Source organism: Ruditapes philippinarum, unplaced genomic scaffold (assembly GCF_026571515.1).
Source record: "Ruditapes philippinarum isolate M1 unplaced genomic scaffold, ASM2657151v2 ctg26_1_1_1_1, whole genome shotgun sequence".
NCBI classification, from domain to species: Eukaryota; Metazoa; Mollusca; class Bivalvia; order Venerida; family Veneridae; genus Ruditapes; species Ruditapes philippinarum.
Window position 1 is genome coordinate 5268 of NW_026865626.1, and position 130962 is coordinate 136229.

The 130962-nt window shown below is 32.0% G+C and overlaps 3 protein-coding genes and 1 long non-coding RNA gene across 4 annotated transcripts; all 4 read right to left on the bottom strand.

Moving 5' to 3' along the window:
• Positions 1 to 3090: 3090 nt before the first annotated feature.
• Positions 3091 to 46665, bottom strand: LOC132729806 (hyaluronan mediated motility receptor-like; the record flags this gene model as incomplete). Its single annotated transcript, XM_060715629.1, is given in 14 exon segments — positions 3091 to 3192; positions 8686 to 8778; positions 8971 to 9154; positions 10259 to 10306; positions 12449 to 12769; positions 24999 to 25091; positions 25625 to 25741; positions 26366 to 26410; positions 27951 to 28031; positions 28528 to 28623; positions 29759 to 29803; positions 30039 to 30077; positions 46040 to 46107; positions 46615 to 46665. Coding segments are annotated over 14 exon segments (1383 nt in total), but the record flags the coding sequence as incomplete, so codon positions are not given.
• Positions 46666 to 51295: 4630 nt separating this feature from the next.
• Positions 51296 to 65820, bottom strand: LOC132729814 (uncharacterized). Its single transcript, XM_060715642.1, has 5 exons — positions 65815 to 65820; positions 54871 to 54936; positions 54072 to 54122; positions 52453 to 52560; positions 51296 to 52251 (listed from the first exon to the last, which is right to left on the bottom strand). The coding sequence occupies exons 1-5, from the start codon at positions 65818 to 65820 to the stop codon at positions 51937 to 51939; spliced, it is 546 nt and encodes a 181-aa protein (XP_060571625.1). The 3' UTR covers positions 51296 to 51936.
• A 988-nt stretch (positions 65821 to 66808) lies between these two features.
• Positions 66809 to 69507, bottom strand: LOC132729799 (uncharacterized). The gene is made up of 3 exons (XR_009625672.1): positions 69373 to 69507; positions 68139 to 68377; positions 66809 to 67037 (listed from the first exon to the last, which is right to left on the bottom strand). It is a non-coding gene; the product is annotated as an uncharacterized LOC132729799 (long non-coding RNA).
• Positions 69508 to 76815: 7308 nt separating this feature from the next.
• Positions 76816 to 111719, bottom strand: LOC132729815 (uncharacterized). Its single transcript, XM_060715643.1, has 20 exons — positions 111431 to 111719; positions 109543 to 109781; positions 108937 to 109240; positions 105653 to 105847; positions 104994 to 105072; positions 104233 to 104390; positions 103335 to 103459; positions 95389 to 95617; positions 94809 to 94943; positions 93813 to 93920; positions 93209 to 93325; positions 92179 to 92364; positions 91581 to 91660; positions 90798 to 90890; positions 90098 to 90228; positions 89583 to 89704; positions 80423 to 80560; positions 79011 to 79130; positions 78478 to 78620; positions 76816 to 77217 (listed from the first exon to the last, which is right to left on the bottom strand). Exons 1-20 carry the CDS (start codon positions 111693 to 111695, stop codon positions 76816 to 76818), a joined length of 3369 nt encoding a protein of 1122 aa, XP_060571626.1. The 5' UTR covers positions 111696 to 111719.
• Positions 111720 to 130962: the final 19243 nt, after the last annotated feature.

Below are 130962 nucleotides of genomic sequence, written 5' to 3' on the forward strand. Positions count from 1 at the left end.
CAGGAATCTCTTGGCTTCAGCCCTTTTGAATTAGTATTTGGTCACACTGTCCGAGGACCCTTAAAACTTCTTAAAGAGAAATTCCTGTCTGAAGATGACATATCTTTAAATTTGCTTCAGTATGTATCAGATTTTCGAAATAGGTTGACTAATGCATGTGAGTTAGCTAGGGTTAATTTAAAATCAACACAAAGTAAAATGAAATCAAGGTATGATGAGAATGCTCAGGAAAGAAGTTTTAACCCTGGTGATAGAGTACTTGCTCTTTTACCTATACCTGGAAAACCATTACAGGCAAGATACTTTGGTCCTTATACTATTGAAAAGAAAGTCAGTGACCTTAATTATATTATTAATACTCCTGGGAGGCGAAAGCAAAAACAAATGTGTCACATAAATATGTTAAAAGAATATTTTGACAGAGATAGCAAAATTAGTAAACCTATATCTTTTGTAAACTCTGTTCCACAAAATCAATGTTCAGTTGAATCTAATAGTTATGAAAGTTTTGAAAAGTCTGATCCTGGTTCAGCAAAGCTTGAAAACTCTGATATTCTGAAAAATCTGGATGAAAAACTTGCTCACTTAGAACTGTCAAAACGAGATGAACTGAAACAGCTTATTTATGAATATGAACATTTATTTCCTGATATTCCCACACGGACTGATAAAATACATCATGACGTCATTCTTGAAAACTCTGAACCAATTAAACAACATCCATATAGAACAAATCTTGTAAAACAAAAGTACCTAAGACAAGAAGTTCAGTATTTATTGGAAAATGACTTTATTGAACCAAGTCAAAGCAGTTACAGCTCTCCATGTTTTCTTGTACCCAAATCAAATCGAACATATAGAATGTGTACAGATTATCGTAAAGTGAACTCTGTAACAAAAACTGATTTATTTCCTATACCAAGAATTGATGACTGTATTGACAAAATTGGAAAAGCAAAGTATGTAACAAAGTTTGATCTTCTAAAAGGATTCTGGCAAGTTCCACTTACTCATAGAGCTAAAGAAATATCAGCCTTTGTAACACCAGACGGCTTATATCAATATAAAGTCATGCCCTTTGGTATGAAAAACTCACCAGCAACTTTCCAGAGGCTTATGAATATGGTAATATCTGGTCTACACGGATGTGACGCATACATTGATGACGCAATCATCTACTCTGATGAATGGGAGGAACATCTCAAAACTATAAGAGCATTCTTCGACCGACTTAGTGAAGCTAAATTGACAGTTAATCTTGCAAAAAGTGAATTTTGTCATGCAATTATAACATTTTTAGGACATGTAGTGGGACAGGGTTAAGTTAAACCAATAGAAGCTAAGGTCAAAGCTATCTCTGAATTTCCTGTGCCTACTTGTAAAAGACAACTGATGCGATTTCTTGGTATGGCAGGGTATTATCGTAAATTTTGTAATAATTTTTCGGTTATTGCAGAACCATTGACAAATTTGCTAAAGAAAAGAAACAAATTCATTGGGAATGACAAGTGTCAAATGGCATTTGACAGCCTTAAAACCATACTTAAGAGTGCACCAGTTCTCTTGGCACCAGATTTTAATAAAAACTTTAAGTTAGCTGTTGATGCTAGTGACATAGGTGCTGGAAGTGTATTGATCCAAGAAGACAACAATGGTGTTGACCATCCTGTTTGTTACTTTTCTAAAAAATTTAATGAACATCAGAAAAATTACTCTACTATAGAGAAAGAGTGCCTTGCTCTTATTCTTGCTATTCAGCATTTTGAAGTTCAACTTCTTCAAAGTTGCCTGTTGTTGTCTTTAGTGATCACAATCCCCTCACTTTCTTGCATAAACTTAAAAACAAAAATCAAAAGTTGTTGAGGTGGATCTTGTTTTTGCAAGAATATAGTCTTGACATTAGACACATTAAAGGGAAAGATAATTTGATCCCTGATGCACTTTCACGTGTCTAAAACTGTTATTTGCAGTATTTTAAATTTAACATTTATATGATATGATTGATTATTTTTTTTGTTGTTGTTTGCTATTGTTTATAATACACATATATATGAATGTATAAAATTGTTTAACATTTCTCCTATGTTATTCGTAAGTTACATTGTTTGGATTTCATTTTATTCATATTTCTTTTTCTTGAAGAGGGGAAGTGTTATGTATGCAACATATTACATGTATATAATTTATATCTGACCAGTTGGTATTTCCAATATTATCATTGTTCTATTTTTAGAACATAAACTACATGTATGTACTAGAAGGTTCTTACCTGTTGTAGAAAACTCATGCATTATATTTAGATAGAAACTTCTGGAATGTTCTTTATTGTTGAAGTTGCTAGATTATGATTACTTTAGAACATAATAGACTTTTCTGGAATTTTCTTAGTTAATATATATAAAGTAAAATTTTTCATTACTTTTACCTTTTAAGTAATCAGTGATCTTTTAAGTCATCAGTTACCTTTTAAGTCATCAATATATTTGGAGTATTATTCAACTTGGATATTAAGTGAATTATTGGAGCTTGGATTTTAAAATAAATTATTCTTGTGGATTTTATTGTGGGAATTTATTCTTAAGTGTTCTTGGATTTAACTTGGATTTAACTGTGCTATTCAAAAAGGATCATTCAAGGATCAGATAAGACATTTGAATTTTACATTTTTATTTGGACTTCAGGTATTTGTACACATAATTTGTTATTTTGATTTTCTTTATTAATTTTTCTGTAATAAATTTGTTATTGTTACAAGTTTGTTGCTGGTTTTTTTTTCTTGTTACGCCTGGCTCGTAACAATACCTCTTAGGGTTTCAGAGCTATGCCATGGACAATGTTTAAGGTGTAAAAATGAACAAAGGGCAATAACTCCAAAATAAGGCAAAGCAAAGTTACGATTTTTGTGCATCAACCCAACGTGATCTATCTGTCTACAAAGTTTCATATTGATACCTCTTGTTGTTTCAGACTTATGTCACGGATAAGAATAGAGGACGGACGGACGCACGATTGACGGACGAATTGTGATCACAAAAGCTCACCTTGTCACTTTGTGACAAGTGAGCTAAAACAAATGGAATAAAAAATCACCTCTTTTGTCACCAATCCAAAATCTTTTTCAAATTCAACTGCTGTCGAACCAGTTTCTTCCTCCTCGCTGTGGATGTCTTCTTCTTTATTTGGATCAAATCGCTGAAAATGGAATATATGTAAAAGTGTAAAAACTAAAGAATGAACTTTCTCCTGTGAACCTGCAAAGGCTAGAACAGATACACTTGCCATAAAAAATGAAAGAAGGTGCTTCCAAATTTGCTTAAATTATAGCCTTAGTGTATAAATTGAATATGCAACTGCATACATCTATAGAAATCATTAACTTCGACATTCATAGCAATCACTGGTTAACTACGGATCAAATTACTTTCATAGCAACCATTGACTTTCCAAAGATACCAGTGACTTGCATAGCAATATAGTATTTTTTCTAAGGAACCAATAACTTTAGTAGCAACCAGTAGCGTTTTAGTTAACCAATGACGTCATAGCAATTACTGACCATATCCACGCAACCCATGACTACGAGAGCAGATAATGACTTTCTATAGCAATCATTGGTCTTTATAGCTATCGTTTACTTTCCTTGGCGGCCAGTAACTTTCATAGCAACGAATGACTTTTTCCATAGAAAAGCAACCAGTGACGTTTATGCCAACAATATTTTCCGTAGGAACCAGCAATTTTATCTACATGCTAATAATTTACAGTGACTTCCTAAGGAACAAGTGACATTGACTTCTGTACCAATATTTATTCCAAAGCAGTCATTGCCTTTCTTTAGCAACATCTGCATTTTTAATGTAAACTTTGACTTTCGTTTGCACCTAGTGACTTATTTAAAGGAAACAGCAACATCCGTAGCAATCATTACCTTTAGAGAAGCCAGTGGCTTTCATAGCAACCACTGACTTTCATAGTAACCATTGACATCAATATCAAGCAATGACATTCCATAACAACTAGTGACTATTTACCATTGAATTACACAGAAAACGTGTCTATTATAAAGCAAAGTTTAATAAATACAATGGAATAGTTTTCATTCTGCCTATATGTCTACAAAAATACTCTTAAAAGCAAATGAATTAAAACATGTATCATATGAAAATGTACAACTTTAGGGTGCCTAGCCAAGTTTCATATTATCGCCATTTCATGTTTAAATGTTGCAATTATACTTAAGCCGGTGCTAGTGTTGGCGATAGCAGGAATTTACATCCATGTCCATGAAGGGGCTCTTTTTTGGTGTATGTGCTTTAGAGAGGAGTAAAATCATACGCATCTTAAAGTGGAAGGCATTAAACATGTAAGATGTTTTTGTATCATTTGAGTTTATAAAAATGTGCATGATGATGTCAAAAATAAATAAATAAAAAAAATATGATGATGAAAGAAAATTCATGTTTAAGTGTTCGTTTAAAGTCGCTTATTATTCCTAGATGAGAAAAGCAAATGTATCCGTATAATTTTAATTAGGTTTACATGCAATTTGAAAAAGTTATAAACATAGTCCGGGTAATTCTGGATCATTCCTCGCACTTTATTGTACCGTCTGCGTGCCGGGAATGTTACATTCCTTTGTCAATCTTTAATCTCATATTTTTTAAACAAATAACTGACCTATTATCCACATCGGCTAAATATACTTACTAGGACAATGACATTTTCTTCAGATTTAATTCCGGTGCCGCGTAATTATCACACACGTGGTGATTATTACGCGGCCGCATAATAATCACACAGTTGGAAGTAGTTCCGTGATACTTACACGTACGGTCTTATATACCCCAAATACATGTAACTTGCATTATATACCAATTATTTCTCATATGAATTCCGCATCTAATTTTATATCTTTTGTGCAAATGCTATGTTTTTCAAAACACGGGAATGGCTTAAAAGCATATTTTACTATATATGTATAATATTGGCAACAGGCTCCTTAATTATGCATAACTGTTTCACTATTTTTCGATACATATTTAACAATATAAACACATATAAAAACCCCAAAAACTTTAAAACCCAGAAGTTAAAGATAATAATAATAATAATATTATTAATTATTAAAATAATAATACAGTAAAAACTCTGAAAACCGGACCCTCTGAAAACCGGAATCCTCTGAAAACCGGACCATTTTAAAAGTCCCGTATTTTCTTCCTATATGTTTTTTTGCAAAAAATCCTCTGAATACCAGAACCTCTGAATTCCGAAAACCGGACGATTTTCTATGATTTCTAATGGTAAACATGCATAAAAATCCTCTGAAAACCGGACAGCAATTTAAAGTGTCAACTTTCTGTGTATATTCAATGTAGATCTAAACATTATCACAACAGGTGACATGTTCAATTACCAGGTAATGGTCACATCTCCTTTCATCTATGCAGGTGTGAAAACACTTGTCAGTGTATGTTAATTTCTTATTGTCAATTAAATTATAGCTCTTTCATCATATATGTATCTTTCCTCCTATAGATATGATTTTTCAAAAATGTTTTTAATGTGTTATGTTTTTTTTAATATAAAATGTTGGAAGAGTTTGGAAATTTTTTTTTAAATGATTACAGTTTTGCTTTAAATTTTGATCTTGAAGTAACTTTGCAAAAATAGTAATAATAAATTCCATTAATTACATTTTTCAAAGCTAATGAAAAAGATACCAGTATTCTGATATATTTCAGACAATGTGTTGTTTTAATTTTTGATTTTCTGAATTGGATTCATGGATTTGCATAGTAAAATTACTTAAGACATTTATTGCAAAATTAATTAAAATATGACTTAGATAAAAAGGTTGCAAAGTAAATACAAAATGATTAAACAAAGTCATTGTTCAAACACATGTCATAATCAATAAATGTATAAAACCTCTGAAAACGTTAAGAAAGTACTCCGGTTATGCTACGGCCAGTGATGGGAGATCACTGCATAACAGTTCGTCCTCAAAATCATTCAAACATTACGCAATTCGAACCAATATTTAAATGGACATTTTTCTTGGCACATACCGTCTTAAATTTATGACAATGTTTTCAAAAAACAGATGCTTGTCAGCAATACAAGTACATATTATCTAATAGTAAAATTTATAAATCGATATAGCTCACATTATACAGACAAAGTCTTTTCCAACCTAGTTTCAATTGGTTCATAATGATTTAGATGTTCTCCTATATACGTGGTAATACTTTTTAAATACATAAATGACATTTACGTGCAAATTCACTAAATGCTTGTCCTAGATGTCGTGCTTTACACACATACAGTAGCCTTCTTGGAACATACCTATTTAAATTATTACAACAGACAACCTCCATATTTTTCCAAATTTATTAAGAATGATAGAATAATGGTGTTCATTGACTTAAAGTAAACCAAGTTTTAATTATATGACCTTTACCTACTGGACTAATTAATTCATAAGCAATTTAGCGGCAAGTAAATTAAGGTAGACCATGGGTAATGCATTACCTCCACTTTGAAGAGTATTCAAATAGGCTAGAATCGCTTGCAAACTTCACTGAAATTGAGGGGCGTGGGTTTAAGCCCCAGAAGGTGAAGCTTTTTTTCTTTCTTTTTTTTCTTATTTACATTTTTTATGTATCTCTCTGATCTCTTATGGAAGGAAAAATGGTTTGATTTAAATAAAATAATTATTGTAGGTATTTAGTTGCTAAATAACGCCAAAATTTATAGTAAATATGATACCATATATTTTCAAAATTTAATAAAATAAAAGCTACACGTTAAAAGTATTTTATATTTCGCATGATCAACCAATATACCTTTAAGAAAATTTAGGCAAACTTTGAAAACAGTCCCTCATTATGGTAAATTTTAGGAATATTTTGAATATGGCATTTTAGTTGGGGAAATGGTAAAATTAGTGTTAAATGGGGGTGTGGTAGGGTAACATTTTTATACATATTAAGAACATTTTGTTTAGAAACAAACATTTTGATTGTGTTATTTGTTACCTGAATGTTATTTATTGTTTCTTAACAATGGGCAAAAAATTTTATTTAAATTTTGCATACAGGTGACCTTGAAGACATATAACTGTCCTATGTTGTCAATGTTACAGTTCCTTATGGTGCCCATTACCCATGGTCTACCTTAAGGCGATGAAAAAATATAATTTGTTGAAGAAGTTTTAAAGTGCTGTGGAGCCTGTGTCTCTTTTGCACCCAACATTGGGCCATGACTGCATATATATCGGAGTTTAATTCACATTGCTCTACTACCCTTAGGAATTCGAGGGCGAATTTTGATACAGCGGGAATTAATTGTCATTATTCAAAATTTTTAACTAGTTAGGGGAGTAGATGTGCAGTCAGCCGAATAGTTGATATTCTTGACAATTTACTCAGTTTTCCTAGAAATCGGCTATTTTCAGGTTCAAATAAATATCAATTTCAATCCACTTAGAAATGCTACAATGGACAAGAAGCAAAGTTAAAGACCCCTGACAAGTTTTAAAATCATTTCTACGTGAATTTAATACTTTTACAACCTTGCAGGTTATTTTCTTCAAAATACCATAAGAAATATGCAGAACTTTGAGAATAGTCAAAGATATACATCGAAATAGTTGTTCTGTGCTGAAGATTTATACCAATTTTTAAAGCGCATTGATCTTAAAGTTATATTCCTGGTCAAATTCATCAAAACAAATTGTCAAATTAACGCCTAATTGTTATCAAATGCATTATTTAACTAGTATTGACAAAGTTTTCCAACTTTGAAACGCTCTCCGTAACATTTCTGACAATTCTAAAAAATGCATTTTCTTATTTGACTGGGTTAGTCAAATAAGATTTATATTTAGTTAATTCCGAATGAAACCGATCGGGCCCGAGAGCTTTAACAAATGGCGGGGATTTCAAAAACTGGCGATAGTATATCCAGTTGCATCCGAGTGTTTCGGCGAAATAAGATTAAAATTGTATAGCATTTCATCATTAATGAGGATATACTTATGATTTAGGTGATAATTTATGAAAACTAAGTTGTAAGGTAAAATATCATCGTTCAACGGTAATATAACTTTCAATAAAGCCAAAAACATGGTTAAAATATGTAAATTGAACGTTTGATCGAATAGTATTGCTGACTTTTCCCCGTACAACTGTATTATGAATACCCTTCGAATTGTTTCAAAAGAGAGCGACCACTAATGAGTGTTTACAGACGGACTGACTAGTAGAGACATACATTCATAAGATCCTTTGAACGAATGAAGATATGAAAATTTCCTTAGAGCAAAGGAAAGAAAACAACAAAAATCCCAGATCCGGTTTAAATGAATTTATGACAGGTAAAAAATAGATTATATCAATCACCGGCTTACGTTGTATATAAATCCCACTATGTAGATATCAAAAATGACAAAAACGTTATGTACTAATTAGGTAGAAACAAAGAAATGACGTTAACGGGTAAACGCCACCTTTCAGTATTGACTTCGTTCTTGTGTGCTTTGAGAATAAAAATTCTAGAATCAAATATATTTCAAGAGCAACGAAATCCGACTTTGATTAACAATTATGTCTGCATATGAATTAAGTATCCCGGTTATCTAGCTAAAGTACGTATAAATGCAAGTATAATAACATTTGGTACCTTGATTTGACTTGTAGAAGTAAGTTTGCAGAAGGCATCCTGTATTCTCTTCTTGTGGCAGTTGGAAAGGTCACTGCAGATTGCACTTGTTTTCTGTAATTCAATGATGTTCGTGTCTAATTTAAGTCTGAATTTCAATCCAATAACGTTTTTAATTATATTTTACTTATATTGAATAAGAAACATTGATTTAAGCATAACTATATCAAATATCTTTTTTATAATTCCATGCATGTCGTTGATATAACCTAGTTACACATTATCCTATATAAAATATATATTCACCATAAGGATGTGTAGAATAAAAGAGATATTTTCTTCTTCGGTTGCAAGTTCTATATCATCGAAGAGATCTGTCCATTCGTTATCATAAAGCTCCGCATAGTCCTCCGCTATCTTTGTTGGTCGCGTTAGATAACTAAGGCGAGGATTATCGTAGGTCCAGTCAGTTTGACACGTTTTATTCAACCTGAAACATGTTTGTTACGTTTAAATCACTGTAACTGAACAACAGCCATCGGTCAACAATCATGTCGTGTAGGTAGGTAGGCATGGGTAGTAAGGTAGGTAGGTCGATAGGTAGGTAGGAATTTCGTGCCAAAAAACGGCAATTTTTTAACTAAAGCAGAGAAAAATTTGGTAAAAGTTGGAATGTTATTACATATTTACTTATAAATGATAAGATAAAACTTTTCTTAAAATTGACTAGCAAACAAAAATGATTACGGACAGTATGATCACTTATTGTTGTCCTAATTTTAAACAAGAACATTACAATTGTTACGCATTTTAGTTGGGTTTAAAGCAAAAAACTTTGTGAGGAGTTTAAGGCAATTTTCCAGCATTAGCGTCTTCAGTTGTCTCTGCGAACATTACCCCAGACGTAACCGGTGTATTTATTAAAATGAATTACTCAACAATGAAGCATGGGTCATTAGAAATTGACTTATTGTTGACTATTACATGTTTTCCTGTTTGATGCAAATTATAAGAAAGTACAATTATGTGGCTATGCTAATGTACTATCAGCTTAACTAAATTTCTTGGCTTCATAAAAGATTATAAGTACGTACATGTAAATTGTGTATATTTCAGAATATGGTATTGCATAATATAGAAGACGCGTATGTTAATTGATATACATGTAATTATAAATATAACGGAATTCTAGCTATTTGTTTTTTTTAAATTAATCCTGCTTAATGCAATGTTCACGGTGCCTGTACAATGTCTTTATATGGAGAAACAATTTATTCAAGTTTTTAAAATGACTATGTATTAACACTTACGCTTTGTGTAGTCAACATTTAAGTTTTATATAAATCCCTTAAAGACACGAACCAAAAACAATTGCGGATACTAGAGGCGTCATGTTCATCGTCTAGATGTTTATATACAGAGTGTGTCACCGCAAAATAAAACGTAAGAAATTATCAGCTGTAATACTGATTTTAAAATATCAAACAAATGCATGAGTTTTGCTTTTTCTTTATTGCAATACAAGAAAATGCTTCTTAACGTAACATTTCATTTTACCAATTAAGCTTAATCAAACTTAAAAACAATTTTTTACCTCTCGAACGTCTTATCTTCTACATTTTCATTAGCATTGTCTGCTTTCCTATAAAATACATACAAGAAATACGTTTAAATGTAGCAACATACAACATACGCGCATATATTTTGGCCATTTAAGGTCCAAGAAGATAGAAATCTAATATTGTCCTGTATTTTACGGAGCTACATTTTAATATGTATCGAGCTAAGCTGGACAAACCGTTAGGCAATATTTATATGATTTAGCCATATGCGAATAAAATATTTTGTTTATTGCTCAGAACTCGTCAATTATCTTGTTTTCTCGATGTGTTATAATTTTGTAATCATTCGTATTTTCATTTCAAATAGTAACGTTTAACCTATACTGAATGTTCTACACTTTTAGTTGCCCTTGTTTACAGATAGAGAGTCAGTCATACAGCTGTATCTATATATGGTAGACTCGTATACTTGGTCAATATATTAAATACACTTCCCAAACATGCCCGTATATGTTGAGAAATCGGGATCGTATAAAACTTTTCTATCAGTCGCTATGTGACATTATCTTCATATAGTACTATCAAAACACGAATGTCCTCCCTCTTTACAAGATGCTTACTCTCATTAGTCAGCTACAACAAGAGCATGTTAAAGATATTAAGGTTTCCAATGCCAAGTTTTCGTAGAAAAAAATAGATAAAGAATAGGCAAACGTAAAAAAGAACAAATTACATGTAAAAAGAACTGTGTAATGTATTTTATAAAAAAATTCTAAATCTACCCGAGGCAATTATTTACTTATACTGAAAAAACTGCGATAGGATTATTACAAAGAAACTACCAGTCAAAATAAGTCTGATATCATGAAACATAACAACTATCATTTTAAATACTTTGGCCAAAATCAAGCTTTCCTTTGCATGTTATAATTCTAAGTTAGTTCTTTAGGAAACAGTTAATCGGACAATAACAAACACATAATTAAGCGATTTCACAAAATATGTGTTTTTGTACGACAGAAAAAGTCATGTAGAACAAAAAAGGTTCAATTACTCATGGAAAGATAATCTTCATATGAAATCAAATCAATTTATGGAAACAAATGATAATTAAAAACTGTCCGTGCAAAACTCAACTTCGACAACATCTTTCATTCGTATAATTAATTCTTTTTCCTCAGATTGGACCATCATACAATACACATTTAAAGAGAATGACGAAGCTGAATTTGTGTTAATGAATTACGACACCGTCGCCGGAAACACAAGTTATACAAGACGGAAGGTCCGTAATATTGTTATGCTAGTTGTTGAGAGTCTGTACCTTAGTAAATGATGAAAAATAATTTGATAATCAGCAACATACCTATGAAGCTAAGAAGGAAATGAGTTTATAAATACAGGCAATATGCTTATACATTGAGTTCGTAATATTCCAAATATTCGTGTTTAATTGACCAGACAATGATACGCTAAAAATCTAACCGTAAAATGCAAAAAGTATCAATTTAAAAAGTGAATCACTTTGCCAGCAGAGCGATATTTTATATGCCTTGTGTAATTTACACAGATAAAAAAGAAGCAATACAATAATGAAAAAGCTGTAATAATGGAGTATGAATTCGTTAAATAAAATTACGAAAACAACATTTGCGATCGTGTTCATACGTGTGTCTTTTAAGTTGATAATAGAGCTGTCATCGATAAAAACAATGTCGGTGAACATTTGTCTGTCGATCAATAATAGATATACATTGCAAAAAAAATATACTAATTAATTAAATGTTTAGAATTTACAGAAAAAAACAACAACACCAAAACATTATACAGAAACAGGGGACATGTCTAACAGTATGCTGTTGTTACATAACAGAAATATTTCATAGCAATGATGACAAAATATGGTCAGGAAACAAATCATGTAATAGGCATTAATTTTAAAAAAAAAAAGCCACATATCAGAACATGTATTTACTGAAATTATTTAAACAGTTACGAAAGGACAGACAATGTAATAATCGATAATCTATAAGAAAAATGATGTCTCCTTTTTAATGACATCATTTTTACATAACACTAAAAATTTAATTGGTTTCACTCAATAATTAGTTGTTTTAACAGTAGGTTAACGTATTTTGTGGATCAACTTTAGGATAAAATTTATTTTTCAATGATGTATGCGTTATTACGTTTTTATGAAATAATAAAAATCATGCTATTACCTTTTTTCTAGCTGTTTCTGTGTAGATTTTAGAGTCTTCACTTCTGTATTTAGCGTTTCCACAATTTCGCCTAATTTACGTTTCTCTGTTTCCAATGTATCTATTTGATACTCCAGTTCAGTACTTCTGACTTTGATTTCGTTTTCCTTACAAGTGAATGCATGTCTTGTCTCATTTAAGTCATATTCAAGTTGTTCTGTTTCCTTTCTATGTTTACAACTTACATTTTTCATGTCAATATTCATTTTCTTAATATGATCATTTAGTCGTTCGATATTCTTTTTGTGTTCAACATTTAAATTCTGGAGATATTTAATTTCCCTGTAAAGAAATATACAGATGTAAACGTAAAAGAGTGACAAAATTACATGCACGAATAATTTTACTACTGGATTATTATCTCTTATGCTGGCACTGAATAAGTAGTTGTTCCATTGGTTAAAACATTTTAAGCTGTTCTGTTTCGAAGAAAAAGGAGAGCTAGAATGGTTTCTGCATCGTCGTTGTCGTCGTTGTTGTAAACAACTATTAATACAACCGAATATTCAAACATTTAAAAGGCATCAACACAAAAGAAAGAATACTTGTTTATTATCAGAACAGAACAGAACAGAGTTTATTCATAACTTGTGAACACATAGGTAAATTATTATAAAAGCATGTTGAAATATATTGTTAGGTCAAATGCAATAAATTAACTCCATTAATCAATTATATAGCTATATCAATAAATCACTGCTGTAAATGAATAATGAAGACCACTTGACTTAAGCGGAAATAAAATTATAACTTTGCTTTTAATCGAATTTGTTTAATTTTTTCGAATTTGTTTAACTGAAAATTTACTCAATATTATATAAAGAACGTCACAGTTTATATAATCAAAACAGCATCATAATACTATTGAAGATACCTAGAGTTATCAATAATGGCATACGTTTGTAAGTACTTCATGGCTTTTAGATTGTAGTAATCTATAAATTTGGTCATATTAGGCCGAATGAAGAAAAAACGCTTAATAAATTGGCTACGTTGATTTTCATAACAAAATGATACTCGACTTGGAGCTCGTTAGCATCACAGAACGGCTAACACTAGATTAGTCTTTGTTTAAAAATAAGTAAGAACTGTTTCACCAATACAATGTCGGGAAAATTCCATATGTCGGCAAAACCAAGTACCGCAAGCAGTCTTTTCACTTTACATGGCATATATCACAGGGTAAAGTTGTAAGTAAATTCAAAGCTGTCATTCAATCACTGACACAGAAGTTTCACGACAAACCTAACAACAAGTAGTTCTCAAAACAGCTTAAAACTAGCGATTTAAAAGACAGAAATATTTTTATTTTGTTACAAGTATCCAACAAATTACAACGCATTCAAAGTTTAAATGTAGCGTTGGCTTATAGAATGGTCAATAATTGCACAATCACAAATTACGCGAATGAATATGATTTTAATCAATGAAAATGCTATTCTTAGCGATGTTGATTACTGAATACTACACAAATAAATCTGACCGCTGAGTAGTGGAATATATAGATTCTACATGCCGGACTGTTTGGGCGAGAAGATTTTTGCTAAATTATTTACTTCAATTTTAAACAACAGGTTTAACCTGAACACAATACCTCGAAATTAATAAGGATTACAAACCCGAAATGCAATGAAAGTTATAAATTTAGAATGACTTGATTTTATTCAGGCATTGATTATATAAATTCTCCGTGGTGCAAGGGTAACGCGCTCGTTTAGTGTGTGAGAGGTCAAATCACAGTCGAGGCAACTTTTTTAAAATTCTTTTTTAAGTGTCTTTGTAAAGGAAGTAGCCATGATATGCAAGGATAAAGAGTGGCTGTCATAAAAATGAACATAAGTGATTTTTTGATGCAACTCTATTTATGCAAAATTCCGTATGTATTAAACTCTGGTGCCTTGCAAGATGAATTATAGTACATAAAAATAAACTTATACAGGAAAATACATACAGATATACCGTACGATTTAGATTGCAAAGATCAGAAAATACTACAGAGCTTGCAGCCCTTTGATGTTACTATGCTAATATGAGTTATACTTTTGTCCCATTACACGCAGAATAAAATAACCATGCCAATAACTTAACATGGGTAGTAGCGATTATCTAGCAACGATGTATACTTTAGGAAATCAAGTCTAACATGGATTTATTGCAAGAACATATCTCTGATACTGAAAAAGGTTTAACAGAAAAGATTACTGACATATTGACTAAGATGTTTGATAAGAGATTAAGTTCTGAAACAGCAAAGTTACGGAAGGAGATTGACAATAAAATTGGAGATATCAGAAAAGAAGTTATAGATGACATTTCACAACTAAATGAGAAAATTGAACATTTTTCCCTTAGGGAGATAGAAAATATCCAACGTGGTAACAAACAAATTGAGTGTAATGTAGTGGTTAGGAACTTACCATATCAAGAATCTGAAAATTTAGAAAGGAAAGTTGAAGACCTTTTGCATAAAGCACTTAAATTGCGTGATGTTTCGGTCTAAAAGGTGGAAAGGAAAGATAAATTTAACAACAAACCAGGAGTTGTGATTGTGAAATGTAAAGATACAAATGATAAAAAGAAAATTCTAAGTGCTAAAAGTGTTTAAAAGGATGATGACAAATTTCGTTCAGTTTTCATTAGCTGTGATCAGACAAAGGAAGACAGAGTTATGGCTGCTTATATGCACACAATTGTCAATGCCATTAAGGAGTGTTCGTCAAACCTAAGTTTTCGTTGGACATGAGTTATACGACATGATAACACTACTCTATGAGCTAATAGAAATACGGTGACGGATGAGAACCGTCCAAGACAAATTAAACGTAATGCAAGCAGGAGAAATCAAAATGTAGATTCACCATCTAATGGGGGCAATAATTCAGGAAGAGGGCAAACAAGAGGCCAGCAACATGGTGGTCATCGAGGGGGACGTGGAAGATACCAGAATAATCATCTGGGAGGACAGAGGCAAAGATAGATTGTAGCAGGATTTTGGAATGTGAATGGATGGAAAACTGATAATGAATCAATAAACTTTCAATTAAGAAATGAATGTAAAAGTTATCTAGACTTAGATATTATAGGTATCACTGAAACGCATCTCAAAAACAATGAACAATTAATTCTTGAAAATTATAAATGGTTTGGTAACAATAGATAGAATTTACATGTGAATGCATGGGGAGGTTCAGGGGGGTAGGCTTTTTAGTAAAGAAAGATTTTTATTCAGTTTTTTGATATTTCTATTGAAAATGATCAGGAAGAGGGTATTTAATGGTTATGTTTAAAAGATAAATTTAATGGGAAAGATTTATTTATGTGTGTATGCTATCTTCCCCCAAAGAACTCGTCTAGACAGATCGATGCGTCTATATTTTATGATAAACTTCTGGGTGGTATCTTTGACTATCAGAATAAAGGTTCTATCTGTATATGCGGTGACTTTAACAGCCGATGTGGGGAGGAATATGATTTTATCGAAGGTGTTGACTGTATACTTAGTCGAAATATAATTGACTATACATATAATGAATATGGTGATGTTTTAATTGATTTTTTAATTAGTACAAACTTTTGTATCTTAAATGGTAGAAATTGTGTTGGAAATGACTTTACTTGCATTAAACCACAAGGTTGTTCAGTGGTCGACTATTGTCTTGTTAGTCATAATGATTTGTATATGTATTCTGATTTTAAAGTTGTACGTTCTTCAGATTTAGTAAATTATGCAAATTTTGTACAACAAATTGGAGTTCCCGACCATTCTCTTTTGCAGTGGAATATTCTTTATAATTTTTTCAAGAGTTGATTCAAAGAATAATCATGAAATACATGAAACTAAGTTTGATTTCAAAAATATTCCAGGTAACTTTTTACAAGATCAAAAAGTAGTATCGGATTTATTAGAGTCAGTCCACCAGTTGGAACAAGGGCTCGAACACAGTGTGATATTGATAATGCATACGAGACACTCTGTAATACTATTTAAAATGATATGCATGATAAACTGTCTTGTAAACGTTTTATTTTTAACAGTTCTCAAATGAATAAAAAGCGAAGGGTCGGAAAACCATGGTGGAATGATGATTTAAGTTTGTTATGGAACAATGTTTGTAAATCAGAAAAAGACTGGCTATGTTGTAAATCTAACGGTAGAAGAAACGAGCTGAATTGTATATATAGAAACTGTAGAAAACTTTTTGATAGGGAGGTACAAAAACTAAAAGAAATTACTGGTTCCAACAGCAGGGAGAACTACTTATCTATGTAGAATGTGACCAAAACAGGTTTTGGAAAACAATTGGTAAAGTTGGTATATCTAAAACAAAAACACACAACATTCCATTTGAGTTTGTTGATGACAAAGGAGTATTAGTTACAGATCAAGACAAAGTTTTAGATTATTGGAAAGATAGTTTTAAAAGATCTCTTGAATGGTTCCTCTGCTGATGGATCTAGCGTTTATCGTCAAAGAGACGTTCATACAGATTATTACAGTTATATCCCACAGCTAGACAATAATATTTCAGTAAATGATGTAAAAAAAGCCATAGATAAAGCTGATTTCCGTAAAGCTTGTGGTGTTGATAACATACCATATGAAGCTTTTAAAAATGATACTGCAGTTTCATTATTGCATGTACTGTTTAATGTATGTTTTGAAACTGGTCAAATACCTAAAGACTGGGGAAAAGGCATTATAAATCCCATCCCAAAATCTAATACAACAGATCCTTTGAATCCGTTAAATTATAGGGGTATAACTTTAGCACCTACTATGTACAAGCTATATTGCTCAGTTATTTACGAACGGTTATCATCATGGTTAGAGGATAACTCCAAATTGGTAGCTGATCAAAATGGCTTTCGTAAGAAGCGTAGTACTGGGGACCATTCATTAAGTATCACATCTATTTTAGAAACTAGATTAAAAAAGAAACTCAGCACTTTTACTGCGTTTATAGATTTTAAAAAGGCTTATGACACAGTTGACCGTTCAATATTATGGGAACATTTATTTAAGATGGGATTGAATTGTAAAATGTTAAATGTTATTAAGTCTCTATATTCTTGTGTAAGTTCATGTATAAGACTGAATGGTTACACTTCAAGGAATAGAACTTGAAGAGGGTAAATTCTTATCAATTTTATTATATGCTGATGATGTAGTACTTTTGGCAAAAAATGAGCAAGATTTACAAGCCATGTTAGATACTGTATTTATATGGTGTAATACAAATCATATGACAATCAATGTAAAGATAAGTAATATTGAAATTTTCGAAGCATATCGACACCAAGAACATCGTTTCCATTCAAATGTGGAACTGATAGTTTAAATGTCACTGATAGCTATGTCTATCTTGGGGTGGCTCTTAATGAGTTTCTTGACTATAACTTTACAGCAAAATTTGTTGCTAAGGCAGCAAGTAGGGCTCTTGAACTTATTATTGCAAAATTTAAGCAACTTGGAGGTATGCCTTTCAATGTATTTAAAAAATTGTATGATTCCATTGTTTGGCCTGTTATAGGTTATAGTGCTGCTATTTGGGGTACAAGAAAGTACAAATGTATTGAAGCAGTACAGAACCGGGCAATAAGGGTTTTCTTAGGAACAGGCAGATACAATCCAAATGCTGCAGTTGCTGGGGATATGGGCTGTGAACCTATCTTTATTAAACAACTTAAATGTGTGGCGAGTACTTGGTGTCGATCTGCAAGTATGAACAGTATGAGAATAAATTGTGAAGTAAATATGTACTGTTTTAAGCAGGCGGGTAGAACTTGTAAGAACTGGTATTTTAGAGTAAAAGAATTTTTTGAGAAATATAACTGTGGTGAATTTTTAGTTCTTAATAAAGTTTTAAATAAAAATTGTTTGGGGGAAAAGCTAACCAGTTAATATCAGGATAAGTATTTGGATGAATGGATTGAGTCACTACACACAATAAATAGTAGTTCTGGGAAAGGGGGAAATAAATTGAGGACTTACAGAACCTTCAAGTTTAGTTATGAAACAGAAGCATATGTAACTGCTATCCTGCCGAATAAGCATAGAGCAGTATTTGCAAAGTTTCGATGTGGGGTAGCCCCTATTAGACTCGAAACGGGCAGATATGAAGGGTTAGCTTTAAACCAAAGAATTTGTCCAATCTGTAAAATATGATAAACAAGATCAACAAGGAAAACTGGAATTGAAGATGAGAAACATGTTATTTTATATTGTCCAAGGTATGAGGATATTAGGAAAGATTTATTTGCCAAAGCAGAAAATGTAAATGATCATTTTTTAAGGCTGTCTGATGACATTAAATTGTCTTTCATTTTTTCCAATACTGAAATTGTAAAGTGTGCTGCAAAATCCTGTTTCAATATTCTTAAAAGTAGAACTAACTGGTTATATTCCTGAGAACTGTCTCTTATAATGTTAATGTAAATTGCTAAACTTTTTTATCCAACAAACTGAGAGTCTTACATTATATTATTGAGAAATTGTACTAATCAGTGTATTTACAAGCCTAATTTTATGGTTAGTAATATTTTAATACTTTTAATCATTAGACAAGGATAATTGTAAACTCTCGAGGTCTCTTGAAAGAGTAAACATACTCATAGTTAATAATTAGTAACTGATCGTTTTTTATTTTATTTTTAGGCAAAGACATTATATGTACAGTCACTTTGAATAATGTTTTATTTTTACTCATATAGGTTTTATCTTTCCAATGATGCGAAATAATTTTATTCACATGATTTTATAGTTTAAGAATCTATTGTTACGGATATACGTGAGTTCTCACTAGACAGGATAGGGCGTTCAAAGAGGAACCTGTAAATATATTGTTGGCACACAATAAAATAGAATACGGAGTCAATGAAAAACAACAGCTCTCGCTAAAAGTTCTCATTTCTTGTGCTATTGATAATTCCAAGCGAAATACATACACATATCATAGTAATTCATGTTTACAATGTTTCATAACCTCAAATATACCTGTAAATATATTGTTGGCACACAATAAAATAGAATACGGAGTCAATGAAAAAAACAACAGCTCTCGCTAAAAGTTCTCATTTCTTGTGCGCATGCGTAAAGGTTAGCGTGACCGAATTCAAAAATGAAGTGAATGAGGCCCGTCAACGTGTTACAGGTCAAATGAAGTTGTTATTATGAAGTTGAATAATGATATGAATGATTGAAAAAGAGACGATAGGGGAATGATATAAAGTATGGGTATGAATTACAGAGTATTCTAGCAAAGACAAAATGACCCTGTGACATACTTCCCCGCCAAGGATAAAATGGCGTCCCGACATTTTCAACTCATAAACAAAAATTACTGATACCTGCATATATATCAAAAACCATACTGTCTAACTACAGTAGAACTAATACTAAGGACATGGGACTCGTTAAAGTACTTCTGTCCTAACAGTGAAATTACCAATAAAGGTAATGTATACTGCTTGAAAATGCTGTAAGGCATTAACAACCAGAAAAGTGCCCGAAGCACTGTTGGGAATGGTGAACGCGTTCTTTGGGATTGTGAACCATGCACGTTAGTACACTGACTCATCTACAAAACTGTAGAACTTGTGTTATGTTTTCACATTACACAATATTCAAAGTAACTCTTTCAGAGTAAATAAAATTTGTCAAATCTCTTTGTAGAAATTTTACAAATCGGTTAAATACAAACCATACATACAAATATATATGACGAAACCCTACATTCATATGATAACACATATGAATAAACACTAATCTCAAACATCAGTAAACCAACACTGACAATTTGAAATTAAGATTATACAAAACTCAACTGAAACAATTTATTGTTCTCATCTTTTATACAAATTTAAACAATTTACAAAAAATGACAAAATCAAATTTGACATCTGTCTGAGAATCTGTACTACCGTTTCCTACTCAAATTCCAATCATCAGTCATCCAGCGTGGCTTCTCTCTTACTCTAGAAGTTCTTCGAGGAATAAAAGGTGGAGCTTCCGGTCTTAACAAACTATTTCCTGGCCGTCTTGCAGGAATAACATACTTATCAGATTCCGCGGATACGACTGATGGATTGTCTGAAATAGAGGTTTTAATGGAAGTACTCGAAGACTCAGAAGGTTTAGGTGCTGCTGTGTCTGAAAAGGAAAGAGAATTGACAGGAGAATTTTGCTGAAAATTACCATTACTGGGAGAGTGATGTGACAGTCGTTTCGGTTCCTGTAGCGGGAGACCCATGAACGGAAGTAGCATATTACGGTGAAGTAACTTTGGTGCATCATCACTATCTTCCGGCTTAACCTGAAATATAGGTAAATCTAGGTTAGGCTGATCAACTACAATGTAGATAGTTTTACTCCAACGATCAGCTAACTTACACTTGCCTTTTAACCCAACGTTTCTCACTAATACACGGTCACCTGGAACAAGACGTACTTCCCGAACACGAAGATTGTAACGCTTCTTGTGCCGTTTCGCTTGACGTCTCGCCTCACGACTAGCAACTCTGTAAGCGAAATTCAAGCGCTTCCTTAAGCCTTCAACAAATTCAGCTGGCTTCTTGGTGTGGAAAGAGATGTCTGGGTCGATCCCGAGGAAAGCGTCTAATGCAAGGCGAGGATGGCGCCCAAACATAAGAAAATGTGGTGTCAGACCTGTCGTCTCATGCCGAGTTGAGTTGTATGCATGTACAAGAGCTGGCACATGAGCTTTCCAATTCAGCTTTTTCTTATCCTCCAAAGTACCTAGCATATTCAGAAGTGTCTGGTTGAACCTTTCAGGCATTCCGTTACCCTGGGGATGATAAGGCGTAGTCCTAGACTTAGCGATGTTAGCAAGCTGACATAACTCCTTTATTCATGAATAGAATGCAACCTATGAGGAGATAACACAGGAGGAGAACGATCACGATGTCTATGTCGGTACTCCCTAATAGGTGTATGTGTATCAGGATCAGCATCAGTGGAGAGTGAACGTCTATCAGTTCTAGGTTGCACTGTATCAACAGTATAACCAGAACTCAAAACACGTCTCAAACAATACTCAAGATCTAACTCATCACGACTATCTTTTCCTCTAGGTGTGGTATCGTCATTATCCATATTGATAATTACTGACATAACGTGTCAACAAATCAACAACAACAACTTAGACTGATCAAAATAAATAAAATGAAGGGCACTTTTTACTTGAAATATTATTCCAAATAAAAACTTTCAAATGAAAATAGATAAACTCAAAGTAATACACAAAAATAAATTTTTGTTCACAAGATGGCATACATTGTACACCATACACAAATATGGCAACTGAAATTTGTAATGGTAATATGTATATCTAGCAGAATTTACACACCAGATGAATTTTATTTACAAAAGACAATTCAGGCCTTCAGTAAATGAATAATTAAAACACACAAAAATGATGTCCCATATTGTACACCATAGAAATTACAAACAAAATAAATAACACATAAATAAACTTTCAAATTTGCAGCTTTTATGTGCACCAATTAAATGTCTGTAAATGCAATCACCTAACCTATATTCAATGCTGGTAATTCCTTTACACTGTACTAACTTCTATAGTTTTCCAATGTGAGAATGTATGCAATATATAAATATCAAGTCCAGTACTGTATCCAACTTGTAATAAAATTGAATGGATTTCACCTACCAAACAATTTACAAGGGAAATTCAAATAACAATGAAGACAATATAAGCACACACTACTTTCATATGACTGCTATTCCCAAATGTCTTCAATAATCACTTGATTTAATTCAAACTAGTGCACAATGTTTCATGTACTTTCCTGGCTAAACCAGTACTGTAAAATTCACAACAACAAGGATTCAATTGTACCACACTATAATACCTGGTCCAAATAGTTGCGGAAAATTACTTCAATTTCCAATCTTCTCCAGATAACTGCATTCAAAAACCCGAGAAAAGTCTAAACAAAATACAATTGTCACTGCAAGTACACCGCAATTGTAAAATGTTTTGTTTTTATTTCAAAAACAGTTCAATTTTAAATAAATGGAACAATTTTATACACGGACTAGAATATTTAAATAATATAAGAGATTTTATCAAAGGAGTATCTAATCCCTGTGATAAAATGTCAATTATTTTATAGTATTTCTTGTATTTTGATATTTATTAGGCTTTCACTGTTATGACAGAAGTACCAACAAGTTGAACTAAACTATCATTACACTACAAGACTACATTACTGACTTTTTCATATTCAGGCACCTAATACAAAACATTTTCCAAAGACACATAAATTTTATGAAGTGTACGTGAGCCACCAAAAGATTAATAAATTAATAAAGCTGTCAAAATTAAATTTCTTCCAACAAAGATGAAATTCTTTTTTTTTTTTTTTTTATTAGGTAATAGTACAAAAGTATGTCACAAGCTTTTTAATAAAGTGGACTGTTAAAGTGGGGATGTCTTACAGGAGTATAGTAATAATAAGACAATACAGATGGTAAAATGGAAAGAAATGGCTTCTAGAGTATAGTATCAGGGACCAGAAGAAAGATATGAAAGGGTTATCTCACCAATCACCAGTTACCAAAATGAAAATGTATTAATGCAATGAAATCTGTTATTCTGTTAATGCAGTGCACAGTTCCATGGTTGACTTCCACACAATACACAACTTCAATGCCAAACAACCTGTCAAATATAAACAATAACTGTAGAAATCTATGACAGTGAGAAAAATATACAATGAACAATTCTTAGATGGTAACTACAAAGGATTTTAAGAAATGTTATATAAATAAATCTATCTAAAGGTTAAATCACTAATTAATGTCATTCAAGTCAATGTTTATCACTGTAATCTCCTTCCAATAAAAATGTAAACAAAATGTCCAGAGGTAGAATCCAACGTTGAAAAATAAAGAAATCCTGGTCTGTTGAGTTTATGCACTAGTGTTTCAATGTAGAGTACTGTATATTAAATAAAGAGGCCTATATTTACTTTAGAAAGCTTTCATTTGATTGTTAAAACAAAATATAAAATTTTCGATACAACATGATGGACGGAATTCCTTGTTGACATTCACTATGTGACGTAAGAAGGGTTTCCCAATTCTCATTGGCTGATACAAGCGGGGAGACAATCCACCCGAACTGAGTTCGTCCTCAACTGTTTCGCACCAAAACGTCCCAAATGTAACACTGGCCACCAAATGTCACGGATATACGTGAGTTCTCACTAGGGAGGATAGGGCGGTCAAAGAGGAACCTGTAAATATATTGTTGGCACACAATAAAATAGAATACAGAGTCAATGAAAAACAACAGCTCTCGCTAAAAGTTCTCATTTCTTTGCTATTGATAATTCCAAGCGAAATACATACACATATCATAGTAATTCATGTTTACAATGTTTCATAACCTCAAATATACCTGTAAATATATTGTTGGCACACAATAAAATAGAATACGGAGTCAATGAAAAACAACAGCTCTCGCTAAAAGTTCTCATTTCTTGTGCGCATGCGTAAAGGTTAGCGTGACCGAATTCAAAAATGAAGTGAATGAGGCCCGTCAACGTGTTACAGGTCAAATGAAGTTATTAGTATGAAGTTGAATAATGATATGAATGATTGAAAAAGAGACGATAGGGGAATGATATAGAGTATGGGTATGAATTACAGAGTATTCTAGCAAAGACAAATTGACCCTGTGACATTCTGTGTAATTTTACGGGTTTAAGGAAGAGAACATTTTAAGGATTTTTACTGTAAAGCAATAATACCAGAAACACTTTAAGTATTTTAGAGCAAGATTAGCAATAGTTTCTTATTTTAGCAATTTTAAATTGTAATATGCATGTGAATATGGAATGAAAAGAGAGGTAACTCTGTAAGTGACATCGGACATTCTTGCAGAGTTGCCTCCCTTCCATTAGATTAAAATTTTATAGTCTCTTGTAATTCTGATAAGAATGGCCGTACATAAATAACTTTTACTTTGTAAAATTATGTCATTGAATTGTTTTATGTTGTTATGTATGGATGAGACTCAGATAAAGAATATATATAAGTATATGTAAGTGTTGATAAAATGCGGAAAATATACAGGAAGAGGAAATAAACATTTCAGTTATAATCAATTCTTCTTATGCCAAACAGGTGAAAGAAAACTGTGAAAAATGACATGAAAAGGTGACAATCTAAAACCTCAACGAAAAAGTAGGGTTAGTGATCTTCCTTATTTACTTTTCTGTAGTCATGTTGAAATAAAAAATATATAGATCTTAGCAATTTCATTGGCTTTTTATCACATTTCAAACACTATGCGAAAAAGTAATGAATTAGAACTACGACTTTCGTGGTTAACATCTTGAGGTCTCCCACGTATCAAAAGTCAAACAGATAAGCATCACTGAGGGCCGAATTAATTCTTAAATCTAAACTTCTTTATCATCCCCGTATAGCAAATATAAAATTGCAAGACACTTAATATACACTTACTTTTTATAATTTTCTTGTAACGTGTCATTCTCTTTTTTCAGCACGTTATTTATTTCATGCTTCTCATTCAGTTCAATTGATAATATCCTCAACCTGTAACAACATAACAAAATAAATGTATCATAGGAGTTAAATTGATTAAAATCGAGACAGTGAACACATATGTATATGAAAGTTGAAATGTTAACTAACAAAAAGACCGAAAAATTGCACCGTTTTAGATCACTGTCAAAAAGCAAGTTCATTTGTAGTACAAAAATATGTTTTAAAGTAGTTTCGTTTTTTTCGCTGTTCCTGTCCCGTGACCAATGTAAACATTTAAGCACTTTAATGTAAGTGGTTATTTACATGGCTGTATTTCTTGAACGTTGATTTATTTTGTCTGCTTACCATCTTTGCCGCTTTATATATGTCCACAAAGAAAAGTTAACTTCCTTTTTTGCGTCAATTTATTTGTGAAACCATTTGAACAAATACAAAATGTCAATTTATAAGCTATATGATTATGGTAAAAAAATGCGAGAGTGTTTTTTTATTATTATCACTCAACAAATGATTTGTATTTAGTGTATTCTCTTTTATATAAGTGTATTCTCTTTTATATTTGAAACATAAAATTTGCGTACTTTTCTTCTTTGCTGGCGATGTTCTCAGCAAAAGTATCTTTCTGTTCGCTTATTTCCCTTTTTAGGTCGACAATAATGTCACTCTTCTTTTTAACTTCTTTATTTAGGACGGCAATCCTTTTAGTTAAAAACATAATAATACATCGTTATAATAATAATAATAATAATAATAATAATAATAATAATAATAATAATAATAATAATACTTCTACTACTACTACTACTACTACTACTAATAATAATAATAATATTTAAATTAACTCTTGTTTAATATATTCAATATTCCTACAATGTGTAATAAACAATCAATTTACCCTCGATACATATAAAGATGGAGGACTAAAGAACACTGATACTGATTCAAAATGATACATTTTTTAATTTGTATAATTTATTACCCAGGATACCAAAGACCTTTTCTATGCTATGGAAATGTTTTCATTACCATAGAAGTTGTGATAAGTACCCTACATTACAGCCAAAAAAATCATACACCCATTTTTTGTTCTTTCAAATAAACGGTATTCATGGAAAAGAAAAAGTATGAATATGGGTTAAAATGTATACAAATTTCCATTAAGGTCTTGCCGTTTCATGAATTGATTTGTTGATAAAATCTTACTTTTTTCTCCTTGTTATGTATTCTCCTAGCGAGTGACTAGAAAGTAACATGTTGATTTAAAACAAAGGCAATAACTATTTGTGAACTAAAAGGGAACTGGCAAATAATTGTTTACATACCTGTCATTTGCATTTTTTATTTCTCCAACTAGTTGATCTTTGCATCTGAAATGTAAATAGGAAAATGCCTTCAATATGATAAACATATACTGTTTTTCCGTAAATTATATTGCAAATATAAGGTCTTTACAAAAATATACATTAACTGGAATTGTGCTAAAAGGTCAATATAACTTATTTCGATTTGTCCTACTTCACATTGCCATATTTCTAATATAATGTTTAGATTCACAATTTCGCCAAATTTACGTTTCTCTGTTTCCAATGTATCAATTTGATACTCCAGTTCAGTACGTCTAACTTTGATTTCGTTTTCCTTACATGTGAATGTATGTCTTCTCTCATTTAATTCATATAAAAGTTGTTCTGTTTCCTTTCTATGTTTACAGCTTAATTTTTTTTATGTCAATATTCATTTTCTTAATGGGATCGTTGAGCCGTTCGATATTCTTTTTATGTGCAACATTTAAAGTCTGGAGATATTTAATTTCCCTATAAAGAAAGATAAGATGTCAACGTAAAAGAATGACAAATTACATGCACAAATAATTTTACTACTAGATTTTTATCACTAATTTTGGCACTGAAAGTCTATTTGTTCCACTGCTGAATGACGGTAGTTTGCACGTTACATTACCGTCCTTGAACAGACTCAATCAAACCAAGTCTGCAATATTTTCAATTTTGCTGTGTTGGGCTTTCTTTATGGATTCTTATTTTCTTTATTTTGAATTCCAACGTTTTAAAAAGTCGAGTGAGTATGGTCTCCGCGTCGTCGTTGTCATCGTTGCTGTTGTACAAAACAATTAATATTATCCAATATTCAGATATTTAAAAGGTATCAACACGAAACAAAGAACTTTTTTTTTTATCACTGGTTGCAGTTGTACGATGAAATGGCATTAATTTTGCGACATTATTGTTGGGAATTTCCTTTTTTTCAATATATATTACTTGAATAATGATAGAAATTGGTTATTAAAAGTCCTTGCCCTTAATAGGTGATCGTAAACACCGCATGCGGCGCTCTTGTCATTAATCATGAGCAATACTTTTGTCACTTTACACGCAGAAGAAAAGAACCATGTCATTTATTTAACATGGGGAGTAGGGGTTATTTAGCAACAGTGTATACTTTAGGAAATCCAGTCTAACATGTACGTTTAAAGTGTTGACAAAATGTTAAAATATATATGAACAGGAACTAAATATTTTTTAGTTATAATAAAATTCCTCTTATATATCATTCAGGTTCTAAACAGGCGACAGAAACCTGCGAAATGTAACATGCAAGTATGACAATATAATACCTCTTAGAAAAAGTAAGGTTAGCGATCACCCTTAGTTACTTTTCTGTAGTCATGTTAGAATAATATCGATCTTAGCTATTTCATTGGCTTTTAATCACATTTCAAATACGATTCGAAAAAGAAATTAGTTAAAACTAAACTTCTTGAGATCTCCCAAGTATCCAACGTCAAACCGATTAGCATCACTGAGAGCCGATTATTTCTTAAATCTAAACTTATCTATCATCGCTGTATAGCAAATTTCAACAATTGCAAGATAATTGATATACACATACTCATATAAGGTGAGCATTTCTTTTCTCAGCCGGATATTTTCTCCATCTTTCTCACTGTATTCAAGTTTTAGCGCGCTCAATCTGTAACAACATAACCAAATTAAAGTATCAGTGGAGTTAAAATGCTTTAAATCGATACATCGAAATATGATATAAACATGTATATGAAATTTGAAATGTTCAGTAACAAAATGTCCGAAAAATGCATCCATTATAGTACACATATATGTTTAATAGTAGTTTCGGTTTTTCGCTGTTTCTGTCCTGTGGCAAATGTAAACATTTAAGAAGTTCAATGTAAGCGGTTAAGTATATGACTGCATTTCGTGAACGTTGATTTTTTTTCTAATGACCAACTGTGCCGCATTTGATATGTCCACAAATATAAATGAAATTCCTATGTTGCGTCAATTTATTTGTGTAACAATTTGAACAAATACAAGTTGTCAATTTATAAGCTAGAGAAGTTGTTTATGGTTAAAAATGCAAGAGTGTTTTTTTATCATTGTTAATCAAGAAATGATTTGTATTTAGTGTATTATCTTTATGTTTGAAATATAAAATTTGATTTGCTTACTGATCTTTTTTGCGGGCGATGTCCATAGCAATTTTCCTTTTTAGGCTGACAATAATGCCACTCTTCTTATCAACTTCTTTATCTAGGTCGGCAATCCTTTTAGGTAATAACATAATAATAATGATAATAAAAATGAAGAAGCTTATTTTATCTTCACATATATGATATTTCAATTAACGAATCCTGTTTAATATTCTAGATATACATATAATGTGTAATTTACAATAAACTTACCCTCAATACATATAAAGATAAAGGACTTTACCCATTACTTCATGAGCATTTTGTGCAAAAATAGCTGTTTTCATTGAAAAGTCTCCCGTTACAAGTTCAAATTGCTATAAAACTATAAACACTGCTTTAATACTAATCAAACTTGGCACACATGTTGACTGGACCATTGCTTTTGTTACAACATGCTCAGGCTTAAATTTCCTGTTACTATGGCAACGAGGGGACATATCAAAATTGCCAAAAATCAAAAAATTTTGCGTTGATTTTCCAACAAAATTCATTTCAAAGTGATGCAACTTCTCAATGGATTGCGATAGAGTCAAATGATTTTCAGCGCTGGTTTCACGTTACCTTATGATCGATCTGGGTCATGTTTAGCCTCTCGCAAGCCCAAAATTGTCTTGGCGAATAGGGGGACTGCCGCCCCCTTCAAACCCCCCAAAACAGAAGGGAGCACATCCCCATTCTGGCAACCCCTTGATGTATCTGTTGGGTTGAGGCCGCGCCGAAAAAGTGTTCACTTTTTATCAACATTTCTCAAACGAAAACATGTATTTTGGGCCCAAACAGGACATTTTTTTCGAAAGTGCGTTGGTTCGCGTAAATATGAGGTACAGGATTAAGAACGTTGATACTGATTCAAAATGATATAGTTTTTCATTAGTATAATAGCTTACTAAGGATACCAAAGACCTTTCCTATACTATGTTTTCATTATCATAAAATTAATTGATCAGTACTCTTCATTAAATCCAAGACAATTATTTACACAATTATTGTTTCTTTCAAAGAAACGGCATTCATGGAAAAGAAAAAAAATGGGGTTGAAATATATACAAATATCCATTAATGTCTTGCCGTCTCATAAATCGATCTTATTTTTTCTCCTTGTTATATATACTTCTAGCGAGTGACTAAGATGTAACATGTTAAGTTAATACAAAGGCATCAAACATCTTTGAACTAAAAAGGAACCGGCAAATAAACGTTTACATACCTGTCATGTGTCTTTTGTAACTCACTAAATAGTTGTTTTCTACATCTGAAATGAAAATATGAAGTTGTCTGCAATACAATTAAGATAGACAGTTTTTCCGTAAATTATTTTGCAACATTTTTTTTTTTTACAATTATATACATTAACTTGAATTGTGCTGAAAGGTCAATATAACTTATTTCGATTTGTTCTAGTTCACATTGTCATATTTCTAATATAAAGTTTAAATATGGAGCATAATCATTCAATTCACAGAGGAAATAGCAAAAAGCAAAATTACCTGTCGAATTCGGCTTCCAATACTCCTATTTGTACGAATCTGTAATAAATGGAAATGATATATTATACAATTTGTATAGTTTATACAAATTGGCTTAAATATTGTTTGTTTGCTAAGACATTTCGATATTTATTTTCACGATTGTTGAATATAAGAAAAAAAGATTTATTTTAAGTAAATCTTGGTTCCTTTTTAGCCTGAGTAGTTCTCCGTAGCATTTTGGGACATTATTTTGACACTTTTTTACTAACAAACGTTTTGTTAAACATTTCAAATCCTCCCAAAGAAATCACATTCCCTTTTATGTTTTTTTTAAAAAACTATGTGTTATTGGAAATGGTTTTCATTGGTTATAAGCTTATGTAGGAATAATATAATTTATTGATATTTACCATAGAATCATACAATTTTAAAGAAATGCAAGAAGAGCTGATACCTTAACAACCCAAGATCTATATGAATATTTTAAAATACCATATAGCAAAGAGACAACAAACAACTAGTATAAATGAAAATTTACACAAAGATTTATGTATTTCGGAAAAAGCAGTATGTTCACAAAACAGTAATATAAAAAGTTGACTATACACAATTATATCAGAAATATATAATAAATATCATTTCATTAAACATCTAAACTTATGTTTGCATTTTCTACAAGGATGTTTATCATCGAAGAGTATCCAAGTGAGTAGGAATTGGAATTTACTGTTCCAATATATAACGGCGGTGACGCGGAAGAGGCATAAAAAACATGGGTATAACTTTGATACACATAATCACTAATAAAAAATACCATTTGATAAAGAATGTTGAGTTCATACCTTAAAAAGAAAAAAGACCACTATAACACTAATAATTCGCAGACCAATTATCAATTTTTATTAAGTTTGTATTTCGAATTTAGATACTGTATATCTATACACGTCTTAACATAATTCCGTTAGTCCAATATTTCGAAAAAATAGTTTGAGAAATGTGCCATTTAGATGTATATTTCTTGCATGCTACGAATACACGTTTTTTCTAGCGAACAGATTCGGTAGCAAATATACAATCAATTCTCTGTTTGAATGAAAGTCAAGATATAACTATTGGCTTTGACGTGTCTTTCACAAAGTAATAACTGGAACATGTACAAGATATGAAACTATTCTTGCCTGTGACATGTGTTAATCAAGCTATTTATACATGTATAAAGGTAATAATAGCAGAAGACTACATATATTTTTTGTAATTCATTATATATATTAATGAATTTACATTATATTGTTTTAGTAAAGCATTGACTGATTCCATGTAACCCTAATAAGTGCGCCTCGTCAACTGATTGCGTTGGTTTTGGTCGAACATGGTGTTTGAGATTAGATAAAGAAATGTCCGATAAAAATACGTTTTACTTAGTTTGTAGGCTTTGTAAAGTGTTTTGATAAATTATAGGGCTCTTTCTATTTTCAAAAACTTATTCAGGAAAATGCAATCGCAAAATTTGAAAAGCAGTTGAAATTTTGTACAGCAGCCTAAAAGGAGCGGTACAGTATAATACATAGATATTGTCGACTTTTAACTAGGACATGGTACAAAACATAGTAACTCTACAGTTCATTTTAGTAATCGACACAATTCATAACATTGACGGACTTTTTGCTGTAAATTCACCTAAAGATTTTTATACATGTATTACTATTTGCTGGTGATATAGACGATATAAAATGAGTGCAGATTAGATACTGGAGTTTTTGAAAGACTTGAATAAAGTCGTTTTAAACGAGCCTCTGGCGAGCAAAGTATTTCTATTAAGGAGTTCAATAAGTTTGTTTTAATCTACACGGATGTAATATTCTGTCATATTAGAGATATTAGAGGCTCGCATGATATGATTTAATTCAACTTGTCCAATAAAGAATAGAAAGAGCATAGAAACACTAGGCTATCGGATTTGTACAAGAGGGCGTAGCCCCCGAGTATTAATCAGATTTCCGAGTGCTTTGATGTTCTTCCTCTTTTGTATCATAGTCAAACATAAAAACACGTTCCTTGTTGTCACAATATGAAACCCCAGAAAAAGGAACAAATGAACGAGCATCTGAATATGATATTTCTGTTGCTTTCAGTCAAGCCCAGTCAAAATGAGCCTATCAATGAGCATGCTCTGGAGTGCGGGTAACTTATACCTGCAATCCAGTTAACGCACTGTGCATGTATATGTGTACGATTTAACTCCCAAACTAAGATACAAATTTTGTATCAAATCTACACTCATTCAATATTCTCTACTCATTTGCCAATACACCTTATGCATTACAGTCAATGTTAAATGATTTAAGTACGTATTGACCAACATGGAATATAACCTTCACACAACTTAGACTAAGAAAATGATATTTGAATTAGGCAGACATTTCACGTTTAAGTTACATTTTACGGCCAAACGTTAAAAGCCTAAATATTTTGGCGTATATTTCTGTACAACTGACACAAAATATCTTGCTCAACATTAATTGTCTTCTCTGCTGTATTTAACTAACCATTTAAAGATTTTAGATAATGAAAACTGATATAATGGTAGAATTTGTCTGAAGTGTTTGGATATTATGATAGTAAAAATATTGAAAACCTACATTGTAAATCCCATTAATATTAATTGCTCCCAATTTGTCCATCAGATACTGCAACGGTAACTTATCTTTCATTATTTTGACATGTGTAAGTATATTTATGTAATATTTTGTCAGCTTAAATTAATTGATTCATATTTGTGTTATTCACAAAATCAGTTTAAAATGTTAATAACCGTGTAATGCTTTTCTACAAAAGTTCTCTATTAAATTACTTTATGTAGGAAATACTACCTTATAACACTTCTCACTTCATTACATTTGAGCTGTTTGACTATTATTTGTATGAAAACAATTTTATGTTGAATATAAAATATGTTATGTCTTATGAAAATACGTGCGACTGGTAGTGGTGATGATAAATTGAGATGGTTTCGATCATATTTTTCTGATTGAAAGCAACTTTATGATGTTTCATGAACACATACATCTGCTACTCGGATAACATTTGTTGTTCCACAAGAGTCAATCATTGATCCTCTTTTTATATATGTTATTGATATTTCAGATGTAGTAAAAAAAGATTATAATTATTATACGCAGATGACTCAGGAATTCTGGTTTCAGGTAACTGTTAGGCTGATGTTGGAAGATGATTTGCATCTTGTAAGCCAGTGGCTGGTGGATAATGAGAGGATAATTACTACATTTAGGCAAGACAGCGTCAATCTTATTTGGTCTTAACATAGACTTAGGTCTAACTCATTCCTTAATATTAAAAGTAATGATGTAGCTATTGAACCATTTCATCGTTGATATATCTTGGAGCAGCCATTGATCAATCATTAAACTTTAATGTAATGAATAGGTCTGTGTTTCAGAAAGCTAATGCACGTTTTAATATTTATATCGCAGAAAGGATTACCTTACTCAACATACTAAGAAACATCAAGCCATGTCTTTAATCCAATATCATATTGATTGCTGATGTTTATTATACTTTATATGGTATCCGGCCTGACCTTGTTCCTTTAAAATAAAATTCAAGTAAGTCAGATTAAGCTGATTAGGTTTGTACTTGATTTTTATGCCAATTCACATATTGATCCAAATCCCTTTCGCTCACACAGCAGGTTACCAATAAATAAATGTGTAGACCAGACCATACTTCCTGATGTTCTTAAAGTAAAAATGGTCCGGGACGAATACTTCAGCCGACAGGACACTGTTCATTTTTACAGGACCAGGTTAAGTAACAAGGGTGCATTTGCAATCCCAAAGGTCAAAGGTTTGTTCCAAGTCTTTCTGCTTTGTTGGTTGTTCGTTGATAAACAGTTTGCGAGCTGAATCATCTAGCATTGACAGGTTACATTATTTCAAGGTATTTGTTAAGAAGTACCTGTAATTTTTCAATACATTTTAAGAAGGTTTTTTTTTAAATTTACATCAGATAGTTTCAGGTACAGGAGTGGTTTTAACTCATTCCGTTAATCATTTAAAACAATTGATATATATTGATGCATTTTTTTGGTCTAAGTGATACCCATTTTTTTAAATTCTCATTCTTTCGTTTTTTTAAGTTACGTTTCGGCATTTTGCCAAATGTTTTAGCCATAGGTCTGTAATGGTTTGTGACTGCGATATAGTGAACTTTATTACGGAATAATGATTTTGTTTTCTCGAAGTTTATTTTAAGGTAAAATACAAAATGTCCATTGCTTATTGATTGTATCATTTGCTTCATAGTTTATTTATTCTGTGTTAGCTTGATAATGTGATACATTATAATTCTAGTCTATGTTAAAATAACTCCAATCTAAGTAACTGTGATAATATTTAATTTAAAGTATTTATAAAGACACTCTATGATATGTCATGTCACCGACACAAGGGACAACAATAAAAATTAGAGAATTAATTTTTATGGTATCCTTGGTGCTGGTGTTCCTTTTCTTTTTTTAAAAAATCCTCATGTTTTTTGTACCATATATGTTGTTTCAAATCTTCCTGTATCTAAATATATATATCTTTAAACTAAAACATACTGGAATTTAATCATAATTATGTAACATATAATATCATATTATTCTTTTTACTTTACTCATTTGTTTCTACATAGGTTAGTCTTCCATTATCCCAAATGAAATCTTCCAAACCGGGTATGTAATCTTCATGTATTTTAGTTGTTTTCATTGCTACCGATGGATCAGACCTTTTCCAGGTTAGTTTATTAAACTGTTTATAAAACATAAGCTTTTGTGAACCGGACAGCTATAAACATAATATTCTTTGAAATGTTATTGAGTAATACAAGTTGCTCTTTCCCAGAAACATCCTGCATACGTTTTGCTGTAAAGTGCGATAAATTAGTTAATAAACATATCAACACAGGCCTCCAACAGATCTTAATGGACCTGGAACAGATCACTTCAAACCAATTTGCATTCAGTTGACAATCAAGATCATTTAAAAAATAAATTTCGTTTTAAATTTTAATTTTTATTATAAAGGGGAAATTTTTTTTTTTAAAAAGGAAAAACCCCCAATAAAACATTCCCCTTATTTTTTTTGCAATTTTTCCGGGTTTTTAAAAATCATTTGGCCACCATTCCCCTCCTTAAAGGGAAGGGCCAAAAAAAAAATATGCAACCCCAACCCTTTCCCCCTAGATTTTCCCCCCTTCCCTTTCCCTGCCCCTTTCCGGAAGAACCCCCCGGGGCGTTCTATTCATAGAAAAACCCCCAAAAGGCCCCCCCTTAAAACCCTTCCGATATAGTTACAATGGGGGGAAAAGAAATTTTTCCCTTCAATGTTTTAAAAATGTAATTTCATTTGGGGTTGGGTAAAACATACTTTTAAATTTTTCTTTTTTTGTAAATTTTTAAAAATTTAATTTATAAAAACACATTGAAAAGACAAAATTTCATTACAAAAAGATTCGCCATGACGAAATTTGAATTTCGCCCTCCACCATTTAGCAAAGTAAAAACGCTTGGGTTTTAAAAATATTTTTTTCAACAAAAAATTTTTTAAAAAGGTTTTAAAAAATATTTACGTACAAATTTTTTGGGTTGGGGAGAAAACTATAAAGCTTTTAAATGTCCCCTCCCAGTTATTAAAAATTTACAATAACAAAGTTCATTTGGCAATTTCAATCACAACGGTTAGTTTTAAGTATTCAATAGACTTCCCCATAAAAAATTTAAAAGTTTAGTCTTAGCAATGTAAAAATAAGTAGAGCAAAAATAAAAAAGGGGAAGAAAAAAAAAAAATTTAAGAATAAAAGGGAAATTTAAAAAAAGTTTTTAAAAAGCAACACCTATCTTAGTATTTTTTTGTTTTTGAATTTAGTATGAAAAAGAAAATAATATCTTATTTTAATGCTTACAGCTGTATATTAGCAGATACGCACAATAGGTATACACTGAATATTTAAAGAAAAAAAGATATTAGAAAAAGGAAGGAAGAAATGGATGAACAATGATGGAACAATAACGAGGAAATAAGATGCATAATCTAGTAAATGTCAAATATGTTAAGACATCTCTGGTTTTAAAGTACGCTAAAAACGTTTTTGTAATCTCGGATATATTTTTGAAATGATTTAAAAGATTGATACATTAGAATCATAAGGTAAAGTAGTGGAACCCAGTAAGAATGACATTGATGGAAAAAGGATTACAAAATTGAGATATAGTACTTATTAATTCACGTCGTAGGTTTGTATAGTTTTAGGGCATTCAAGAAAGTATGATAAAGCATTTTTCTTTTTTCTCCTCGCACCACAATTCACACAAAGGAGAGTTCGGTAATGTTTTTTATCAAAATAAATCGGGCCCGAAAAGAGAGCTGCAGTTAAGAACCCCCGGGGGATCCTTTGTGAGGGAAAAAATTTTGTAAATTTAAAGCTCAAAAACCCCAAAAAAAAATGGGCAGGTACTTTTTTGGGAAAATCATATTAAAAATCGCTTAAAAAGAAAAGTTAAAGGGGTAAAAACATTTGTGTTTTGAAAAGGGGGGAGTTTAAATTCCCTTCAAAGGTTGATTGTTTTTTGTAAACCGTTTTTTTGTTTTTTTGTTCGTCCTTTGTTCCTGAAGGGGGGTAACGGTGCCTCCCCCCTTTCCAAACGACGGGGGGGGCAAAATTTTAAAAAAAAATAAAATAAAAGTGGGGTAAGGGGGTTGGTTTTTTTTTTAAATTTTAGAAAAAAAAAGAATAAGTTTAAAGTTTTTGTCTTCTTTTTTTCTTTGGGGTTTTTCCCCGCCAATTTTAAATTTATTTTTTTTTTGAGTTTATTTCAGAAAATTGTTCTTTTGAAGTGTTGTTCCTGAATTATTTTAGCGGCTTCTTTGTTGAATTTGCGCCGACGGCCTTTTTATCACTTTTTGCGTACAATTTAATCAAAAAAGCACATCTCCATATTCCTAATATCGGGGTTTATGAAAGATTGAATAAATTTATTTCTAATGATTTCCTATCAAGTTGGAATTTTTATTGTTTTTTCAATAAACATTTTATTCTTTTTCCAAGCTTTTATTTTGAGTAAATTCCCAATATGCAAGTGGAACCATCTTTTAAATCACGAGCGATAAAGTAAATTTCCCCAAGTGGTTTATGAAAGACGATACTTCTTTTATTTTGTGTGCAATGCATAAAGATAGGAGAGGATTACATTTTTGGTTTTGTTTTTTCGTGTTTTTATTAAAGTGATTTCTGTTTTAATGGGATTAAATTTTACCAACCATTGTTCGGCCCAAGAAGTTATCTTATCAAATTGAAATTTTGAAAAGTTGAAAACAGTCATATCACGGGGGTTCTTTGACCACAATTTTTAAAAAAAATTTGTGTCGTCGGGCGAAAAGTCTTTTAATTTGGGGAAATTTAAAGTCAAAACCTTTTGGGGTTTTTTTGAACATTTACCCCACCCGAAAAATTATAGTTAAAAAAAAATTCCAGGTTTGAAAGGAAAGAAAAAACAAAAAGATTGAAAAAAGAAAAATATTGAAAAAGAAAAACAAAGTTTAAATTTTTTTGTTTTTATACTAGGGGGAAAGTTTGCGAGAAAAAAGAGGGGAACAGATATAAATTTTTTAAAAATTATTTTATGATCACAAAAATGCAAAAATCTTTTGCTTTAAAAGGGAAAAAATAGCTGAAAGGGAAATGAATGTGAAAAAAAAACTGCTGTAAGAGGAGAAATCTAAACATAAAGCCCAATCGAAACCAAATCTTTGTTGGGTTTTTGCTGGCCCCCTTTATTTTGTTCTAAAAATTTCTAATAAAGAAATAGAAATTTTTAAAAGCCACCAACAAAGAAAAAAAGAAAATACGGTATATTTCAAAAACAAAATCCAGCAATTTTTTAAAAAATACTCGTTTTTAAAGTTGTGTTCCTGGGGGTAAGGGGGAAAGAATTTAAGGGGGGGAAAAGAGAACAATGCTAAAAAAGGAAACATAAAGGGATTGGGGAGTTATTGGAAATAAACAAAAATCATAAAAAACTTTAAAAATTTATAATTGTTAAAATATATTTGCTTTTTTAATTGGATTAAAAATTATATTTAAAAAAAGGGAAGGTTTAAAAATTTATAGCAATCCCTTTTGAAAACCAATTTTCAAAAATTTAAAATTGGACATACACAAATTTATAACAACAATATTGTTTAAATTTCAAAAATGAAAAATGGGACAGAACACCCCCCCTGTTGAGTATAAACATAAATAAATATAATAAATTTCCCTAAAAACAAATACATAAAACATACATTTCACATACATAAAAATTTCAACCACAAAGTGCAAAACGGCACGCACACACGCACACACATAAAAATATACAATTTTTAATAAAATAATAATTTATATTTTTTATTTTAAATTTTCAATTAAATCTTGCTTAAAGCAAAAAAATCCCAAAAGCATTTTTCCCTAATTTAAAGTTTTTGTCGTATTTTTTTTCAAGGTAACATGTACATCGCGCATTTAAACATAAACAAAAAAAAGTAAACGCCCGTTTGCCCAAGTCCCTGTAAAAAATCACTAAATTTCATGTATTTTAATTTAAATTCCTTTAAAACCCAAAATTAGAAATTTTTTTTAAAATTAAAAGTTCTTATATTTATTTTTTGAAAATATTTGTTCCCCCACCAAATTTTTCAATGTATACATACATAAAAAAAATTTTTTATCCCTGTTTTTTCGTTACATTAAAACCAAATTTGGTAAAACAACAAGTAACAATTTTTTTCAAAATTTCAAACCAAAGATTAAAAATTTAAATTTCCTACGGATTAACCTTTTTTGACCCACAAATTCAAGGAATTGATTTCCCCCGATGCATTTGTTCAGAGGTTTTTTAAAAAATTTCCCGCTTTGAAATAAAGTTGTGCCCTTAAATCCCCTAAAAAGCTGAATTTTTTGAATAAGACTTATTGATCCCGGGGGGGGGTCCATCAACTAAAATATAATTTTTTTTTCATTTTTGTGTCGCCTGGTGTATTGGTTTTAAATTTCAGCCACAATTTGCGGAATTTTATAGGTTCCAAGTCTAGGGTTTTACATATTTTTGTTCGCATTTTCCCCGGTTAAAAGATTTTTTGGTAGAAGTAAAAGGAACCTTTAATATCTTTTTTTCTTAAAATTTTGTTTTGGAAAGGGGGGCAATCTTTTTTGCCCCCTAATGCAAATTTCAATGAAACTTATGGTCAATTACTTGCGCAAAAAAAAATTTTAAAAAAAATGTTTTTCCCGGTTGGCTTAAATAATTGGGGCCCAAATTATGGCCCTTATAAAAGAAATGGGGGGGTTTTTGGTGGGTTGGGCAAACTTAAAAGAAAACCGAAAAAACTAAAATATAAAAGTTATAAATTTGATTGGTTGGCCCTTTTTAAAGGTTGAAAAAACTTTTTGTAAAGAATTTTTACCCTTTAATATTTTTTTAAAAGTTTTTTGTGGGGGGTTTTTCCCCCCAAAACCACTAAACGGGGAAATTTTGAAAAGAAAATTTATAGGGTTTATTGGGTTATTCCAAATTTCTTTGCGCCCTTTACATACATGATTTTTGCCCCGAATTTTTGACCCCCCCCTTAATAAAAAGTGTAAATAAAAATTGGGGGAACTACTCCTTTAACAACCCTCCGGGGTTTTAAAAAAAAATTTAAACGGGGTTGGGTTTGGTCAAGTTTCTTTCGCATAAAATTTTAAAAGGTTTTCCTTTTTGAAGTTTTTAAAAAAAAATATAATTTATTTGTGTGTGCGTTTGGCCCGCTAAACAAAAGCACTTATCTTAAAGTACTCCAAAAAAAACTACCGGTGAAAATTTTTACCCAAACCTTTAAAAGAATAAACCCAAACCCCCAAATTTAAATTGAAATACATCAAAATTTATCTGGTTTTTCTGAATTAAATTTTTCAGAAGTTTGACCCTTTGATTATTTTTTTTTTCTTTTAAAATTTTTCTTGACTATCCCCTTAAAATTTCCAAAATTTTAATGAAATCTATAGGAAAAGATCAAAAAGCCTTAAATATTGGCATAAATTTGCGGGTTTTTCCGCTTGATCTATTTTGGCAAAGATATTGCCCTGTTAATGCTTTTTTATGTTCCTGCTTTACAGTAGTTGCAACATACAATTGGTTCACTGATCTCTCTTGAACTATGCATCGAATCATTATATATATTTATCGTCTACAATGTTTATAAAATATGATAAACAAGTAAAGCTGACTTACTCATTCTAATAATAGTATTTCTTGATACGAATGGTAGTCTAATTAAAGACTTTGCTTAAATTATGCAAAGTGCTTTGAAAACAAACTGTTTTTAGTTAAGGTAACAAGAGACAATTATACAACACAAAACAACTATAATTATTCATCGTGCGATGTTAAGACTTCTTTTGATATCTTAACATTAATATCACAAATGTAATAAAACAAGCTCAAACAAACTTTTTGTTGAGTAGATTTTTTTTTATCAAAATGTGTTTATTGCTTATAATTTTGAAAGTACATATTTGATTCGTTAATTAAAATATTCACATATCTCTATGGCCTATAAGTATCAAATAAGAGTAACGCAAATAAAGGCGTTATAACGCGAATCAAGAGGCGTAATTAGTTCCGATATTGACATACGAGCAGAAATTGGGGTCATTCGTATTCATCCGAAATAGAAAAAGTGCAGATACTTTTTACGTGAATAATAGTATGACATTAGGTGAATGTTGCCGTCTTCCGTTATGCTCAATTTACTTCATAAAATGTATCAAATATTGGTTTAAACTTTCACAGATGCAGTGACGCGTTATCCAAGAAGCTGTTACAATGTTAAAGTTGCAAGATAGTATTGGAAGAAAAAACGGGGTTACACATGTTATACACTATTGAATGCCAATCAGTATAAGGTGACTTGGGGAATTATAGGTTGGAGTGTGTTAAACTCTAATTTGTCAAAAGCATGTCTTATTAAGACAATAGACTGTGACATAAGGTCGTATTCGAAGAGAATTTAAAGCAAATAATATAGATCAACATTTGTCCCCCTTTCTATATTACTAGGCCACTGACAAGAAATCATATGGTATTAAATTGGCGTTATAACGCCTTTTGGTTCGCATTATTATGCCTTTTGGTTCGTGTTATAACGCCTTTTGGTTCGCATTATAATGCCTTTATTAGCATTTTTAACAATCTGCGTTACCACAACCTTTTATTTCGAGTTACTAAGCATTTAGCTGCGTTATTACTCCCTTTGATTCGCGTAATATCGAATTTTGATAAGCGTAAAAAGGCTTTTCTTCAAGTTATTACGCTTTCTATTTCGCGTAATAACTATGCTGTACTATGCTATTAATTTCGCACTAATATGCCTTTTTTTCGTAACAAGGCCTTTGTCTTCCCTCATGATGTGTTTTTGTGTTACTACATCTTTATTCACGTTATTACGCCCTTTTTGTGTTATTACGCCTTTTGTTTCGAGTTATTGCGTCTTACCAATATAATATTTTATTTCATTTGATACTATTTAGCTTTCGTACGCAGACGGATATATCGTTTTAAATAAATTTGTGCTAGATAAACCCACCTAGTCTTATCAATGTTAATACTAAGGGTAGGAAGACATTAGTAACGTAATTCAAATATACATGTAAAAAAACATATTAATATTTTATGATTTATTTAGCAAATGTAAAATACGTTAAGTATGAAATAATTCAGTTATAAAACTAAAAATAGCTTTATATGAATAATATAATATCACGTACATGCCATTAAATTTTATGAATAGTGTTTTGCACATAACTGTATGCTATTCAACAACGAAAGTAAAATAAAATTGATAAAGTATAATTGCTAAACAGCGACTTACCTGTATTTGTGTCTAATAAATTATCACCTATAACTCAATCTCAATTGTTTCTAGCCACGTAAACTTATGAATAGAAAAAATGTCAAAATCGAAAGAGGAAGTTTTAAAGCATTTACTTAGATAACAATTCATCGGTCTAAGGACGCTAAATGTTATTTTTAAAACATGAAAATGTAATCGGGCAAGTTACCTGTAACATTCAGTTTATCAAAAGTGTAAGGGAGTCTTTTTATGTTTGACTGATTAATATTTTATCCCCAACATTTTTAGAATCAGCTATCTATCAGTCACCGTTATAACCTTCAGAATAATAAAATTATAGTTGATTCGGATCCACTTGACAAAGAACATGTGAGGATTATGTCACAATCGGGTAAAGATCTTACATTGCTATATAACAGTTTTTGGTGATGTGTTTAGAAAAACCATTCTGATTAGAATACTTATTTGCATGAAATAATACGACACCTGTATATATCTTTAGATTTTCTGAAGATGGCCAGCAATGAAGTAGGAAGATTGACTTTTCTTTCAAATTATCATTAAAACATTGCCATGGTTTTTAATCAGCTCTGGCTTAAAAATCAAATCTAAAGATGAACAATACATGTTAGGTCTATAAAAATGAAAACAAATATCAAAAAGGCAAAGGCGACGTTCAAAGAACATTTTGAAAAGAAACACGTCTCGGTGAATCAACTAGACGTGCAAAACTAAGTGAGCCTATAAAGATTGTAAGCATTCCAATACTGTTTTTGTTATGGGCACATTCAGCTTATGTTCTCAAAAAAATTAAAGTGCAAGCTCATTTTGGAAGCAAATATAAAAAAATCTTTCTCCCCCAGGAATCCTAAAAATGTAAATCGGAGTGGTGAATTGACATGGTACTAAATCCATCTTCAATGTCTAATCTCATAAGAGCATTTGTGTCCAAACTGCCTTACAAAGGAAATTGTATTTTCAATAGATCCATAGTGGACTGAAGAGTAATTTTCTTCTGGAAATGATAGATCATGGATAATACGGAATTTCATTTTATTTCTTAAGGAATAAAGTCCGATGGAAAGTAAACAAAATTGGTTGGCCAAGCTATACAAATGAAGTCTTTTTTGACCTATTATATTACTAGCAACCTACTTATTTTGTCTATTTGAGTAGCAATTACTCTTGATTTGTGAAGGGATAAAGTCTGAATAGGTAAAGTTTAAACCTTTTGAAAAACTTTCCTTTAAAAAGGAACATAGCCTACTAATTCCTTCGCCAGAACATCACATTTAATTTTGGATGGCAGCTTTTAACTAAGTCCTTGGTTTATTACATTTTTGTAGATCTTTTTGGTGATTTTTTCTCGCAGATTTATCAGACCTATCCACAGTGTTGAGAATGATTGCTGGCAGCATCAATTTTTTTGTGTATCAAATTGAAGGTGAGAATCTCACTTAAAGCCTAAATCACTGGTTAATCAGTCTACAATCAAAGCACAGAAGGCGCTGAATTTGTTTGGGACTCAGAATGTCAGAAAGGTGAAGGCTGTTAGTTTATAAACTAATATGTTTTTGTATAGTGCCACCAATGCTTTCAAGTGTTTTAATTTAGTAAATATGCTATAAGACTAATTGCCACACTGTTATTCAATTCAATGTTTATTTGACTTAAACAATTAAAAAAAAATGAGTTGCCTTAACTTGGATTTGAACCCAAGACCTCTCGCTTCTTAAGCGAGCGTGCAAACCCCTCGGCCACGGGGAAGTTATATGAAATCGACCTGAACAAAACAAAATTATTCTAAATTAGGGTTTGTAACCCTAATTCTTTCGAAACCTGTTGTTTAACACAGATGTAAATATTCACGGAGCTTACTTTAAGCATGTGTATATATAAAGAATAAAACAATATTAGAAATCTTCGACCATTCGGAAAATATTTTGCTTGAAAATTAATGCGCCTGTCATTTGATAATCTTTACGCAGTGATCTCCCCTGGATTTTTCGGCGTTAGTGTACATATAAAGGGAAGTAATCGCTTCAGAAAAGCGGTCTACTTTCGGCATTGTCAATTAACAGCATCAGGGTCTGAAATTTCGCTACCATTATTTGTTTGGTCTGACGACCCAAACAAATAAAAAATTGGTACACATATGCTCTGCTTCAAAATACGACTTTTCTTAAACGGAAAATCAACATCGAGGTGAACAAATCGGTAAAAAGAAAACTCGGAAAATAACAATGCGAACAGTGTTTTGATCTGTTTTTTTTAATCCTTTAAACTGTATAAATTGATAAATGTTTTCTGAGTAGCGTTTTACTATATATTGTATCATAGTTTGGGTACCTTTCTGTTGAAAAAGTGTCAGAGTTAAATCGTATACATATACATGCACAGTGCGGTAACTGGAGTGCGGGTATCAGTTACCCGCACTCCAGATAATGCCCGTGGATTGGTTCATTTTTGTCGGGGTTTACATATTGTGACGGCAGAGAAAGGGAAAGGGGCAGAACTATCATATTCAAATGCTCGTTCATTGGTTAATTTTTTCTGGGGTTTCATATTATGACAACAGGGAACGTGCTGTCATGTTTGACTATGATACAAAAGAGAAAGAACACCAAAACACTCGGCAATCTGATTTATACTCGGGGGCTACGCCCCCTCGTACAAATCAGATAGCCTCGTGTTTCGGTGCTCTTTCTATTACATGTTCCATAAACTAGTAAAACAAACACCTATAGCTTTAATATCACCAAACACTTATATATTATTAGTTATAAAGATCGTTGACAGGTTATATGGCCCTATATAAACGGCTATTTGTAAATATAACCCGAGCCGTTAGGCGAGGGTTATATTGCAAACAGCCGTTTATATACGGTCATATAACCTGTCAACAATCTTTATAACGAATTTATAATACAGCAAGCATCATTTTTTAGAGAAAAAATGTTAGATTTCTTCATGAATCGACAGAAGCCGTGTATATAAAACTATATAAACGTCACGATTATCCAATGAAAAGCGACGTTACAAACGTGCAGTATTATAAGACCTGAATGACCCGTGTACAGAAATTTTGCTGCTCATTTCACTATTCTTAATTAGCAATCGTGTCTTCTCCGCCCTTTCCGTCATACTTACGAACAGAATAGAAGAATACACAGAAATGATCTATACCGGTTTTGGTCCAACCTACGCATATAAACAAATAGTAATTAATGCTAGATATTGAAGACCACATTAATGCTAATATAAAGTAAAAGCCCACCGAAGGAAATTTACATATTATAACAATAAACAGTAGATTATTTATATTATAATTATTATGGTTGTAGAAACCAAAAATGTCTTACTGCGGGCATTTATTTGAACTAAAATATTATTGTACATCAGTGAATATTTAAAAGTTAATTATGAGTGTGAGAGATGTGTTCAGTCATAATTTTACCGGAATATACTTTATTTTTCTTTGGATGTTAAATATATATACATTCGTTATACAGTTTTAAAGACTACAGAGTACTTAGATTTGAAATGATATAGGAAGTAAAAATATGATAGAATGTAGGAAGTAAAAATATCGTGGAATGTAGGAAGTAAAATATGATGGAATGTAAGAAGTAAAGAGTGCATTAATCATAATTATTATATATTGATATATAATCAATACTGAACAGGAAAAAGGAAAAATAATAAAAAAGCAAATTAGTTCATATGAAGTGATAATATGAATGCAATTATATTTGAAGAATAGATAGCATAGGTATTCATAGAAAAAGCATTGAAATGATAATTGATTAACACTGATATGCATAACATTTACACACAATCATACTTGAATATAGTACTATTTTGTCTGTTTACTTTTTGAAAAAGCTATCAATGTCCCTGTGCAACACCTTTGCAAAGCGTTGGCCCGTCTTTGTGGTGGCAGACAGCCGGCCATACCAAGTAGTGCAGACGTTTTCCTGATTTTGTGTATGGCTTGAAAACATTTGAATCGAATTTTTCATCTCCTTGTATATCAGAGAACTCAATATGTACTGGCGACTCGTGTCTACACATTGACCAACATACGTTTACACATTGAACATCATTTCTTCTTTCATTACATCAATTTTATTTTCAGCGGCTATGGCATTTGCATCATCCTGAAATAACAATGGTTCAAGTTAATCTCTCGCAGTTACATATAGCTTTCATTTTTTATTCTAAAACCACACGTTAAATGCAATCGGTTGAAGAGAAAGATAAGCGTTTAATTGCAGTTCAACCTTTGAATGTTTATCCAGTAAATGTTGTGCAAGCCAATTTAAACAAAACGTTTAAAGTTGTGTATGATACTGCGTCCAATTACAATCAAAAAGTTTTGATATCTAAAATGCCGTACCTTTGATATAAGCAATTAGAGTTATATAATATTAACATTTGTTTTTTAAAGCTTCGATGTCAATGCCGCACGAATTGTACTTTTGGCGTAAAATTTATAGCACTCTACGGGTAGTCAGAATTTAAACCCAATTTTGAAAATCTTATCATTCGGTTAATATGTATAAATATCTATATTAGTACTTACGGATAACAACAAATGAATGTATGCACAAATACCGTAAATAAAAGATTTTTCAACAATGCTATGTGAAAAACGAAACACGTACCTCTTCTATCTGATGTGAAACATTTATTTCGATAAAGTTTCTTAATGCCATCACTGTTTTCTTTTTGACATTTTGTAAAGAATCGAAATTGAATATTATTTCATTCACCTGAGATGAAAGCTTGACTTTAATATGTTCATGTTTTAATGAATAAACACATATTCGTAACCAGAATAGTAAACAATAACTAATAAATAATAACCCAAAGAATAATCTTAAGAACAATTTACAACATTAAATGACACGGATTATCTGATTATATAATTGCCATACTTTTGCCGCATTTTTATTTATCCCCTTCCGCATAGCGGTAAGGGGATTTCGTGACTGCTCCATAACTTTTAAAATAGAGAAAAACAGAATCCCTAAAGAAAGTCCAACACGTCAAAATCGAAAATGTTGCAGGCTTTAAACCGCTGAAATATTTTTACAAGTAATCACTATCACGAGACGATGTGTAGAGCATAATAATAAGGTTGCTTCCGCCAAGGTCAAGGTTACAATAAGAGGTTAAATGTTAAAAAATCTTCATTTCGTGTCCGCTCCATAACATTTTAACCGCTGCAAAAAATTTAAAATAACTTGGCACAAGTAATCACCAACATGGGACAATGTGAAGCGCACAATAATTTGGTTGCTACCGTCAAGGTCAATGTCACACTTAAAGGTCAAATGTTAGAAAGTCTATATTTCGTGTCCGGTCCATAACATTTAAACTGCTGATTTTTATTTTTGAAATAACTTAGCACAAGTGACCCCATTATAAGATGATGTGCCGAGCGCAATAATTAGAATTTTCCACATTAGGCGCTCACACAGACTCGCTTATTTCGAGATGTTTAGGTTGTAAATACAAATGGGTATTATTCTCATGTCAGTATAATGTGTTTTTAGACCTTGCTAGGATAGATAAAGATACTTTATACTTTATACTTTTTCGAGGAGCATTGGTATTCAGTGTAGCAGTTCTTAATCTTATAGGGATACATGTCTATGCAGGGAGTAAAATATCGAAGAATTGACAAGAATTTTACTGATTATGATATATTATATTCATTCGCATTACTAAATCATATAAAGTAAAATGATGAGCGCACATATTGGTCAAACCATTTACTAGTGAATAAAAGTCCAATTTATTTTAGCATGGCCTAATAAGTATATTTGTTATATGTTTCGCAATGAACAATCGAAATATATCGGAAATATTACAATGTATGTATCTGTGGCTGACCTCTACTCAAATGCGAATGAGAAAAATATATCACAAAAAATTTGAAACATTTATTATTAGAAAATAACGTTTCATTACAATAAGTAAGTAAAAAAATGGAAAATCATTTTTATACCTAACTAAATTCAAGAACATTTTCATATAAAATACTGATCATGACAATGTAACGTCATGTTTTAATGTTATGTTAGGTATCACTTGACATTACATGGCAAAGGTCAGTCTTTTGTACCTTAAACACTTTACAACCATAAAACTTGTAAACGCGGTAAAATGTGCGGTCATGATGGCATATACTATGAACATATTATTCACGGTGGTGACAATATCTTATGGGCATTATCAAGGCTATTTACAGCAATGTTAAAAGCCGGTCATATCCCAGCTAACATGAATAAGGGTGTTATCATTACATTGCACAAAGGTGCAAAAAAGAACAAAACTGACCCAAATAATTATAGAGCAATAACGCTTACGTCTACAATACTGAAACTGTTTGAGAACATACTACTTCTTCGTTCAAAACCTAAAATACTTTCTAAACTCAGCAAACAACAAGGTGGATTTCAACAAAATCTTGGGTGCATAATGACGTCATTTTGCCTTCGAGAAGCAGTTTTGTATGCAAAAGAAAATAATAGCAAAGTATATGTATGCTTCCTTGACTGTCGACAGGCATTTGATAGAGTGTGGCATGATGGCTTGCTATATAAGTTAAATGAGTGTGATATTGACCCCATCACTTTGCGATGCTTTATTAATCTTTACTCTAACATGAAAAGCTGTGTGCGTAACAAATCATACATGTCAGACTGGTTTGAGGTGAAGCAGGGAACCAGACAGGGCGGGAAAAGTTCGCCGTTGCTCTATCTTCTTTACATCAACGGTCTTATATTAAAACTTGAACAATCAAACCTAGGTTTTTGTATGTATAACATGAACATAAGTAGCCCTACAGTTGCAGACGACATGGTCCTAGTTTCTCTTTCAAAACATGGTTTAGATCTAATGATCAGTATTTGCTATCGCTGCTCAACATTATGGCGTTTTGAGTACAATCCTTCTAAATGTTCTGTGGTTGTCTACAATGAGCCAAAGATTGAATACGAGAAAGCAATTTGTCACAGGAAGTGGACAATAGGTACAAAAACAATATGCGAGGGTATCGAGTATGTACATCTTGGAATAACTTTAAACAAGTACTCACTGATCAACGATAATATTTACAATGCAAGCTGTAAATTGCGAGGAATCCTTTTGAGTATAGCAAATAGTGATGTTGACTCTGGCAATGATCTCAATCCTTCAACATATTTAAAGATATATAACTCAGTCGTACTACCTAAGGCTTTGTATGGATGTGAATTGTGGAACTATATGACACACTCAAACATACTAATTTTAGAGAGAGCCCACCGTTTTTGCGTCAAATTCATGCAAAAGTTACCATTGTTTGTAAATAATGATATTGCTTTTTTTGCATTAGGAGTAAACCCTATTATTACAACGATAGACTATAACAAGTTGCGATTTCTTGGACAACTCTGTCGGCTTCCAAATCATTACTTAGCAAAACAAATTTTTGTCCATCGGTTAGTTCGGTATGTAAATTGTATAGAAAGGCAGTGTCTAGGGTTTTTACCAGATATATATAAACTTTAAGCTAAATATAATTTAACTAGTTATATGAATATCTTATTAGAAACATCACGATTTCCAAGCAAAGGAGCATGGAAGAGTATTCTACAGTGTAATTTATTTCAACTTGAAATTAATCTGCGGTATGAAAACTTGTGTCAAAAACTGTCATTGGAACACATCTCAAATATTTTCAACATTGGTGGTCAGTGTAAATTTTGGATATACAGTAAAAACTTCCCGGCGGCAAGACTATACTGCTTCTCGGCTCTGACAATTTTAGCCAAGTTGTTTTCATTCAATAAGATTGAGACATGCAAAAAGTGTAATTGTACTTGATGTTCTTCTGTAAATGTTATGTATTATGCATGCTGCTCTCCTATGATGGAGGTAATAAAGAATAAAGAAAAAAGTACAAAAATAGTTTGTCTTACATGCATGAGAAAGGCACATTCTGCACACACACACACACCAGCTGTTGTATTTTCACTCTTACCTGTACCACTCATGTAAATATTGCATCTAGGGCCACTGTACCAGAAGTGCATCAGTACTAAGGGTGTGGTACCAGTACCAGTACTTGCCAAATTATGCAGTACCATTACCAGTACTAGCTTTTAGCTTGGTACTTCAGTACCAGTACTTTTAGTGGAAGTACTTAAGTATCATTACCATTACTTTTATATATTCATCAAGGTTTTGATAAATACACCAGTGTCAAACAAAATAATTGAAAACATTGTTCAGCAAAGAAATAAAATATTTATTTACGTTAAAGTTAACATTACCTTTTTACAGCTTTAATGATTTAACATACTTTTTACAAAAACATTTACAACATATATTCATGCCATATCTTTTGTTTGTTTATTTGTTTGTTTCATTTTACGCCTTAACCCAACAGTATTTCAGTCATATATAGGCGGGTAGTTTCCTAACCATCGTTCCTGGAGAGTAACACCAGTACTAGACTGCCTTCCTTCGCGCTAAACTAGGGGAGATACCCACGCCAGAGAGGTAACTGGATTAGAAGTCATCGACTCTAACCCCTCGACCACGGAGGCGGTTATATGCCATATCTTGTTCAGTAACACAATGCATTATCTTTCAGTCAAAACACAACAGTCTTTTGTTGCTTTTCACACCTTTACACCTCATTTTAACTTATACCAAAGTAAATGACAATTTTTATGGTGCTAACAAGATCACTTGAAATAGGATGTTTTTAGTATAGAAGCAATAAGTTATTGTTTATATATTTTGCTCTTTTGTACTAGTAAATTCAAAATAATAAAAGATTGTAAGAAGGATATTTTAAGGTAAAGAGACATTGAATCTGTTTATTTCAATTAATTTTTTCTTCAAGTCTTTGGTGCTTCATCTTTTAACATATGACGGAATATTGCAGCAAATTATCTACAGATTTGATAACTTACTTTTTCACAAAAATAAAATAACATATGGAATTTACAGCTTTATTTATGAGAAAAATTGATGACAATTTTATCAAAACCAAAATACTGCCTTGTAATGCCGTAGCAGTACCACTTTTTTAAGACAGTAATGCAGTACCAGTTCCAGTAGTAGCAACATTTTGTAAGAGTAATTCAGTTTCAGTACTAGTGCTTGCAAAATCGCTGCAGTACGTACTGCAGTACCAGTACCAGTAATGCAGCTCTGCACTATACACAACATATAAAATAGACAAATAACCTTTATTTATTACACAAAGAACAAGATAATGCACAGATATTCATATGTTGTCTGATTCAGACAAGTTCTATATATGCTAATTGAAATAACCAATAAGGCAAAGGCAACATTCACAGGACGCAGGTCCCCCAACAAGCCCAAGCCGGACACCCAGAAGACACCGAAAACGCGAGTGTTAAGTCTACTATTCCAGTTTTGAATAAAATTATCAGTCAATCTCTGCTTAATACAGTGCAAAAACATTTCCTTATCACCTACATTGTGAAAATCAACACTTCATTAAACAAAATGCACATAAAAGGTCCCTCTATAATGAACACCAGATTTTTTTGTAAGGATACCTTTCACAGTCAATTTTATAAAGATATATAGATTTTCTTGTTAAACTTATGAACATTTGTATGTAATAACCTTACCGAACATTACAAATATGGTTCCAATCAAATGAATCGTTTCTAAATGCCTTGGACAAGATGTATATGTTTTCTTTTAGTTTATTTATCAAACATAATTTTTATATATGTCATGTTACGTATATAATGTAATAACTCATAAGTATTTATAACAAGGAATTTATTCAAAGGGACACAAATCAAAAAGTTCTTTTCTATTAATCAATGTGTCTGTGAGATATCGCCGTTATGAATTATGTGTTCAAATAGATAAAAATATGTTATGAGTTTTTCAAAAATATATAAACATACATATGAACAAATATCTGCCTCTGTTGAAACAAATTATTTACATAACTTATTGCGGTCTTTTTGTCCAATTCCTTGGGCTACTCCTTTGCACAACAATGGTCCTTCCTCATGCAAATGTAAAGCTGGCCAAACGATATGGTCAATATATTTTCCAGAACGTGTATAAGGCTTGTACTTATTAGTATCAAACGGAATATTTTCTTTGACATCAGGAAATTCTATAAAGACCGGTGGATTATGACGGCACATCAACCAGCAGATATTCACACACTTTTTAATGTATGTCTCAAGAAAGTCCCGGCTCTCCATCTTCATTTGAAAAGATTTGCTGATAAGGTCTGTGACAGTCTAGATCGAATATACATAATATTCATTTAAATCATAGCTATAGTAAATACGTAAATATATGCTTTTATTTTTTTAACAATGTATTTTAGATATTGACTTTACTTAAAGTTGAAGTAAGTTAAAATGATAAATGTCGTATAAAATACACGTTAAATCTCCAATTTGCACAGATGATATGATATAAGGAACAAAATGACATACTGTTTCAACTTCATTTGTCAGATGAATTTCAAAGAAGTTCTTTGCTTCCATAATTGTCTTTTTCTGCTCTTTTGAAAGTAAATCAAAGTCGGAGTCAATAGTAATTTCCTGTAATGTAATAAATGTTTTCATTGCAAGTAAATGTAACTGGTTTATTTGAACTGTATAACATTCATACTAATCTATTGGCAAACTAAACGTCTTTTATTTTATTGTCATTATACCATATAGATGCTTTTTATCGCAAGAAATAAGTTCAGTTATGTAGTTTTTCTGTTTGTCAATATTTAAATGAATTGGTCCATAATGAGGTCGGTATGACCAAAAGTATTATTCTTTTTTTTGTATTTTACACCATCCTTGACAAGAAACCACGAAATGATTATATATAAATATTGTTTGTAAGTTTAAGATATATGATCAGATTTCACACATATTACATAGCAGATAGATCAAAATATTAATTCTCATCATGTAACTGTTCGTACTTAGTTACATGATACCCTTTCAAGATTTTTTCACAAAAAAGCTTGAAGAAGATAAAAGCCGGGCATATCTTTTATTTCAGAAAAAATATGGAAAACGCATTATATTGGAAATTAAAAATATTATGTAAGTTTCTTACATTTTAAGAAAGGCTTGGTGTAATAGAAATCATATAAAGGCAAATTTGCTATAGTTCTACTCCATATATTACATTTTATGTTCACTGAGGTTATTTGACATGGTGGGACTGAAATTATTTTTTTCCAGATAAATGTATTATTTGATGTAGGGGTTAGACCACTTATCTTTATGCAAAATTTCAGATCATTCGCACACTTGGTTTTTCCAAAATAATTATTCCAATTGTAAAAAAATGACCCGAAATCAAAAGCGTTTAAACGCTTTTTACTCAAATCAGGTTAAAAAAGGCATAAACATACGAATTTATTTCAAAGTATATTTCTTAACTATCTTAGCATACTTTTCTGTTTAAAGTTCCCCAGCTCATTTATGTAAGAATTCTTATGTTATATTTTATGCTTTTAAACCTCAGTGAAGTTCCTTTAAGCTTGGTAATCAGTTATTTGTCTTAACATTAATAAAAAACATCAATAAATTGCAAGTTCTTTTTATATATACTATGTAATAAACGGTGATTTATGCCAACACGTATTTACATTAATTGTCTGCGTTAATTCTGTATATTTATAGTAACAGTTTATTGTTTGCACAGTACATTTCAAGTTTTTCTCGTTTTGAATTAATGTATTCATTCAAATTTGCATAAAAAGCATGAATAAAAATGTTAACAAGTGAATGAATAAATATATATACTAAACCAATGGTGTTTCTTTGCATGTATATCAGAAATAAAAATAAATAAATTCATTACATTATCACCATTGCATAAAAATGACATTTATACACATATTATGCATTCATTCATAAGCTCAAATTTATAAATGTTATGCTAGAACAGTGACATATCAACAAAATTATGGATTAATAACCTTGATATCAAAAATAACACTTGAATTTACTTCTCCTATTGTATTTGTCATTATGACTTTCCTTGATTGCCAGTGTTAAAATGTGATTATTTAGTTCACATTAGCTTGAACTGATGTACTTACTGTTGTATTTACATCATTTTGATTTGTGTCAACCTCTCCATCATGCTCCTTCTAAAAGACAAGTTTACAACGTAAACGTCATAGCGACAGAAGAACATAAGGAACAATAACATATTTTGACAGATATTATAACACAATTTTATAAACACAATTACTTTAATTTTACTACTATATATGCATCATAATGAATTATAAAAAATGTCCATTTTTATTGGATTTTAAGTCACATCTACAGAGTGAAGGTCATACGGTGACGTTCCATTTCTACTGGTGGAGGAAGACCGAAATGCCCCTTCATATATATTAGGCACAAACGGGAACCTGGGTAGAACCAGCGACTTTCCGTAAGCAATCTGGATAGCTTCCTTACATGAAAGAATCCATTGTGCCTGACAGTATTCGATATCATTTTGTTTTGTTGCATTTAAAGTCGAATCGACAGCAATGATAAAAAACGATTTGAAGTCAACGGCTTTACCCAATTGGCTATGGATGCCTTTACAAACAGTCTAGAATTAGTCAGAACGATCGTTTGGTAAAACACAAAATATCGTCATGTTCATTTCAAATGTTTGAAGAAAAGAAGCAAAATAGACAATATGCAGGAAACATTGAGCAGAACAAAATAAATTTGCATTTTTTTTACAGTATTGAATTAAAGACTTTGAACTAAAGGTTTCTCAGATAGACACCAAGTATGCATTTAGCATGTCCAAAGCACTGATATGGCCAAATTGTACCTATTTATTGCACGATTTGTCATAAGAGGTTAATTGTAATAAAATAATACTTTTGTTACATCTGAACTTCCATCCTTATTCCTTTCTGATTCAGTGTCTTTGTCACTATGTTTCACTTCAGGCTCCTAAACAAAAAGAGAATTTGCACCGTATCGATAAACTTTATTTTAATTATTTTGCGTCAGAGTGTTGTTATTAAATGAACAATTTCAGATTAATTTATTTGAATTATTTTGCGTCAGGTGGTTGTTATTAAATAAACAATTACAGAAATGATAAAATTCCAAAATTAAAGAGCATGCGCACATACAAGCATGCGCATACACGAGGATGTTAGATAATACCCAGTGTAATTTATAAATAGGTAACCATAGCAAAACTAAAAAAAGTAAACATATATATTACATTTATGAAAATGCAAACTTTATCTTCCCATTAAATTCCATAGTCCCAATGTATGTGCTGTCACAGTGACATATTGACATACTTATGTATACATTTTACTTTTATAATGATGACTCACAGGCAACGGTGTAATATTAAAAACGTATTAAAAATACAGTTGTCTCTAGAAATAAAATTGCAAAAACTTGAATATGATGCCTTCATACATATTTGCCTTCAATATAAAACGAGGGCCATTCAAGAAGTTCTATCATTTGGCTAATATTTTGTAACTGTTACATTTTATAAAAAAATGTTTTCCATTTGAAATATTCAAAGTATTCCCGAACTAGCTAAAGACAGTTTTGTCATTTCTTTGACCAGCTTGGAAAAGTTGAAAATAATATTCTTTTGGAATGCTGTCTTAATTTAAGGATACAGAAATAAGTCGGTATACCTTTTACTTTTAATTTAAGTCGCTGGGACTTAAGTCAGGAGAATAAGGCGCTGTGTTTACAATTTAAACATTTTTAGAGTTAGGGTGTTTTGGACATTCTTAAGGAATTATTTATTTTAACAATCTCGCTTTTGTGAGAGGAGACATTGTCATGTGTTAGATGGACTCTTGAACAACCTATGCGCGGACGCTTCTTATTGTAAAACGCTATTATCCTCCTTATTGCAATACTCTTGTAAAAGTATCAAGTGACTAGTCTACTGCAATTTAGTCTACTACAATTTAAGACAATCGCATACAACATATTAACCTGATTGTCCTTTTGAACTTTTTGTTACTCAAGTTTCATCACCTGTCAGCAAGTTAGAATTAATCCGGCAATCACAGTGTTTGAATGTTTTTAGAAGTTCTTTGGCACACTAAATATACTGTTTCTGTTGTTCCATAGCGAGAAACTGGGATACCAATCTAGCGCAAACTTTCTTAGACCTAAACGCATGGTCAGAATTACATGAATACTGCCTTTTGATATGTAAGTTGACTAGTTACCTCTACCTGAACGTAGTCATCCTTGACATACAATTTTGACTCCGAAACCCTAAAATATTACCTATTTGACGCCAATAAAAGTTTCATATGCCAAACAACACATTGATATATAATAATGCATTGCAGCAATGCACGATACATAGCCGAAGTTACATTAATGAGGTTTCCGAATTTCAGGTTAGTTGTCCGTTGTACAAAAGGGTCAGTCAATTGGTCAGTGCATATGACTTCGTGTATTTCAAGTTGAAATATCTTGGTTATGTTACAAGCGTTTTAAAATACTATGAGGCAGACACTAAGAAAACCTATTGTTATGTATGCAACATATTACATGTATATAATTTATATCTGACCAGTTGGTATTTCCAATATTATCATTGTTCTATTTTTAGAACATAAACTACATGTATGTACTAGAAGGTTCTTAACTGTTGTAGAAAACTCATGCATTATATTTAGATAGAAACTTCTGGAATGATCTTTATTGTTGAAGTTGCTAGATTATGATTACTTGAGAACATAATAGACCTTTCTGGAAACTTCTTAGTTAATATATATAAGGAGACATTTTTCATTAATCTTATCTTTAAGTCATCAGTTACCTTTTAAGTCATCAGTGATCTTTTAGAAATCAATATATTTGGAGTATTATTCAACTTGGAAATTAAGTGATTTATTGGAGCTTGGATTATTAATTATTCTTGTGGATTTTATTGTGGGAATTTATTCTAAAGTGTTCTTGGATTTAACTTGGATTTAACTGTGCTATTAAAAAAAGATCATTCCAGGATCAGACTAGACATTTGTAATTTTTATTTGGACTTCAGGTATTTGTAAAGTTATTTGTTATTTTATTTTTCTTTAATAATTTTTCTGTAATAAATTTGTTATTGTTACAAGTTTGTTGCTGGCTTTTCTTTCTCGTTACGCCTGGCTCGTAACAGAAATTGGGGGCTCGTCCGGGATTGAATATTTCTTTTTGGCTACATTATTGGAAATTATTACCATTTATTCTACATTTTATTATTACCGTATTTACTCATCTGAGTTGATATCATAGTTGTTCTATTAAGTGTACCTTTCATTTTGAAATTTTTGAAACACATCACTTTCTGAGTTTAAAACCAGCAGCAAGCAGTCATGTCTTTTAATTTAGAAAAGTTTGTAGCTGACCCTTCCCAGGAGGTATTAGATTTGGCTAAGAAAACTGATTTGCTCGATCTTGCAAAAAAGTATAATTTATTAGAAATTAAATCTTCAATGCGTAAACAAGAAATTAAAAATCTTCTGATTCATTATTTTGTGGATGAAGATATTTTTGGAGAAGATGCACTTTCTCAGATTGTTGAAAAGCACTCTGAAATTTCTGAAATAAAGATAAAAGAGCTTGAATTACAATTTAAATTTGAAAAAATGCAGTTTGAAAAAGAAAGGGAAGAAAAAGAAAGGGAAGAAAAAGAAAGGGAAAGGCAGTTTGAAAAAGAAAGAGAAGAGAGAAAATTAGAAAAAGAAAGAGAAGAGAGAGAATTTCAGTTAAGAATGAGAGAATTAGAAATCAAAGAGAGAACAAATCAGTTTGAAAATAGAATAAATTCAAAATTTGATGTCACTAAAAATATTAGGCTTGTTCCACCTTTCCAAGAAAAAGAAGTTGATAAGTATTTTCTTCATTTTGAAAAGGTTGCTGGAAATTAAAAATGGCCAATAGAGCACTGGACATTACTTTTACAGAGCGTCTTAATTGGTAAAGCTCGTGAAATCTATACACAACTTACTGTCGAACAAAGCTCTAATTATGATAATGTAAAAGAATTAATTCTGAAAGGTTATGAGTTAGTACCAGAGGCCTACAGGCAAAAATTCAGAAATTCTAAGAAAGAAATTGGTCAAACCCATGTCGAATTTGCAAGAGAAAAAGAACAACTTTTTGATCGGTGGTGTCTATCTAAGAAAATTAATAAAAATCATGAAAAGCTCAGACAGCTCATGTTAGTTGAAGAGTTTAAACGTTGCATTCACTCTGATGTTAAATCTTTCTTAGATGAAAAACAGGTAGAAACTTTGGAAGAAGCTGCCCGTCTAGCTGATGATTATTCTTTAACCCACAAAGTCTCATTTTTAAATAAAGGGAAGTCCACACCCTCACATTTTAATTCCAAGTTCAGTTCTGGTAATTTATCTGGCTCATCTAGTCAGTCAAATACTCCCAAACCAAAGTCATCTGATGAACATAAAGGTCATAATCCCTTATCTTGTCCTACATGCAATTATTGCAAGAAAACTGGACATCTTATTTCTGATTGCTTTACCTTAAAAAGGAGGCAACAGCAACGTGATGAGGCCAAACCCACAGGTCTTACCACTTCAAGGTCTCAACCTCAGTCTTGTATTGATAACAATGCAATTTTGAAGGTCAAAGAACCCAAGTCTGATTCTATAATGGAGATTTATGAACCATTCCTTTCGGAAGGTTCCGTGTCACTTATCGGTGACACTTGCCCACCTACTCCTATTACAATTTTAAGAGACACAGGAGCTTCTCAATCTCTTATTTTAGCAGATACACTGCCTTTTTCTGAGAAGACTTCTTCTGGATCTAGTGTCCTTATTCAGGGTGTAGAGTGTGGTTTTTCTAATGTCCCTCTCCATAATATTTATTTGTCCTCAGATTTGGTAACTGGGCCGGTGGCTGTAGGTATAAGATCTTTCTTACCCTTTAAAGGTGTTCATTTATTGCTAGGTAATGACTTAGCTGGAGATAAGGTAGTGGTTAATCCACTTGTAACTGACACTCCTTGTGTGGATCAGATACCTGATCCCATTGAGCAGGAAATTCCTGACCTTTACCCTTCATGTGCAGTTACTCGAGCTATGGCTAAGAAGGCCATTCAAGAAGACAATTTTTGTTCAGATATTGACTTAGCTGATACTTTTATAGGTCAGTCTTTTGATAATGAAATAAATTTTTCTCACACTCCTACTCTGCCTGAAACTCAGACAGATTTTTCAATATCTGATTTTTCTACACCAAGATCTAAAGATCAAGGTCATGATACGCTGTCAAGGTCACAGCTTATCCAGGAACAACAAAATGATCCTGAGATTTCAGTCCTTTTTCAAAAGGCTTTTAGTGAAGATGAAGCTTTACAAGTCCCTGTTTGTTATTATGAAAAGAATGGGATTTTAATGAGAAAATGGCGACCGCCCGATGTCCCTGCTGAAGAGGAGTGGACTGTTAATCACCAAATTGTGGTCCCTAAATCATATCGCCAGGAAATATTAAGCTTGGCTCATGAAACACCCATGGCAGGTCATTTAGGTGTTAATAAAACCTACCATAAAATTCTCAATCATTTTATTGGCCTGGCCTTAAAGCAGATGTATCTAGGTACTGTAAATCTTGTCATACTTGTCAGATGGTTGGAAAACCTAACCAGACAATACCTAAAGCTCATTTACAGCCTATTCCTGCATTTGATGAACCTTTTAGTAGAGTTATTATTGACTGTGTAGGTCCATTACCAAAAACTAAATCAGGTTCTCAGTACTTATTAACTATTATGTGTGCTTCTACGCGCTTCCCTGAAGCTATTCCTTTAAGGAATATTAAAGCCAAAACTATTATTAAGGCTCTTGTGAAATTTTTCACTTTTGTTGGTTTACCTAAATCAGTACAGTCTGATCAAGGGTCAAACTTTATGTCTGGTATTTTCCAGCAGGTCATGCACGAGTTAGGAATTACTCAATATAGGTCTTCAGCCTATCACCCTGAAAGTCAAGGTGCATTAGAAAGATTTCACCAGACTCTGAAAAATATGATTAGGTCATATTGTTTTGACACTGAAAAAGACTGGGATGAAGGCATCCATTTATTGTTATTTGCTGTAAGAGAATCTGTTCAGGAATCTCTTGGCTTCAGCCCTTTTGAATTAGTATTTGGTCACACTGTCCGAGGACCCTTAAAACTTCTAAAAGAGAAATTCCTGTCTGAAGATGACATATCTTTAAATTTGCTTCAATATGTATCAGATTTTCGAAATAGGTTGACTAATGCATGTGAGTTAGCTAGGCTTAATTTAAAATCAACACAAAGTAAAATGAAATCAAGGTATGATGAGAATGCTCTGGAAAGAAGTTTTAACCCTGGTGATAGAGTACTTGCTCTTTTACCTATACCTGGAAAACCATTACAGGCAAGATACTTTGGTCCTTATACTATTGAAAAGAAAGTCAGTGACCTTAATTATATTATTAATACTCCTGGGAGGCGAAAGCAAAAGCAAATGTGTCATATGAATATGTTAAAAGAATATTTTGACAGAGATAGCAAAATTAGTAAACCTATATCTTTTGTAAACTCTGTTCCACAAAATCAATGTTCAATTGAATCTAATAGGTGTGAAAATTTTGAAAAGTCTGATCCTGGTTCAGCGAAGCTTGAAAACTCTGATATTCTGAAAAATCTGGATGAAAAACTTGCTCACTTAGAACCGTCAAAACGAGATGAACTGAAACAGCTTATTTATGAATATGAACACTTATTTCCTGATATTCCCACACGAACTGACAAAATACATCATGACGTCATTCTTGAAAACTCTGAACCAATAAAACAGCATCCATATAGAACAAATCCTGTAAAACAAAAGTACCTAAGACAAGAAGTTCAGTATTTATTGGATAATGACTTTATTGAACCAAGTCAAAGCAATTACAACTCTACATGTATTCTTGTACCGAAATCAAATGGAACATATAGAATGTGTACAGATTATCGTAAAGTGAATTTTGTAACAAAAACTGATTCATTTCCTATACTAAGAATTGATGACTGTATTGACAAAATTGGAAAAGCAAAGTATGTAACAAAGTTTGATCTTCTAAAAGGATTCTGGCAAGTTCCACTTACTGATAGAGCTAAAGAAATATCAGCCTTTGTAACACCAGACGGCTTATATCAATATAAAGTCATGCCCTTTGGTATGAAAAACTCACCAGCAACTTTTCAGAGGCTAATAAACATGGTAATATCTGGTCTACACGGATGTGACGCATACATTGATGACGCAATCATCTATTCTGATGAATGGGAGGAACATCTCAAAACTATACGAGCATTCTTCGACCGACTTAGTGATGCTAAATTGACAGTTAACCTTGCAAAAAGTGAATTTTGTCATGCAATTTTAACATTTTTAGGACATGTAGTGGGACAGGGTAAAGTTAAACCAATAGAAGCTAAGGTCAAAGCTATCTCTGAATTTCCTGTGCCAACTTGTAAAAGACAACTGATGCGATTTCTTGGTATGGCAGGGTATTATCGTAAATTTTGTAATAATTTTTCGGTTATTGCAGAACCATTGACAAATTTGCTAAAGAAAAGAAACAAATTCATTTGGAATGACAAGTGTCAAATGGCATTTGACAGCCTTAAAATATGATAAACAAGATCAACAAGGAAAGGCGGCGTTCAATGAACGCAACCCCCAAAGCCATACTTAAGAGTGCACCAGTTCTCTTGGCACCAGATTTTAATAAAAACTTTAAGTTAGCTGTAGATGCTAGTGACATAGGTGCTGGAAGTGTATTGATCCAAGAAGACAACAATGGTGTTGACCATCCTGTTTGTTACTTTTCTAAAAAAGTTTAATGAACATCAGAAAAATTACTCTACTATAGAGAAAGAGTGCCTTGCTCTTATTCTTGCTATTCAGCATTTTGAAATTTATCTAACTTCTTCAAAGTTGCCTGTTGTTGTCTTTAGTGATCACAACCCCCTCACTTTCTTGCATAAACTTAAAAACAAAAATCAAAGGTTGTTGAGGTGGAGCTTATTTTTGCAAGAATATAGTCTTGACATTAGACACATTAAAGGGAAAGATAATTTGATCCCTGATGCACTTTCACGTGTCTAAAACTGTTATTTGCAGTATTTTAAATTTAACATTTATATGATATGATTGATTATTTTTTTTGTTGTTGTTTGCTATTGTTTGTAATAGCATTTATATGATATGATTGGTTATTTTTTGTTGTTGTTTGCTATTGTTTGTAATACACATATATATGAATGTATAAAATTGTTTTACATTTCTCCTATGTTATTTGTAAGTTACATTGTTTGAATTTATGTAAAAGAAATATTCATTTCATTCATATTTCTTTTTCTTGAAGAGGGGAAGTGTTATGTATGCAACATATTACATGTATATAATTTATATCTGACCAGTTGGTATTTCCAATATTATCATTGTTCTATTTTTAGAACATAAACTACATGTATGTACTAGAAGGTTCTTAACTGTTGTAGAAAACTCATGCATTATATTTAGATAGAAACTTCTGGAATGATCTTTATTGTTGAAGTTGCTAGATTATGATTACTTGAGAACATAATAGACCTTTCTGGAAACTTCTTAGTTAATATATATAAGGAGACATTTTTCATTAATCTTATCTTTAAGTCATCAGTTACCTTTTAAGTCATCAGTGATCTTTTAGAAATCAATATATTTGGAGTATTATTCAACTTGGAAATTAAGTGATTTATTGGAGCTTGGATTATTAATTATTCTTGTGGATTTTATTGTGGGAATTTATTCTAAAGTGTTCTTGGATTTAACTTGGATTTAACTGTGCTATTAAAAAAGGATCATTCCAGGATCAGACTAGACATTTGTAATTTTTATTTGGACTTCAGGTATTTGTAAAGTTATTTGTTATTTTATTTTTCTTTAATAATTTTTCTGTAATAAATTTGTTATTGTTACAAGTTTGTTGCTGGCTTTTCTTTCTCGTTACGCCTGGCTCGTAACACTATAGGTGACATAAGTTATTGAATGACCCATGTTAAATAAACGATCTGATAAGATAAACAAATCACTTATCGGTCATGCGTCATTTTTATTAAAATTTCAATTGTTTATTATTATTATTACTAATATTTTATATTCTAAAGAAACTCCACTGAGGTTTAAAGGCCTAAATATATAACATTTGAATTTTTTACATCAATTAGCTGGGGTACTTTAAACAGAAATATATGCAAAGGTAATCAAGAAATCAAGAAATATCCTTTGAAATAAACTGAAAATAGTATTTAAAAACTATTTGTTAGTTTAATGCCTCATAATGAGGTTCAAAATCATTTTGCCATTTTTCGAAAAAAAAATGTTACTCTGGAAAACACGTACTGACCAAATTATCTAGAATATATATATGTACCTCATTATTTTTTATTCTTTCTTCAAACGGTACATAATTTTCTCAAATATAATAATAATAATAATAATAATAATAATAATAATAATAATAATAATAATAATAATAAATTCTAGACCTTTCATGTCAAAAACCTCAGTTTAGTCCCTTTAATGAAGAAAGTAAATGAAATAATCTATGTATCTTTAAAGTCTAGAAGAAAATCAATTTTTTAATAAAATTATGATTATTAAACATTTATTCAACCATTATCTATATGTAATCACATTAACAAAATAAACAAAATACTTATCAGTATAGCAATAAATATCATTTCAAACAGAATTTTAAATCTTTCTTATTATCATTAATTTTAATTTTTAAAGTAAGATATCAGATTTTTATAGAGCAAAAACTATTTCTACTTACCAACTTTGACAAAATATAAAAAGAGCACAAAAAGCGATATTTTATACAACTTATTGGCGTCCAATAATTCCATCTTATTGAGTAGAGCAACACCTTCAATCTGATATCACATTGCTAATAAGTGATTCCCTCGTGCATATGAAGTAATATTTTCAATATAAAACTATTACAAAACAGTCGGTGCTTCCGCACTTGCTATGATATTTCAATATAAAAGTGAAGGTCGTGACGATCGAGTTATATTGATAGGACAACTGAAAATGGGTAATTGATTTAAATAGATGAGCATGTGAACTAACAGCCTATAACTTCGGTGTACAAAAGCCATGTTATTGCGTTTATGGTCTCACGCAAGTTAAATCGACATGACTCGGACATGACTCTGAAAATACAAACAAATACAGTACGAGTATTACTTCGGATAAAATAAAATAAGAAAAAGGATCTGAAAAGTGTGTAAGAATTAAACGCTTATAAAAAAACTCTAACCGCAGGCAGTTCTTAGTAGAGGCTACTTCCTTATTGGCACACGCTATACTGTAGTAATAAATGGATACACCTCTGACCTGGTGAAAGTTACTGTTGCTGTACGTAAGGGGTCAGCCTATTGTTCCCTCCTGCCTGACCATCCCAAATCAATCACTTTCAGGTGCGACTATTTATAATATGGCAATATACCTCACTGCAATTTTCATTCGCCTATAAGATGATCTCTTGTTGAAACTGGAATTTTAGGATTGGATGGTTTCAACACCAATTAATGCTACGTGATCACTATCTTACGTGATTAATGATTAATGAGTAATTAATGAATGTTTAACCTTATACTTAGGGAATTGTACGAACTTGTAGATTAAGACCGAGTAATTATTGCATGTGTTTCATCTTTTATTTAGGGAGCAGTACGAATGTGTAGATTAAGGCCGAGTTATTAATGCATATCTAATCTTTTATTTTGGGAGTTGTACGAATTTGTAGATTAAGACCGATTAATTAATGAATGTTTAATCTTTTATTTAGGAAGCAGTACGAATGTGTAGATTAAGGCCGAGTAATTAATGCATATCTAATCTTTTATTTAGGGAGTAGTACGAATTTGTAGATTAAGACCGATTAATTAATGAATGTTAAATCTTTTATTTAGGAAGCAGTACGAATGTGTAGATTAAGGGCGAGTTATTAATGCATATCTAATCTTTTATTTAGGAAGCAGTACGAATGTGTAGATTAAGGCCGAGTAATTAATGCATATCTAATCTTTTATTTAGGGAGTAGTACGAATTTGTAGATTAAGACCGATTAATTAATGAATGTTAAATCTTTTATTTAGGAAGCAGTACGAATGTGTAGATTAAGGGCGAGTTATTAATGCATATCTAATCTTTTATTTAGGAAGCAGTACGAATGTGTAGATTAAGGCCGAGTAATTAATGCATATCTAATCTTTTATTTAGGGAGTTTTACGAATTGAAACAGATTTGTGCTATAAAACAACTTCTTGTCAAACCATCCCTAACGATGTCTGGGTGGGCAACATCAATATTTCAAAAATCGTAGTTAACGATGTAATACCACTACCAACAACTACTACCACAAGTACAACTTCTACCAGGACTTCAACTTCTATCAGCACTACCACTACTACCAGCACCACCCCTATGGCCACCACTACCGATACATCTACGGTTTCTGCAGTCCCAAATACAGGCAAATCTGTTTACAGCGGGCAAAAGCCGACGATGGCGCATTCAGTTATAAATATTAATCGCTATTTTACGATTGTTATTGCGTATTTGTTGTTAAATATGTTGGAAAACGCAAATGCTATATATTGTCGCCAAATGACAACAAGCACATTTAATTTGTAACCCTTGCCTGCTCAATATGTGTAATTGATTTGCCCTGCTTTGAATTCGGAGCATTTCATTTAATAAATAAATATATATTTCATTACCAAAAAACATTTGAAGCACCAGTAGCATACCGCCATGTCTGGCTCTATGGTTACACAAACATGCCTGGTTTAAAAATGGCGGCAAAACTAATCACATGTGTTTCCAGTAAGGTTGATTTATACTGTCTATAAATTTCATTCTAAAATAAGTTTTATATTCCTCATTTTAAATTATATTCCCGTCATAAAGTACCAGGTATTGGTATCAGAATCAAGTTTAGTACAACAAATCAACGATGTCCGATTAATAAAAATATAAAGTATTCACACAATTATATTGAACTACATTTAATCGTTTACCTGGCATAAATTTCATTTCTTGTCGACTTATCAAATTATTTCAACTCTTAAGTAAAAACAGGAAGTGTAATTTGTAACAGATAAAAAGTAAGCACATAGGTATGTGTGCGAAATAATGTAAAGTACAATAGCCTGATACAATTAAGTAAAAAATTAAAACACCATCACATATGTAACAATCGTCTTAAAGCAAACTTAAAAATTAATTTACTTTTCACTACAATTACTTAAAACGAAACACACCATTTTAATCTCGAGTCTAAACGAATCTAAACTAATCTTGAGTTTAATTAAAGTTTGTAAATTTGATTCAATGAAAATTCACAAAATATTATGGGAGATTTACATAATACTTTCTATCATTTGAATGTATATCAATTTTATCGTGAAACCACCAGGAGTCGATATGGAATTTGTATATTTCATTTATATCCAGTTTTACAATTCATATATTCGGTTTATCAAAATACTTATTAACTGACATTAAAAAAACATCTGATTATATATTATATTTCTGTAAAAAGAGTGTTCCCTCGGAATCATTAATCGCAACAAAATTCTATGAAAATTCAGAATCGGTTTGATTTAAGCAACTTTAAAAATCGTACATTAATAAATTATATTTCTGTAACAAAAATTCTAAAGTAGGGTGATCCTTCGGAATAATAAGTCACAACAATATTACACGAAAATTCAGACTCGGTTTGATTGAGGATAATTATGCAAATAAAAATATTCCATACATATAGACAAAACAAGATAATTTGCTCGGGAAAAACAAATCAAACATACAAAACAAACAGGCTATACAAAGACATAGACGTTTTAAATCAAAACTACGAGAAAAGCTGTCCAACAACGCAACCGAATTGATAAATATTTTCTGCACGAGACACCCTGCTTTTTCCGCTTTTCCCGCTTGCTGGTTGTTGTAATTGTATCATAGCAACAGACTGAAAAATCATAAAAGCTACATTTAAACGAAATCTTTGTTAACCAATAGTGCAAACTTTTCAATGACCTCATAGTAATTTTGCTAAGACATTTCATAAGTATTGTTAACCAAAATTAGAATTACCTTATACTCTTACTTAATATTTTCCCATAACATTTGATATTGGGTTGATGCGACTAGTAAAATAATAATTCTTATATGGCCCGAAATGTATGCTTATTTCACAACTTATGAAATGTAACTTATAAATATTCAGCGTTTGCATAATGTGATCTACCAGTATAATCCTTATTTGATCCAATCTTATCAATGTAGCCTCCAGTACTCAATTTAGCATCGTTTTGTTTTTATTTTCCTATTAAAAGTAAATCATCGAGTTACCATAATGATTGTTCTCTGTCTAGCCTCGTTTTCGTGTTAAAAAAATAATTGGCATCAAATCCTTATTTAGTCCGGAGTTTCTTCCACTTACTCTACTTTCCGCAGTAAATGTAGGCAAGGAACAGGACTCTTTGGTGAGTAACAAAGTTTTCTCAAATGTCAAAAATTGTCAATGTGGAATTGTTGCCGGAAGACATTATTGAGTACAATACAAATTCTATTAGAACCCCTTATTTGAATTTACTAACGCCTCCCCAATACAGGTTTGGCAGCTTTGTACTTGTTAAAAGAAATTCATTGTTCTAAACATTACATTGTATAATAACCTAATATTATCAAATGTCTTTCATTGTGACCTAAGAAGTATAAAAAATACGTATCTTTTTGTGTATAACGGTCACCGTTTTAACTATATGTTTAAAGTATGTTCATAAATAAAAAATTGAAGTTACTAACGGGTTGTTTTGGTTCAATTTACTCATGTGATAGAATACGAGTGTACTCGACTATAGCAAATGTATCTACGCTCGCCAGAAGCATATTTCATAACATTTTAAGGTTGACCTGGATTCATTGAAGTTTGAATCAAATGACAACTTATTTCATATCATATATTTACTATAGATTTATATTGATTACGTTAACCATATAAGTTAAAAATATTGCATGTGTCATAAAAGCTACATGCAAAATTTAATGTGCATTATATACAACTTACGTTGGTCAGAAAGTTTAAGCGAAGCAATATCGTGCTCGTTGTAATCTTTTTTAAGGCTAGGTCATTAGAATGTAAGCATCTCAAACACTCAGCTAACTGGTATGCTACACAAAGCTTCTCCCATTGTGTCATTGTTCCTTCTTGCAAGTAATCACGAAGTAAAATAAAACGTGTCCCACGTTTCAGCCTCCTTGCCATAAAGTACGGTAATGTGTCAAGAACTGCCGCCGTGGCGATTTCTGCAAAACGAAAATATTCGCTATTGTTCTTCGCTATTTTTTCTTCTGCTTATTTTTTTCCATTAACTGAAAATTTTTCTTAGTAACCTAAGCCGTATTTCATACTCACGTTTTTGTAGATACCTTGAGATTTATGTATAGAGTGCAGTGCGTAAGCGCGGATTTGATTTAAAACCATCTTTGGGTATATTCAATTAATTTTCAGACGCGAAGATAACGAAAATAATGAAACATACATTTACTTTGACGAAAAAACACGGATGTTATTTTGTAGTGATTTTTTTTAAATGGCTCAAATAACAAAACCCCTCATTCTAGAAAATAATGCATGATATTAATAAAATCTGTTAAATATTCCTTTGAATAATTTCAAATCTGTGAATTATGTTATCGAAAAGATAAAATAACAAGAAATATTCTGTTTAGATAAGGTTGTATTAAAATATTCACCCTATATGCGTCGTTTTATTTTATGAAAGAACGTTTTGTCTATTGACGGGCCTAATCTAAATAGCGGGTCTATATATAGAAAATATACAAAGAAGTACTATAAATGGTATTATATCAATTCATAGGATGCATTATGTATGTTTTTTATAACTTACATCACATATGTTCAATTAATTGCCTCCTATATTTACGAAACATATTTTGTCTGGTAGATAATCTTACTGGTAAAAAGTACAGATTGCAGCTCTTTTCTAGCCCGATATATACAGATTGGTAAATAAAAGGGAAAAAAAGTATTAAAAAATGAAGACAGTGAACGGAAACATCTCTCTCGTGATTCGTTTGATGGCTACACTAAAATAATCGATTCTTTTGTCCGATAGATGGTTTGAATCCAATATATATATTTTTCTCAAATAATGTCATATATCTCTTTAGAATCTTATTAACATGTTTGTAACACATGCGATAATTCATATTTGTTGTTGCTGTTTTCATTTTATGAAATATACATATATCTTATTGATTTCATGTAGCATTTTTACCTTTTCCTAAATCGACACGTACTTGTTCGTCTACATCAGGATTCAATTTCTAAAATATGAAAAACATTTTGACATTTATGTTTTAAATAGCAAATACATTTTCTAATCTTAAACATATTCATCTAAAGATCAATAAAACCGGTAAGAACCCCGCGAGGAATATTCAATTATGTCATTGTGGAAGACGTGAATGAACTTTTAAGTTCTTAGTTTGTCTGTATCGTAGTAATATGTTAAGTTTCCCTCCCTTATAAGTAAATTATGTTTATACAACAGATAATTAAAAGATCCAATTTTCTCAGGATGAATATGTATAAGTAATGTTTCCACTGTTTTCTATTTTAAGTAAAGTTGGTGGAAAAGTTTCAAGTATTTTAAAGGTGATAACAGGAAACAGTTTTTAGGGACGGTTAGTCAGACAGACAGACAAGGCAATTTTGGAAGCTACCTTGTTGAAACTAGAATATAACATTTTTAAAAGCAGAATTCTTAAACTTAAGAAGAGATAACTCTTGAAATAAAGATGCTAGACTTATTAACCTTGTCATACATGATGTGACTGATGACAAGGAATAATTATCTTAAGCCGTTTATAGAAACAAAGAAGAAACGTAAAAGATGTAAATATTTGTAAATATATATCATTTAAAGAAGCAAATAAGTAAAATAAACAAACATTGAAATTATAGTTCAAAATGAAAATAGTCATGGAACCCAGGTGCTAGACTTTTAAATGTATATATAAGAGGGATGTTCGAAATGTATTTCTTATTTCTATCTGGAGACTTCAAATTTCAAGTTGGCTTAAAAGTGTTCATTTCAGGCCCTCGAAGTACTTCCCGTGGCTAGAAATGCAAAGTTTCAGCCGATGTATCAACTTCTTGAAGGCGTCACGGTACGCTAATTTGGGCACAGTAATAAGGTACTGATAAATGGCAGATCCAAGTGCCTGTCGGGACTTGTATTTCCGCCCAGCAAGGAAGGATTTCAATTTCGGAAACAAAAAAAAATCTCATGGGGCAAGGTTTGGAGAATAAGGGGGGTGAGGCAAAACTTTTTCTTTTTTCAAAAACGCCAAAACTATTGCGGAGGTGTAAGCGGGGGCATTGTCATGTAGAAGACGGATATGCTTAAAACCAGTAACAGGGCGTCGTTTCTTATCGCTTTCCCTCATGAGCATATTGTGAAAAATGGCCGTTTCCATTGAAAAGCCTCCTGTTACAAGTTCAAACTGCTATAAAACTATGAAAAATGCTTCAATACTAATCAAACTTGGAACACATGTTGACTGGACCATTGCCTTTGTAACGACACGCTCAGTCCTAAATTTCCTGTTACCATGGCAACGGAGGGACATCTCGAAATTGCCAAAAATCACTATTTTACCACGATTTTTCCATCAAAATTTATTTCAAAGTGCTGCAACTTTTCAAGGGATTGAGATAGAGTCAAAGGCTTTTCAGCGTTGGTTACACGTTTCCTCATGATCGACCTGGGGTCATTTTAGCCTCTCACAACTCCAAAATTTTCTTGGCGAGAAGGGGGAATACCGCCCCCCTTCAAACCCCCTAAACTTCTGGCAACCCCCCTGATGTATCTTTTGGAAGGGGGCCGCGCCGAAAAAGTGCTCACTTTTTTTAGCAACATTTCTAAAACGAAAAAATGTGTTTGGGTCCCAAATAGGACATTTTTTCACTATTTGAGGCCTAAAAGAGGGGAAGGGGGTCGAAAGTGCGTTGTATCGCGTATATATGAGGTAAAGGGTTAAAATACTTTTTCAGTTTCTTAAGTACTACGCCTTTGTAGTATTTCTCAGTGATACTTTTGCCCTTTTTCACCGGCACTTTTATTGCGACTCCTTCACCAGAGAAGAAAATTGCATACAAAACCTTCTTTGCACTCATAGACCGTTTGGCAATTATTGGGCGTTGTTGTGTTTAGTGGCCCAGATTTTGTTGCTAACTTTTCTGACGGGCTAAAAATAATGGACCCAAGTTTCATCACCTGTGACGACATTGGCAAACTGTTTTTTTTGGGTCATATTTTGGAAACATTTGGAGCAGCTTTTTAGCCACCTTAACCCGTTGCCTCTTTTGCTCATCGGTCAACAGATGTGGCACCCATCTAGCAGAAATCTTTCTGACTTTCAAAAGCTTCTTTAAAATTAAGTGAACCGTTGATAGTGATATGCCTACCTTTCGTGCAATATCACGAACTGTAATTCTGGCATCTCCTTCAATAATATCCTTTATTTTGGAAACGATTTCGTTACGAGATGCAGATTTTGGCCTACCTGATTGTGGTGCATTTTTGACTCTACACCAGACTCAAATGTCTTTTTCCATCGTCTAACTGTGTCATAAGACACACAAGAAGACCCATAAGCAGTAGAAAGTTCAGTCATCAACTGCTTCAAAGAGCAACCCGGTTTTGAGGAAGCTTTGATGTAAGACCGTATTTCATCTTTTATGCCGACGCTTCTACCGACCATTTTTACTAACGTACAGTGGCTGCGTGTATTTAAATGGCGAATTGTATGTCTTACACTTAACATGTACATTTATACACCGTTGTGAAGGTTTTGAATTACCCGATCGATACAGGTATGTATTGGTTTTTATCGTGTCCCACGTGAATCACGAGATAGAGGACAATAAGCAATTCTTTTCGAACAGCCCTCGTATAGAATAAATAAGGAAAATTTTAGATTTTAGGGGAGATACTTCTGGAAATATAGACGCTTTATAAATCTCGTCTTTTTATGATATGGGAGTTAAATGTGAATCCTTTAAGAAGTGAAGAAGCTACAGCGAAAAATAATTAGTTCATCAAAAATTCTTAGTTTAAGGAAAGGACATAGTTCTGCAGTAATTGGTAAGCCAGCGTATTGAAACGTCCGACACATTATGTGAGTGATAATACGAAACACAAAATATGAAGTTTGAAAAAGATACCGTAAGAAATCAAGAAGAAATAGTTAATATTATTCAAGACATCATGACGTGGTTGCGGACGCTAGGCGAGTACAGCAGCTCTCAAATTACTCTGAATAGCCGAGCTCAAAATGACATGCATAATCTCCATACTGACATCTATCCATATTTTAAGTTTATAAATTTTACAATAGTTTCAGTACGTTTTGAGTTATCACAAATATTTTTTATTTGCCATATTTTAAGCACATATGATGCCATAGCAATCATTTTTTTCAGCATAGGAAGCAGAACCACCAGGCTACCCTCTATCCATATTTCAAGTTTCATAAAACTTTTTCAGTGCATTTTGCTTATCATGGGTTCTAGTTATTGTGAACGGTGGCCGGACGACGAACCTCATGTCCCCTCCGGTTAAATCTGATAAGGACTTAAATGTTTATTTAGTTGAAACATTTTTGTAAACTTGTATTGAAATTAGTTTATTACAAATAATGATGTAATTATAATTGAGACAGGGGCCATCAACGATGACATGTATCGTGATAGCCAATCGCACGTTGCAGCTACTGTATAGCAGGAGACCCAAAAATCATTAACAGGACAAAAAACGTTTCTATTCAAGGGCTATAACTCAGCTGAAAATCATTCAAGCGATATACTTGATTATTATGCACAGGTACTTGATCTAACAATCGATCCTGTAAAGGTTCATCGAAATTGCATAAATGGTTTAAGAGGGGTAGTCCTGGCAAACCTTATAAACACCCTTTTCATTCAAGGGCCGTAACTGGACCAAAAATCATTCAAGCGGAAAACCCCGTGTAATATGCGTAAGTACTTGACCTACCAATTAATCTTGCACAGTTCCATTGAAATTGCTTAGTTGTATAAGAAATGTAGTCCCGACATACTTTAAAAAATAAAAAAATAATTGAAGGAACATAACTACAACAATTGCATTGAACCATAAAAAGAATGATATGCACAACTAGACGGGTAGTCCAGACAAGTTTTATGACGGACGGACAGACCGACAGACAACAGAGAAGTAATTCCTATATGTCGCATCTACTTCGTAAAGGCGACACAAAAAAATTATCGTTACCATGTTGCCAAAAATTGTTGAAAATGTGTACAGAAACGGGTTCATAGCCGAATTAATTGGTAAAATAAGAATAGCTGTCCACGCATACACATCTGCTGGTACGTACTTGTCTCTTAAGGCCATCATTCCTGGAATTAAAAAAAATACGTACAACAAAGCCTCCAATGTTGATCCGAGAAATAATTGGCCTCGGTTTTTATCAATCTAAAGGTAATGGATGATTCACATGGGCAAATCTTGACTTCACATTCATGATTTACATAACATTTTCTGCCTCTTTGCCCACGTTATTTTAGATTCAAGGATCAGGATCCAAACTATAAACTGTGTTATTATGCTTATAAAATTAATATTCATTATAACTTAGTAAAACTGGAATTTGAAATAGCATATTATGCAGTTTTATTATAAAATACATGTAGTTAAAACTTAAATGATAAAAGTTGATCCGACTATTGATCTGGATCACAAAATTGATCCTTCAATATCATCCCGAAGTAGGTTGGACTTTTTTGGAAAAACAATATATTAAACCTTATTTATATTCCCTCATACGATCAATATTAATTTCATAGAACACTGAAAATAAAACCTCGATCATTTAGTCCTGGTCCAGATTTTCTTAGAAATCACGGGGCTAGGTTCTCAAATTAAAGAAATTTGTGTTCTGGTATAGATTTAAACTAATAGACGAATTATGTTGGTAACAAATGCTCAGACATCATTAACAAAATACATTACCCATACATCCGATTGGAAACCAACACAAGAAATCGGTCAAAACAAGCAGGAGGAGATTTCTTGCAACCGTCAAATCGTTTGTTCTTGCCACGTTCATTCGCCGTTTTTGCTTTGACTGTTTCTTAATCTCAAAGAAGATCAATAGTTGGCCTAATGCAATAAGTAAAAACAGGATAAAGTTAAGTCCAATGAAAATAACGACAGAATACTGCCAGCCCGGTGTCTTTTCGCGTGTCAGTGGTAATGCAAGACAAACCGGAGACCTTCCGTAGAAAGCCGTCCCAAAATAATCAATCCCAGACAGCGGTATAAAAGCAATGATACTTGCAAACAACCAAGATACTGCTACTGTAACTGAAGCAGAAAATGGTTTGAATCTTAATGTTCCAAGAGGAAATTTGATGACAAGTATTCTGTCAATAGTAATGAAGCATATTAGCACGACACTCATTTCTGATGATATTGTAGACAACACGCCTGCAATCATACACCACGTGCTTTTTCTCCAGTAATCATCAACTTCAATGTATCTAAAAAATAAGGGAAACAAGCCTTTGTGATATTAACAAACACCCCCTTAGGCGAAAAATATGAAAGACAAGTTTACTTTGAATTAAGATGATGTCCAAAGTCTTTGTTTCCGGCGTCTTCGAAAATATATTCCGGGATTGTTTTTGCTTACTTACATCGATTAATATGTTGATTAGCAAGTAATTTACAAGTAGTGATCGAAAGGATGTTTACACATTGACTGGCGTCGAGTCAATCTTGCTTATAAAAAAGATAAACTAAAAGAAATTAAAATGTGCTTTATGAATACCTATTTCTAAACATTTTGTCTGCTACTGCGATTATCAACAAGTAAATGCCCATCAACAAATCTGCAGCTGATAAATTCGTCACAAATATCCCATAGCCTAGTTTGAGTCTTTTACTGTCGAATACTACGCGGTAAAGCATTGACAGAATATTTCCAACAATAGATAAAATACAAATCGTCCAAAGAAGCGCTTGTAACGTGGTATTCCTCATCAAATCTTCGCAGGACGAAAATTCGTCTTTATGTGGTAAGCAGTTCTCTTCCAATAAATCTACTGGTTTGATACAGCATAATCTAAACGATGGAGTTTGTAAGGATTTAATATTTTTAATCCCAACAAATAGATCTCTGTTAAACTCTTTTATAGGATTTTTATTCACATTTAAGAATTCGACGCTTAAATTATCAAAAGCAAAGGCGCTTATTGATTCAATGTCATTCTCCGATAGATCAAGATTTTGGACATTTAATCCTGAAAATGTTTGAGCATGTAACGCCTTCAATTTTGCCTTGTTAATTTCCAATATTGATATTGTCAAACCGATAAAACTGTACGACTCAATTGTTGCAAGTTTCTTGTTTCCATGCAATTCAAGTGTTTTTAAAAAATTCAAATCAAGAAATGCTCTTGTTTGAATCAAAGAAATGTCATTATTACTTAAGTCCAGGTGAAAAATGTTACGAGCAAGCTTAAATGTTTCACTTCTTATCAAATTTATCTTGCTGTTTGAAGCAAAAAGCACTGCTAGGTAGGGCAGGGAACTTTCCAGTGTTAAGGCATTGTACTCAAAATGGGCATTGCTGATGTCAGATTTACGTGTCAAGAAAGGTAAATAAGCTATCACATTGTGGGGAGACCGCGGACATGAAACACTGTAACCCAGGCAAGTACAATCAAACGGACAAACAAAATTGCAAAACTGTTCATCATCTCGATGTGGACAATCATATTTTCCATCACAAAATTTTGAAAATGGAAGACAAACTCGACTGAGACTGCATCTGTACTCATTTTTACACAATTTCCCTGAAACTATGAAAAAAATAACTGTCATATTTTAAGAAGCTTCATTAATATCTGAAATGCAAACTGGTTCAGACTATGAAATATAAAATTGATAAACTGTAAAAACTAGTATACAAAGGCAGCATGCCCATAAGTATATAGCAATACGATTACTTATAAAACATAACAATGGCATACTATAAGAATGATATTCAAGTGATTAGTCTTTTTCAAAGTAAATTCTACTTCATTATAACATTACACCTGATATATAATATACATAATACGTTAGAGGACATGGGCATCGTTGGCCGGTACAAATTGTTTTTTAATGAAATTTTTGAAAAAAAACATCGCTTAATTCTTAACTATCCAAACATTTTTAGTTTCAAATAATTCTCTCAATTTAAGTTTCAAAAATATTTTCCATAGGCCTTTGTCTAATATCCTGGTACAGAAGACATTAAATTCATTCTCTAGAGCGTTGCATAGTTTTTATTTTCTTTGAGGTAAATAATATTTTACGTGGTTTATGCCATCTACCTGTTGCTTCTTTTTCTAGGTCTTGTTTATGCTTTGGTTTACTTAAATTATGTCTAAACATGGCTTATTTCTTAACATTAAAATTGTCTTATGTCCTTGCTCTTTTCTAATTAAGCAAAGTAATAAAACATTAGCATACAGTCTTTGTAACTACATCTTAAACACGTTTTTGTTTCCAAATCTTTGAATAGCCACACAGGATAAAAACCTTAATAGTCTATCAAATGTATAAAGTTATTTTCCAATGAAATCTTATGCAAGTTACTCGTAATAAGGGCAATTGAATAAACCATTAAAGAATACACAGGCATTTCTTTGGAGCAAAGAATAATTTTGAATTACCAGTACAATTTCCCCGTAATATGTCTGGTCCAATTGTTCGAAATAATCCCATGCTTCGCACTCGTATTTCTGAAATGCTGCCGTGATTAATTTTCATCGGATATTGTTCAGATGCGTCAATGACAATTTTCCACGAACGGTTAAATGAACTGGAAAAGCCTGGAAAAGGTGTTTCCTTCAAAGGCAAAGATCGAGTCTCCACCCAAATAAGCTCTCGATACACATCTGTCGCGTTTAAAGCTGCAAGTATGTTTTCGTTGCAGGACTCTTCATGTTTAGTACAGTTCACTCTTGACCGGGTAAGAATAGTATCATAAATATATGCATCAAATTCCCGTTCATTGTCTCCATTCTAATAAACAGAAGACAGTCAAATATTTCATAGTACCTCTGCTGTGTTGACATTTTCAAACCACGAACAAAATTATTAAATACGATTTAAAAGCATCCCGTAGATTATATACTTTTTCAAGCTTTGTCTTAAATGCGATTTATTATTTATAAATGCTGCGATTATCTTAAATAGTTTAACATTTTCATATATTTTAAAATTTGTTGTTTTTATGTCTATGGTGCCGACTCCAAGCAAATGAATTTCGATATTACAACAAAACAAAACTTAAAAGCAAAAGTTTCAAAAAAATTCTTCCTCATTTCTTGAAATTTACAGTAATATAACTTGCATAAATTGTTTTGTCGGAATGTTTGACATTTATGTGGGTTATAATTAGGTAGATTTTTTGCTACATTTCATATCTTTTGTCAGTAATTCGAAACCAGATGTTTAGTCGACAACTTTATGTCACTTTCAAAGGCAAAACAGTCGGTTTGAATTCATATGCATAGAAATTTTAAGATTTGTTCAGTTGCTTCTGGTGGTTTAAAATAGTGATTTATAATGAATCGTTATCTGATGATCAAAATAGTATTAAATGTTTAAAATGAAAATTTACTGAATGAAAGTTAAGGTACAAATCCAGGGCGCCCAAACAAAATAGAGATGGACAAAAGGGTAGAGCAAGGAAGGGTCATAACATTTGCTTCCACAATTAACGATTTAATTAGGAAAAAAAGGAAATCATTATGGGTACCTGAAAGATTTATTTATCTAATTGAATGCAGATACGTGAATAACAAGGATAAGATTGCAGAAAATTCAGGGGTAAAGTTAAAATATTGGGCATGAAATCATGAATAATTGGAATTCAGTCGAGCACTGCCTTAGAACTGCCAGTCGTTAAACCACAAACTACAGACTTTAACTGGAATATGGGTATAGTTTTTATAGCGGACAGAACAATAAAAAAAGATTATAATTAAAATACGATGTTTGGTTTTACTCCTGCTAACTTCAATTACTATCGACTTTGATTGGTTATTAAAACAGTACATTCGACCGATGCTCCGTAATCAATTAACATTTCAATATATGTAAGAGTCTGTACAATGTTGCAGTTTTATTCACATCATTTGACGTGTGCATCATAATTATGACGAAAAAGTCTATGTGACCTTACCAGTTTTTAAGATGCAAAGGCTACTTTGACAGTAAAATATAATATTTTCTGTTTTGTTTTTAGAAAGGGTTTTATACTAATATTTTATTATTTACCTTTCTTGGTAACTTTTGGAACAACACTAACTTGCTATTCCATACATTTGCAAGATTTTGTAATGAAAATATTTCCATACTTCCCACGATATCATTGTAATCAATTCCAGCAATGATTCGTGTACTTGTAATCGATTTACACACTGAAATTCACAAGATATGAATATTGCTAAACAAATGATTTAGTAAGAAAATAACGATTCTATTCTCTTTTGTTTTTGTTGTCGTTGTTGAAGATGGCTATGTTGCTGTTTTGAATTTGTTGTTCGAATTTTCTTACAGGTGGCAGATTATTAAAGCATTATAGAGACCATAAATGAACTTATATTATACTGTTAAACTTATGCCGTCTACATGTGATTTGAAGATGATGGAAGAAACAGAAAGTGAAAACTCGGGTAAGATAATAAACGTTGACAAAAACATGATTGAGATTAATAAAATCTTAAATGCAGCAATATTGCAATGACTTTTATTTCACTTAGATCAATCTGCTAGCATGCTACAATCGAATGACTCATTGAATCTCTTACATTGGCATTCTGTTTCGTCTTCGTTTCCGTTACAATGTTTTATACCATCACATACAAACTTCTTAGGGATACAATAACTCTCTGGGCATTTAAAAAATCCAGGTCCACAAACAAACGATTCTGAAGTGAAAATGGATAAAATGTTTACTTTTGAAATATTACAGCAGAATAGATTAATAGAGTATAGGTATGAAGAAAGTCAAAAATCATAAGCGGTACTCGAATATTAAGTTACTGTCAACACCCATATCATCGGTCCATGCAGATTTCAACATTTAGCATGATTTCCATTTTGAAAGAAAACAATGAATATGAACAGAAAAGAATTTTCTTTAACAAGAGGGTCATGATGGCCCTAGATTGCACATCTGACCCATCGAACTCATCCGAACAATTACATAGACAAGTATTTTAGTTTTTTACCCAGGTGACCCATATTCGAACTTGATCTTGAAATCATCAAAACAAACTTTCAGACCAATGTCTAGGATACTTGGATCAAAATAGTAGCCACTAGAATGTAAACAAAATTTTTCTATTTTAGCTCCGGTGACCTAGTTTTTTATGCGAGATGACCCATGTTCGTTCTCATCCAAGCATTTACATAGACAAGCATCCTGACCAAGTTTGATGATAATTGAGTCAAAAATGTGACCACTAGAGTGTTAACAAGGTTTTTTTTTCATATTTTGGCGGTGTGATCTTGTTTTTCATCCGAGATGACCAATGTTCGAACTTGACCTAGAAATCAAAACAAACTTTCAGACCAATTTACAGGATATTTTGATCAAAACAGTAGCCACTAGAGTGTTAACAAGATTTCTCTATTTTCAGCTCCGGTAACCTAGATTTTCATTCGAGATGACCCATGTTCAAACTCATCCAAGCTAACACTTAGACAAGCATCCTGACCAAGTTTGATGATGATTGAGGCAAAAATGTGACCGCTAGAGTATTAACAAGTTTGTTTGTTTTTTTTTAGCTCCTGTGACCTAGTTTTTCGTCCGAGATAGCACATGTTCAAACTCATCCGAGCTATTAACTAGATAAACATCCTGGCCAAATTTGATGATGATTGAGGCAAAAATGTGACCGCTAGAGTGTTAACAAGTGCGGACGGACGACGGACTAGGTACATTCAACGATCCTAACAGCTCACCCTAAGCAAGTTCAGGTGAGCTAAAAAGTCTTTTTAATCGTATAAAACATGTCTTACATAGTAAATGTTTTATGCATGTTTTGTAAAATAAATGTTTTTGTTATATTTATATTTTTGTTGTTTTCAAGTAAAGGACATCGTACAGAAAAAAAACTGTTTGCTTACATTTAGAACATTTCAAATTTTTAGGTAAACGCGTATAAGCTTATAGGGGCAAATACGAAATTACATCTATCCAATTAGAATTTCATACCACAATTAGAAAGATGTTTCATTGATCTACACGCTCCCACTTTCCATGCATCGTCTGTCGTGTAAATACATACGTGATCATGTTGTGTTGATTCGGCAGCTACATCACAGAATACAGGAGGGCTTGTTCGTAAGGAATCTAACATGATAATATTTAAATATGAAGAAAGAAGAAACAATTAGATAGAAATTTATGATGACATAGCAACATAATGATAACAAATGAAATATGAAAATAAGAAGAACAAAAAAAACAATAAACACCAATTGGGGATATAAAGTAGACTAAATGCTCGAATAGTTTAGCGACAAAAATTATAATATAAATCGAATTATTTAGAAATCCATTCAATAAACAATAATACGGAACATTATAAATCAAAATTATTTCTTGAATAACTGAGCATGATATAAAAACCTTTGAAATTAATATAACAACTCTAAAAGGTAACAAATAAACGCAGCAGTAAAAGGTTTCAATATGCAAGAATATGTACACTTGCCTTGTCCTTTACTGATTAACTGTTGGTTGGAACAGAGAAAGGGCTACTGCTTATTAAAAAAATGCAATAATGCAAAACATTTAACATTATCGGTATTGTATTGTAATTATTGATCTTGTGATCTGACTGAATGAAATATCTACTTATCATTTTATTCTCTTGAAGACCTGATGCTAACAAAACGTGCAAATCAAGTAATAAAAAAACAAATGGCAATACAATATGTCTTTTATTAACAATTCTTCTGAAATATTTTATTGGTTCGGTTAATAGGTTTGTTTCACAGATGTATAGACATATCTCCGTTTTGAAACCCACGAACCGGCTGTCATGGATTATTATTTTTAGTATGTGTGTTCTAAGTTTAATAAAGGTTTATTTTTGAGGTACGAACTCCAACTGACAACTAAATATATAGCGTAAAGTGATTGTCTCTAATCTCATATGAATTTTGAAAATGCTTTAGTTGATTGGATTTTTTTTAATGACGTGACAAGTTACACCTCGCCTACAAATGCTATTATCTCTTGTAACAAGAGGGATTATATTGAAAGCAATATACATGTACTCTGGGTGACTAAAGAGAAAACCTTAGTGTATGGAAAACCATGGCTGTCTGATATTGTTCTTTTTCAATTTATGTAACCATGTCATAATATATAAGTTCACTTTGACTATATATGAATTAAAAACACCTTCTTATTTAACCGGAATCCATTATAAATATATCCACAGTTACAATATATGAAACCATACCGTCAGTGTATGAAACCGAGGAAGCAATATATAAGTTGATGTTGTCAATATATGATTCCAGTTCTTCAATATATGGTAAAAAAGTAGCCATGTATGGAATCAGATATCCTTATATGAAACCGAATTATCAATATATTAATTTGCTTTTCAATATATGAAACCGAATTATCAATTTATGAAACCAAAGTAGAAATATATAAGTTGCTTATCACATTAACTGACACCAATTCTTCAATATATGGTACCAAAGCAGCCATATATGGAACCAGATATACCCGAATTATCAATATATTAATTCATTTTACAATGTATGGAACCGAAGTAGCAATATATAAGTTGACTATGACATTTTATGATACCAATTCTTCAATATATTGTACCGAAGTAGCCATATATGGAACCAGATGTCCTGATATGAAACCAAATTTTCAATATATTAATTCATTTTTACAATTTATGAAACCAATCTATCAATGTATTGAACCAAAGTAGCAATATATGACTTGATTATTACCAGTTTTTCAATATATGGTACCAAAGTAGCCATATATGGAACCAGATTCCCTTACATGAAACCGAATTATCAATACATTATTTCATTTTTACAATATATGAAACCATTTTATTAATGTATGGAACCAAAGTAGCAGTATATAAGTTGATGTAACATTCCATGATAGCAATTTTTATTTTATTGAATCAAAATATCCTATTTTCAAGTCAACAAGTGAAAGGCAGAGGTCACTGGGTTCTGTTATTACAATGCATTCACTTTATCAAGAAATCAATTATTATTTTACTTTTGTGAGTAGATTAACTTTGATCATGCTCATTTTTGATCAAAGGTAAAAGTCGAGATGAACTTATTTTTTAAGTATGTTTTTGTTAATTGTCGGTACTTAACATACATATATGACGACAAGTTTTGCCCAGCTCTTTTTAAGGCCAAAATGAATGTGACGTTAAATTGAAATATTTCCTTATTAAGAAAATGTGCAGTATGCAATCAGTAAAGCACGATGGTCTTTTGACAGTTCTATAAGGAATATTGGCGAGAAACTGTAATACCTTAGCAAGGATAGAATATAGCCTTATGACAATATATTAAGGAATTGGTGTCATATAATGTAAAATCGACATATATATGGGAACTTCTTCAGTCCAATACATTGATGAAATGATTACATATATATTGTAAAAACGATTTAATATATTGATAATTCGGTTTTACATCTGGTTCCATATATTGCTACTTTGGTATCATATATTGAAGAACTGGTATCATAAAATGTGATAATCAACTTATATATTGTTACTTCGGTTACATACCTTGATAAACTGGATTCATATATTCTTAGAAACGAATTAATATATTGATAAATCGGTTTCATATAAGGACATCTGGTTAAATATTCAGCTACTTTGGTACAATATATTGAAGAACTGGTGCCATATCAGGACCGCATCAACTTATGAATTGATATATTGGATCAATACATCGATGAAATGGTTTCATGTATTGTAAAATTGAATTAATATATTGATAATGTGGTTTCATATTAGGGCATCTGGTTCCATATATGACTACTTTGGTACAATATTTTGAAGAATTACATATGTAGTATCATATGATGTCATAATCAACTTACATATTGCTACTTCGGTTCCATACATTGTAAAATGAATTAATATATTGATAATTTGGTTCAATATATGGATATCTGGTTCCATATTAGGCTGCTTTGGTACCATAATTATATTGAAGAATTTGTATCATATAATGTGATAACCAACTTATATATTTGTACATTTGTACTTCGGTTCCATACATCGTAAAATGAATTAATATATTGATAATTCGGGTACATATAATGGCATTTGGTTCCATATATGGCTATTTTGGTACCATATATTGAAAAATTGGTATCATTTAATGTGACAACCAACTTTTATATTTCTATTTTGGTTTCATAAATTGATAAATGGTTTCATATATTGAAAAATGAATTAATATATTGATCATTCGGTTTCGTATACACGGGGGAGGAAGTGTTACACGAAGGATGGAGTTCTTATGATAATTTGTTTGGAGTTCTTATGATAACTGTCACGGAGTTCCTGGAAAACGTTACGGATTTCTGTGGAAAACTTTTCTATTTACTTGGAGAACTCACGTGAAAAATGGTCATTTTAACTTTAAATGGGGAGTTTGAGGTGCTAAATTAAACTTGATAAAGCTTGCCCTCCATATTGTATAATGTTTCATTAAAACTTTTATTCCATTTTTCATCGCCTTTTTATAAAAAAATTGGTAATTTTGAGTAAAATTTCCAAATTACTTGCTCATTCGTAAATATTGACCTTTACATTTGTGATCTTCTTCGTTGCTATACATAATTCCATAATTATGATGCATAGTTGCAAACATAAAGCCCAGACTAATAAATTTATACCCGATTTTTCAAATGTCACGGAGTTCTTGTGATAAACATGCTCCGATGATTAACAAGACTATTACATTGACACCTGCTTGTCCGTGGTAAACAGAGCAACTCCACGAAGCCAAACATGAAAAACGTATACTGGAACGGAAATGGCGTGAAACTAAACTTACAATAGACCATCAGATCTACAGAACACACTGTTCTAGTGTTAACAAGATGTTAAAACAAGCTCGTGTAGATCACTATACAAGTAAAATAGAGTATTGTGGCAATGATCATAAAAGTCTATCTAAGATTACCAAAGGTCTACTTGGAGATACAAATGAAGTGATTCTACCATTTGATTCATCTTCAGAGCGCCTTGCCCAGAAATTCAGTGACTTCTTTATCGGAATGATTGAAACAATAAGGAATAACATACGTTTTCAAACACAATCGGTACCTGATAATGTAGATAAGGAATCTGAATATACGAGTGTCAAATATACTGTGTTTGCTCCAACCACAGAGCAAGAAGTGAAAACATTGATTAAAGAATCAGCCACCAAATCCTGTGATTTAGATCCCATTCCAACATGGCTGTTAAAAGAATGCCTAGATGAACTAACACCTGTGATAACCAGTTTTATAAACGTGTCCTTGGATGCTGCTTATATACCAAAAATGTTCAAACACTCGCGAATAAGACCACTTCTAAAGAAACCAAATCTAGATCCTAACGAACTGAAAAACTATAGGCCTGTGTATAACTTGCCATTCCTGTCTAAAATCTTGGAAAAGGTCGTTGACGTACGAATTGACAGCCATCTGAAGACAAATAATCTACACGAGGTCAACCAATCTGCTTATCGCAAGTTCCATTTGCCCGAGACTGCATTGTTAAAAGTTCAAAATTACATTCTACGGTCATTGGATAATAACAATGTGACTATTCTCGTGATGCTTAATTTGTCTGCTGCTTTTGATACAATTGATCACGGAACGCTCCTTCGCCGCCTTGAACGACACTTTGGAATTACAGGCAAGCCACTCGCATAGATGACGTCATACCTGACCGACCGATACCAGACTGTATGCATAAACAACAAACTATCACAGCCAGTCCACATGGAGTACAGTGTACCTCAAGGGTCTGTCCTGGGACCCAAGAGCTATGTGATATATACGAAACCTGTCGGAGAAATCTGCCGTAAAAATGATCTTAACAACCATTTCTTCGCAGATGACTCACAACTCTATCTATCCTTCAAACCAGTGACTAATATTTCAATTCAGGAGAATATAAACCGTATTGAAAGATGTCTTGAAGATATTGTAAGTTGGATGAATGCCAACATGCTGAAGCTAAACGGCGACAAAACAGAGTTGATCATCTTCTGATCTGAACATAACGCACAACCTGTTTCGGATGTTACAGTAACAGTCGACGGTTCGAAAATTAGCCAATCATCTAGTGTGCGCAATCTTGGTGCATTTCTTGACTCGAACATGAGGATATAACAACATGTTAAACATGTCTGTAGGAACTGTTATGCACAATTAAGACAAATCGGTCACATCAGACCCTATCTTACTGTTAAAGCAACCAAATCTCTAGTAAATTCACTTGTTACTTCTAGGTTAGACTACTATAATGCACTGTTATATGGAGTCTCTAAGCAGTCAATATAAAATTTTGACTTATACATATAAATCCCTCATCGATCAATCACCAGCCTATATAAAAGACATGATAGACGTGTACATCCCAGTCAGAAATCTGAGGTCCCAGAATAACTCAATGACATTAGTTGTGCCTAAATCTCGGACAGTACGATATGGTGACAGGTGCTTCGAGACAGCCGCAGCGAAATTATGGAACGCGTTACCATCTGCCATTAGAAACTGTAATACCTTACCATGTTTTAAGAGAGCTCTCAAAACACATTATTTCATAAAGTTCTATGGACGTTAGTTCATAAATCATCATACATGTACTACTTTTGCTATATTATCAGTGTTAATTTTACTTGAGCCTTGATTTTAAACTAAATGTGTCTGTATTTCTTACCATCCTTTACTGGTTTTAGATTATCATTATTGTTTAATAGATTTACTTAATTAATGTTGTACATTATGTCTTATATATATATGATTATGGTTTATCGGATTTATGTAAAGCACTCTTGAATATTTATTGTTTATGAAAAGAGTGCTATAGAAATGTGGTTTATAATAATAATAACTCAAAATATGTCCTGGAGTTCTTATGATAACTTTTGTTACTGCCAGTGTGTTTCTTGTGCTAAATTACGGCCCGTTTAAGCGTATTTTATTAGTCAATAAGAGTGTAAATCATTATGAAGCATAGTACGCAAATCGGTTATATAACGGTGGTTTAGAGTGTATTTCAGTTCAAGAGATATTTTTCTTACCTCCGATTCTTGTGTTTTATTGTGTTTGTTTAGGTTTTTGGGTTTGTTTCATTTTTGTTTTTTTTTTCATTTCATTGGAATGACTGAAAACATACTTGATGTAGAGCATTTATTTACAGGATAAAAATACGCTTTGAATTTAATATTTAAGCATGGTTTCTTCATGTATACATCATTCCTGGAAGTTCTAGAAAACATAAAGTAATTATGTTATCGGTCTGCCGAAACAAATTACATGTAAATGGATGGTTTGTAGCAAAAAAAGGAAGTAGTATGCACTACCTTTATCTAAATTTAATGAGGTGGGTGTCATCTTTAGATATTCAATGGATATCTTAATTTCTAAAACGTATCAATTTTGTCATAGAAACGTAAAAAGTACTATGACAATGATATGACAATAGAAAGTAAGAATCTAATAATATATGTGAGTCACCATTAAAGGCCTACTTTCTATTGTCATATCATTGTCATAGAACTTTATACGTTTCTATGACAAAATTTATACCTTTTAGAAATTAAGATATCCATTGAATAAATAAAGATGACACCCACCTCATTAAATTTAGATAAATGTAATGCATACTACTTCCTATTTTGCTGCAACCATTTACATGTAATCTGTTACGGCAGACCAATAGCATAATTACTTTATGTTCTCTAGAACTGCCAGGAATAATGTATACTGAAGAAATCGTGCTTAGATATTAAATTCAAAGCGTATTTTTATCCTGTAAGTAAATGCTCTACATCAAGTATGTTTTCAGTCATTCCAATGAAATGGAAAAAAACAACAATCAAACAAACCCAAAAACCCAAACAAACACTCAAAAAAACACAAGAAACGGATGTAAGAAAAATATCTCTTGAACTGAAATACACTCTAAACCACCGTTATATAACCAAATGTGTGTGCAAATGATACGCGTACTTCATAATGATTTACACACCTATTGACTAATAAAATACGCTTAAACGGGCCGTAATTTAGCACAAGAAACACACTGGCAGTAACAAAAGTTATTATAAGAACTCCAGGACATATTTTGAGTTATCACAAGAACTCCGTGACATTTGAAAAATCGGGTATAAATTTATTAACCTGGGCTTTATGTTTGCAACTCTGCATTATAATTATGTAATTATCCCCCGCCGAAAAATTTCGGCGGAGGATATAGAAATAGTCTCCGTCCGTCCGACCTTCCGTCCTTCCGTCCATCCGTCCGTCCGTCCTTCCGTCCGACATTTTTGTCCGGAGCATATCTCTAAAAGTATTTGAGTTATCAACTTGAAACTTTATAGGTGGATAGACCTCATTGAGGAGGAGTGCAGTGCACAAGAATGATAACTCTACCTTGCATGATTTTTGAGTTATTGCCCTTTGTTATTTTTCAAAATTGATTTTTGTCCAGAGCATAACTCCAAAAGCCTATGAGATATTAACATGAAACTTGATAGGTGCATAGATCTCACTCAGGAGGTGTGCAGTGCACAAGAATGATAACTCTACCTTTCATAATTTTTGAGTTATTGCCCTTTGTTATTTTTCATACCTAATTTTTCACCTGAGTGGAGCATAACTCAAAAAGTGTTTGAGATATCAACATGAAATGTCATAGGTGGATAGATCTTATTGAGGAGGAATGTTGTGCGCAAGAATGATAACTCTTCCCTATACAATTTTTGAGTTATTGCCCTTTGTTTTTTTTTCATGCTATTTTGTCCAGAGCTTATCTCAAAAAGTATTTGAGGTATCAACTTGAAACTTCAAAGGTGGATGGATCTCATTGAGGAGGAGTGCAGTGCTTAAGAATGATAACTCTACCCTGCATTATTTTTGAGTTATTGCCCTTTGTTATTTTTCAAATTAATTTTTGTCCAGAGCATAACTCAAAAAGCCTTTGAGATATCAAAATGAAACTTCATAAGTGCATAGATCTCACTCAGGAGGTGTGCACTGCACAAGAATGATAACTCTACCTTTTATAATTTTTGAGTTATTGCCCTTTGTTCTTTTTCATACTTAATTTTTCAATTTAATTTTTTTCTCAAAAAGTATTTGAGGTATCAACTTGAAACTTCATAGGTGGATAGATTTTACTGAGGCGGGATGCAGCACACAAGAATGATAACCTACCCTGCATTTTTATTCAGTAATTGCCCTTTGTTATTTTCGGCCATCAGTATTCACATAGGTTTCAAATCTGTAATCACTATAGCCATCAGTTTTCATTACCCAAAGACCTCTTAAAATGGAATTATTCTGCTCTACTACATATACATTCTTCCAATGAGCAAACACATTTGGCGGGGGATGGCCATGTTGACATGGCTCTTGTTATGTATAGCAACGAAAAAGATCACAAATGAAAAGGTCAATATGTACGAATGAACAAGTAATTTGGAAATTTTACTCAAAACTACTATTTTTTTTATAAAAAGGCGATGAAAAATGGAATAAAAGGTTTTTCTGAAACATTATCGAATATGTAGTGCAAGCTTAATTATCAAAGTTTAATTAAGCACCTCAAACTTCCCATTTAAATGTAAAAATGACCATTTTTCACGTGAGTTCTCCAAGTAAATAGAAAAGTTTTCCACAAATCCGTAACGTTTTCCAGGAACTCCGTGACAGTTATCATAAGAACTCCAAACAAGTTATCATGAGAACTCCATCCTTCGTGTAACACTTCCTCCCCGTGGTATAAGGATATCTGATTCCATACATGGCTACTTTGGTACCATATATTAAAGAACTGAAATCATGCATGTATATTGACAAAATCAACTTATATATTGCTACCTCGGTCTCATACACTGACGGTATGGTTTCATATATTGCAATTGTGGATTTATATAATGGATTCCAGTTAAATAAGAAGGCGTTTTCATTTCATATATAGTCGAAGGGAACTTCTATATTATCTAAATGGTTAAATAAATTATAAAAGAACAAGATAAGACAGCCATGGCTTTCTTTACTAGTGGAGTGGTGTGTTGACTATAAATATGAATTAAACAGTCATGATTTCATAAGTTCATACCTTTAATGCATATGATTCTGTGTATATGGAAGGGGTAGTCTCGGAAAATCCGGGCTTTCCATGTGCTGAAGTCATCCGACGCAGTATCGAAGAAAAGATTTTTATCCCATAAACCAATATACCTTCATGAATACAAAAAATAATATTTCAGAACTTTAGTGCATTATGCATCGTAAATTGATTGATTTGTTTTGCAATTTTATATTATTGCCTAGGCTGTCTTAGGTTGATAAAGGTCTTATTGCGTTTTTGTCATGAGAACAGTAGAAAAGTAAGGAATGAATATTAAGTAATATTATATTAAGTTTCAAAAAATTATTTCATTTTCCACTTGTTTTTCTTGGAATTAAGAGATAACGTTTGAAGCCCTGACCGTTTCGCTTTCATTCAACAGGCTGAAGGCATTTATTATTTTCTAAATCATAATAAATTCCAAGATACTTGTATATTTTAGTAAGCTGAACAAAATGCAAAACTGAGTACAATGAAATTAAGTATTTGTAAAATATAATAACCCTGATTTGTCAACAGTTGCTTTGTTTACATTGAATTCGAATTGATTGAACGTTGCACTATATGTGGCCGATGCCATTGCACCGTCCGACGAATCTGCAATCCTTTCTGATCTCTTCAGTACTCGGGAAATCTAAGTAATGAACGAATAGAATAGCATAAATTTATTGTATTGCATTGAATTGTATTAACACAACGTATACACTTTAGCAGAATAATCATTTAAAAACATTATTTTTTGACAACATTGTGCTAAGCTTTGCATGATAGCCAGGTGAAAATAACATCTCAGCACAATTATCTTCAAAATAGTTTCATCAACTATCTTTAAATAAGCATGTAAGAATAAAAACAAATATTAGACGGAACTTTTTTATTTCTATGCAGTGCAATATACTAGGACAACGCAACCAGTCTATTTTGTTGGCTGTCGCATTGAAAAAACTTTTAATCTGGTGTTCAAGTAGAATACAAGTTTCCATTGAAAATTTTGAAAACGTTCTTAACGTTTGTACACAACTAACAAATTCGATGCGCCTTTAAAGCAAAAGAAATATGAAAAATATGCAATGATTTTAATGTAATGTTAGAGTATTTGTATATCAGTTAAAATATACATGAACACCAATTTTCCAAATTTATACCAAATTATCACATTATCGATAGTAAAATAAGATTTTATCTAATTAAAATATAACTTACCTTCAGTGAGCAATCGTAACCTTCTCTTGCAGCATGTTTAACAGAATCAATTGGGTGTATTTTTAGTTTTCCGAATTGAAATTGGGGCGTTGACTACAAATTAAAAGATTATTTTAGAAATACATATCGTCAGCTTATCAGTTCAATATATGTTGAATTTTTGCTTATGGCGACGCAGGGGCTATGAACGGTAACTTTCCATTACCATCCATGAACAGGCTCAATCAAACTAAGCCTGCAACATTTTTAATTCTGTCATGTTTTTTTTGTTTTGTTTTTTTCGTTCCTAGGGGATTCCGGTTTTCGCTATTTTAGTGCAATAACGGGTTAATTTTTTCATCTTTATTGCCGCGCTTAGGTGGCGATACGACAGTTAAAAACATTTGTTGATGAACATCTATGTGGATCTAATGCAATGTTGACTTATCTTGAGCAATTTTGCAAGTGAAAGGTTATCTTAAGAGTATATATGTCTAAAGTAGATGTTAGGTGTGAAAGAATAAATATGTGAAAGAATAAATGACGGTGACTTTTGTAACATATATCGTATTTGGTTTTATGTTTTTCTTTATTTTTTGTCTTAAACTTTAATTTCTAAGGATGTATGCAATACGAGAAAAATGCTTATATTTGTTATTTTGAAGATCAAATAAAATGTTTATTTGGATGACTTTCATACAGGTTTATTTGGGAATTCATTATTTATGAAAATAAAGTTACATATTGAAATTGTAAGAGTTAGAAAGACGTGCAAAGGAGCACTAACAATCGACCGATACGTACTTCGAAGCATTCCCAGTCCGGATGGAGAAACGTCATGTTTGTAATTTTTTTGTCAAACTCGCATTTTACTTCCATTTCATCTGCAACAGACAAATCCGGATTTAATATTGATTATGCCCGTTTATTTCGGGAATACAATGAAAATAAGCTCAGTATATTCAACTCTAAAATTAAATGGGATCTCCTTTATTCTCAGACATTTAATTTTAATAATAGTAGGTGTATAGTGCTTGCACAGTGTAAAATTATTACTGTGTTCATCTATAGATCTTTGTCCTTTTGAAAAATTGATTCCAACATATACTTGAGACTAAATACTAGTTTAATTAAGAAATCTTAAATTATCTCTCATTTTATCCCGAGTCTGATATGTTCATGTTTCTATATTTCCTTCAATTGATCATCTTGATGCCACACTTGACATATAGTATTGTAAGAAACGGACATTATATGCTCAAGACATATGTAGGACCAAAGTCAAAATGCTCTCGGTGAATAAAAGTTTCGGGAGGACGCTTAAGTCAATCAGAGCATGAAAACAATCTATGACTATGATGCACAAATACAAACTGACAACAACAAAAATCATTGTACCCACCGATGATATACAATCCGGATTCTGTATGACCTTCCTCCCAAACGTCATCACACGATTTAAACGGTTTTTCAGTGCACGTTTCCTCATCAGAACCGTCCCCACAGTCTTTGTGTTTATCACATTTTAGACGGTGTAATATACATGTCTTATCACGACATTGAAAGGCTGTTGTTGAATTGCAACTTTCTGTAATAAGAATTTAAACACATCTTTAACATTTGTCGATTTTAAATAATTATATGATATTTTCACCTTGTTGAAACGTGTTTTATTGATCAAAATTTTAATATCGATAGAAAAGCGTGATGGTACAACTTACTTTTTTAAGCCTGCATCCTAGTCAAACCAGTATTGGTTTCTCTTATGATATAATGCATTTAGTAGAGCTTGAACCCATGATTTGCGGGTTGAGATATGGATACCCTTATCATGAGACAAATGCTTTCTTTCATTTTATCCTAGATATGAATTCTTTGACAAAATAAAAATATTGCACATAATTGCTCCTCATTTTAACAATGTGTGTCTGTATACAAAATTACATTATCTTTTTGACAGCTTTTCCTATTAATCATCTTAATTTCTTCAAAAACAAGAAGAAAAAACGTTATTCATCTTTCCATATCTCGGTTTCAATATAAATATATACATTTTTGTTATTTTAAGCACATTTTCAGTAAATTGTTTGACAAACATCTTGTTGCAAAGATAACTAAATAACCTTCACCGAAAACCAAAATGTACTAAATCAAATAAAACAATAAGCATGTAGATGTAACTTTTAGAAACATGAAACAAAAGTATCAAATATTATGACGGCAAGTTAAAAAGTATTGACAGATTTCTTCGTTGGATTTTTGACACATTATAAGTGGTTTTTCTAAATTCAAAACTTCAACATCCTCATCTTTAAAGACATGATACATAAATGCGTTTGAGTTTCATCATTTGCGCATCCTACAACTAATTAGCTGCTAATATACAATAGCAAACTTGGTTTGTTTTTATTTTATTTTCAGAAAAATCTTACCACACAATATCTCATCCGACCCGTCTAAACAGTCTTTATACCCATCACACCTCTTTGACAAAGGTAAGCAACGTCCTTCTGGGCATCGGAATGAGGTCTCACTGGAACAAACTCCTTCTTCTCATGTAAAATAATATAATTATTGTTTATGACTTATGATTTAAAAAAAATTTAACACCCCTTTTAATGTATGGCAAGAAAACATCTCCTGCTCCGTCCTAGGATTTATTATCGTGTTTTAAATTAGGTATAACCTTTTATTTCAGATTTGTTTTTTACGAGCAACCGGATTGAGGTCTTAATTTGATATAAACATTACACTCAGGATTCTTACGATGTTCTGTTTCGTCAAAGTCACTGCGGTTAAGTTCAATTTTACTGTCCTTATAGTTTGGCTCAGTCTAAGATTTTATCTAATATGTACAGTATGATATTTGCATGTCATTAATAGTCTTGTGTTTCTTTAAATTTGTTAAAATATAAATATCAAAAGAATCATATGAGTTAATTTGTTGAAATGAATGTTTTTTTTAGTTTTTGCAAAATTGCTTAAACATAAAACAAGAATATACATATATCTATAATGCTATACATGATAACATACCGCAATACTCGTCAGCGCCATCTAAACAGTCAGTGGTAAAATCACATAACTGTGACACATGTATACACCTTCCATCAGTGCATTGAAAATGATCATTGTTGCATTTGCCTTATCAAGAAAAAAAAACATTCAAAGATACAAACAAGGGTTAGCATGTTTAGAATATTTAATGTCTTATTATTAATATATGATGCTGTTGCTGTCGCTGTTGTTGTTGATGTTGTTGTTTTGGAGAAATAAATGTTTAATAAACATCTAATCTAAAGGTCCAAGTATGAAAATTCATACAGCAGCTGTGTGTAGTAATATAGAAGAATACCACATGTGTTAACCCTCATATATGATTATAAGGCGTTTCTTTAAAATACTAGATTTTTGCATCTACAAGAGCAAAATAATTCAAGCACAATTAAAGTAAAACTTATACAGGTAAGTACGTGGTGTCAAATGTTCTATTGATCGATGAAATTACTCGATGAAAATAAATCCTGTATATAGGTTCCTATTTGAGTAAAACTAGTTTATACGAAATAGATTTAGTTTGATTATGCTATTGAATCACTCTCAAAACTTTTTATTAGAAAGTGATAATATATAGAGGATATTCAAGTTTCTTCTATAAATGATACAGGATTTATTTTCATCGAGTAATATAAAAATAAATATTTCACGTGTGGCAGTATAGCCAGGAGTGAGATATGATAATTTTCATATCACAAGATAATGTAAAATAAATCCTGTATTTATAGAAAAAAGTGAGTTTTCTGTTTATAATAAACGTTTCTCGTTCTTAAGCTTATGAATAGGAAGAATTGACTGAATTTAGAAGAATGTGGTACAGCAAGACACCAGTAAAAAACGATTAATATGTTTCACTGCAGTGATAAAAAAATACAGGGAAAATACAGAAAATAAAAATAAACACATTTTATTTCATCAATATTTCTCAATATACCATTTATAAGTAGATGAGATGTGTCAAAAGATATTATATACCTTCACAATCAAGTTCGTCTTGTTGATTTGAACATTCGACGTATCCATTACATCTGGCCAATATTGATACATATTCACCATTCCCACAACTCCATGTAGAGTAAGTGTTGAACGTAGATTTCTGTTGAATTTCATCTGAAAATACATTTTCATGTTTGATAAGTAAATTTTCAGAACATTTAGATGTGTGAAGAAAAGAATCATCCAGCGTGAATATATTTTATAAGATACATATCAAAAGTCGCCGCAGTTTTAAAATTAACTGCAGTCTATACTAATTAAGCGTTATATTTTAAATAAGAGTGAATAATCGAAAGAGTAAAAATAAGAGACGGGTATGGCTTACAAGTAAATTTAAAACTTAAAAATTACTGTATAATCCCTATACTATACCATGTAAGTTGGTCGTCAGCAAAATGCTGTATATATAATAGCCGATATATATATTTATAAGAAGAATATTTTCCGTCAATGAATGAGGTTTATCAAATATATTTCTGCGGGGACCAAATAATTTGTTATTAATATATCTTGCCGATGAAATTATAATCTATATTTATCACCATATGTAAAGTCAAACCTTTTATCTTATACACTCTATTTGATACTATGGTTTTTATGCTGTTTTTGTAGAAACTGTTACTTAAGTTAACGTGCAGATATACTGGTATGCCATCAGCTAACTCTGAGTAATAAAAACCCGTGGACAACACGGCAGCTTGAAGTCCATGGCAGTCCAGGTGACATTCTTTGTAGGTTCTAAAATATCCTTGTTGAGCCATACTTCTGAAAGGATAATTGTCGCCGCCCTGAAAGTATGTAGAACAATATCAATAGAAAGTACAAATGTATTTGTACTTCTCATTATAAGTCAACTGACATCTTCATACTACTCTGTAAAGAATACTAACTAAATACGTATAAATAAGTATAAACTGTATGAAAAAAATCTGTCAGCATTCGCAGATAATGAAGGAAATACCGTTTTTATATAATGGTTTACTGATAATTTTCGCAAAAACTGTAATAAAACAATTATGCACATGCATTGGTGACTTTATTATATATAAAGTTTTGAGAAACAGTGTTTAGGTTATTACAACACTTGCACAACTCGCAGATCCGATATTGTTTAAATTTATTATAACATAATCAAGTGAACATAATACAATGTCTGTTTTCATTCCTAAAAATGTATAAAATCATCATAATATGAGCCACGTCATGACAAAACCAACATAATGTGTTTGCGACCAGCATGGATCCAGACCAGCCTGCGCATCCGCGCAGTCTGATCAGGATCCATGCTGTTCGCTTACAAACCCTATTACAAGTAGAGAAACTGATAGCGAACAGCATGGATCCTTATCAGACTGGGGGATGTGCAGGCTGGTCTGGATCCATGATTGTCGCAAACACACTATGTTGGTTTTGTTATGACGTAGCTCATATGTTGATGGTTCATGCGGGTGTGCTTTCAATGAACGCCGCCCCTTCCTTGTTGATCTTGTTTGTAATATTTTATAATACACGCAAATATTCAATATTTTATTTCTTTTCATTGATTCTTGAAAGATGAAATAATCACATGTGACATTTCTAACGTTCTCATGTCAGGAGGATAATATAACTGTAATACATTTAATACACGAATTTCGACTTTACTGAAAAGGCAGTGCACGTGTTAAAACATTAAGTTTAATTTTTTTAAGAGGCTGCCGACAAGGAGATCCTATTTCATGTTATATTTTTATATTATGTGCTGAAGTTCTAGCTTTCAAAAAAAAGAAATGATAAGATTATTAAAGGAATAAACATTAACAATGTAGAACATAAATTGTCACAATTTGCAGATGACTCAACAGTGATGATTTTAGATGGATCAAGTGCGTCTTTAAATAAAGCTTTGGAAATCTTGTCAGATTTTGCACAACTATCGGGACATAATGTTAATTTTGATAAAACCAGAGACATAGATAACAGAGATTGGCAACTTCCTGGCCAGTTAAAATATCACGCGTGCCTGCTAAACTTAAAACTTGTAGCAAGTAAAACTTATTAACCAGATATAAAAATCAGTAAAAAAATACATTTTCTGAAAGCTTATGCATTTGTCTATGGCTGCAGGTAAAAATATATACCGTTCCCATTTAAACAAGAGGCATGTTAGCATGGCCACCCCCCGCCGAATGAGTTCGCTCATTGTAAGAATGTATATGTAGTAGAGCAGAATAATTCATTCTAACGAGGTATTTTGGTAATGAAAACTGATGGCTGAAGTGAATACAGATTTTAAACCTATGTGAATACTGATGGCTGAAAATAACAAAGGGCAGTAACTGAAAAATAATGCAGGGTAGGTTACCCGCACTCCTCCTCAATATGATCTATCTACCCATTAAGTTTCAAGTTGGTACCTCTAACACTTTTTGTGATAAGCTCCGGACAAAAAGTATGAAAAATAACAAATGGCAATAACTCAAAAATATAATGGGTAGAGTTATTATTCTTGTGCACAGCATTCCTCCTCAATAAGATCTATCCACCTATGAAGTTTCATGTTGACATCTCAAAGTCTTTTTGAGTTATGCTCCACTCAGGTGAAAAATTAAGTATGAAAAATAATAAAGGGAAATAACTAAAAAATTATGAAGGGTAGAGTTATCATTCTTGTACACTGCACACCTCCTGAGTGAGATTTTTCCGCCCATGAAGTTTCATGATGATATCTCAAAGGCTTTTTGACTTATGCTCTGGACAAAAATTAAGTTTGAAAAATAACAGAGGGTAATTACTAAAAAATTATGCAGAATGGAGTTATCATTCTTGTGCACTGCACTCCAGCTCAATATGATCTATCCACCTATGAAGTTTCAGGTTGATACCTTAAATACTTTTTGAGATATGCTCCGAACAAAAATGTCAGACGGAAGATCGGACGGACGGACGGATGGATGGATGGATGGACGGACAGACGGACGGACGGTAGGACGGAAGGACAGACAGACGGAGACTATTAATATATCGCCCGCCGCCTTTCGGCGGGGGATAATAAATGATACATCAATTTTTAAAGAGAACTACTTAATCATTTTTGTTACAAAACTATTCATATGACGGAAAAACAGGGTATGTTCTGTTATGTTTTTCTAAGTGAAAGGCATGGAAAGTTACCAATATTTTAACATGCAGCAATAGATACAAGATTTACCTTTCAAATGGTATATAATATTAAAGGATCAAATGAACATCCACTAAGTTTTATTTGCTACAAAATGCCAAATTTTGCACTTTTTGATAGGCGTGAGTGATATTTCAATGGAGTATATAGGAGCTGCTCATCTCTGTTATTGGCGTCCGCGCCGAAGCGCGGCGCCTATTGGAATGAAATGAGATTTTGTGAAAGGGCGACAGCAACTTCTCGAGCCTTTTATAGTTGTCAATAATAAAAGCCGATCATTCCGATCGGTATGAGGGTGCTTGATTATTAATTAGTCACGATATGTACAATGAATGGCGAACTGGAGAATTTCGCAATGCAAACATTTTCAAATGAAATAACCTTTTCCGTCAATAAATCGCGCTCTTCGGGGTATTTTTGCTTATCATTTTGTAGTACACAGTGGGTTATTATGGTATGTTATTCCGAAAGCTGTTAATAGAATGATGAGTTGATGACCTAAATATTCCGAAAATCTATTTATAGAGGGATGTACTCATATCGGTAATTCCCGGTCTCTCCCGGGATTTACTAATGACCGGCGAATAGTACCACACGTTTATTGTCCGGTCTCTCCCGGTTTTGGAGTAGATGTTTGATATCGTTACAGAACAGAACAAATATTTTACAGATAAATAAGCTTTTTTTCAAAATGAATGTTTGTCACTTAGTTTGGTTACAATAATTAATAAACACAGATCAACTCTCGAATTGATTGATTATTATTATACATAAACATACAATTCGAAAAAAAAACCAACAACACAAATCGCATGTTATATTTTATCTATATATGAGATAAAAACAATAAATATGTACAATAATTGAGAAAAAATGTACATTTTTATGGCATTAATATGACACTATCAACTTAAAAACATTTTATTTAATTTGTTATTCGTGATTAGTAAAGATTCCGAGGAATTATTCAAAGTTACAAATCAGATTTTATGAATTATTCAATTGATTGATAATTTAAAAAATGATAAAGAAAATACAAATGTACATGTATATGGTTTAAGAATAAACAATATTATATATTGAAAGATTAACCATGATTTACTGACTTTTTCCAGTTAAGTTTTGACTTATAATCGTCGATCATTATGACAATTGAATTTTTAAAATAGTAGTAAACGTAAAAACTCAGTATTAAAATAGCGCATAAAACACACACAAAAAAAAAAAGAAAACAATATTCATAAAATCTGTATTTTTTTTTATTAAAATAGAAATTACATTTATTGTATAATAACAATTATGCTCAACATGATCAACATGGTAATATAACAAGTGTCATATTGTTACTTAGTGTGAACAGATACCTTAAGAGGGGGTCCTCGCTAATAGCGATAACATAATAAGGGACAATTACACAAGTATGGTGTTGATCATGCGTTACACATATGGATTATAAATGATTGTATACATGTATATCCGTTGCTATTAATAACCACGATCATAAAGAAATAACAAGTAATATTCTAATTTCTAGCATGCCGATCAAAGTTATAAATAATGAACAATGTCTTTCGTCCGTTCATTCAAAAGTGATATACAATTCTGGTAAAACCCAATGAACCATTGAAAAGTTTATAAGAATATCTTGTCATCATATATCTACTCGTTCATCTGCACCTGCTGTTTGGACGCCCTTTGATGCTTTGCATCAATGCTTTTCTTGTCTATGTCTCTGATAAAACTAAGGTTGTGTGCATAGGGAAAATGAAATATTCTCAAAACAGTATAAAAACAAGATGGAAATTGTCTTTGAATCTCAACATCGATTTAAAATGTAAGGCATACATTTTCATGTTGACTTAAGTAAAATTATAGATTTAAACTAAAGCGAAAGAATAGAAAATATCCGAAGGTTATTCAAAATTGGAAAAGAAGAATTCTCACACCAATAGGTGAATAGTCACAAATTTGATATTAAATTTGATATTAAACACTTTACTGACACTATTACCAATGTATCTGAACATTTTAATTCTGAAGGGCATTCTATCAAAGATTTTTCATTCATGCCAATTGATAAAGTAAAGAATAATTGGCAAAGATAATTAAAAGAAACTTCATGGATGTACAAGCTAGGTACAATTATTCCTGATGGCATGAATTCTAAAATTCTTTATTAATTTTGTAGATTATAATTCTTCATTTTAATATTTCTTTAAAAAAAATGTATTTTCTATTTTTTGCTTAATATGACTTAAAACTAATTTCATGTCAATATGTAGTTTATGCCGGTTTTCTAATTTAACATTGCTTTTTACTGCATCTTCACCACTGCTTTGTATCTTTTATTAAAATCCTACATATTACATTTATACGCCAAATTATGAATTACATTTTGACGTCGTTGTCCTTGACGTCATATGACGTTGACGTCATTTCCTGTAAATAAAGTATACCTGATGAAGACTTTTCAGTCGAAACGTTGTATATTTTTCAAATAAAATAATTACATTTTTAAATTGAATTTGGAGTTGATTTTTTATATTCAAACTTACACACCAATAGGTAAAATTGCTGTTATTAAATCTCTTTTGATTTCATCTGTAAATCATTTATTCATTTTACTACCAAACCCTTCTGAAGATGTCAGTGTCGTACCTACCGATACGCCAATACGCACGGGCGTATAAAAAAATAAGAAAAAGTTTAGAAAAAAAAAATGAAATCATTAATTTGGGCGTAGATTGATCAACGTATTCGTAGCTGCTAATTGATACTACAGGCATGCCTAATTCGAATATGCGTTACCTTTTTATGCACAATCAAAACTTTAATTATGAAGAAATGGAGTGAACATATGATATAAACAAGTTCTTTGTGGAATTTTCTCTTTTTTCAGCTTGAGTTAAGCGTTATAATGCTAATAAACCTCGTCAAAATCCAAAAAGGATAAGAAATTGTCCAATATATTACAATTTTTTTTTTCAGAAGAATCAGATCAGTGAAAAGTAAACATTTATTTCATTTATTACATCTAGATCTATATGCAAAATAAATATTTGGTTTGCAACTTGGCGTTTGCAGGACAATGGAAGGGAGTATGTAAGCTGTATGGAATGTATTTTTATATTTTACCTTGTAACTATAAATCAGTATATTATTTTTAAGTTAGTATCATATATATATACTTCGTAATGAAATAACTTAAATATTTCGAATGGAAATTGAAAGACTAGAGTTGAGAACAAAAATGTTGAAGAAAATATTTATTGTCTACAACATTGACATAATACGCATTTTAAAAGGAAGCTAAATGATCGTGCGATACTACATTTTAACTGCGAATACGATAAAATCTCGTTACACTAAACATTTAAACTGTTGTGTTTGTATTAAAGTCATACAGATCATTTTAAAACATATTTTCCTTGATTATATCTCACGTAAAGTTATGGTGAAACAAAAGAAAAAAACAAAGAAAAAACTAAACTTGTTACAAAAGGAAATAAACCCCATCTTTTTTACAAGAGAGATACCTGGCTATGTTTTGTTTTTCTTAAAGCAAATAACTTTGAACTATTTAAAACAGTGTACACGTTAGACTTCGTGCTATTTCTCTTACATTCAATATATGTACTTGATGTTACTTTAACTATAGATAAACACAATAGTAGTACAATTAGCTTGAATATCCCCTAAATCCTAAGTTATAGCTCACAGCTTTATTTGATATTTAAGTCTCTGGCGATCCTTCGGCCAAAAAAAAAAGGCACTCGGCGTACACTCATAATAAGCCGAGGTACGCCCCTGGATGTAATCAGTGTATTAAATAAAATGTTTATAAAATAGATATGCAAATTTTTTTTCACTGCGGAAACCATTACTTTGATAAACTTGCAAAAGAAACAAACACTCTTTTTTGGAAGGACACCTTTACAGCCTTATCACGATATATAAAATTAATTCCAATCGAAAATCATTCTTTCGAAAAACATCCTTTATTTTATAACAATACCATATTAATTGGTTCAAAAAGCGTATATTTAGAATCGTGGTTCGATGCTGGTGTTTATAATATAGAACATCTGATAGCATCTGATGGAAAGTTTCTATCTTATAATGATTTTATAAATAGATACAATGTCCTATCTAATATCTTAATTTTTAACGGTATGATTTTATCAGTAAAACAATTTTTAAAATAAACATAATATAATCTATAACACACCACAGAAAAGCATTGGCCCAGTTATACCGCTGTACTTAAAAGATATTATATCAGACATAAATGGAGCAAAACCTTTCTCTAGTATATTAAATAAAAACAAATCAAACCCCACAAGTATCGAACAAAGGACATAAAACCTTAACATAGCTTTTAGTGAACATGAATGGAAAATTATATTCGAAATGCCTTTTAGAATTACAAAATGTGCCAAGTTGCAATGGTTCCAAACAAGAATTTTATACAGGATTATTGGAACCAATCATCTTTTATACAAAATTAAGTATAAAGAAAGTCCTTTATGTTCTTTTTGGAGTAATGATGTTGAAAGCATTGAGCATCTTTTTTGGCTGTGTCCCATTGTCAAAAAAATTATAAATGAATTTCTTAGAATGAAAAGCGAACCTTTTTTATCTTTGGGTATAAAAGAAATGATGTTTGGCTATAATGCAAAGGATGATCTATCTAACGCAAAAAACTTATTTTTAGTATACTTTAAAATGTATGTTTATCAGTGTAAAATGCTTGATCTTTCTTTATCAATGATTGCAGCCAAAAACTTTATAACACAAAAGCTCAAGACTGATAAAGAGGTAGCAATCATAAATAATAGATTACCAAAGTTTGATAATGTTTGGAGTCTTTTTAGAAAATTTATGTCTGTATTTTAAAAAGAAAAATGTCAGCTGAGAAAATCTTATTTCTACACTGAAAAGTATTGTTTTGAGTTTAAGTAATTAAGAAATAATTCAAGCCAAAATAGCATGCATTAGATTTTATATAATGTTGATGCTTTTGAAACTATTTTTATTAAAAATACGGTTATGAGTGCGGATGTGAATGCATGTGTCGGCCTTGTCTCTTTGTGTTTTTGTTGTTGTTATTTTGTGTGTGTGTGTTTTTTTTGTCTTTTCTTTTTGATTTTGTTTTTTCTTTTCTTTCATTACATTGGTTTCACATCTGGTATACCCGTTTATATGCATGAAAATAAATAATTGTAAAACCACTGTGGGATGTGCTTCGACCCACAAATGGTTATGTGACGAAGCGAATAAATGGGGTTACCGGATGTGGGGCCTGAAGAAAAAAAAAAGTTTAATTCTATTTATATGTGGCTTACCATTTTATAGTACCATGCTATTGACATCTCCGTGGCATGGCAAATGCATCCTGTAGTTATCGAAATAAAGCCGGAAGAATTGTCTTTCGTCTCATTTAGCTTGACATCATATTCACCTTTGATTTCTAAAAATAAATTCTCTTGTTATTGTCATAGAACACCTAATTGTCATTGTTTGTTTTTTTACAATAATGAAACGACATAACATAAATTTAATATATGTAGATAAGTAATCTTCAGGGAATTAGGCCAAACTAAGTCTGTTGATAAATCTCTATTTTGACCTTTTATGTGTATGACAACAGATAGTACGTAACCAAACACAAGCATGTGCTCTTCTGTTAGCAAGTATGTTAAACGTTGTGGTGACATGCCTATTGTAATCCACAATATGATGATTAGAATTAAGACAGGTATAATTAGTTAGGTATATGTGCATTGTGCTTTGTATAAAATTGTCTTTTGTCCTTTGTGTCTGGTGTTGATTGAACAGTTAGAGCAAGTGGTACGATGGATGAGTATTTCGAATAAACATTTTTCATAGATTTGGTAAGTGGGAGTGGGCTTGCATATTTTCCTAGCAAACTGACCAGTTCTCTGCCCTCAAAGTAATAACATCACTCTTGATGCTAGTAGTTATTTTTTTTTATTAAAAATACTTAGATATTTATACATTTTTTCTCTCAAAGACATTGTTACCAACCTGGTATTTATTTTTTTAATTTTTAATTGCTGTAATTTTGGAATGTTATTACCATAAATATGACAATTTATTAATTGTCTAACTGTTCTTCTTCTAAGAACATTAATAAATACAAGATCTTATTGAGTATTATTGTCGACAAAATATCCCACGTCTACATATAACAGATATGTAATAAATAATGTGATAGCATACCTGTTTCATTTTCACTCATATAATATATTTCACACACTACAAATGCAGATAACGGCTGGTTACAGTCTATTCCTCTCCAAGATGACAGTGAACGAAGGGTTGTAAAAGTCATATAAGTACATTGTTTGCTGGATACCTCTTCGGGTTGATAATCTTCCCTTGAAGTCAAAACAGAAAACTAGTCAAATAACATATTACATAATGAAATTTTATCATGAAATGAATGTTTTGTACCTTTTAAGACCTTATATCGTTTAAACATTACAATTAAAAGACACGGCCAAATATGTTGTTTGTTATGAAAAACACCACAAAATATGTGTGTAAAGTTCGTGGCTAGCAATAAATCAGTTCAATAAACATGAAACGTGTATCCAAAAGTGATTCGAAATATTTTGGATCTTGAACTGTCCATGTTATTTGATATCATGCTGCTTAAATGAATCAATCAAACAGTGTATAGTCTGGTGAAACGGCAATGAAAAGCGGGCTTTTCAAACTTAATCATTCACTTATTAGATTTCCATTTCCTCTCTTCGCTGCTCTTGTTTCCTCCCGCGTGTTTAGTTCAGTGTCTTATTGGTGTCCTGCTGGTGTGGATGTGTTGGGGCTGCGTTCTGTGAACGAACTTTTCCTTAACTTGATGATCTTTGTTCTCATTTTTAGTGATTTTGAAATTGTTAATACAGCTTGTATTCAATGAATTAACAATTAGTTCCATTCGCTGTTGTTTTTATATCTACATTATATATAATACATACCAAGCCGTAAAGGACAGCATTCTTCCATCAATCCATTGTTCATTTATAACTGATTCGGCGTTCATATAACGAAATAGTCCTTAGAAAATGAAAAAAGTTTTTTTATTATTACTGTCTGAATGCTGTTTCAAAATAAAATATGTAAAACATATGAGGTTTATATAAACTTTAATTGACGTCATTGTTTGACGTTATAAGATATTGTGTACAAGCTATATGTGTGTGATAACTTGTTAAGTACAGGTGCACTATGTGAACTCTACCTAGAAAGACATGTATTTGAATACATAATATATATCAAATAGAAAACTGCATTGTCCTTGATAAATATTTATTTAAATATACATTTTACTATGCTTCGTCATAAAAATGTGGCAACTGTTCACACATATTTTTGTTCTCCATTTTGTATACCTAATAGATACTATATGTTAACATAATTATAATAAACATTTAAGGTTATTTAAGATAAGACTTCCAACGCTCAGATTGCTTTGTACTTATCCTTATCAATGTTGATTGGGAGTGTTCATTTATATATACTAATTATAGTTTAGAGAATTATACTTTCATTTTTTAAAAAGAACTTCCTTGTCCATTGTCATTCTATAAAGCAATCAATATATTATAGAGAATGAAACATTTAGTGCCAGATGTACCTATATAGACATTCGTAGTTTCCTTTCTATTATTCCTTGCTGCATATTCCTTGACAAACTGCATTTCACGTTGAGAACCAAAACTGACCAGCGCTCTGTCCGATTGTTTGCATAGTTCAAATGCTTCTGTCCAAGTTGACTCCACATTATTCGACTGCTTAATGTTGTAGCATTTTTTAAACTCGGCACTACAAACTAATTAAAAAAAAATTGTACATTTTAATTTAAAACTCGTTAAAGGTAATGGTACATTAAGGGTACTTGTCTATCACCTTATTGAAATAATTGTACATGTATATATAAATATAAAATGCACATGAAGAAAGAATGTCATACATGTCATAACAAATGCTTCGTTACAGAAAAATTCTTTTATCTTCATTTCTTAAAGTTTGTTTCTATTTGGTGTGCTTTCATAGTATTCACAATGTTAAGCATTGGCCAGTTATCTAACCCATCGTTTTCATCCGTTGCATTTTTACAGTATGAAGCGTTATAGTTGATTAGTATTTTTTTATTGGAATTCAAGATATTGATTTGTTAACATTTTGCTACTTTAATTGCAAAATATTTTACATTTTGCTTAAATTTGCGAAACGGAATAAAAATAACTGATGCCTTTATTTTGTCTTGAAACATCGTATTTTCTGCAAATGTTCTGCAATATTACATTCTGTGACGGAAGGTCGGTGGTGTAACTTAGGTGCCCGCTCATGCCTGAAATACTAACGGATGTGCACCAGAGATCTTCCTCCATATGATAAACTGGACATTTTCAGTGCAAGTGCTATGTAAATCCCCATACAAATTACCTTTTGTCCCGGAAAAAGCATCCGTAAACGATTGCAAAGTACGCCCAAATTCATATCTCAGCCGAAACCCTTCTACATCTTGATACCAAGGGCAATATTGCTGGATTTTGAAAACTACTGTTATGGTCGTTATCCGCATTTCAATGGGCTTTACCGTTGACTTCATATTACAGTAATCCTTGTCAATTGTTAAGGTTGACCCTTTAATTAAGATTTATATATACTTTAAAATGTATCAAATACAAGGCCCACTTTGACATGGTCAATGTCATGAAGAAATAACAGAGAACGAAGACTTTGCTTCGCTAGAATTATACGTTGCTGGTGTTGTTTTCTGATGAATTGGATCATAAAAACATTTTAGACTTACCTTCAATACCAATGGGATTATAACCCAATTACTGGCCTGATTGGTAAGGGGTTAAATATGGGACATTCGTTTGAAGTTGAAGAGATTGCAAAATGAAATACTTAAATTTGAGCTTAACAAAGAGAGCCTGATCAGACTGCTTACCTAAATCCATACTGATGGCTGGCAAACTTTTGATTAAAGAGCATTGGCCAAGTTAAAGGTAAATACTTTATTTGTCTTAGACAAGCATCTTTTCGAAGGCAACAGTATTGTCAAAAATAGAAAACGAAATTTGTAGCAAAATTGAATACCTCACTAAAAATATTTATTACTGAAAAGACAAAATTTCAAATGTAAGCTTGGATTCTAAGAAATATAAAGTTTGTGAGAATCTTTAAAAATGCATATGTTGTATAAAATTTTATTTGAAAGGCATTTCCTCTTTCCGTTTCTGTTCTAAACTTAAATATGTTTTGCAGATTTTATGGCTATTCAATAACTAATTTAAAAATTAAAAATTGATACCTGAAAAACATGTTATTTGCATTTCCTCTATGGTGATTAGAATAAATCTAAAAGAACTTTTATCAATATCAAGATATATCTCCCAAATTTCGGAGTCTCTAGACATTTTTACATCGATAAAGCTACTGGAAGTTATTTCCATCGACCACAACTTGCATTCGTACTCAGACATCGTGCACGACATTATATCTGTAACATAGACACATACTTTTAAGTAAATTGCAATTAAATTTCAAACATTATTGTTGTTAGATATGATAATTTTGCTTTAAGTATGAGTAGGGGAACCTTCATGACTGAACGGCTAATGTAACCTGGGTCTCACCACTGCGTGTTCGAATCCCACCAAGAACTTTGACTCTTTAATGTGTGGAAGCTGTCTAGCTAGCCTATGGAAGGTCTTGGTGTTTGTTTGTTCGTTTAAATGTTTGTTCGTTTAAAGTTTTGTTTCTTTTGGTTTGTTTGTTTGTTTGTTTTGGTTTATTGGCATATTGAAATATGACTGGCAATGTCGTGCTTAACACTGTACTGACGGTTTACAAGAGATGGAGATGGAGACTCGTTGAGGTTTAAATCATAAGTTTGTTAAAACGACTTTGTCCCATTTTGATTTTACTTCAGATGATATAAGTTTACTTATGCGAGGTTTAAGATGATTATTTGGTAACACTTACTCTAATGATTGAGTAATTTAAGATTCTCGAGCCAAAGCATCTACTTTTTCAGTAAGCTGTTTATCTATTATACATGAATTGGCAAATGTGCTTTCCTCCAGCAGAATGAAAGCTAAAATGTCGCCATATGACATTGAGATAGTCAGTATGACTTAACACCAAAACAGAAATTTATAAGTGAAATTAAAATGGTAACGGCACTTCAGTATGATTTAAAACAAATCAGTGCGTTGCAAGAAAATACAAGTCCAAGCCAATAAACGACTAAATAAAACCAAACATAATTCAAATACATGAAAACATATCCTATTGTAGTTTACAGTAAAAACGTTTAAGTCGAAGGGTACACTTGAATTAAAAGTAAGAACAACTCCCATTGGCCTAAAAGAAATTAGCATTACAAAAATAGTGAAAGGCAATATATGTTAATATAATATAAGATGTTCAAATATGGTGTGTATGTTTATCATATCTATTTATAAGTTTAAGAGTATTGAGTCAATAATTAACGCAGATATCATAGTTGTTATAACAAAACAGTTGTTGTCATATAGTTCTATGTATAAGAAAAACATAAATTATGTTTTTTGGATAATTTGTGATATACGGGTTAAAAAGGTTTTTACCATACTGGTAGATAATGTTAAGAGGATCAAATAGTGCGTGTATATGTAAGAAATTAGAATATCTCATATTATGTACAATTAATAACAACGTGTGTATATATATATATATATTTCAATGGACCGGAATCCTTAAAGCAAATAAAATTTTGTTATTGCCATTGTCATTATTGTTGTTAACAAATGTCCCTTTTTCAAATATCAATAGGTACAAAACTAATTAGAAAATGAGCTTTACGCGTCAAACCACTTGAAATGTTAAATTTGAGGAGTTTTGTATCTGAAAATACTTGCTCACCTTTACTTAGAACATTTGTTCTAAATCCTTTAACTGGCTGCTGTTTATAATACTCAACGGGACAAGATCTAAACACAATTTTTAACTTTTCTACCGCTGATCCAACATTGGTTTTCTTTCCATTGTAATCACTGTCAATAGTAAATGGCCTGAAACTGTACATACGTCCGAAAACCTCGTCTGCGTGATAATTTACTGTATCTCTAGTGATACCAAATGGTGATAACCATAATTTGTCCTCTGTTTGTAAATAAATATTCTCCTCACAAAATATATTCCCCTTCTCCGAATGGAGAAAGGCCTCCTGAAAATTGGAGTGAATAATCAATTAAATGCCTATCAAAGTGATACATATCGGCATATGACTTTTCATATTTTCAGTAGGGAAAATGTAAATGACTAAGGTGTATTAAAGTGCTGCTGCCTTTACATTATGGCTGAAAAAGCCGGGTTTCTATGGAAATATAGATGAAATTCAAAGCTAATACTTGTGATTTGAAGTGATGGATTATTGATAGAAAGGCTATTTCATTTAATGCATAAAGTTATTGACACACCTTAAAATAATATGCGATTGTATAAGATAACATATCCATGGCAACTTACTTTATCCTTAAGATCTATATCTGTGAATTGGAGTGACACAAACCCGTTTTGGAAGTTTATCGACCACATAAAAAAGAAGTCCGTGTGGTAGGCGAACGGATATCCTGGACTGATTATCGTCTGCGGACTCGTAATAGAAGGGGAAACATACTGTGGGATGTTGATTCTATGTATAAAATAATTATCGTCTACTATGAATGGTAGTAAATCCATAGTTGTATATTTCATTTGAAATGCATCTGTAAAAGTACAAAACAGTTACAGTAATGTAACAAGTATTGTTGTATGTATTTTTTCATACATTCATGCATTGCATTGCCACGTAATGACACACTGAAGAAAAACGATTTTGCAATTGATAGAAGGTTAAGCAAATATTCACATACATGTTTAAAGCTTAAAAATATAATAATCATGACAATTACACTACATTTATATTAATTTTCTAATTTTAAGTAAATACGTAAATATCATACAAAAACTTCTTTGTTCATGTTGTTAACATGAAGCTTGACCTACATTTCAGTTTTTGGTTGCGGATAAAATTGACTCAAACAATACAAAAACAATAAAAAATGGATAAAAGTAGTTGTTTTCTGCGTAATAACTGCATATGAAAACATAGATTACATTCTTCCCGTACAAGAGCGTATGATGTTCAGACAAAACTTGATTAACTTAACATTATGTCAAAGTTGTGTTCAATTTTATATTTTACTATGCAAAGATATAAAAAATATATACGTGATTCACCGACATTTCTAACAAATATCAGTCGTTCGGAATGTATCGGTAGCGTTCAGTGTTGAAAGAAGTGGGGCGGTCTTTTATAATTTAGGCAATTTCATCATAAACATTTTTTAGTATCAATTATTGGCCAAATACCATTATAAAACGTTATATGAGCCGCGTCACGACAAAACCAACATAGTGCGTTTGCGACCAGCATGGATCCAGACCAGCCTGCGCATCCGCGCAGTCTGATCAGGATCCATGCTGTTCGCTTATCAACTCTATTACAAGTGAAGAAACTGATAGCGAACAGCATGGATCCTGATCAGATTGCGCGGATGCGCAGGCTGGTCTGGATCCATGCTGGTCGCAAACGCGTTATGTTGGTTTTGTCGTGACGCGGCTTATTATACTTCTTAAGCTCAACCTGACAACGACAAAATGTCTCTTTTCAATCTGGACATGACCATTCACGGCAAAATTTCAAAATTTGTATCAGGCAGATGTGTCGACTGATCTCGGTAGGCACTAATTGTATTGGTAGATTTTTAAGTCGTCAGTAGGAAAGGGTTATTAATTATTATGCCATTAATGTGTATCAGAAAACAGTATCTTTTAAGCCGGGACAAACTTTGTTAAACTTGTTTGCTGATGTAATATACATGACGAAATGTTAGCAACACTTTCTTAACGATGAAAATAATTAGTTGTCCACCTTCTTGTATGCTAAAGAGCTATTTTTCAGACTTCGAAATTGAGTTATAAAACATATTTATGTCTTCTTTCTTTCTTATTTAGGGTTTATCAATCCGAGCTGTATATTTGTTTTTACATATGACTAAAGTTTAAACGAGGATGCAACACTTTAAATGTTGCCGTTTTGGGCAAGTTATCCTTTTTTAATACTTTAGTGTAATCATTGCATATACGTTTTAAATTTTACTAAACGGCATCGAAAACACACGATTCGATTGCAATTGTCACTGTTCATGGAAACACGTATCTGGTTATTATCTAAATACATCATTATATCAACGTCAAATTATTTTTGAATTTTACAAAACAAACAAACTACGCTAAAAAGCAAATCATTACGGGACGGGGATATATAATACTGCCTAGATATTTTTGTCTAAATTAAATAGACTTAACTTACTATTCCAACAAATATCCATAGCCTTGTAAACGGTATGTAAAATACCATACGCTGACGCTTCATTTACCAGCAAATCGTATCTCGAGCTGTAACCTTTTAAAGCTAAATAACAGAAAGGTCCGTGACTTGTGACTACAACCCCAGTACAAGTTCCTGACTTTTTGGAACATTCCTCCTCGCACGACAAGCTTGACATAGACCCTGGCTCAAGCGAGCCACTGTATGGTACAAACATACTCGAACTTTTGAAATACTGGCGAGACATGTTGACGTTGTTGCAATTCACTGAAGGAGCACCTGTGTTGAATTCATAAATGTGACATAGTTACTCGAAAGATAAGAATAGAACATTTTTCTCTCTGTGCAATCTATGTAATAAAGGAACACTTTTTGTATTTTTGCGCAATGGTCATAAGTTATTCATAGTTCAATAAGTTAATTGAACCTTCTTGCAGTTGTTACTGATACTTGTTTGTGCATAATTTAGGTCAAATGACAACGAAACAGGAAAGATGATTTTGATTAGCCTCAGGTATTTGAAACTGAAAGCAACACCAGGGGTCAAAACCATCCCACCTCCTGGAGCTTACAGATACCTTGACTCCAATATTACGAACACAAGAAGTCACCTGTTACGATCACGCAGGAACTGCAATCATGCAGGGACAAACAATTGTTTCTATTACATTACTAGAAATATTATAAAGTGGCATGCTTACAAAATAATAAGGATATATTAAATAGAAAAGAAAATCTCTTGTGACGTAACTGTAAATAAATAACACGTATATACCGAGTGGTTAACACGTCGGACTAGTAATCTCATGATCGCTAGCCGCATGGGTTCAAACCCCGTCAGGGGCAAGTCTTTGTTTCCTTGAGCAAGAAACTTTACACTCATTGCTCAGTACTGGTTGGTTCCAGGAACGGATTCGAAAGTGTGTCTATAAGCTTATAGCTTCCTACACAATCGAACTAAAATAAATTATGTATAAACCAACACGTATATACATCGTTACAAGTTATTCAGAATACAATTCAGAAAAAAAATACAATTTTACTTTTTTTACATCATTTGTGATAAGGAAAATATGTCGTATATGGTTTCCAAATGTCCAAAGGACAATAATTAAAACATTATTGATTCCTTATAAATCATAAAAGATAAGACTTTATTTGACGGGTAAGTTAAGAAGCTTATCAGTACAAAAACTAAAGTACTCATTTAGCAAATATAGAAATATAAATATTCAGAAATAAATTAAGTAATACATGTCTTGTTCAATAGGTAACCATTATTGTTTCACATTTTTTCTAATAGAAATTCACTGTAATGTTACCATAGTAACGGCATCCTAGAAGTTCAAATTTTAGTCCAGCCGGCTCTCCTAGGAAGAAATAGGGATAAATTCTAACGTATCTTGCGATGAAGTACTTGTAGAAGAAGAATTGCTGAGGGAGATCCTGCGACTGTGATAGATCTAACTTAAAATCCTGTTAACAATATGAACAAATACAAGATAATTCGTCTAAATACAGTGTCGCTTCTTCAATGAAATCAATACAGAAATAAATCATAAAATTCCCTTTTTTTACTTTATAATCTGGAAAATAGGTATTTTTTTAAATCATATAAAAATATGGGACAGGGATGATTTAAGACTTGTTTAGGCCTTCAAATTGCATGCATACTACCTGTATTGTTACCTTGTAATATTTGTGTTATGTAATAATATCTAACCTTAGCAATAATATCAACAATCAAACAAACTTAATTCAAGAGTATAACTTCTATCATTCTGAATTTAGAATTCTCCAATCAGGTATGATTTTGATGAAAATATGATACCTCAAACTTGTACCATCTCATATGTTGCAGTGAGGTTCCGTACTGAAGTCTAAAGGATGGACAGCCTTTCTCATTTACGTACAGTCGGTATAAATTGTCACTTGTATCATTGTTTATTTCGTACCAGTTGTAGACTATTATACCATTGACAATAGTGTGAACTAAAAGATCAACCTATAAAACAAAAAAGTATTATGACGATTTGATAACTCTTTTCTAAATAACAAAAATGAGTCTACTCTGTATTTCCACATATTTTCAAACTGAATGAACAATAAGCGTTAATAAATTTATTAGATTGTATCGAAAATAAGAACATGCCATGCAGTATAGTCAGCTACTTGAGTTAGAATTTTATAAAATTTCAAGCTATCATTTTACAAAAACAAAGCTTTTTGTGTGAAAAGATATTTTATGGTACATCTACCTTATAAATGGAAACGACAATAATGACTGGGTAAAATTCCCTGTATGCCTTCTTGATACATGTAGATACATGTAAAAATGTAAAATGTAAATTAGTAAGCATTTTTATGGTAAAAAACTTTCCATTTATTTAAATTAAAGGTAGGATAATAAAGAAAAAACATATTTATTTATCATAATTCGGAATTGATTTATGGGAAATTAATTTCCGGTCACATGGTTCATATAATAGAAAATATAGAGTTACTGATGTAAACAGATGTAACCTGATAACCTTCAATTTAAGGGGCGTCACATTAATAATCAACAAACAATCAAATTCAAATTTCAAACTCAACTGGCCAATGGAACTTCTGTAATGTATTTTGTGTCACTACAGCACAATTTAAGTCATTTGAGGATCTTCATGCTTCACTAAAGGAAGAAAATAAGAAGAACAAGATCATCAAGGAAGGGCGGCATTGAACGCCACCACAACACAATCCAGCAACAGAAGAAGACCAAGGTTACAACTCCTTGCATCATTTCAGACGCAAGTGGGGCCAACGAACTTTCGCAACGTAGATGGACAGCTTCTACACATGATAGTATCAAAGTTCCAACTACTGGTTCTCTTAAAACATGGTCCCGAAGAATCATGAAAAGCGTAATACCTGGATAAATGGAAGAACGTCCGATTTTAAAGCTTGCCATCCTGTACCACCTGGTCGTGCATTTGCCGGTATGTATGTGCCATGAGTGGATGTGGCAGATATTTGAAAATCCTGGATAGCATATGAGGCCATACCAAGTTCTTCATTACAGGGCAATGTAGTTTCAGCAACTGATTTAACACAAGATATGAGATGCATAAAGCGATTTGATACAACTAAATTCACTGAATGAATAATTTGAGCCGCGTCACGACAAAACCAACATAATAGTCCGCGCAGTCTGATCAGGATCTATGCTGTTCACTATCATATTCTCTACTTGTTATAGGGTTTGTAAGCGAACAGCATGGTTCCTGATCAGACTGCGGATGCGCAGGCTGGTCTGGATTCATGCTGGTCGCAAACCCTTATGTCTGTTTTGTCATGACGCGGCTCATTTGCCTTTAGGGTATTCTCACATGATGTTCAATGTTTTCGCCAGAAAATACATATTTTTATATACATATACATGTACAATAAATCATAGTTGCATTTTATTTCACAATTTTGTTTTGTAAAACGTTTATAAACAGTTACAGAGGCGACTACATGTATAAAAGAATAGAAAAAGCATGTTGGTTGCCAGTCGTTTCAAATGTTTAAAAAACGTCGTGTCGTATGTGAAGTAACCACGAAATTACCTGTGATTTAAGGACCGTCTTGATAGGGAAATAAACTCTCAGATTAAATAAGTAACTATATTTTACAATATTGTTAACTGCATAATCAAAAACATTATATGAGTGTGCGTCAGTTAATAAATTAACATGCATGGTTTGAACCACCAATACAGAAAACCATTTTCTATGTAAAAAACTATTAGTAAAATAATCTTACTTGAAGAAAGTTCAAATAATAAAGATCAGACTTATGACGACCAGGATTTAAAACAGTGCTATAATTTGACAGCGAGCAAGCTTTTGTAAAATCAGTATTTGTCTTTTATACACTGAATTATTAGACAGGGAGACCATGTGACTTTTTATTGTCTGTTTAACCATTACCAAAATACTACATTTTTTCCTGATCCAGACTCAAAAGTTCATAAGTGCATCTACTCGGACAAAATATGAAAACCAAGATCAACGTGGAAAGGAGGCACCCTTAACACAGGAGCAAGGAGCCGTGCAGGATACCAAACAGGAAGAGGCACAGGGGCAAGACACCGGCTGAAAATGATCCCAATCACGGGAAGCACCTACCTTGAATAAAACGTGAACAAGAAACCGCATAAATGTTAAGAGTACTGGCTTGTTTGCGAAATTTATCAATCATCTCAACAATCCCAGTATGTTTCCACAGTTGAATGGAAACATATCGTCCCTCATAATCCCTAGAATGATCATCAAAACGCTTTAAAGGTGCGTTTTATTCTTGATATGAATACATTTTGACACTTGAAATTATTTGATATACACTGTATTATCAACATCTTATCAAACGAGTTAGCATATTATATACCGAGCGTCTAGCAAATTTCTAACAATTTTCTGAACTAGTTTACAAAATGTTTTTAATGTGATATATTTCGAGCCAATCCATGAACGAGTCAGTAATGGCATATCTTTATAAGTTATATTTATTAAATAGATATAATACTGGTAAAGTCCTGGTTAAGAACAAACCTTGAACATGTTAGAATAACCACACCACTGTTTAAACCATATTCCCGGGTAAAAGACACATGTCGACAACGCTGGCTAAACTTATTCATGTTATTCCATGGTACGTTACCAATGAAAATTTGTATGTGTGAGTCCTTTATAAGACTTTCTAAAATGTAAAAGTAATATGATAATTCACACAGAAAGCAAGCTTGCTGACAGAAGAATATTATCAAAGTAGCAGAATTTAAAGACACTATGAAAATGATCACACTATATAATATCATTGTATGCATATATGTATATAAAATATTTTTTGAAGTACAAGGTGAATACAACAGTCGATTTTATAGGGCATTGTATAACAAGAACACTTCCGAAGCAGTACGAGCCGCTTTTCTCATTATTTGATAGTATATTAGCCTGTTTGGCAGAATTAACAGAATTTTATAGTGCACAACTTTTTGAAGTTAATTTCTGAGATTTTTTAGAAAATTCGAAAGCATAATTTGCAAAAATATAGAGTGTTTTTAATTGTCATACAAAAATACATTATAATTTTGTTAGTGAACAAGTATTCAAAGTTTAAAATGAATATCTTTGATTTTTATTCGAGAAGTTAACATTTACCTCTTACAAGGCACTGGTCACAGTGACCTTGACCTTTGATCCGTTTGTTTACCTGTCTATCATCATCAACGTATATCCGCATGTGAAGTTTTAAAATTTTGCAAGAGCTTTTTTGCTATTGATGTTAATATTTATAAAAGAATCGTGAACCAAAAGGGATGACCAACGTCACAATCTGACTAACTTTCAGATCTACTTATTTCTTTTATGTAGATCTGATGACTACCGTATATGTTTCGCCTTCTTTATAATTCAGATTTCCCGAGAAAACTGATTTAAGCCATACAATCAAGCCGGTTTTAACATTAAGCTTAAGAAGAAGTGTCAAAATACAGTTGTCGATAGAAGTTTTACAAATTGTTGATTTTTGTTAGAAAATAATGTTCAAGTAATTTTTTAACAAAATAACTTGAAAAAAATTTATGTGCAAGATTGTTTTGCCAGTTTACACGTCTGCTATATGGACAACGCAATGTTTATTCTCAAAATCGTAAAAAAATATCTACTCAGTATTGGTTATTCCAAGGTTTTAATTAGAAACCACAATCATCGCTTTCAAAATTTTGAAAGCTCGCCGATGTTTGCCTGTGTGAAAAGTGACAATAAATAACTTCATATTTGGTCACAGTCAGATGTAAAAGCGGAGCGTTATTTAGAGCTGATTTCAATCAGATTGACCATTAACAAGTAAATTACTGTAAACGAAAACTGAACCAAAATGGGTTAACAAGGTCAATAAGTTGGTCATGACGAATTTTTTAGCTATTGTTTTTTTAACAAAGTGGAGCTAAAGTCTTTTTAAAGCAATTGAAATTGTTTTTTTTCGGCCGAAGGTCAGATTGTGACGTTGGTCATCCCTTTTGGTTCACGATTCTTTTATAATTTGTGATTTCAAATATAAAAACACAATAATGATATTTCCTAGATGTTTCTAACAGTTTTTCAATAAATATATGAAATTAAATATGACAGATCGCATTTTGACTTTTGTGTTCGATTGGGTTTCTCTTCATAGCTGTTCTAGTCATTATATTCTCTTCTCGAACCGGGCATACGACGATTGAAACGAACTTTCGACTAATTTACTGTTGCACAATTCTCCGTGGAATTGGTGTACGGTATCTACTAAATCTTTGTTTTATTATAAATTCCTATTCAAATCAAATTCCATTTTGATTAAAATCAAATAATGTAAGTAATATTGTTTAAATCAAAGATGACAATTAATGGGGAAAAACATTGCAGGTAAAATGAACTGAAATAAAACAAATGAGGACGAATAAAATGTTCTGTTTGCGGTAATAATGTTTAGTTGTAGCTTATCCTATGCAATTTAACAAGTTTGACTTCGGCGAGTATCTTTTTAAAGATATTTTTTGTTAGAAATGGCCATTGACAGGCTCCGTTGGATTACGCATATCCTGAGAATCTGGTAAAGATCTCTTTTGACCATATGTGTAGAGGTGAAACTAAAATAAAAGTATGTTGCATAAACCCAAGATCTGTGAAAAACAAAGCACTTTCCATTTCGGATTACATTGTGACAAATGACTTCGATATTGTGGCCTGGACTTAAACGTGGCTTGGAACTGCTAGTGATTAACCGGTAATGACAGAACTCGTTCCAAACGGATACAAAATCTGTCATGTACCTCGCAAAAGACGTGGTGGGGGTGAAGCAATTATATACAAGCCATCCATTGGCCTTACACTCATTGAAAGGAGTCACAACCTTTGAATACATGGATTGCAATATCACCATAAAGAACTTTTCTCTTCGCCTAGCGGTTGTATTTAGACCTACTCCGAACAAACAAACGGTTTAAAATCCAGTACGTTTCTGGAAAATGAATGGCCTTCATTTTTCGCCCAGCTTGCGTCCGTAGATAAAAACATTATCATTCTTGGTGACCTTAACTTTCACCTTGATAATCTTTCTAGTTCCGGTACTGCCAAATTTACAAGTGTATCAGAATCTTGTGGAATGCAGCAACATGTAACAAGATCGACTCACGTTGCTGGACATATTCTAGATGTAATTATCACGAGAGACACAGATGATACTGTCTCGAATATCGTCATTACCGACCTGGGACTCCCCGATAATAATGGGAAGACTTCACGTGACCATTTTGCTATTGTCCGAGATATTACATCATCTACCATACTTCAGCTTGCATCTAACATACCAGACATTGATAAGCTTGTTGATGTTTATTACAGTGACCTTGAGTCGATTCTTGATAAACACGCATCTTTGCGGTCAAAAACCATTTACTTTGTCCGACTTGTCCCTGGTTCACTGAAGAATTGCATAATGCCAAACATCTCAGACGTATGCTCGAGCGGAAGTGGAGGAATACTAAATTGACTGAAGACCACCAAAAATACAGAAAACAATGCTCTTACGGAAACAAACTATTGAAACATTCGGAAGTTAACTATTTCAGTGAGAAAGTAGAGTCCTGTGGTCGCGAAGCAAAAAAAAAAGTCTAGCAAAGATCACTAAAACCTTAATGGGTGAATCATGTGAGGTTGTGTTACCGTCGGGCAAATCTGGCAAAGTACTAGCACAGAGCTTAAGTGATTTTTTTGTGAACAAAATTAAATTTAGACAATCAGATCCGACATAATATCTCAACATGGAGGAATCACAAAGTATGATTTCAACGATCTCGAGCAGCCTTTTGGTGAGAGGAACTACAGCAGTTTACTCCAATCATGGAAGACGATATCTCAAAGATCATCGCTCAATCACCTTGCAAAACATGCGAACTGGATCCAATTCCAACTTGGTTGCTGACAGAATGCCTACCAGAACTTATAAGTGTTATAACAAGAATCATTAACAAATCTATTGAGAAAGGATACGTGCCCATCTCTTTCAAAAGCTCGCGTGTTAGACCTTTGATAAAGAAACATGGACTTGATCCGAATGTTCTGAAAGATTACCGCCCAGTGTCCAATTTACCTTTCATCTCAAAATTGAAAAAAAAACCTTGAATTACACCAAACTCCATGCACTTACCAATCTGCTTACAGAAAACATCATTCAACAGAAACAGCATTACTACGTGTGCAACATGACATTCTGAATGCCTTTGATCGAAATGAAGCTACCGTTCTTGTAATTCTTGATTTGTCGGCAGCTTTCGATATTATCGACAATAACATCCTCCTCAATCGTCTTGAGTACCATTTTGGAATCGCAGGCAAACCATTAGAGTGGATGAGATCTTACTTGACAGACCGCTTCCATACAGTGCGCATCAATGGTGAGCTCTCGGATTATTTGGAAATGAAGTATAGTGTTCCACAAAGTTCTGTGCTAGGACCAAAGAATTATGTCATGTTGGTTCGATCTGTAGAAAACATCAACTACATAATCACTGCTATGCTGATGACTCACAGTTATACATTGCATTCAAATTAAAAGATGACAGCTCCCAAATCAAAACATTTCAACAAATCGAAGCTTGTCTCAACGAAATTGTCAGTTGGATGAACACCAATTTGCTGAATCTAAACGCTGAAAAAACAGAGTTAATGGTATTCGTTCCTAAATCAAATTCTGCTTTGGCTGAAGATATTTCCAAAAAAGTTGGGGAATGAGTAATCAAGTCGTCTATGAGTTAGAAACCTTGATGCTATGCTTGATACTCATCTAGAAATGAATACTCATGTGAACAGTGTCTCCCGAGTATGCTATATGCACATCCGACAGATTGGTCAAATAAGGCACTACCTTACTGAGGATGCAGCAAAATCCTTGGTGAAACATTCAATTACATCGAGACTGGATTATTGTAATGCCCTTCTAAATTGCTCTGCAAAGACAGTTCTTAACAAAGTACAAATGGTTCAAAATACCACTGAACAGGCTTATAACCAAAACTCCTAGGCATGTCAGCATCACGCCAATGATCAAAGAACTAATACATCGACGTATAGATTATAAAATCCTCACTCACGTCTTTAAAGCCCTTCACGGAGAAGCCCCGCAATACATTACAAACTTGTTAACAGTTTAAATACCTCAAAGACAATTAAGGTCTCTGCATGGACCGGTTTTACTGTAAGTTCCACGTCCCAGAACAGTCACATACGGTGATCTATTTTTTGCAGTTGCAGCACCAAAACTTTGGAACACATTACCTGCAGAACTACGTGACTGTAAAACTCATTCGTCTTTTAAAAAAAACTTTAAAAACTCATATTTGTACAATTACCTGTTGATATTCGTCTAGTTATTTACACAAGTCTGTAAGTTTTGCCGGTTTTATAAGACATTTTAAACGTTTTATGTGTGTAGCAGCACACGGGTATATCTTATTTTTTACCTTCGTTTAGTATCTTATTTTATATTTTACGTTTTATCCAATAATACGTCTTCTGTGATTGTTCTTTTATTTCTCTTATGTACAGCGCTTTATAAATGGTAATTATTATTATTATTATATTTACTTTACTTTGGTTTCGATTGATAGTGAATGCTCTAATGCGTTCAACATATATGATAATAATATGTTGGAAATCAAAGCACTCGAGGTTTCAAATTTTCATCTTAAGGCAGCGTTTGTGTAGTCATTGGATGTCTGATATCATGTTCTTTACACGCGTTTTTTCTGCGCTTAAATTTTATATAAATATGAACTTTTAGCTGGTGAATATGATGTGATATGTACTGAAATAATCGCCTCGGTCAATATTAATTTTTCAGTACAAATCACATCATATTCACCAGCTAAAAAGTACATAATATGTTTTATTATATAATTTATAAATAGCTTATATATGGCTTATTAAATCTGCCGTTGCCTACGACGGAAATCAACATTTTTCAGCTTGTCTAATTTTCCATTTTTTTTTAAATTGGCCCTATCTTATAGTAATCAATAGTAAGCTTATTCTTAATGTTCTTTAAAATGTAAAGACGGTAACTCGAAAAGACTAATTTGACTCTTATTTAAAAGTCAAACTTGGTGTGACGTCACGTCATAGTCTCGCGTCTTTCAGGGAATTTCCAGAAAATTTGTTTTTAGAAGAAAAACCGGGTACTCTGAAAATCTATTTTAGGGGAAAAAACAGTGAATATAGATTGACCTGTTATTTTTTACAAAAAGTTGCTTGTTAGCCAATCAGGGAAAGGCATTTCAAAGATATTTATTATAAATAAATAAATAAATTATAATAAATTAAAATATAGCCTCTTTCTGACACAAATATACGCGTGATTCAGACATGATTCTCCTCCTTAACCCGTAGGCAATTTGTATCACTAATATTAATTTCACATGGGTTCAATATATAATCTCACATTCTCAACATTAAATCAATTTTAGAAATACTTTTAAATTATTAAATATTAAGATGTAATTTACAAACGAACCTGATTATAACGTTAAAATATTAAACAAGGATGAAATTAAAATGTTGAAAGCACCCAGACATGTGCTTATGCGGTTTTGATCCTGAACTGCGTTGCCTTTTCAACGTTAAGGAAAACCCCTTTTATATGTCTACATCAAGTATCAGATGATTAAGTACATACCGATCTTTTTGAAAGTGATGCCATTGTCAGAAAACCATACTAAATCAAACATAACGCCAGTTACTCTCACTGTTCTTAATAAATCAATGTAGACGTAAGACAATCCAACGCAGTCTATGAATTCTTGGTTTACTGCAGAGATAAAGTACGATATCAACATCATACTAGTCAATGTATGTACATAATCTTAAAAAGGATATCAAAAGTTGTAATTATATAATACGTCATGTGAAAACAAATATCGTTCATAGTAAACACAAGTTAGAATACAGTTTTTTAAATTCACGAGATGGAATAAAATAGCATTTTTCGTAAATAAAATGAACAAATTTCTTCCGTTTTATTTACGCTCAAATGCGTTTTTAAAAAGCAAATTTGACCGATTACCGCAATGATTTGGACAAATTTGCCGTGTAACGTTCCCTTAGTCTCAAAAATAAAAACTGTACAAAAGAAACCTGCAATGGCGCTGTACACCAAAATAATGAATGGGAGTTAATCTTAATACTTGAAAAGGCATGATATAATTTTAATCATGTACGAGGAGGAAAACTGAATTAGGAGTAGTTGTAAGCATATGTGTATACATTACCAAACGATAATCAAAGCGGGCGTAAAACTACTTGACCTCATAATTACTTACTCTAACTTTAATCTAACTTTCTGGCAAATAACTGTCTTTAGGTATACAAAAAGCGTTACAGATATAATAGCTCGTGGGATACTTAGATTTGTTCTTTTGTTTTAAGATCAGTTTTGCATATAATCGGTGTGGAATTTTGTTTTGATAATTTGCACTGTGTTATTATCAATCACATTTTGTCTGTGTACTCTTACAATTATCCACAGAAATGAATAAAATCAACATCTTTGAAATACAAATAAAAAGCACAACTTTCGCATTCTGTCTTCCGCGACTACTATTGGCCATTGCGAAGGAGTCGTGAAAAAGTTTTTTATGAAGTGCATACATATTTAAACCAAAACTCACCTGAGATATTAGTACATTGCTTTAAACAACAATCATTGTCTTACTTGCATTTAATTCATGAAGAACACTGATTTTAAGGGTTTTTTTGTACACGAAGTTAAGAAAATAAAATCAAAATAAATAGGATTCTTTGTCTAAATTACATTATGTTTGTTGGTAATCTATTGCTTCCATTCGTAAATGTATGTAATTAATTATAGAGAACAAAACAGATGTTATGTATTGATTCAAGAATGTATAGATGAAACAGTACTTTAAACAATGGATGTATAGTAAGCAATTGCGTCTGCACGGACATATAACTTTTCAAGAGACTTTACAGTGTATAAAGCTACATGCATGTATTTGTTTTTATTATTTATATTTTGACTGAAAACATAGAATGAAAGAAAGGTATTAGAGTATTTTTTTTTTGAAAACTAGTAGGGCATCTACGAAATCAATGCCAAACCTAATAAAATAGCGGACTATTATGTTCCAGAATAATTTATTCTGATTACAAACAATATGCATGTATTGTAAATTACATAGACATTCTATGGTACAAATATTTCAAGAAAACGTCATGTGGGAAACGGAATCAATTTGACTTTACGGTTTTTTAATTATTTATAGAAGTTTTCATCAGATATAGCCTTATGCACTTTAAATCGAATGAATTTACATTAATAAATAATTGTTGTCGATACGCGTATAATCACATACAGCATGTATATATGTTCATATTTGTAATTTTAATGTATGTCTCTAATTTAAGGCCAATTATACCTCATTTATGCTATCATTTTTGTAAACTCATTTTTATTGGTATCTTTTGACAGTTTCCAAAACTATAATCATTTTCCTTATCCAATGTACATCTATCTTTCGCATCTTTTGCTATATTGGAAAATTGCATAGTTATAGTGAATAAGTATTTTGTAGGGAAGTCACAACACATTTTTGTTTACATTTTGATAACTGTAAGACACAATTCTTTAAAAAAAAGCATTTAATACATGTTTGACAATTCTAAAGAATTTAACAATGTGAATTTCTCAGGCGTAATGTGGTTTTAGTTGCAAGGATTAACAGGAAACTTACCGTTCGACAATGTTATTTTTGGGACTCCCATCATACATTTACCTATGTCAACCGTAATTTTCCTGTTAAACACAGCATGGCAAACTGTAATTCAACAAGGCAAACTATATGAAAGTTAAGTATGAACTAAGAACAAATGTCGAAAAAGAAGTAGTTAAAGGAGGAAGACGACAATGAATGAAAATGGTTGTTTATTTACGAATGAAAACATACCGTATTATATTACTCGTATAAGAAAGAAACAGGCACCTGTTGAACGTAATAATAAAACTAAAAGAATATCAGTCGTTTTGTTATGTTTTTATATCAATTACAATAATCTGACTTTCTGTTATTTTAACCATGATTCTATCATGATATCAAGGAGCGAATAAACTATTAAAGCTGTAAATAAATAGAGTAAATAAATAGATTCAGTAATGGACCTACACGAATATAATATTCTATCTATCACATAAAGACTGTTAAAAATGAAAAAAAGATTCATTTTTATTGACGCGCTTATACATGAAGTGTAACGCAAATATAATTTTTAGAGCGTCTTTTACGCTATGTTTGTATAACACAACGTCAGGTCAAAATATATACACGGTCGTGTAATACCATTTTTACGGAGTCGCAGAAATGGCACGTGTATGTGATAAAAGTTAATATGCAAGATACTTGTATACTAGCTCGAGATAAGTCACTTAAATGACGGCAAATATGATAAAGAAATGTATGTCTGTATATAGGTAATTCATTGATATGATATTATCTTATCAACTTCTTTTATTCTAATATTTTTAATGTTTCAAGGGTGCGTCAATTGTGTAAAGATTTGAGTGTTCATTATATATTATAAAGTGTTGTTACTTGATATTCAAATGCATTAAAACAATCCAATTGTCCTTTGTCATGGCTTTTAGAAAGAATTCTTTTGCACTTGAATATGTCAAACATAACACAAATACAAATAAGTTTAACTGATATGTCAGATTATAACGAGAAAAAGAACTAAGCCATCAAACCAATGTAAGAAAATATCTATATTTCACTAAGCAGAAGTAGCTGTAAAAAACAAAAGCTATGTATAATAGTTTCATAAATAGAAACAGGGAAATGGTTCTACCCGTACTCGTACTAGAGCAAAACAAAAATTATCAACGCAATAGTGAATGTCAAGATGTTAGAAAGGATTTAAGATGTCTATGTTTGGGCTACATTGTAAAAACAGAAGAAGACAAATATGAAGCTTATACGTACATGAATATTCAGGAGAGTTCCTGTGGTGCAGAACAAGGTCTGGACAAAAACAAAATCATGTAGATTATAAATTCAATTTCAAAACATTTAAATAAACATACTAAACAGCCATGTTTATTTATACTGTTTCAATCAAGTTATGCTAAGATATTTATGTTTCTATATTTCATTATCTTATTAAATAAATTGACAAATTACCCAATGAAAGGAAAAGGCATTTAAAACAGTTCGATGACCTTCAATATCCACGAACCATAGGGTAGAATATATCGTTTTACAATAAGGTATTTATGTGCACAATCTGTCATTATATTAATAAATTGTAGTGTTCAGTAAACATTGCCAATAAAACGCATTTAAATGTAGGCACAATGACAAAAAATAAATTATTATAGTCTCCAATAGTATTCCTTTTTCTGTCATCAATTTTAGACATTTTAACAGAATAGTTTATGCATAATCAGTTATGTCGAAATAGAAAATGAATGCTCAGAACGAAATGCTAAATGATGATGATGATGGAAGCTGTATTCCACTTAGCCCGTTATCATGTGGCTAGAAGCAACCATTCACGTCCCATTGCAAATACTTCATCAACATTCAATATCATAAACAAGTTAAATGTTTATGCTGCACATCAAAACAGTCACAAGTAATGTACAAACTTAGCCTTGAAATTTTTCCCTATTTCAGTTTAATATCCGAAACAATTAACAATTTTTCTTCATGTATTTGGTATGTGCTCGTTTTTTGATAATTAAGTTGCATATTGTTGTGAAAAAGTAGAACCTAATGCATAAATTCACAAAGTAATACCTACATCTGAAATTCTGAAATGTTTGTCTGTTGAAATAGAAGATCTTGAAAAGGTTTGTCGAGGCAAATTAGATTCGATAACAAGTAAAAATGAACATGATTGATAATAATTAAAATAAATTCAAGACGAGGACAGGGGTAGAGGCAAAATAGAACAAGAGGGCCATGCATGGGCCTGAGGTCGCTCACGGCTGTATATAGGCCCCCAAACCCTCCCCCCCCATGATGCAATGGCCCCTGGGGCGGGGCCAATTTTGACCCAGGCTTTTATTTGAACAAACTTGGTAGAACACTTATTAGAACATGTTCTCAGTGGCTAAATGTATCTTAGCTTGCTAACTCTTTTGGTTCTTTAAAAGATAGAGTTTTAGTTTTGTCTAATATTGCATATAGGGAAAATCAATGACCCCCTGGGGCGGGGCCAATTTGACCCCAGGGCTTTTTATTTTGAACAAACTTGGGTAAGACACTCACTAGAAGTATGTTTCATGCCAAATTGAGATAAGCTCTAGCTCTTATGGTTTTTTTTAAGAAGCATTTTGTTAAAGTTTTTTATCGCTATATGCATGATATGGAGAAAAATCATATGGACCCCCCCGGGCGGGTTCCAATTTTGGACCTCCAGGCTTTTTTTGAACAACTGTAGTGGTAGATCAACCCATTAAACATATTTCATCTCAATATTCTTAGCTCTAGATCTTTTGTTCTTTAAAAGAAGATTTTTTAGGTTTTTACTAATATGAATATAGGGAAAATCAATGACGCCCCGGGGCGGGCAATTTTGACCAGGGCTTTTATTTGAACAAACTTGGTAGACAACTCACTAGAAGCTGTTTCATGCCAAATATCTAAGCTCTAGCTCTTATGTTTTTTTTAAAGAAGATATTTAAAGTTGTTTTTTTCGGTTGCCATGGCAACCAGAATTCTGCATGGAATTAAATTCTTTGAACAATTTTTAAAGGTGACCACCAAAGGAACATTCCTGTGAAGTTTGGAAGAAATTGGCTTAGTGGTTTATGAGGAGATGTCATTTAAAGTAAAAGTTTAAGGACGGACGGACGACGGACGGACGGACGGGCGCCGGACGAAAAGCGATCACAAAAGCTCACCCTGTCACTTTGTGACAGGTGAGTTAAAAATAAAAAGAATATGATGTTCATACGTGACTATATTTTACTTCAACGAAACCTTTATTTCTATTCCTTAAAGCTCAGTGACATGTTGTACATCGGAAAGGCTAATTTATTAGAAAAAATGAAAATAGTGTGATTTTGTTACAACAAATAAATACACAAAGGCAAGCCAAAAGTTTCCCGATTGTAGAAAAGACGAATGCATATCTAGGGTGTCCAATAAAATATTAAAAGATAAAGAAGATTCTGATATGGACCGTTACAAACAGCAAAAAATTAATTTATTAAGGTTGACTTATTGGCCTAATTCATTGACGTTTGGCCAGTAATCAATCACAAGGTAATTAATTTGAGCAAAATATAACATATGATATAGATACAGCTAACGCATTCAAATAAGATAACAAATGCTATATCAGACATACATACCTGAAACCAAATCATATAATTTTCTGTCCTCTGAAATTAAATCAAAATAACGTTATAACTGATAACTAATACGGCCTTTATAAGGCAAAAACTGATATTTCTAGGGATCCAATTTATATTTATATATTTTGTTGTTTATAGTCACATATTAACCTACGGCATCTTCACCACCTGAGGTTTTGTGATCTACGAAAGGAAATACTACCTTCTCCCAAAACAAATTAGAAATAAGAATCAGTGTATAACACAAATGCCCAAGCCAAGATTCCTCTCAGTAATTTTTTTTTTCAAAAAAGGTTGAAAACTAATCAACTTACTACTAAACATTTATTAATATATATTTTAATTTTGAAACCAGTGACTGCACATTTCACCCAAACTTTAAGGACCACTTGAGGTATCTTCTTAAAATGAATATTAAAAAACGATACGAAGGCTGCATATAATACGATTGTCAATGCATTACAAAGTTACAGTTCGAACACGAATGTGTGCTTTCAACCTCTTAGTGTGACCTTGATCTTTTATTAAGTGTCATGTGCCCTAGAATCAACAAGTCGTCATGATGTGGTAAACATTTGTGCCAAGTTACTTTGAAATCCTTCGATACACGATAATAGTCCGGATAAGAATGTACCTCCAAACTAAAAGTGTGACATTGACCTTGTGGTAGGGACATGGGTCCTAGACGCATAAAGTTGAAGTATTCTATGGAATCATTTCAAATTGGCATATTGTTTTGATACATCGTAACATGTTACAGATGCAAGTATATTGTTTGAAGTATTTATGCATATCATAAGCAGGTTATATCCTGAAAATGTGCTAAAGTATTTCATGTAATGCAGTGAATTTAGAAAAAATTGTAATATAAAAACATTGAAAGAAGCAGGTTGAAGGTAAAAACATACTACAATCGATGCAAACGGGAATATGATTTTAACACTTTAAAAGCAATGCATCGGTCAATTATTTTTGAGTTCGTTTGTTAAGAACTGTTTTATAGTTTTCGCTTTATTGTTGATTAAATTACTTTCCCACTAATTTTGAAATACGAGTAAGTATTTTTAGGATGCATTAACATAACTGAGGTTAATCAAGATTGTAAGATTGTTAAGGATAATTTACAGTTTATAAGGCAATGTTTGAGCGATATGGGTTCAGGTTTTCATTCCCTTACACAGTGACCTAACTTAGACCAATTGTGGTAAAGATGTCTCAATTTAACAAAAGATACGTAGTATATAAGAACGGGCAAGCCCTAAAATAGGGAAACGAGGAATTCCTAAAGAACGCGCAAAACGACAGAATTTAAATGTTGCAGGCTCGGTTTGATTGAGCCTGTCCATGGACGGTTCTGGAAGGTGCAAGAAACCGTCCACGCCCCTAGCATCGGCGTTAGCAATATTCAACATTTAATCATGGTAATGGTGAAATTTTGTATTTATAAAAATTCCAAAATACATAACATTTTACCTGTTATTGTAGGACGAAAGAAGCAGAGTACAAGCTCTACGGTTGTTGTTGGTAACGGAAAAGTAATCGTCGCTGCATCAAATTGTGGACATGGTACGCTTGGAAACTAAACAAAGGGTAATTGTGTACAAAATTGTTATTCTGAACCGTCGCTAATAGCTGACAACATAAAATATATAAGGAAAAAGTACACTTTTATTCTAAAAGCCAAACGTGTGTTCTATTGTCAGATTAGCCTTGATATTTTTTAAGAATGCGATATGGACGATAAAATAAATATTTCTTAATAATATAACACATGAACTAGTACTTTCAATAGATATATAAATGTAACCCTAAATTAAAAGTAAAAATAACACAATTTTTGTTATCGCGACAGTGATGAAAGCAATTTTAGCTTCTCTCGAGTCTTCTTCCAAGACAAACCAATACCAGTAAAGCAAAAAGGTTCCCCCGGAAGAACCATAATCAACATAATTACATACAAACTGGAAACTCTGTTTAATTGAGTCTGTACATGAGAGATAATGACAAAGTGCTAAATCCTTCACGTCCTCAGCGTTACTCAAGTTTCAATACTTAATGTGCTGGAATCAAAGATCCCGAAGAACCAGAAAAATATAACAACACTGAATACGGATGTCATTAGAAGAAAATATGGCCGTGTACCTGCACAGACTCGAATCACCATTGGTTGGGAAGCGGTCAGCTTTATCATCAGACCAGACAAAGATATATATTGATGTATATGAAAGAAAAGAATACCTGTATGAATATGTAAGGCTCTGATTTAGGCCATTTACTGTTATGAGGTGCGCCTCTGCTATGTTCACATATCACAAACTCAATATCTATACATAGAAATGAAAGAAAATTTACATCAGTTATTATTAATATGAAAACTGAACGCGATAAATACCTATCCAATGACCAATCCTACACTTAATTGACACCCACACTATTGTATATGAATAACATTTGTACTTCTACTACTTTTCATGAAATTTTTGCGTTGTTTTTGTTGTTCTTGTGCTGTTGTTCGTTGTTTTTACTGCTGGTCTGGCTCTATACTTTTGGCAAAGGCAGCTCAAATATGATATATCTTAAAGAGATGTATTGAAAACGTGTCCAATATTATTGGTTGACCAGTTGTCTATAATTGTATAAAGACAGAATGCATAACGTTATGTAGGTTTGATATGGTAAACTTACAGTGATGTATCGAAAATGTCCTCACTATTATTGTAAGACACACTAGTCAATCATTATATAAAGACAGAATGCATTACGTAATGCAGGATTGATTTGGTATAATTTACAGTGAAGTATTAAAGCTGCATGCCTCCAGATTAGTCAAAATATTTCAATAAAATCAAACTTGAGAAATATGTACTACAATTTTAGGAAAAGCAAAATGATTCAAGATTCAAATAGTATTTTATATGTTATGTGCGGTTAATAACTGATGTTACAGTATTTACAACTATATTTCTACTGCGTTATTAACGCAGTAAGGGCTGCTATTTATGCATTTTGACCACTTTTTTTGGTAATTTACGGGGGTTGTAAGTGCCATTGATAATGGGTAAATTGCTTCCTTTTGGTTA

Bases quoted from the DNA above. Each gene is read 5' to 3' on its own strand.
- LOC132729814 (XM_060715642.1), bottom strand. The intron at 52,561-54,071 runs GTAAGTACATCA...ATTACATTACAG, and splicing joins AAAATGATGTAAATACAACA to GAAATTACTATTGACTCCGA. The intron at 52,252-52,452 runs GTATGTCATTTT...TATTCGATCTAG, and splicing joins TGACAAATGAAGTTGAAACA to ACTGTCACAGACCTTATCAG.
- LOC132729815 (XM_060715643.1), bottom strand. From the start codon at position 111,695: ATGTCTCGCCAGTATTTCAAAAGTTCGAGTATGTTTGTACCATACAGT. The intron at 91,661-92,178 runs GTGGGTACAATG...TGTCTGTTGCAG, and splicing joins ATCCGGATTGTATATCATCG to ATGAAATGGAAGTAAAATGC. The intron at 79,131-80,422 runs GTATGAAATTCT...TTTTCACTTCAG, and splicing joins GAAACATCTTTCTAATTGTG to AATCGTTTGTTTGTGGACCT.